Raw genomic sequence first — 144,179 nt, 5'->3', positions numbered from 1 at the left:
CATAGTGGGTAAATGGCGCCAAACGGGCGGGGCTTCCATGCGAGTGAACATGCCTCTTGTGTGTATATAAGGTCAGAGACCGATCAGAGCAGCAGCTGAAGATACAGAAGCTCGAGGTCACAGGAACAGCACAGGGATTGCGCTCGTGAAAGTCAAGGATGCAAATGCCTCTGTCCAGCATCACAGCTGATTTTCGATGGTAGATTTGGGAAGAAGGCACACCTGCCCAGCCTCCACGACGCTCACGATTGTTTTTGGGCTGATGAATGAGTCACTGAATTTAAGCTTCAACTAGTTCCAGCGACCAAGTGTGTGTTACTATGCAATCGCGCCGAAGTGCGCAGGGGTCCCTTGAGTGAACTGTCCATCATAGTGGGTAAATGGTGGGAAGACGGTGCACACCGCGTGTGTGTGGGCGGGGCCAAACGGGCGGGGCTTCCATGCGAGTGAACATGCCTCTTGTGTGTATATAAGGTCAGAGACCGATCAGAGCAGCAGTTGAAGATACAGAAGCTCGTGGGCACAGGAACAGCACAGGGATTGCGCTCTTGAAAGTCAAGGATGCAAAGGCCTCTGTCCAGCATCACAGCTGATTTTCGATGGTAGATTTGGGAAGAAGGCACAGCTGCTCAGCCTCCCAACGCTCACGATTGTTTTTGGGCTGATGAATGAGTCACTGCATTTGAGCTTCAACTAGTTCCAGCGACAATGTGTGTGTTACTATGCAATCTCGCCGAAGTGCGCAGGGGTCCCTTGAGTGAGCTGTCCATCATAGTGGGTAAATGGCGGGAAGAGGGTGCACACCTCGTGTGTGTGGGCGGGGCCAAACGGGCGGGGCTTCCATGCGAGTGGACATGCCTCTTGTGTGTATATAAGGTCAGAGACCGATCAGAGCAGCAGCTGAAGATACAGAAGCTCGAGGTCACAGGAACAGCACAGGGATTGCGCTCGTGAAAGTCAAGGATGCAAATGCCTCTGTCCAGCATCACAGCTGATTTTCGATGGTATATTTGGGAAGAAGGCACACCTGCCCAGCCTCCACGACGCTCACGATTGTTTTTGGGCTGATGAATGAGTCACTGAATTTAAGCTTCAACTAGGGCACATGCTGTAATGATATCTGTAAGTGCTTCCTGTTGAGGTTTAATTTTTGTGCCAGGACCATCGTGCCAGAATGGACCCTGCCCTTCATATTTATTCAAGAAGATGCCACCGTTTTGTGCCATACCTCTACTCAACTGGAGTACTTTCTACTGGATAATCAGTAAGTGCTACCTCGTTGGGTAAATGTATAGTGCTTTTACTACACTACAGCTGCCTAAAGTGCCAGAGAGTTGTCTACAGCGACCAGGTGTGTGTTACTATGCATTCGCGCCGAAGGGCGCAGGGGTCCCTTGAGTGAGCTGTCCATCATAGTGGGTAAATGGCGGGAAGACGGTGCACACCGCGTGTGTGTGGGCGGGGCCAACGTGCGGGGCTTCCATGCGAGTGAACATGCCTCTTGTGTGTATATAAGGTCAGAGACCGATCAGAGCAGCAGATGAAGATACAGAAGCTCGTGGGCACAGGAACAGCACAGGGATTGCGCTCTTGAAAGTCAAGGATGCAAAGGCCTCTGTCCAGCATCACAGCTGATTTTTGACGGTAGATTTGGCAAGAAGGCACAGCTGCCCAGACTCCCAACGCTCACGATTGTTTTTGGGCTGATGAATGAGTCACTGCATTTGAGCGTCAACTAGTTCCAGCGACAATGTGTGTGTTACTATGCATTCGCGCCGAAGGGCGCAGGGGTCCCTTGAGTGAACTGTCCATCATAGTGTGTAAATGGCGGGAAGAGGGTGCACACCTCGTGTGTGTGGGCGGGGCCAAAGGGGCGGGGCTTCCATGCGAGTGAACATGCCTCTTGTGTGTATATAAGGTCAGAGACCGATCAGAGCAGCAGCTGAAGATACAGAAGCTCGAGGTCACAGGAACAGCACAGGGATTGCGCTCGTGAAAGTCAAGGATGCAAATGCCTCTGTCCAGCATCACAGCTGATTTTCGATGGTATATTTGGGAAGAAGGCACACCTGCCCAGCCTCCACGACGCTCACGATTGTTTTTGGGCTGATGAATGAGTCACTGAATTTAAGCTTCAACTAGGGCACATGCTGTAATGATATCTGTAAGTGCTTCCTGTTGAGGTTTAATTTTTGTGCCAGGACCATCGTGCCAGAATGGACCCTGCCCTTCATATTTGTTCAAGAAGACGCCACCGTTTTGTGCCATACCTCTACTCAACTGGAGTACTTTCTACTGGATAATCAGTAAGTGCTACCTCGTTGGGTAAATGTATAGTGCTTTTACTACACTACAGCTGCCTAAAGTGCCAGAGAGTTGTCTACAGCGACCATGTGTGTGTTACTATGCATTCGCGCCGAAGGGCGCAGGGGTCCCTTGAGTGAGCTGTCCATCATAGTGGGTAAATGGCGTGAAGACGGTGCACACTGCGTGTGTGTGTGGGCGGGGCCAAACGGGCGGGGCTTCCATGCGAGTGAACATGCCTCTTGTGTGTATAAAAGGTCAGAGACCGATCAGAGCAGCAGATGAAGATACAGAAGCTCGAGGTCACAGGAACAGCACAGGGATTGCGCTCGTGAAAGTCAAGGATGCAAATGCCTCTGTCCAGCATCACAGCTGATTTTCGACGGTAGATTTGGGAAGAAGGCACAGCTGCCCAGCCTCCCAACGCTCATGATTGTTTTTGGGCTGATGAACGAGTCACTGAATTTAAGCTTCAACTTGTTCTAGCGTCAATGTGTGTGTTACTATGCAATCTCGCCGAAGTGCGCAGGGGTCCCTTGAGTGAGCTGTCCATCATAGTGGGTAAATGGCGGGAAGAGGGTGTGTGTGGGCGGGGCCAAACGGGCGGGGCTTCCATGCGAGTGAACATGCCTCTTGTGTGTATATAAGGTCAGAGACCGATCAGAGCAGCAGCTGAAGATACAGAAGCTCGAGGTCACAGGAACAGCACAGGGATTGCGCTCGTGAAAGTCAAGGATGCAAATGCCTCTGTCCAGCATCACAGCTGATTTTTGACGGTAGATTTGGGAAGAAGGCACACCTGCCCAGCCTCCACGACGCTCACGATTGTTTTTGGGCTGATGAATGAGTCACTGAATTTAAGCTTCAACTTGTTCCAGCGACAATGTGTGTGTTACTATGCATTCGCGCCGAAGGGCGCAGGGGTCCCTTGAGTGAACTGTCCATCATAGTGGGTAAATGGCGGGAAGAGGGTGCACACCTCGTGTGTGTGGGCGGGGCCAAATGGGCGGGGCTTCCATGCGAGTGAACATGCCTCTTGTGTGTATATAAGGTCAGAGACCGATCAGAGCAGCAGCTGAAGATACAGAAGCTCGAGGTCACATGAACAGCACAGGGATTGCGCTCGTGAAAGTCAAGGATGCAGATGCCTCTGTCCAGCATCACAGCTGATTTTCGATGGTATATTTGGGAAGAAGGCACACCTGCCCAGCCTCCACGAAGCTCACGATTGTTTTTGGGCTGATGAATGAGTCACTGAATTTAAGCTTCAACTAGGGCACATGCTGTAATGATATCTGTAAGTGCTTCCTGTTGAGGTTTAATTTTTGTGCCAGGACCATCGTGCCAGGATGGACCCTGCCCTTCATATTTATTCAAGAAGACGCCACCGTTTTGTGCCATACCTCTACTCAACTGGAGTACTTTCTACTGGATAATCAGTAAGTGCTACCTCGTTGGGTACATGTATAGTGCTGCTTTTACTACACTACAGCTGCCTAAAGTGCCAGAGAGTTGTCTACAGCGACCAGGTGTGTGTTACTATGCATTCGCGCCGAAGGGCGCAGGGGTCCCTTGAGTGAGCTGTCCATCATAGTGGGTAAATGGCGGGAAGACGGTGCACACCGCGTGTGTGTGGGCGGGGCCAAACGGGCGGGGCTTCCATGCGAGTGAACATGCCTCTTGTGTGTATATAAGGTCAGAGACCGATCAGAGCAGCAGATGAAGATACAGAAGCTCGTGGTCACAGGAACAGCACAGGGATTGCGCGCTTGAAAGTCAAGGATGCAAAGGCCTCTGTCCAGCATCACAGCTGATTTTCGATGGTATATTTGGGAAGAAGGCACATCTGCCCAGCCTCCCAACGCTCACGATTGTTTTTGGGCTGATGAATGAGTCACTGCATTTGAGCTTCAACTAGTTCCAGCGACTATGTGTGTGTTACTATGCAATCGCGCCAAAGTGCGCAGGGGTCTCTTGAGTGAGCTGTCCATCATAGTGGGTAAATGGCGCCAAACGGGCGGGGCTTCCATGCGAGTGAACATGCCTCTTGTGTGTATATAAGGTCAGAGACCGATCAGAGCAGCAGCTGAAGATACAGAAGCTCGAGGTCACAGGAACAGCACAGGGATTGCGCTCTTGAAAGTCAAGGATGAAAAGGCCTCTGTCCAGCATCACAGCTGATTTTCGACGGTAGATTTGGGAAGAAGGCACACCTGCCCAGCCTCCACGACGCTCACGATTGTTTTTGGGCTGATGAATGAGTCACTGCATTTGAGCTTCAACTAGTTCCAGCGACCAAGTGTGTGTTACTATGCAATCGCGCCGAAGTGCGCAGGGGTCCCTTGAGTGAACTGTCCATCATAGTGGGTAAATGGCGGGAAGACGGTGCACACCGCGTGTTTGTGGGCGGGGCCAAACGGGCGGGGCTTCCATGCGAGTGAACATGCCTCTTGTGTGTATATAAGGTCAGAGACCGATCAGAGCAGCAGATGAAGATACAGAAGCTCGTGGGCACAGGAACAGCACAGGGATTGCGCTCTTGAAAGTCAAGGATGCAAAGGCCTCTGTCCAGCATCACAGCTGATTTTTGACGGTAGATTTGGCAAGAAGGCACAGCTCCCCAGCCTCCCAACGCTCACGATTGTTTTTGGGCTGATGAATGAGTCACTGCATTTGAGCTTCAACTAGTTCCAGCGACAATGTGTGTGTTACTATGCAATCTCGCCGAAGTGCGCAGGGGTCCCTTGAGTGAGCTGTCCATCATAGTGTGTAAATGGCGGGAAGAGGGTGCACACCTCGTGTGTGTGGGCGGGGCCAAACGGGCGGGGCTTCCATGCGAGTGAACATGCCTCTTGTGTGTATATAAGGTCAGAGACCGATCAGAGCAGCAGCTGAAGATACAGAAGCTCGAGGTCACAGGAACAGCACAGGGATTGCGCTCGTGAAAGTCAAGGATGCAAATGCCTCTGTCCAGCATCACAGCTGATTTTCGATGGTAGATTTGGGAAGAAGGCACACCTGCCCAGCCTCCACGACGCTCACGATTGTTTTTGGGCTGATGAATGAGTCACTGAATTTAAGCTTCAACTAGTTCCAGCGACCAAGTGTGTGTTACTATGCAATCGCGCCGAAGTGCGCAGGGGTCCCTTGAGTGAACTGTCCATCATAGTGGGTAAATGGCGGGAAGACGGTGCACACCGCGTGTGTGTGGGCGGGGCCAAACGGGCGGGGCTTCCATGCGAGTGAACATGCCTCTTGTGTGTATATAAGGTCAGAGACCGATCAGAGCAGCAGTTGAAGATACAGAAGCTCGTGGGCACAGGAACAGCACAGGGATTGCGCTCTTGAAAGTCAAGGATGCAAAGGCCTCTGTCCAGCATCACAGCTGATTTTCGATGGTAGATTTGGGAAGAAGGCACAGCTGCTCAGCCTCCCAACGCTCACGATTGTTTTTGGGCTGATGAATGAGTCACTGCATTTGAGCTTCAACTAGTTCCAGCGACAATGTGTGTGTTAGTATGCAATCTCGCCGAAGTGCGCAGGGGTCCCTTGAGTGAGCTGTCCATCATAGTGGGTAAATGGCGGGAAGAGGGTGCACACCTCGTGTGTGTGGGCGGGGCCAAACGGGCGGGGCTTCCATGCGAGTGGACATGCCTCTTGTGTGTATATAAGGTCAGAGACCGATCAGAGCAGCAGCTGAAGATACAGAAGCTCGAGGTCACAGGAACAGCACAGGGATTGCGCTCGTGAAAGTCAAGGATGCAAATGCCTCTGTCCAGCATCACAGCTGATTTTCGATGGTATATTTGGGAAGAAGGCACACCTGCCCAGCCTCCACGACGCTCACGATTGTTTTTGGGCTGATGAATGAGTCACTGAATTTAAGCTTCAACTAGGGCACATGCTGTAATGATATCTGTAAGTGCTTCCTGTTGAGGTTTAATTTTTGTGCCAGGACCATCGTGCCAGAATGGACCCTGCCCTTCATATTTATTCAAGAAGACGCCACCGTTTTGTGCCATACCTCTACTCAACTGGAGTACTTTCTACTGGATAATCAGTAAGTGCTACCTCGTTGGGTAAATGTATAGTGCTTTTACTACACTACAGCTGCCTAAAGTGCCAGAGAGTTGTCTACAGCGACCAGGTGTGTGTTACTATGCATTCGCGCCGAAGGGCGCAGGGGTCCCTTGAGTGAGCTGTCCATCATAGTGGGTAAATGGCGGGAAGACGGTGCACACCGCGTGTGTGTGGGCGGGGCCAAACGGGCGGGGCTTCCATGCGAGTGAACATGCCTCTTGTGTGTATATAAGGTCAGAGACCGATCAGAGCAGCAGATGAAGATACAGAAGCTCGTGGTCACAGGAACAGCACAGGGATTGCGCGCTTGAAAGTCAAGGATGCAAAGGCCTCTGTCCAGCATCACAGCTGATTTTCGATGGTATATTTGGGAAGAAGGCACATCTGCCCAGCCTCCCAACGCTCACGATTGTTTTTGGGCTGATGAATGAGTCACTGCATTTGAGCTTCAACTAGTTCCAGCGACTATGTGTGTGTTACTATGCAATCGCGCCAAAGTGCGCAGGGGTCTCTTGAGTGAGATGTCCATCATAGTGGGTAAATGGCGCCAAACGGGCGGGGCTTCCATGCGAGTGAACATGCCTCTTGTGTGTATATAAGGTCAGAGACCGATCAGAGCAGCAGCTGAAGATACAGAAGCTCGAGGTCACAGGAACAGCACAGGGATTGCGCTCTTGAAAGTCAAGGATGCAAAGGCCTCTGTCCAGCATCACAGCTGATTTTCGACGGTAGATTTGGGAAGAAGGCACACCTGCCCAGCCTCCACGACGCTCACGATTGTTTTTGGGCTGATGAATGAGTCACTGCATTTGAGCTTCAACTAGTTCCAGCGACCAAGTGTGTGTTACTATGCAATCGCGCCGAAGTGCGCAGGGGTCCCTTGAGTGAGCTGTCCATCATAGTGGGTAAATGGCGGGAAGACGGTGCACACCGCGTGTGTGTGGGCGGGGCCAACGGGCGGTGCTTCCATGCGATTGAACATGCCTCTTGTGTGTATATAAGGTCAGAGACCGATCAGAGCAGCAGATGAAGATACAGAAGCTCGTGGGCACAGGAACAGCACAGGGATTGCGCTCTTGAAAGTCAAGGATGCAAAGGCCTCTGTCCAGCATCACAGCTGATTTTTGACGGTAGATTTGGCAAGAAGGCACAGCTGCCCAGCCTCCCAACGCTCACGATTGTTTTTGGGCTGATGAATGAGTCACTGCATTTGAGCTTCAACTAGTTCCAGCGACAATGTGTGTGTTACTATGCATTCGCGCCGAAGGGCGCAGGGGTCCCTTGAGTGAACTGTCCATCATAGTGGGTAAATGGCGGGAAGAGGGTGCACACCTCGTGTGTGTGGGCGGGGCGAAATGGGCGGGGCTTCCATGCGAGTGAACATGCCTCTTGTGTGTATATAAGGTCAGAGACCGATCAGAGCAGCAGCTGAAGATACAGAAGCTCGAGGTCACATGAACAGCACAGGGATTGCGCTCGTGAAAGTCAAGGATGCAAATGCCTCTGTCCAGCATCACAGCTGATTTTCGATGGTATATTTGGGAAGAAGGCACACCTGCCCAGCCTCCACGACGCTCACGATTGTTTTTGGCCTGATGAATGAGTCACTGAATTTAAGCTTCAACTAGGGCACATGCTGTAATGATATCTGTAAGTGCTTCCTGTTGAGGTTTAATTTTTGTGCCAGGACCATCGTGCCAGAATGGACCCTGCCCTTCATATTTATTCAAGAAGACGCCACCGTTTTGTGCCATACCTCTACTCAACTGGAGTACTTTCTACTGGATAATCAGTAAGTGCTACCTCGTTGGGTAAATGTATAGTGCTTTTACTACACTACAGCTGCCTAAAGTGCCAGAGAGTTGTCTACAGCGACCATGTGTGTGTTACTATGCATTCGCGCCGAAGGGCGCAGGGGTCCCTTGAGTGAGCTGTCCATCATAGTGGGTAAATGGCGTGAAGACGGTGCACACCGCGTGTGTGTGTGGGCGGGGCCAAACGGGCGGGGCTTCCATGCGAGTGAACATGCCTCTTGTGTGTATAAAAGGTCAGAGACCGATCAGAGCAGCAGATGAAGATACAGAAGCTCGAGGTCACAGGAACAGCACAGGGATTGCGCTCGTGAAAGTCAAGGATGCAAATGCCTCTGTCCAGCATCACAGCTGATTTTTGACGGTAGATTTGGGAAGAAGGCACACCTGCCCAGCCTCCACGACGCTCACGATTGTTTTTGGGCTGATGAATGAGTCACTGAATTTAAGCTTCAACTTGTTCCAGCGACAATGTGTGTGTTACTATGCATTCGCGCCGAAGGGCGCAGGGGTCCCTTGAGTGAACTGTCCATCATAGTGGGTAAATGGCGGGAAGAGGGTGCACACCGCGTGTGTGTGGGCGGGGCCAAACGGGCGGGGCTTCCATGCGAGTGAACATGCCTCTTGTGTGTATATAAGGTCAGAGACCGATCAGAGCAGCAGATGAAGATACAGAAGCTCGTGGTCACAGGAACAGCACAGGGATTGCGCGCTTGAAAGTCAAGGATGCAAAGGCCTCTGTCCAGCATCACAGCTGATTTTCGATGGTATATTTGGGAAGAAGGCACATCTGCCCAGCCTCCCAACGCTCACGATTGTTTTTGGGCTGATGAATGAGTCACTGCATTTGAGCTTCAACTAGTTCCAGCGACTATGTGTGTGTTACTATGCAATCGCGCCAAAGTGCGCAGGGGTCTCTTGAGTGAGCTGTCCATCATAGTGGGTAAATGGCGCCAAACGGGCGGGGCTTCCATGCGAGTGAACATGCCTCTTGTGTGTATATAAGGTCAGAGACCGATCAGAGCAGCAGCTGAAGATACAGAAGCTCGAGGTCACAGGAACAGCACAGGGATTGCGCTCGTGAAAGTCAAGGATGCAAATGCCTCTGTCCAGCATCACAGCTGATTTTCGACGGTAGATTTGGGAAGAAGGCACAGCTGCCCAGCCTCCACGACGCTCACGATTGTTTTTGGGCTGATGAACGAGTCACTGAATTTAAGCTTCAACTTGTTCTAGCGTCAATGTGTGTGTTACTATGCAATCTCGCCGAAGTGCGCAGGGGTCCCTTGAGTGAGCTGTCCATCATAGTGGGTAAATGGCGGGAAGAGGGTGTGTGTGGGCGGGGCCAAACGGGCGGGGCTTCCATGCGAGTGAACATGCCTCTTGTGTGTATATAAGGTCAGAGACCGATCAGAGCAGCAGCTGAAGATACAGAAGCTCGAGGTCACAGGAACAGCACAGGGATTGCGCTCGTGAAAGTCAAGGATGCAAATGCCTCTGTCCAGCATCACAGCTGATTTTTGACGGTAGATTTGGGAAGAAGGCACACCTGCCCAGCCTCCACGACGCTCACGATTGTTTTTGGGCTGATGAATGAGTCACTGAATTTAAGCTTCAACTTGTTCCAGCGACAATGTGTGTGTTACTATGCATTCGCGCCGAAGGGCGCAGGGGTCCCTTGAGTGAACTGTCCATCATAGTGGGTAAATGGCGGGAAGAGGGTGCACACCGCGTGTGTGTGGGCGGGGCCAAACGGGCGGGGCTTCCATGCGAGTGAACATGCCTCTTGTGTGTATATAAGGTCAGAGACCGATCAGAGCAGCAGATGAAGATACAGAAGCTCGTGGTCACAGGAACAGCACAGGGATTGCGCGCTTGAAAGTCAAGGATGCAAAGGCCTCTGTCCAGCATCACAGCTGATTTTCGATGGTATATTTGGGAAGAAGGCACATCTGCCCAGCCTCCCAACGCTCACGATTGTTTTTGGGCTGATGAATGAGTCACTGCATTTGAGCTTCAACTAGTTCCAGCGACTATGTGTGTGTTACTATGCAATCGCGCCAAAGTGCGCAGGGGTCTCTTGAGTGAGCTGTCCATCATAGTGGGTAAATGGCGCCAAACGGGCGGGGCTTCCATGCGAGTGAACATGCCTCTTGTGTGTATATAAGGTCAGAGACCGATCAGAGCAGCAGCTGAAGATACAGAAGCTCGAGGTCACAGGAACAGCACAGGGATTGCGCTCGTGAAAGTCAAGGATGCAAATGCCTCTGTCCAGCATCACAGCTGATTTTCGATGGTAGATTTGGGAAGAAGGCACACCTGCCCAGCCTCCACGACGCTCACGATTGTTTTTGGGCTGATGAATGAGTCACTGAATTTAAGCTTCAACTAGTTCCAGCGACCAAGTGTGTGTTACTATGCAATCGCGCCGAAGTGCGCAGGGGTCCCTTGAGTGAACTGTCCATCATAGTGGGTAAATGGTGGGAAGACGGTGCACACCGCGTGTGTGTGGGCGGGGCCAAACGGGCGGGGCTTCCATGCGAGTGAACATGCCTCTTGTGTGTATATAAGGTCAGAGACCGATCAGAGCAGCAGTTGAAGATACAGAAGCTCGTGGGCACAGGAACAGCACAGGGATTGCGCTCTTGAAAGTCAAGGATGCAAAGGCCTCTGTCCAGCATCACAGCTGATTTTCGATGGTAGATTTGGGAAGAAGGCACAGCTGCTCAGCCTCCCAACGCTCACGATTGTTTTTGGGCTGATGAATGAGTCACTGCATTTGAGCTTCAACTAGTTCCAGCGACAATGTGTGTGTTACTATGCAATCTCGCCGAAGTGCGCAGGGGTCCCTTGAGTGAGCTGTCCATCATAGTGGGTAAATGGCGGGAAGAGGGTGCACACCTCGTGTGTGTGGGCGGGGCCAAACGGGCGGGGCTTCCATGCGAGTGGACATGCCTCTTGTGTGTATATAAGGTCAGAGACCGATCAGAGCAGCAGCTGAAGATACAGAAGCTCGAGGTCACAGGAACAGCACAGGGATTGCGCTCGTGAAAGTCAAGGATGCAAATGCCTCTGTCCAGCATCACAGCTGATTTTCGATGGTATATTTGGGAAGAAGGCACACCTGCCCAGCCTCCACGACGCTCACGATTGTTTTTGGGCTGATGAATGAGTCACTGAATTTAAGCTTCAACTAGGGCACATGCTGTAATGATATCTGTAAGTGCTTCCTGTTGAGGTTTAATTTTTGTGCCAGGACCATCGTGCCAGAATGGACCCTGCCCTTCATATTTATTCAAGAAGACGCCACCGTTTTGTGCCATACCTCTACTCAACTGGAGTACTTTCTACTGGATAATCAGTAAGTGCTACCTCGTTGGGTAAATGTATAGTGCTTTTACTACACTACAGCTGCCTAAAGTGCCAGAGAGTTGTCTACAGCGACCAGGTGTGTGTTACTATGCATTCGCGCCGAAGGGCGCAGGGGTCCCTTGAGTGAGCTGTCCATCATAGTGGGTAAATGGCGGGAAGACGGTGCACACCGCGTGTGTGTGGGCGGGGCCAACGTGCGGGGCTTCCATGCGAGTGAACATGCCTCTTGTGTGTATATAAGGTCAGAGACCGATCAGAGCAGCAGATGAAGATACAGAAGCTCGTGGGCACAGGAACAGCACAGGGATTGCGCTCTTGAAAGTCAAGGATGCAAAGGCCTCTGTCCAGCATCACAGCTGATTTTTGACGGTAGATTTGGCAAGAAGGCACAGCTGCCCAGACTCCCAACGCTCACGATTGTTTTTGGGCTGATGAATGAGTCACTGCATTTGAGCGTCAACTAGTTCCAGCGACAATGTGTGTGTTACTATGCATTCGCGCCGAAGGGCGCAGGGGTCCCTTGAGTGAACTGTCCATCATAGTGTGTAAATGGCGGGAAGAGGGTGCACACCTCGTGTGTGTGGGCGGGGCCAAAGGGGCGGGGCTTCCATGCGAGTGAACATGCCTCTTGTGTGTATATAAGGTCAGAGACCGATCAGAGCAGCAGCTGAAGATACAGAAGCTCGAGGTCACAGGAACAGCACAGGGATTGCGCTCGTGAAAGTCAAGGATGCAAATGCCTCTGTCCAGCATCACAGCTGATTTTCGATGGTATATTTGGGAAGAAGGCACACCTGCCCAGCCTCCACGACGCTCACGATTGTTTTTGGGCTGATGAATGAGTCACTGAATTTAAGCTTCAACTAGGGCACATGCTGTAATGATATCTGTAAGTGCTTCCTGTTGAGGTTTAATTTTTGTGCCAGGACCATCGTGCCAGAATGGACCCTGCCCTTCATATTTGTTCAAGAAGACGCCACCGTTTTGTGCCATACCTCTACTCAACTGGAGTACTTTCTACTGGATAATCAGTAAGTGCTACCTCGTTGGGTAAATGTATAGTGCTTTTACTACACTACAGCTGCCTAAAGTGCCAGAGAGTTGTCTACAGCGACCATGTGTGTGTTACTATGCATTCGCGCCGAAGGGCGCAGGGGTCCCTTGAGTGAGCTGTCCATCATAGTGGGTAAATGGCGTGAAGACGGTGCACACTGCGTGTGTGTGTGGGCGGGGCCAAACGGGCGGGGCTTCCATGCGAGTGAACATGCCTCTTGTGTGTATATAAGGTCAGAGACCGATCAGAGCAGCAGATGAAGATACAGAAGCTCGTGGGCACAGGAACAGCACAGGGATTGCGCTCGTGAAAGTCAAGGATGCAAATGCCTCTGTCCAGCATCACAGCTGATTTTCGACGGTAGATTTGGGAAGAAGGCACAGCTGCCCAGCCTCCCAACGCTCATGATTGTTTTTGGGCTGATGAACGAGTCACTGAATTTAAGCTTCAACTTGTTCTAGCGTCAATGTGTGTGTTACTATGCAATCTCGCCGAAGTGCGCAGGGGTCCCTTGAGTGAGCTGTCCATCATAGTGGGTAAATGGCGGGAAGAGGGTGTGTGTGGGCGGGGCCAAACGGGCGGGGCTTCCATGCGAGTGAACATGCCTCTTGTGTGTATATAAGGTCAGAGACCGATCAGAGCAGCAGCTGAAGATACAGAAGCTCGAGGTCACAGGAACAGCACAGGGATTGCGCTCGTGAAAGTCAAGGATGCAAATGCCTCTGTCCAGCATCACAGCTGATTTTTGACGGTAGATTTGGGAAGAAGGCACACCTGCCCAGCCTCCACGACGCTCACGATTGTTTTTGGGCTGATGAATGAGTCACTGAATTTAAGCTTCAACTTGTTCCAGCGACAATGTGTGTGTTACTATGCATTCGCGCCGAAGGGCGCAGGGGTCCCTTGAGTGAACTGTCCATCATAGTGGGTAAATGGCGGGAAGAGGGTGCACACCTCGTGTGTGTGGGCGGGGCCAAATGGGCGGGGCTTCCATGCGAGTGAACATGCCTCTTGTGTGTATATAAGGTCAGAGACCGATCAGAGCAGCAGCTGAAGATACAGAAGCTCGAGGTCACATGAACAGCACAGGGATTGCGCTCGTGAAAGTCAAGGATGCAGATGCCTCTGTCCAGCATCACAGCTGATTTTCGATGGTATATTTGGGAAGAAGGCACACCTGCCCAGCCTCCACGAAGCTCACGATTGTTTTTGGGCTGATGAATGAGTCACTGAATTTAAGCTTCAACTAGGGCACATGCTGTAATGATATCTGTAAGTGCTTCCTGTTGAGGTTTAATTTTTGTGCCAGGACCATCGTGCCAGGATGGACCCTGCCCTTCATATTTATTCAAGAAGACGCCACCGTTTTGTGCCATACCTCTACTCAACTGGAGTACTTTCTACTGGATAATCAGTAAGTGCTACCTCGTTGGGTACATGTATAGTGCTGCTTTTACTACACTACAGCTGCCTAAAGTGCCAGAGAGTTGTCTACAGCGACCAGGTGTGTGTTACTATGCATTCGCGCCGAAGGGCGCAGGGGTCCCTTGAGTGAGCTGTCCATCATAGTGGGTAAATGGCGGGAAGACGGTGCACACCGCGTGTGTGTGGGCGGGGCCAAACGGGCGGGGCTTCCATGCGAGTGAACATGCCTCTTGTGTGTATATAAGGTCAGAGACCGATCAGAGCAGCAGATGAAGATACAGAAGCTCGTGGTCACAGGAACAGCACAGGGATTGCGCGCTTGAAAGTCAAGGATGCAAAGGCCTCTGTCCAGCATCACAGCTGATTTTCGATGGTATATTTGGGAAGAAGGCACATCTGCCCAGCCTCCCAACGCTCACGATTGTTTTTGGGCTGATGAATGAGTCACTGCATTTGAGCTTCAACTAGTTCCAGCGACTATGTGTGTGTTACTATGCAATCGCGCCAAAGTGCGCAGGGGTCTCTTGAGTGAGCTGTCCATCATAGTGGGTAAATGGCGCCAAACGGGCGGGGCTTCCATGCGAGTGAACATGCCTCTTGTGTGTATATAAGGTCAGAGACCGATCAGAGCAGCAGCTGAAGATACAGAAGCTCGAGGTCACAGGAACAGCACAGGGATTGCGCTCTTGAAAGTCAAGGATGAAAAGGCCTCTGTCCAGCATCACAGCTGATTTTCGACGGTAGATTTGGGAAGAAGGCACACCTGCCCAGCCTCCACGACGCTCACGATTGTTTTTGGGCTGATGAATGAGTCACTGCATTTGAGCTTCAACTAGTTCCAGCGACCAAGTGTGTGTTACTATGCAATCGCGCCGAAGTGCGCAGGGGTCCCTTGAGTGAACTGTCCATCATAGTGGGTAAATGGCGGGAAGACGGTGCACACCGCGTGTGTGTGGGCGGGGCCAAACGGGCGGGGCTTCCATGCGAGTGAACATGCCTCTTGTGTGTATATAAGGTCAGAGACCGATCAGAGCAGCAGATGAAGATACAGAAGCTCGTGGGCACAGGAACAGCACAGGGATTGCGCTCTTGAAAGTCAAGGATGCAAAGGCCTCTGTCCAGCATCACAGCTGATTTTTGACGGTAGATTTGGCAAGAAGGCACAGCTCCCCAGCCTCCCAACGCTCACGATTGTTTTTGGGCTGATGAATGAGTCACTGCATTTGAGCTTCAACTAGTTCCAGCGACAATGTGTGTGTTACTATGCAATCTCGCCGAAGTGCGCAGGGGTCCCTTGAGTGAGCTGTCCATCATAGTGTGTAAATGGCGGGAAGAGGGTGCACACCTCGTGTGTGTGGGCGGGGCCAAACGGGCGGGGCTTCCATGCGAGTGAACATGCCTCTTGTGTGTATATAAGGTCAGAGACCGATCAGAGCAGCAGCTGAAGATACAGAAGCTCGAGGTCACAGGAACAGCACAGGGATTGCGCTCGTGAAAGTCAAGGATGCAAATGCCTCTGTCCAGCATCACAGCTGATTTTCGATGGTAGATTTGGGAAGAAGGCACACCTGCCCAGCCTCCACGACGCTCACGATTGTTTTTGGGCTGATGAATGAGTCACTGAATTTAAGCTTCAACTAGTTCCAGCGACCAAGTGTGTGTTACTATGCAATCGCGCCGAAGTGCGCAGGGGTCCCTTGAGTGAACTGTCCATCATAGTGGGTAAATGGCGGGAAGACGGTGCACACCGCGTGTGTGTGGGCGGGGCCAAACGGGCGGGGCTTCCATGCGAGTGAACATGCCTCTTGTGTGTATATAAGGTCAGAGACCGATCAGAGCAGCAGTTGAAGATACAGAAGCTCGTGGGCACAGGAACAGCACAGGGATTGCGCTCTTGAAAGTCAAGGATGCAAAGGCCTCTGTCCAGCATCACAGCTGATTTTCGATGGTAGATTTGGGAAGAAGGCACAGCTGCTCAGCCTCCCAACGCTCACGATTGTTTTTGGGCTGATGAATGAGTCACTGCATTTGAGCTTCAACTAGTTCCAGCGACAATGTGTGTGTTAGTATGCAATCTCGCCGAAGTGCGCAGGGGTCCCTTGAGTGAGCTGTCCATCATAGTGGGTAAATGGCGGGAAGAGGGTGCACACCTCGTGTGTGTGGGCGGGGCCAAACGGGCGGGGCTTCCATGCGAGTGGACATGCCTCTTGTGTGTATATAAGGTCAGAGACCGATCAGAGCAGCAGCTGAAGATACAGAAGCTCGAGGTCACAGGAACAGCACAGGGATTGCGCTCGTGAAAGTCAAGGATGCAAATGCCTCTGTCCAGCATCACAGCTGATTTTCGATGGTATATTTGGGAAGAAGGCACACCTGCCCAGCCTCCACGACGCTCACGATTGTTTTTGGGCTGATGAATGAGTCACTGAATTTAAGCTTCAACTAGGGCACATGCTGTAATGATATCTGTAAGTGCTTCCTGTTGAGGTTTAATTTTTGTGCCAGGACCATCGTGCCAGAATGGACCCTGCCCTTCATATTTATTCAAGAAGACGCCACCGTTTTGTGCCATACCTCTACTCAACTGGAGTACTTTCTACTGGATAATCAGTAAGTGCTACCTCGTTGGGTAAATGTATAGTGCTTTTACTACACTACAGCTGCCTAAAGTGCCAGAGAGTTGTCTACAGCGACCAGGTGTGTGTTACTATGCATTCGCGCCGAAGGGCGCAGGGGTCCCTTGAGTGAGCTGTCCATCATAGTGGGTAAATGGCGGGAAGACGGTGCACACCGCGTGTGTGTGGGCGGGGCCAAACGGGCGGTGCTTCCATGCGAGTGAACATGCCTCTTGTGTGTATATAAGGTCAGAGACCGATCAGAGCAGCAGATGAAGATACAGAAGCTCGTGGGCACAGGAACAGCACAGGGATTGCGCTCTTGAAAGTCAAAGACCAAGTGTGTGTTACTATGCAATCGCGCCGAAGTGCGCAGGGGTCCCTTGAGTGAACTGTCCATCATAGTGGGTAAATGGCGGGAAGAGGGTGCACACCTCGTGTGTGTGGGCGGGGCCAAATGGGCGGGGCTTCCATGCGAGTGAACATGCCTCTTGTGTGTATATAAGGTCAGAGACCGATCAGAGCAGCAGATGAAGATACAGAAGCTCGTGGTCACAGGAACAGCACAGGGATTGCGCGCTTGAAAGTCAAGGATGCAAAGGCCTCTGTCCAGCATCACAGCTGATTTTCGATGGTATATTTGGGAAGAAGGCACATCTGCCCAGCCTCCCAACGCTCACGATTGTTTTTGGGCTGATGAATGAGTCACTGCATTTGAGCTTCAACTAGTTCCAGCGACTATGTGTGTGTTACTATGCAATCGCGCCAAAGTGCGCAGGGGTCTCTTGAGTGAGCTGTCCATCATAGTGGGTAAATGGCGCCAAACGGGCGGGGCTTCCATGCGAGTGAACATGCCTCTTGTGTGTATATAAGGTCAGAGACCGATCAGAGCAGCAGCTGAAGATACAGAAGCTCGAGGTCACAGGAACAGCACAGGGATTGCGCTCTTGAAAGTCAAGGATGCAAAGGCCTCTGTCCAGCATCACAGCTGATTTTCGACGGTAGATTTGGGAAGAAGGCACACCTGCCCAGCCTCCACGACGCTCACGATTGTTTTTGGGCTGATGAATGAGTCACTGCATTTGAGCTTCAACTAGTTCCAGCGACCAAGTGTGTGTTACTATGCAATCGCGCCGAAGTGCGCAGGGGTCCCTTGAGTGAACTGTCCATCATAGTGGGTAAATGGCGGGAAGAGGGTGTGTGTGGGCGGGGCCAAACGGGCGGGGCTTCCATGCGAGTGAACATGCCTCTTGTGTGTATATAAGGTCAGAGACCGATCAGAGCAGCAGCTGAAGATACAGAAGCTCGAGGTCACAGGAACAGCACAGGGATTGCGCTCTTGAAAGTCAAGGATGCAAAGGCCTCTGTCCAGCATCACAGCTGATTTTCGACGGTAGATTTGGGAAGAAGGCACACCTGCCCAGCCTCCACGACGCTCACGATTGTTTTTGGGCTGATGAATGAGTCACTGCATTTGAGCTTCAACTAGTTCCAGCGACCAAGTGTGTGTTACTATGCAATCGCGCCGAAGTGCGCAGGGGTCCCTTGAGTGAGCTGTCCATCATAGTGGGTAAATGGCGGGAAGAGGGTGCACACCTCGTGTGTGTGGGCGGGGCCAAATGGGCGGGGCTTCCATGCGAGTGAACATGCCTCTTGTGTGTATATAAGGTCAGAGACCGATCAGAGCAGCAGCTGAAGATACAGAAGCTCGAGGTCACATGAACAGCACAGGGATTGCGCTCGTGAAAGTCAAGGATGCAAATGCCTCTGTCCAGCATCACAGCTGATTTTCGATGGTATATTTGGGAAGAAGGCACACCTGCCCAGCCTCCACGACGCTCACGATTGTTTTTGGGCTGATGAATGAGTCACTGAATTTAAGCTTCAACTAGGGCACATGCTGTAATGATATCTGTAAGTGCTTCCTGTTGAGGTTTAATTTTTGTGCCAGGACCATCGTGCCAGAATGGACCCTGCCCTTCATATTTATTCAAGAAGACGCCACCGTTTTGTGCCATACCTCTACTCAACTGGAGTACTTTCTACTGGATAATCAGTAAGTGCTACCTCGTTGGGTAAATGTATAGTGCTTTTACTACACTACAGCTGCCTAAAGTGCCAGAGAGTTGTCTACAGCGACCATGTGTGTGTTACTATGCATTCGCGCCGAAGGGCGCAGGGGTCCCTTGAGTGAGCTGTCCATCATAGTGGGTAAATGGCGTGAAGACGGTGCACACCGCGTGTGTGTGTGGGCGGGGCCAAACGGGCGAGGCTTCCATGCGAGTGAACATGCCTCTTGTGTGTATATAAGGTCAGAGACCGATCAGAGCAGCAGCTGAAGATACAGAAGCTCGAGGTCACAGGAACAGCACAGGGATTGCGCTCGTGAAAGTCAAGGATGCAAATGCCTCTGTCCAGCATCACAGCTGATTTTTGACGGTAGATTTGGGAAGAAGGCACACCTGCCCAGCCTCCACGACGCTCACGATTGTTTTTGGGCTGATGAATGAGTCACTGAATTTAAGCTTCAACTTGTTCCAGCGACAATGTGTGTGTTACTATGCATTCGCGCCGAAGGGCGCAGGGGTCCCTTGAGTGAACTGTCCATCATAGTGGGTAAATGGCGGGAAGAGGGTGCACACCTCGTGTGTGTGGGCGGGGCCAAATGGGCGGGGCTTCCATGCGAGTGAACATGCCTCTTGTGTGTATATAAGGTCAGAGACCGATCAGAGCAGCAGCTGAAGATACAGAAGCTCGAGGTCACATGAACAGCACAGGGATTGCGCTCGTGAAAGTCAAGGATGCAAATGCCTCTGTCCAGCATCACAGCTGATTTTCGATGGTATATTTGGGAAGAAGGCACACCTGCCCAGCCTCCACGACGCTCACGATTGTTTTTGGGCTGATGAATGAGTCACTGAATTTAAGCTTCAACTAGGGCACATGCTGTAATGATATCTGTAAGTGCTTCCTGTTGAGGTTTAATTTTTGTGCCAGGACCATCGTGCCAGGATGGACCCTGCCCTTCATATTTATTCAAGAAGACGCCACCGTTTTGTGCCATACCTCTACTCAACTGGAGTACTTTCTACTGGATAATCAGTAAGTGCTACCTCATTGGGTAAATGTATAGTGCTTTTACTACACTACAGCTGCCTAAAGTGCCAGAGAGTTGTCTACAGCGACCAGGTGTGTGTTACTATGCATTCGCGCCGAAGGGCGCAGGGGTCCCTTGAGTGAGCTGTCCATCATAGTGGGTAAATGGCGGGAAGACGGTGCACACCGCGTGTGTGTGGGCGGGGCCAAACGGGCGGGGCTTCCATGCGAGTGAACATGCCTCTTGTGTGTATATAAGGTCAGAGACCGATCAGAGCAGCAGATGAAGATACAGAAGCTCGTGGTCACAGGAACAGCACAGGGATTGCGCGCTTGAAAGTCAAGGATGCAAAGGCCTCTGTCCAGCATCACAGCTGATTTTCGATGGTATATTTGGGAAGAAGGCACAGCTGCCCAGCCTCCCAACGCTCACGATTGTTTTTGGGCTGATGAATGAGTCACTGCATTTGAGCTTCAACTAGTTCCAGCGACAATGTGTGTGTTACTATGCAATCTCGCCGAAGTGCGCAGGGGTCCCTTGAGTGAGCTGTCCATCATAGTGTGTAAATGGCGGGAAGAGGGTGCACACCTCGTGTGTGTGGGCGGGGCCAAACGGGCGGGGCTTCCATGCGAGTAAACATGCCTCTTGTGTGTATATAAGGTCAGAGACCGATCAGAGCAGCAGCTGAAGATACAGAAGCTCGAGGTCACAGGAACAGCACAGGGATTGCGCTCTTGAAAGTCAAGGATGCAAAGGCCTCTGTCCAGCATCACAGCTGATTTTCGACGGTAGATTTGGGAAGAAGGCACACCTGCCCAGCCTCCACGACGCTCACGATTGTTTTTGGGCTGATGAATGAGTCACTGCATTTGAGCTTCAACTAGTTCCAGCGACCAAGTGTGTGTTACTATGCAATCGCGCCGAAGTGCGCAGGGGTCCCTTGAGTGAACTGTCCACCATAGTGGGTAAATGGCGGGAAGACGGTGCACACCGCGTGTGTGTGGGCGGGGCCAAACGGGCGGGGCTTCCATGCGAGTGAACATGCCTCTTGTGTGTATATAAGGTCAGAGACCGATCAGAGCAGCAGATGAAGATACAGAAGCTCGTGGGCACAGGAACAGCACAGGGATTGCGCTCTTGAAAGTCAAGGATGCAAAGGCCTCTGTCCAGCATCACAGCTGATTTTTGACGGTAGATTTGGGAAGAAGGCACAGCTGCCCAGCCTCCCAACGCTCACGATTGTTTTTGGGCTGATGAATGAGTCACTGCATTTGAGCTTCAACTAGTTCCAGCGACAATGTGTGTGTTACTATGCAATCTCGCCGAAGTGCGCAGGGGTCCCTTGAGTGAGCTGTCCATCATAGTGTGTAAATGGCGGGAAGAGGGTGCACACCTCGTGTGTGTGGGCGGGGCCAAACGGGCGGGGCTTCCATGCGAGTAAACATGCCTCTTGTGTGTATATAAGGTCAGAGACCGATCAGAGCAGCAGCTGAAGATACAGAAGCTCGAGGTCACAGGAACAGCACAGGGATTGCGCTCGTGAAAGTCAAGGATGCAAATGCCTCTGTCCAGCATCACAGCTGATTTTCGATGGTAGATTTGGGAAGAAGGCACACCTGCCCAGCCTCCACGACGCTCACGATTGTTTTTGGGCTGATGAATGAGTCACTGAATTTAAGCTTCAACTAGTTCCAGCGACCAAGTGTGTGTTACTATGCAATCGCGCCGAAGTGCGCAGGGGTCCCTTGAGTGAACTGTCCATCATAGTGGGTAAATGGCGGGAAGACGGTGCACACCGCGTGTGTGTGGGCGGGGCCAAACGGGCGGGGCTTCCATGCGAGTGAACATGCCTCTTGTGTGTATATAAGGTCAGAGACCGATCAGAGCAGCAGTTGAAGATACAGAAGCTCGTGGGCACAGGAACAGCACAGGGATTGCGCTCTTGAAAGTCAAGGATGCAAAGGCCTCTGTCCAGCATCACAGCTGATTTTCGATGGTAGATTTGGGAAGAAGGCACAGCTGCTCAGCCTCCCAACGCTCACGATTGTTTTTGGGCTGATAAATGAGTCACTGCATTTGAGCTTCAACTAGTTCCAGCGACAATGTGTGTGTTACTATGCAATCTCGCCGAAGTGCGCAGGGGTCCCTTGAGTGAGCTGTCCATCATAGTGGGTAAATGGCGGGAAGAGGGTGCACACCTCGTGAGTGTGGGCGGGGCCAAACGGGCGGGGCTTCCATGCGAGTGGACATGCCTCTTGTGTGTATATAAGGTCAGAGACCGATCAGAGCAGCAGCTGAAGATACAGAAGCTCGAGGTCACAGGAACAGCACAGGGATTGCGCTCGTGAAAGTCAAGGATGCAAATGCCTCTGTCCAGCATCACAGCTGATTTTCGATGGTATATTTGGGAAGAAGGCACACCTGCCCAGCCTCCACGACGCTCACGATTGTTTTTGGGCTGATGAATGAGTCACTGAATTTAAGCTTCAACTAGGGCACATGCTGTAATGATATCTGTAAGTGCTTCCTGTTGAGGTTTAATTTTTGTGCCAGGACCATCGTGCCAGAATGGACCCTGCCCTTCATATTTATTCAAGAAGACGCCACCGTTTTGTGCCATACCTCTACTCAACTGGAGTACTTTCTACTGGATAATCAGTAAGTGCTACCTCGTTGGGTAAATGTATAGTGCTTTTACTACACTACAGCTGCCTAAAGTGCCAGAGAGTTGTCTACAGCGACCAGGTGTGTGTTACTATGCATTCGCGCCGAAGGGCGCAGGGGTCCCTTGAGTGAGCTGTCCATCATAGTGGGTAAATGGCGGGAAGACGGTGCACACCGCGTGTGTGTGGGCGGGGCCAACGGGCGGGGCTTCCATGCGAGTGAACATGCCTCTTGTGTGTATATAAGGTCAGAGACCGATCAGAGCAGCAGATGAAGATACAGAAGCTCGTGGGCACAGGAACAGCACAGGGATTGCGCTCTTGAAAGTCAAGGATGCAAAGGCCTCTGTCCAGCATCACAGCTGATTTTTGACGGTAGATTTGGCAAGAAGGCACAGCTGCCCAGACTCCCAACGCTCACGATTGTTTTTGGGCTGATGAATGAGTCACTGCATTTGAGCTTCAACTAGTTCCAGCGACAATGTGTGTGTTACTATGCATTCGCGCCGAAGGGCGCAGGGGTCCCTTGAGTGAACTGTCCATCATAGTGTGTAAATGGCGGGAAGAGGGTCCACACCTCGTGTGTGTGGGCGGGGCCAAAGGGGCGGGACTTCCATGCGAGTGAACATGCCTCTTGTGTGTATATAAGGTCAGAGACCGATCAGAGCAGCAGCTGAAGATACAGAAGCTCGAGGTCACAGGAACAGCACAGGGATTGCGCTCGTGAAAGTCAAGGATGCAAATGCCTCTGTCCAGCATCACAGCTGATTTTCGATGGTATATTTGGGAAGAAGGCACACCTGCCCAGCCTCCACGACGCTCACGATTGTTTTTGGGCTGATGAATGAGTCACTGAATTTAAGCTTCAACTAGTTCCAGCGACCAAGTGTGTGTTACTATGCAATCGCGCCGAAGTGCGCAGGGGTCCCTTGAGTGAACTGTCCATCATAGTGGGTAAATGGCGGGAAGACGGTGCACACCGCGTGTGTGTGGGCGGGGCCAAACGGGCGGTGCTTCCATGCGAGTGAACATGCCTCTTGTGTGTATATAAGGTCAGAGACCGATCAGAGCAGCAGATGAAGATACAGAAGCTCGTGGGCACAGGAACAGCACAGGGATTGCGCTCTTGAAAGTCAAAGACCAAGTGTGTGTTACTATGCAATCGCGCCGAAGTGCGCAGGGGTCCCTTGAGTGAACTGTCCATCATAGTGGGTAAATGGCGGGAAGAGGGTGCACACCTCGTGTGTGTGGGCGGGGCCAAATGGGCGGGGCTTCCATGCGAGTGAACATGCCTCTTGTGTGTATATAAGGTCAGAGACCGATCAGAGCAGCAGATGAAGATACAGAAGCTCGTGGTCACAGGAACAGCACAGGGATTGCGCGCTTGAAAGTCAAGGATGCAAAGGCCTCTGTCCAGCATCACAGCTGATTTTCGATGGTATATTTGGGAAGAAGGCACATCTGCCCAGCCTCCCAACGCTCACGATTGTTTTTGGGCTGATGAATGAGTCACTGCATTTGAGCTTCAACTAGTTCCAGCGACCAAGTGTGTGTTACTATGCAATCGCGCCGAAGTGCGCAGGGGTCCCTTGAGTGAACTGTCCATCATAGTGGGTAAATGGCGGGAAGACGGTGCACACCGCGTGTGTGTGGGCGGGGCCAAACGGGCGGTGCTTCCATGCGAGTGAACATGCCTCTTGTGTGTATATAAGGTCAGAGATCGATCAGAGCAGCAGATGAAGATACAGAAGCTCGTGGGCACAGGAACAGCACAGGGATTGCGCTCTTGAAAGTCAAAGACCAAGTGTGTGTTACTATGCAATCGCGCCGAAGTGCGCAGGGGTCCCTTGAGTGAACTGTCCATCATAGTGGGTAAATGGCGGGAAGACGGTGCACACCGCGTGTGTGTGGGCGGGGCCAAACGGGCGGTGCTTCCATGCGAGTGAACATGCCTCTTGTGTGTATATAAGGTCAGAGACCGATCAGAGCAGCAGATGAAGATACAGAAGCTCGTGGTCACAGGAACAGCACAGGGATTGCGCGCTTGAAAGTCAAGGATGCAAAGGCCTCTGTCCAGCATCACAGCTGATTTTCGATGGTATATTTGGGAAGAAGGCACATCTGCCCAGCCTCCCAACGCTCACGATTGTTTTTGGGCTGATGAATGAGTCACTGCATTTGAGCTTCAACTAGTTCCAGCGACTATGTGTGTGTTACTATGCAATCGCGCCAAAGTGCGCAGGGGTCTCTTGAGTGAGCTGTCCATCATAGTGGGTAAATGGCGCCAAACGGGCGGGGCTTCCATGCGAGTGAACATGCCTCTTGTGTGTATATAAGGTCAGAGACCGATCAGAGCAGCAGCTGAAGATACAGAAGCTCGAGGTCACAGGAACAGCACAGGGATTGCGCTCTTGAAAGTCAAGGATGCAAAGGCCTCTGTCCAGCATCACAGCTGATTTTCGACGGTAGATTTGGGAAGAAGGCACACCTGCCCAGCCTCCACGACGCTCACGATTGTTTTTGGGCTGATGAATGAGTCACTGCATTTGAGCTTCAACTAGTTCCAGCGACCAAGTGTGTGTTACTATGCAATCGCGCCGAAGTGCGCAGGGGTCCCTTGAGTGAACTGTCCATCATAGTGGGTAAATGGCGGGAAGAGGGTGTGTGTGGGCGGGGCCAAACGGGCGGGGCTTCCATGCGAGTGAACATGCCTCTTGTGTGTATATAAGGTCAGAGACCGATCAGAGCAGCAGCTGAAGATACAGAAGCTCGAGGTCACAGGAACAGCACAGGGATTGCGCTCGTGAAAGTCAAGGATGCAAATGCCTCTGTCCAGCATCACAGCTGATTTTCGATGGTATATTTGGGAAGAAGGCACACCTGCCCAGCCTCCACGACGCTCACGATTGTTTTTGGGCTGATGAATGAGTCACTGAATTTAAGCTTCAACTAGTTCCAGCGACCAAGTGTGTGTTACTATGCAATCGCGCCGAAGTGCGCAGGGGTCCCTTGAGTGAACTGTCCATCATAGTGGGTAAATGGCGGGAAGACGGTGCACACCGCGTGTGTGTGGGCGGGGCCAAACGGGCGGTGCTTCCATGCGAGTGAACATGCCTCTTGTGTGTATATAAGGTCAGAGACCGATCAGAGCAGCAGATGAAGATACAGAAGCTCGTGGGCACAGGAACAGCACAGGGATTGCGCTCTTGAAAGTCAAAGACCAAGTGTGTGTTACTATGCAATCGCGCCGAAGTGCGCAGGGGTCCCTTGAGTGAACTGTCCATCATAGTGGGTAAATGGCGGGAAGAGGGTGCACACCTCGTGTGTGTGGGCGGGGCCAAATGGGCGGGGCTTCCATGCGAGTGAACATGCCTCTTGTGTGTATATAAGGTCAGAGACCGATCAGAGCAGCAGATGAAGATACAGAAGCTCGTGGTCACAGGAACAGCACAGGGATTGCGCGCTTGAAAGTCAAGGATGCAAAGGCCTCTGTCCAGCATCACAGCTGATTTTCGATGGTATATTTGGGAAGAAGGCACATCTGCCCAGCCTCCCAACGCTCACGATTGTTTTTGGGCTGATGAATGAGTCACTGCATTTGAGCTTCAACTAGTTCCAGCGACTATGTGTGTGTTACTATGCAATCGCGCCAAAGTGCGCAGGGGTCTCTTGAGTGAGCTGTCCATCATAGTGGGTAAATGGCGCCAAACGGGCGGGGCTTCCATGCGAGTGAACATGCCTCTTGTGTGTATATAAGGTCAGAGACCGATCAGAGCAGCAGCTGAAGATACAGAAGCTCGAGGTCACAGGAACAGCACAGGGATTGCGCTCTTGAAAGTCAAGGATGCAAAGGCCTCTGTCCAGCATCACAGCTGATTTTCGACGGTAGATTTGGGAAGAAGGCACACCTGCCCAGCCTCCACGACGCTCACGATTGTTTTTGGGCTGATGAATGAGTCACTGCATTTGAGCTTCAACTAGTTCCAGCGACCAAGTGTGTGTTACTATGCAATCGCGCCGAAGTGCGCAGGGGTCCCTTGAGTGAACTGTCCATCATAGTGGGTAAATGGCGGGAAGAGGGTGTGTGTGGGCGGGGCCAAACGGGCGGGGCTTCCATGCGAGTGAACATGCCTCTTGTGTGTATATAAGGTCAGAGACCGATCAGAGCAGCAGCTGAAGATACAGAAGCTCGAGGTCACAGGAACAGCACAGGGATTGCGCTCTTGAAAGTCAAGGATGCAAAGGCCTCTGTCCAGCATCACAGCTGATTTTCGACGGTAGATTTGGGAAGAAGGCACACCTGCCCAGCCTCCACGACGCTCACGATTGTTTTTGGGCTGATGAATGAGTCACTGCATTTGAGCTTCAACTAGTTCCAGCGACCAAGTGTGTGTTACTATGCAATCGCGCCGAAGTGCGCAGGGGTCCCTTGAGTGAGCTGTCCATCATAGTGGGTAAATGGCGGGAAGAGGGTGCACACCTCGTGTGTGTGGGCGGGGCCAAATGGGCGGGGCTTCCATGCGAGTGAACATGCCTCTTGTGTGTATATAAGGTCAGAGACCGATCAGAATAGCAGCTGAAGATACAGAAGCTCGAGGTCACATGAACAGCACAGGGATTGCGCTCGTGAAAGTCAAGGATGCAAATGCCTCTGTCCAGCATCACAGCTGATTTTCGATGGTATATTTGGGAAGAAGGCACACCTGCCCAGCCTCCACGACGCTCACGATTGTTTTTGGGCTGATGAATGAGTCACTGAATTTAAGCTTCAACTAGGGCACATGCTGTAATGATATCTGTAAGTGCTTCCTGTTGAGGTTTAATTTTTGTGCCAGGACCATCGTGCCAGAATGGACCCTGCCCTTCATATTTATTCAAGAAGACGCCACCGTTTTGTGCCATACCTCTACTCAACTGGAGTACTTTCTACTGGATAATCAGTAAGTGCTACCTCGTTGGGTAAATGTATAGTGCTTTTACTACACTACAGCTGCCTAAAGTGCCAGAGAGTTGTCTACAGCGACCATGTGTGTGTTACTATGCATTCGCGCCGAAGGGCGCAGGGGTCCCTTGAGTGAGCTGTCCATCATAGTGGGTAAATGGCGTGAAGACGGTGCACACCGCGTGTGTGTGTGGGCGGGGCCAAACGGGCGAGGCTTCCATGCGAGTGAACATGCCTCTTGTGTGTATATAAGGTCAGAGACCGATCAGAGCAGCAGCTGAAGATACAGAAGCTCGAGGTCACAGGAACAGCACAGGGATTGCGCTCGTGAAAGTCAAGGATGCAAAGGCCTCTGTCCAGCATCACAGCTGATTTTCGATGGTATATTTGGGAAGAAGGCACATCTGCCCAGCCTCCCAACGCTCACGATTGTTTTTGGGCTGATGAATGAGTCACTGCATTTGAGCTTCAACTAGTTCCAGCGACCAAGTGTGTGTTACTATGCAATCGCGCCGAAGTGCGCAGGGGTCCCTTGAGTGAACTGTCCATCATAGTGGGTAAATGGCGGGAAGACGGTGCACACCGCGTGTGTGTGGGCGGGGCCAAACGGGCGGTGCTTCCATGCGAGTGAACATGCCTCTTGTGTGTATATAAGGTCAGAGACCGATCAGAGCAGCAGATGAAGATACAGAAGCTCGTGGGCACAGGAACAGCACAGGGATTGCGCTCTTGAAAGTCAAAGACCAAGTGTGTGTTACTATGCAATCGCGCCGAAGTGCGCAGGGGTCCCTTGAGTGAACTGTCCATCATAGTGGGTAAATGGCGGGAAGACGGTGCACACCGCGTGTGTGTGGGCGGGGCCAAACGGGCGGTGCTTCCATGCGAGTGAACATGCCTCTTGTGTGTATATAAGGTCAGAGACCGATCAGAGCAGCAGATGAAGATACAGAAGCTCGTGGTCACAGGAACAGCACAGGGATTGCGCGCTTGAAAGTCAAGGATGCAAAGGCCTCTGTCCAGCATCACAGCTGATTTTCGATGGTATATTTGGGAAGAAGGCACATCTGCCCAGCCTCCCAACGCTCACGATTGTTTTTGGGCTGATGAATGAGTCACTGCATTTGAGCTTCAACTAGTTCCAGCGACTATGTGTGTGTTACTATGCAATCGCGCCAAAGTGCGCAGGGGTCTCTTGAGTGAGCTGTCCATCATAGTGGGTAAATGGCGCCAAACGGGCGGGGCTTCCATGCGAGTGAACATGCCTCTTGTGTGTATATAAGGTCAGAGACCGATCAGAGCAGCAGCTGAAGATACAGAAGCTCGAGGTCACAGGAACAGCACAGGGATTGCGCTCTTGAAAGTCAAGGATGCAAAGGCCTCTGTCCAGCATCACAGCTGATTTTCGACGGTAGATTTGGGAAGAAGGCACACCTGCCCAGCCTCCACGACGCTCACGATTGTTTTTGGGCTGATGAATGAGTCACTGCATTTGAGCTTCAACTAGTTCCAGCGACCAAGTGTGTGTTACTATGCAATCGCGCCGAAGTGCGCAGGGGTCCCTTGAGTGAACTGTCCATCATAGTGGGTAAATGGCGGGAAGAGGGTGTGTGTGGGCGGGGCCAAACGGGCGGGGCTTCCATGCGAGTGAACATGCCTCTTGTGTGTATATAAGGTCAGAGACCGATCAGAGCAGCAGCTGAAGATACAGAAGCTCGAGGTCACAGGAACAGCACAGGGATTGCGCTCGTGAAAGTCAAGGATGCAAATGCCTCTGTCCAGCATCACAGCTGATTTTCGATGGTATATTTGGGAAGAAGGCACACCTGCCCAGCCTCCACGACGCTCACGATTGTTTTTGGGCTGATGAATGAGTCACTGAATTTAAGCTTCAACTAGTTCCAGCGACCAAGTGTGTGTTACTATGCAATCGCGCCGAAGTGCGCAGGGGTCCCTTGAGTGAACTGTCCATCATAGTGGGTAAATGGCGGGAAGACGGTGCACACCGCGTGTGTGTGGGCGGGGCCAAACGGGCGGTGCTTCCATGCGAGTGAACATGCCTCTTGTGTGTATATAAGGTCAGAGACCGATCAGAGCAGCAGATGAAGATACAGAAGCTCGTGGGCACAGGAACAGCACAGGGATTGCGCTCTTGAAAGTCAAAGACCAAGTGTGTGTTACTATGCAATCGCGCCGAAGTGCGCAGGGGTCCCTTGAGTGAACTGTCCATCATAGTGGGTAAATGGCGGGAAGAGGGTGCACACCTCCTGTGTGTGGGCGGGGCCAAATGGGCGGGGCTTCCATGCGAGTGAACATGCCTCTTGTGTGTATATAAGGTCAGAGACCGATCAGAGCAGCAGATGAAGATACAGAAGCTCGTGGTCACAGGAACAGCACAGGGATTGCGCGCTTGAAAGTCAAGGATGCAAAGGCCTCTGTCCAGCATCACAGCTGATTTTCGATGGTATATTTGGGAAGAAGGCACATCTGCCCAGCCTCCCAACGCTCACGATTGTTTTTGGGCTGATGAATGAGTCACTGCATTTGAGCTTCAACTAGTTCCAGCGACTATGTGTGTGTTACTATGCAATCGTGCCAAAGTGCGCAGGGGTCTCTTGAGTGAGCTGTCCATCATAGTGGGTAAATGGCGCCAAACGGGCGGGGCTTCCATGCGAGTGAACATGCCTCTTGTGTGTATATAAGGTCAGAGACCGATCAGAGCAGCAGCTGAAGATACAGAAGCTCGAGGTCACAGGAACAGCACAGGGATTGCGCTCTTGAAAGTCAAGGATGCAAAGGCCTCTGTCCAGCATCACAGCTGATTTTCGACGGTAGATTTGGGAAGAAGGCACACCTGCCCAGCCTCCACGACGCTCACGATTGTTTTTGGGCTGATGAATGAGTCACTGCATTTGAGCTTCAACTAGTTCCAGCGACCAAGTGTGTGTTACTATGCAATCGCGCCGAAGTGCGCAGGGGTCCCTTGAGTGAACTGTCCATCATAGTGGGTAAATGGCGGGAAGAGGGTGTGTGTGGGCGGGGCCAAACGGGCGGGGCTTCCATGCGAGTGAACATGCCTCTTGTGTGTATATAAGGTCAGAGACCGATCAGAGCAGCAGCTGAAGATACAGAAGCTCGAGGTCACAGGAACAGCACAGGGATTGCGCTCTTGAAAGTCAAGGATGCAAAGGCCTCTGTCCAGCATCACAGCTGATTTTCGACGGTAGATTTGGGAAGAAGGCACACCTGCCCAGCCTCCACGACGCTCACGATTGTTTTTGGGCTGATGAATGAGTCACTGCATTTGAGCTTCAACTAGTTCCAGCGACCAAGTGTGTGTTACTATGCAATCGCGCCGAAGTGCGCAGGGGTCCCTTGAGTGAGCTGTCCATCATAGTGGGTAAATGGCGGGAAGAGGGTGCACACCTCGTGTGTGTGGGCGGGGCCAAATGGGCGGGGCTTCCATGCGAGTGAACATGCCTCTTGTGTGTATATAAGGTCAGAGACCGATCAGAGCAGCAGCTGAAGATACAGAAGCTCGAGGTCACATGAACAGCACAGGGATTGCGCTCGTGAAAGTCAAGGATGCAAATGCCTCTGTCCAGCATCACAGCTGATTTTCGATGGTATATTTGGGAAGAAGGCACACCTGCCCAGCCTCCACGACGCTCACGATTGTTTTTGGGCTGATGAATGAGTCACTGAATTTAAGCTTCAACTAGGGCACATGCTGTAATGATATCTGTAAGTGCTTCCTGTTGAGGTTTAATTTTTGTGCCAGGACCATCGTGCCAGAATGGACCCTGCCCTTCATATTTATTCAAGAAGACGCCACCGTTTTGTGCCATACCTCTACTCAACTGGAGTACTTTCTACTGGATAATCAGTAAGTGCTACCTCGTTGGGTAAATGTATAGTGCTTTTACTACACTACAGCTGCCTAAAGTGCCAGAGAGTTGTCTACAGCGACCATGTGTGTGTTACTATGCATTCGCGCCGAAGGGCGCAGGGGTCCCTTGAGTGAGCTGTCCATCATAGTGGGTAAATGGCGTGAAGACGGTGCACACCGCGTGTGTGTGTGGGCGGGGCCAAACGGGCGAGGCTTCCATGCGAGTGAACATGCCTCTTGTGTGTATATAAGGTCAGAGACCGATCAGAGCAGCAGCTGAAGATACAGAAGCTCGAGGTCACAGGAACAGCACAGGGATTGCGCTCGTGAAAGTCAAGGATGCAAATGCCTCTGTCCAGCATCACAGCTGATTTTTGACGGTAGATTTGGGAAGAAGGCACACCTGCCCAGCCTCCACGACGCTCACGATTGTTTTTGGGCTGATGAATGAGTCACTGAATTTAAGCTTCAACTTGTTCCAGCGACAATGTGTGTGTTACTATGCATTCGCGCCGAAGGGCGCAGGGGTCCCTTGAGTGAGCTGTCCATCATAGTGGGTAAATGGCGGGAAGACGGTGCACACCGCGTGTGTGTGTGGGCGGGGCCAAACGGGCGAGGCTTCCATGCGAGTGAACATGCCTCTTGTGTGTATATAAGGTCAGAGACCGATCAGAGCAGCAGCTGAAGATACAGAAGCTCGAGGTCACAGGAACAGCACAGGGATTGCGCTCGTGAAAGTCAAGGATGCAAATGCCTCTGTCCAGCATCACAGCTGATTTTTGACGGTAGATTTGGGAAGAAGGCACACCTGCCCAGCCTCCACGACGCTCACGATTGTTTTTGGGCTGATGAATGAGTCACTGAATTTAAGCTTCAACTTGTTCCAGCGACAATGTGTGTGTTACTATGCATTCGCGCCGAAGGGCGCAGGGGTCCCTTGAGTGAACTGTCCATCATAGTGGGTAAATGGCGGGAAGAGGGTGCACACCTCGTGTGTGTGGGCGGGGCCAAATGGGCGGGGCTTCCATGCGAGTGAACATGCCTCTTGTGTGTATATAAGGTCAGAGACCGATCAGAGCAGCAGCTGAAGATACAGAAGCTCGAGGTCACATGAACAGCACAGGGATTGCGCTCGTGAAAGTCAAGGATGCAAATGCCTCTGTCCAGCATCACAGCTGATTTTCGATGGTATATTTGGGAAGAAGGCACACCTGCCCAGCCTCCACGACGCTCACGATTGTTTTTGGGCTGATGAATGAGTCACTGAATTTAAGCTTCAACTAGGGCACATGCTGTAATGATATCTGTAAGTGCTTCCTGTTGAGGTTTAATTTTTGTGCCAGGACCATCGTGCCAGGATGGACCCTGCCCTTCATATTTATTCAAGAAGACGCCACCGTTTTGTGCCATACCTCTACTCAACTGGAGTACTTTCTACTGGATAATCAGTAAGTGCTACCTCATTGGGTAAATGTATAGTGCTTTTACTACACTACAGCTGCCTAAAGTGCCAGAGAGTTGTCTACAGCGACCAGGTGTGTGTTACTATGCATTCGCGCCGAAGGGCGCAGGGGTCCCTTGAGTGAGCTGTCCATCATAGTGGGTAAATGGCGGGAAGACGGTGCACACCGCGTGTGTGTGGGCGGGGCCAAACGGGCGGGGCTTCCATGCGAGTGAACATGCCTCTTGTGTGTATATAAGGTCAGAGACCGATCAGAGCAGCAGATGAAGATACAGAAGCTCGTGGTCACAGGAACAGCACAGGGATTGCGCGCTTGAAAGTCAAGGATGCAAAGGCCTCTGTCCAGCATCACAGCTGATTTTCGATGGTATATTTGGGAAGAAGGCACATCTGCCCAGCCTCCCAACGCTCACGATTGTTTTTGGGCTGATGAATGAGTCACTGCATTTGAGCTTCAACTAGTTCCAGCGACTATGTGTGTGTTACTATGCAATCGCGCCAAAGTGCGCAGGGGTCTCTTGAGTGAGCTGTCCATCATAGTGGGTAAATGGCGCCAAACGGGCGGGGCTTCCATGCGAGTGAACATGCCTCTTGTGTGTATATAAGGTCAGAGACCGATCAGAGCAGCAGCTGAAGATACAGAAGCTCGAGGTCACAGGAACAGCACAGGGATTGCGCTCTTGAAAGTCAAGGATGCAAAGGCCTCTGTCCAGCATCACAGCTGATTTTCGACGGTAGATTTGGGAAGAAGGCACACCTGCCCAGCCTCCACGACGCTCACGATTGTTTTTGGGCTGATGAATGAGTCACTGCATTTGAGCTTCAACTAGTTCCAGCGACCAAGTGTGTGTTACTATGCAATCGCGCCGAAGTGCGCAGGGGTCCCTTGAGTGAACTGTCCACCATAGTGGGTAAATGGCGGGAAGACGGTGCACACCGCGTGTGTGTGGGCGGGGCCAAACGGGCGGGGCTTCCATGCGAGTGAACATGCCTCTTGTGTGTATATAAGGTCAGAGACCGATCAGAGCAGCAGATGAAGATACAGAAGCTCGTGGGCACAGGAACAGCACAGGGATTGCGCTCTTGAAAGTCAAGGATGCAAAGGCCTCTGTCCAGCATCACAGCTGATTTTTGACGGTAGATTTGGGAAGAAGGCACAGCTGCCCAGCCTCCCAACGCTCACGATTGTTTTTGGGCTGATGAATGAGTCACTGCATTTGAGCTTCAACTAGTTCCAGCGACAATGTGTGTGTTACTATGCAATCTCGCCGAAGTGCGCAGGGGTCCCTTGAGTGAGCTGTCCATCATAGTGTGTAAATGGCGGGAAGAGGGTGCACACCTCGTGTGTGTGGGCGGGGCCAAACGGGCGGGGCTTCCATGCGAGTAAACATGCCTCTTGTGTGTATATAAGGTCAGAGACCGATCAGAGCAGCAGCTGAAGATACAGAAGCTCGAGGTCACAGGAACAGCACAGGGATTGCGCTCGTGAAAGTCAAGGATGCAAATGCCTCTGTCCAGCATCACAGCTGATTTTCGATGGTAGATTTGGGAAGAAGGCACACCTGCCCAGCCTCCACGACGCTCACGATTGTTTTTGGGCTGATGAATGAGTCACTGAATTTAAGCTTCAACTAGGGCACATGCTGTAATGATATCTGTAAGTGCTTCCTGTTGAGGTTTAATTTTTGTGCCAGGACCATCGTGCCAGAATGGACCCTGCCCTTCATATTTATTCAAGAAGACGCCACCGTTTTGTGCCATACCTCTACTCAACTGGAGTACTTTCTACTGGATAATCAGTAAGTGCTACCTCGTTGGGTAAATGTATAGTGCTTTTACTACACTACAGCTGCCTAAAGTGCCAGAGAGTTGTCTACAGCGACCAGGTGTGTGTTACTATGCATTCGCGCCGAAGGGCGCAGGGGTCCCTTGAGTGAGCTGTCCATCATAGTGGGTAAATGGCGGGAAGACGGTGCACACCGCGTGTGTGTGGGCGGGGCCAACGGGCGGGGCTTCCATGCGAGTGAACATGCCTCTTGTGTGTATATAAGGTCAGAGACCGATCAGAGCAGCAGATGAAGATACAGAAGCTCGTGGGCACAGGAACAGCACAGGGATTGCGCTCTTGAAAGTCAAGGATGCAAAGGCCTCTGTCCAGCATCACAGCTGATTTTTGACGGTAGATTTGGCAAGAAGGCACAGCTGCCCAGACTCCCAACGCTCACGATTGTTTTTGGGCTGATGAATGAGTCACTGCATTTGAGCTTCAACTAGTTCCAGCGACAATGTGTGTGTTACTATGCATTCGCGCCGAAGGGCGCAGGGGTCCCTTGAGTGAACTGTCCATCATAGTGTGTAAATGGCGGGAAGAGGGTCCACACCTCGTGTGTGTGGGCGGGGCCAAAGGGGCGGGACTTCCATGCGAGTGAACATGCCTCTTGTGTGTATATAAGGTCAGAGACCGATCAGAGCAGCAGCTGAAGATACAGAAGCTCGAGGTCACAGGAACAGCACAGGGATTGCGCTCGTGAAAGTCAAGGATGCAAATGCCTCTGTCCAGCATCACAGCTGATTTTCGATGGTATATTTGGGAAGAAGGCACACCTGCCCAGCCTCCACGACGCTCACGATTGTTTTTGGGCTGATGAATGAGTCACTGAATTTAAGCTTCAACTAGTTCCAGCGACCAAGTGTGTGTTACTATGCAATCGCGCCGAAGTGCGCAGGGGTCCCTTGAGTGAACTGTCCATCATAGTGGGTAAATGGCGGGAAGACGGTGCACACCGCGTGTGTGTGGGCGGGGCCAAACGGGCGGTGCTTCCATGCGAGTGAACATGCCTCTTGTGTGTATATAAGGTCAGAGACCGATCAGAGCAGCAGATGAAGATACAGAAGCTCGTGGGCACAGGAACAGCACAGGGATTGCGCTCTTGAAAGTCAAAGACCAAGTGTGTGTTACTATGCAATCGCGCCGAAGTGCGCAGGGGTCCCTTGAGTGAACTGTCCATCATAGTGGGTAAATGGCGGGAAGAGGGTGCACACCTCGTGTGTGTGGGCGGGGCCAAATGGGCGGGGCTTCCATGCGAGTGAACATGCCTCTTGTGTGTATATAAGGTCAGAGACCGATCAGAGCAGCAGATGAAGATACAGAAGCTCGTGGTCACAGGAACAGCACAGGGATTGCGCGCTTGAAAGTCAAGGATGCAAAGGCCTCTGTCCAGCATCACAGCTGATTTTCGATGGTATATTTGGGAAGAAGGCACATCTGCCCAGCCTCCCAACGCTCACGATTGTTTTTGGGCTGATGAATGAGTCACTGCATTTGAGCTTCAACTAGTTCCAGCGACTATGTGTGTGTTACTATGCAATCGCGCCAAAGTGCGCAGGGGTCTCTTGAGTGAGCTGTCCATCATAGTGGGTAAATGGCGCCAAACGGGCGGGGCTTCCATGCGAGTGAACATGCCTCTTGTGTGTATATAAGGTCAGAGACCGATCAGAGCAGCAGCTGAAGATACAGAAGCTCGAGGTCACAGGAACAGCACAGGGATTGCGCTCTTGAAAGTCAAGGATGCAAAGGCCTCTGTCCAGCATCACAGCTGATTTTCGACGGTAGATTTGGGAAGAAGGCACACCTGCCCAGCCTCCACGACGCTCACGATTGTTTTTGGGCTGATGAATGAGTCACTGCATTTGAGCTTCAACTAGTTCCAGCGACCAAGTGTGTGTTACTATGCAATCGCGCCGAAGTGCGCAGGGGTCCCTTGAGTGAACTGTCCATCATAGTGGGTAAATGGCGGGAAGAGGGTGTGTGTGGGCGGGGCCAAACGGGCGGGGCTTCCATGCGAGTGAACATGCCTCTTGTGTGTATATAAGGTCAGAGACCGATCAGAGCAGCAGCTGAAGATACAGAAGCTCGAGGTCACAGGAACAGCACAGGGATTGCGCTCTTGAAAGTCAAGGATGCAAAGGCCTCTGTCCAGCATCACAGCTGATTTTCGACGGTAGATTTGGGAAGAAGGCACACCTGCCCAGCCTCCACGACGCTCACGATTGTTTTTGGGCTGATGAATGAGTCACTGCATTTGAGCTTCAACTAGTTCCAGCGACCAAGTGTGTGTTACTATGCAATCGCGCCGAAGTGCGCAGGGGTCCCTTGAGTGAGCTGTCCATCATAGTGGGTAAATGGCGGGAAGAGGGTGCACACCTCGTGTGTGTGGGCGGGGCTTCCATGCGAGTGAACATGCCTCTTGTGTGTATATAAGGTCAGAGACCGATCAGAATAGCAGCTGAAGATACAGAAGCTCGAGGTCACATGAACAGCACAGGGATTGCGCTCGTGAAAGTCAAGGATGCAAATGCCTCTGTCCAGCATCACAGCTGATTTTCGATGGTATATTTGGGAAGAAGGCACACCTGCCCAGCCTCCACGACGCTCACGATTGTTTTTGGGCTGATGAATGAGTCACTGAATTTAAGCTTCAACTAGGGCACATGCTGTAATGATATCTGTAAGTGCTTCCTGTTGAGGTTTAATTTTTGTGCCAGGACCATCGTGCCAGAATGGACCCTGCCCTTCATATTTATTCAAGAAGACGCCACCGTTTTGTGCCATACCTCTACTCAACTGGAGTACTTTCTACTGGATAATCAGTAAGTGCTACCTCGTTGGGTAAATGTATAGTGCTTTTACTACACTACAGCTGCCTAAAGTGCCAGAGAGTTGTCTACAGCGACCATGTGTGTGTTACTATGCATTCGCGCCGAAGGGCGCAGGGGTCCCTTGAGTGAGCTGTCCATCATAGTGGGTAAATGGCGTGAAGACGGTGCACACCGCGTGTGTGTGTGGGCGGGGCCAAACGGGCGAGGCTTCCATGCGAGTGAACATGCCTCTTGTGTGTATATAAGGTCAGAGACCGATCAGAGCAGCAGCTGAAGATACAGAAGCTCGAGGTCACAGGAACAGCACAGGGATTGCGCTCGTGAAAGTCAAGGATGCAAATGCCTCTGTCCAGCATCACAGCTGATTTTTGACGGTAGATTTGGGAAGAAGGCACCCCTGCCCAGCCTCCACGACGCTCACGATTGTTTTTGGGCTGATGAATGAGTCACTGAATTTAAGCTTCAACTTGTTCCAGCGACAATGTGTGTGTTACTATGCATTCGCGCCGAAGGGCGCAGGGGTCCCTTGAGTGAACTGTCCATCATAGTGGGTAAATGGCGGGAAGAGGGTGCACACCTCGTGTGTGTGGGCGGGGCCAAATGGGCGGGGCTTCCATGCGAGTGAACATGCCTCTTGTGTGTATATAAGGTCAGAGACCGATCAGAGCAGCAGCTGAAGATACAGAAGCTCGAGGTCACATGAACAGCACAGGGATTGCGCTCGTGAAAGTCAAGGATGCAAATGCCTCTGTCCAGCATCACAGCTGATTTTCGATGGTATATTTGGGAAGAAGGCACACCTGCCCAGCCTCCACGACGCTCACGATTGTTTTTGGGCTGATGAATGAGTCACTGAATTTAAGCTTCAACTAGGGCACATGCTGTAATGATATCTGTAAGTGCTTCCTGTTGAGGTTTAATTTTTGTGCCAGGACCATCGTGCCAGGATGGACCCTGCCCTTCATATTTATTCAAGAAGACGCCACCGTTTTGTGCCATACCTCTACTCAACTGGAGTACTTTCTACTGGATAATCAGTAAGTGCTACCTCATTGGGTAAATGTATAGTGCTTTTACTACACTACAGCTGCCTAAAGTGCCAGAGAGTTGTCTACAGCGACCAGGTGTGTGTTACTATGCATTCGCGCCGAAGGGCGCAGGGGTCCCTTGAGTGAGCTGTCCATCATAGTGGGTAAATGGCGGGAAGACGGTGCACACCACGTGTGTGTGGGCGGGGCCAAACGGGCGGGGCTTCCATGCGAGTGAACATGCCTCTTGTGTGTATATAAGGTCAGAGACCGATCAGAGCAGCAGATGAAGATACAGAAGCTCGTGGTCACAGGAACAGCACAGGGATTGCGCGCTTGAAAGTCAAGGATGCAAAGGCCTCTGTCCAGCATCACAGCTGATTTTCGATGGTATATTTGGGAAGAAGGCACATCTGCCCAGCCTCCCAACGCTCACGATTGTTTTTGGGCTGATGAATGAGTCACTGCATTTGAGCTTCAACTAGTTCCAGCGACTATGTGTGTGTTACTATGCAATCGCGCCAAAGTGCGCAGGGGTCTCTTGAGTGAGCTGTCCATCATAGTGGGTAAATGGCGCCAAACGGGCGGGGCTTCCATGCGAGTGAACATGCCTCTTGTGTGTATATAAGGTCAGAGACCGATCAGAGCAGCAGCTGAAGATACAGAAGCTCGAGGTCACAGGAACAGCACAGGGATTGCGCTCTTGAAAGTCAAGGATGCAAAGGCCTCTGTCCAGCATCACAGCTGATTTTCGACGGTAGATTTGGGAAGAAGGCACACCTGCCCAGCCTCCACGACGCTCACGATTGTTTTTGGGCTGATGAATGAGTCACTGCATTTGAGCTTCAACTAGTTCCAGCGACCAAGTGTGTGTTACTATGCAATCGCGCCGAAGTGCGCAGGGGTCCCTTGAGTGAACTGTCCATCATAGTGGGTAAATGGCGGGAAGACGGTGCACACCGCGTGTGTGTGGGCGGGGCCAAACGGGCGGGGCTTCCATGCGAGTGAACATGCCTCTTGTGTGTATATAAGGTCAGAGACCGATCAGAGCAGCAGATGAAGATACAGAAGCTCGTGGGCACAGGAACAGCACAGGGATTGCGCTCTTGAAAGTCAAGGATGCAAAGGCCTCTGTCCAGCATCACAGCTGATTTTTGACGGTAGATTTGGGAAGAAGGCACAGCTGCCCAGCCTCCCAACGCTCACGATTGTTTTTGGGCTGATGAATGAGTCACTGCATTTGAGCTTCAACTAGTTCCAGCGACAATGTGTGTGTTACTATGCAATCTCGCCGAAGTGCGCAGGGGTCCCTTGAGTGAGCTGTCCATCATAGTGTGTAAATGGCGGGAAGAGGGTGCACACCTCGTGTGTGTGGGCGGGGCCAAACGGGCGGGGCTTCCATGCGAGTAAACATGCCTCTTGTGTGTATATAAGGTCAGAGACCGATCAGAGCAGCAGCTGAAGATACAGAAGCTCGAGGTCACAGGAACAGCACAGGGATTGCGCTCGTGAAAGTCAAGGATGCAAATGCCTCTGTCCAGCATCACAGCTGATTTTCGATGGTAGATTTGGGAAGAAGGCACACCTGCCCAGCCTCCACGACGCTCACGATTGTTTTTGGGCTGATGAATGAGTCACTGAATTTAAGCTTCAACTAGTTCCAGCGACCAAGTGTGTGTTACTATGCAATCGCGCCGAAGTGCGCAGGGGTCCCTTGAGTGAACTGTCCATCATAGTGGGTAAATGGCGGGAAGACGGTGCACACCGCGTGTGTGTGGGCGGGGCCAAACGGGCGGGGCTTCCATGCGAGTGAACATGCCTCTTGTGTGTATATAAGGTCAGAGACCGATCAGAGCAGCAGTTGAAGATACAGAAGCTCGTGGGCACAGGAACAGCACAGGGATTGCGCTCTTGAAAGTCAAGGATGCAAAGGCCTCTGTCCAGCATCACAGCTGATTTTCGATGGTAGATTTGGGAAGAAGGCACAGCTGCTCAGCCTCCCAACGCTCACGATTGTTTTTGGGCTGATAAATGAGTCACTGCATTTGAGCTTCAACTAGTTCCAGCGACAATGTGTGTGTTACTATGCAATCTCGCCGAAGTGCGCAGGGGTCCCTTGAGTGAGCTGTCCATCATAGTGGGTAAATGGCGGGAAGAGGGTGCACACCTCGTGAGTGTGGGCGGGGCCAAACGGGCGGGGCTTCCATGCGAGTGGACATGCCTCTTGTGTGTATATAAGGTCAGAGACCGATCAGAGCAGCAGCTGAAGATACAGAAGCTCGAGGTCACAGGAACAGCACAGGGATTGCGCTCGTGAAAGTCAAGGATGCAAATGCCTCTGTCCAGCATCACAGCTGATTTTCGATGGTATATTTGGGAAGAAGGCACACCTGCCCAGCCTCCACGACGCTCACGATTGTTTTTGGGCTGATGAATGAGTCACTGAATTTAAGCTTCAACTAGGGCACATGCTGTAATGATATCTGTAAGTGCTTCCTGTTGAGGTTTAATTTTTGTGCCAGGACCATCGTGCCAGAATGGACCCTGCCCTTCATATTTATTCAAGAAGACGCCACCGTTTTGTGCCATACCTCTACTCAACTGGAGTACTTTCTACTGGATAATCAGTAAGTGCTACCTCGTTGGGTAAATGTATAGTGCTTTTACTACACTACAGCTGCCTAAAGTGCCAGAGAGTTGTCTACAGCGACCAGGTGTGTGTTACTATGCATTCGCGCCGAAGGGCGCAGGGGTCCCTTGAGTGAGCTGTCCATCATAGTGGGTAAATGGCGGGAAGACGGTGCACACCGCGTGTGTGTGGGCGGGGCCAACGGGCGGGGCTTCCATGCGAGTGAACATGCCTCTTGTGTGTATATAAGGTCAGAGACCGATCAGAGCAGCAGATGAAGATACAGAAGCTCGTGGGCACAGGAACAGCACAGGGATTGCGCTCTTGAAAGTCAAGGATGCAAAGGCCTCTGTCCAGCATCACAGCTGATTTTTGACGGTAGATTTGGCAAGAAGGCACAGCTGCCCAGACTCCCAACGCTCACGATTGTTTTTGGGCTGATGAATGAGTCACTGCATTTGAGCTTCAACTAGTTCCAGCGACAATGTGTGTGTTACTATGCATTCGCGCCGAAGGGCGCAGGGGTCCCTTGAGTGAACTGTCCATCATAGTGTGTAAATGGCGGGAAGAGGGTGCACACCTCGTGTGTGTGGGCGGGGCCAAAGGGGCGGGGCTTCCATGCGAGTGAACATGCCTCTTGTGTGTATATAAGGTCAGAGACCGATCAGAGCAGCAGCTGAAGATACAGAAGCTCGAGGTAACAGGAACAGCACAGGGATTGCGCTCGTGAAAGTCAAGGATGCAAATGCCTCTGTCCAGCATCACAGCTGATTTTCGATGGTATATTTGGGAAGAAGGCACACCTGCCCAGCCTCCACGACGCTCACGATTGTTTTTGGGCTGATGAATGAGTCACTGAATTTAAGCTTCAACTAGTTCCAGCGACCAAGTGTGTGTTACTATGCAATCGCGCCGAAGTGCGCAGGGGTCCCTTGAGTGAACTGTCCATCATAGTGGGTAAATGGCGGGAAGACGGTGCACACCGCGTGTGTGTGGGCGGGGCCAAACGGGCGGTGCTTCCATGCGAGTGAACATGCCTCTTGTGTGTATATAAGGTCAGAGACCGATCAGAGCAGCAGATGAAGATACAGAAGCTCGTGGGCACAGGAACAGCACAGGGATTGCGCTCTTGAAAGTCAAGGATGCAAATGCCTCTGTCCAGCATCACAGCTGATTTTCGATGGTAGTTACTATGCAATCGCGCCAAAGTGCGCAGGGGTCTCTTGAGTGAGCTGTCCATCATAGTGGGTAAATGGCGCCAAACGGGCGGGGCTTCCATGCGAGTGAACATGCCTCTTGTGTGTATATAAGGTCAGAGACCGATCAGAGCAGCAGCTGAAGATACAGAAGCTCGAGGTCACAGGAACAGCACAGGGATTGCGCTCTTGAAAGTCAAGGATGCAAAGGCCTCTGTCCAGCATCACAGCTGATTTTCGACGGTAGATTTGGGAAGAAGGCACACCTGCCCAGCCTCCACGACGCTCACGATTGTTTTTGGGCTGATGAATGAGTCACTGCATTTGAGCTTCAACTAGTTCCAGCGACCAAGTGTGTGTTACTATGCAATCGCGCCGAAGTGCGCAGGGGTCCCTTGAGTGAACTGTCCATCATAGTGGGTAAATGGCGGGAAGACGGTGCACACCGCGTGTGTGTGGGCGGGGCCAAACGGGCGGGGCTTCCATGCGAGTGAACATGCCTCTTGTGTGTATATAAGGTCAGAGACCGATCAGAGCAGCAGATGAAGATACAGAAGCTCGTGGGCACAGGAACAGCACAGGGATTGCGCTCTTGAAAGTCAAGGATGCAAAGGCCTCTGTCCAGCATCACAGCTGATTTTTGACGGTAGATTTGGGAAGAAGGCACAGCTGCCCAGCCTCCCAACGCTCACGATTGTTTTTGGGCTGATGAATGAGTCACTGCATTTGAGCTTCAACTAGTTCCAGCGACAATGTGTGTGTTACTATGCAATCTCGCCGAAGTGCGCAGGGGTCCCTTGAGTGAGCTGTCCATCATAGTGTGTAAATGGCGGGAAGAGGGTGCACACCTCGTGTGTGTGGGCGGGGCCAAACGGGCGGGGCTTCCATGCGAGTAAACATGCCTCTTGTGTGTATATAAGGTCAGAGACCGATCAGAGCAGCAGCTGAAGATACAGAAGCTCGAGGTCACAGGAACAGCACAGGGATTGCGCTCGTGAAAGTCAAGGATGCAAATGCCTCTGTCCAGCATCACAGCTGATTTTCGATGGTAGATTTGGGAAGAAGGCACACCTGCCCAGCCTCCACGACGCTCACGATTGTTTTTGGGCTGATGAATGAGTCACTGAATTTAAGCTTCAACTAGGGCACATGCTGTAATGATATCTGTAAGTGCTTCCTGTTGAGGTTTAATTTTTGTGCCAGGACCATCGTGCCAGAATGGACCCTGCCCTTCATATTTATTCAAGAAGACGCCACCGTTTTGTGCCATACCTCTACTCAACTGGAGTACTTTCTACTGGATAATCAGTAAGTGCTACCTCGTTGGGTAAATGTATAGTGCTTTTACTACACTACAGCTGCCTAAAGTGCCAGAGAGTTGTCTACAGCGACCAGGTGTGTGTTACTATGCATTCGCGCCGAAGGGCGCAGGGGTCCCTTGAGTGAGCTGTCCATCATAGTGGGTAAATGGCGGGAAGACGGTGCACACCGCGTGTGTGTGGGCGGGGCCAACGGGCGGGGCTTCCATGCGAGTGAACATGCCTCTTGTGTGTATATAAGGTCAGAGACCGATCAGAGCAGCAGATGAAGATACAGAAGCTCGTGGGCACAGGAACAGCACAGGGATTGCGCTCTTGAAAGTCAAGGATGCAAAGGCCTCTGTCCAGCATCACAGCTGATTTTTGACGGTAGATTTGGCAAGAAGGCACAGCTGCCCAGACTCCCAACGCTCACGATTGTTTTTGGGCTGATGAATGAGTCACTGCATTTGAGCTTCAACTAGTTCCAGCGACAATGTGTGTGTTACTATGCATTCGCGCCGAAGGGCGCAGGGGTCCCTTGAGTGAACTGTCCATCATAGTGTGTAAATGGCGGGAAGAGGGTGCACACCTCGTGTGTGTGGGCGGGGCCAAAGGGGCGGGGCTTCCATGCGAGTGAACATGCCTCTTGTGTGTATATAAGGTCAGAGACCGATCAGAGCAGCAGCTGAAGATACAGAAGCTCGAGGTAACAGGAACAGCACAGGGATTGCGCTCGTGAAAGTCAAGGATGCAAATGCCTCTGTCCAGCATCACAGCTGATTTTCGATGGTATATTTGGGAAGAAGGCACACCTGCCCAGCCTCCACGACGCTCACGATTGTTTTTGGGCTGATGAATGAGTCACTGAATTTAAGCTTCAACTAGTTCCAGCGACCAAGTGTGTGTTACTATGCAATCGCGCCGAAGTGCGCAGGGGTCCCTTGAGTGAACTGTCCATCATAGTGGGTAAATGGCGGGAAGACGGTGCACACCGCGTGTGTGTGGGCGGGGCCAAACGGGCGGTGCTTCCATGCGAGTGAACATGCCTCTTGTGTGTATATAAGGTCAGAGACCGATCAGAGCAGCAGATGAAGATACAGAAGCTCGTGGGCACAGGAACAGCACAGGGATTGCGCTCTTGAAAGTCAAGGATGCAAATGCCTCTGTCCAGCATCACAGCTGATTTTCGATGGTAGATTTGGGAAGAAGGCACAGCTGCTCAGCCTCCCAACGCTCACGATTGTTTTTGGGCTGATGAATGAGTCACTGCATTTGAGCTTCAACTAGTTCCAGCGACAATGTGTGTGTTACTATGCAATCTCGCCGAAGTGCGCAGGGGTCCCTTGAGTGAGCTGTCCATCATAGTGTGTAAATGGCGGGAAGAGGGTGCACACCTCGTGTGTGGGCGGGGCCAAACGGGCGGGGCTTCCATGCGAGTGAACATGCCTCTTGTGTGTATATAAGGTCAGAGACCGATCAGAGCAGCAGCTGAAGATACAGAAGCTCGAGGTCACATGAACAGCACAGGGATTGCGCTCGTGAAAGTCAAGGATGCAAATGCCTCTGTCCAGCATCACAGCTGATTTTCGATGGTATATTTGGGAAGAAGGCACACCTGCCCAGCCTCCACGACGCTCACGATTGTTTTTGGGCTGATGAATGAGTCACTGAATTTAAGCTTCAACTAGGGCACATGCTGTAATGATATCTGTAAGTGCTTCCTGTTGAGGTTTAATTTTTGTGCCAGGACCATCGTGCCAGGATGGACCCTGCCCTTCATATTTGTTCAAGAAGACGCCACCGTTTTGTGCCATACCTCTACTCAACTGGAGTACTTTCTACTGGATAATCAGTAAGTGCTACCTCGTTGGGTAAATGTATAGTGCTTTTACTACACTACAGCTGCCTAAAGTGCCAGAGAGTTGTCTACAGCGACCAGGTGTGTGTTACTATGCATTCGCGCCGAAGGGCGCAGGGGTCCCTTGAGTGAGCTGTCCATCATAGTGGGTAAATGGCGGGAAGACGGTGCACACCGCGTGTGTGTGGGCGGGGCCAAACGGGCGGGGCTTCCATGCGAGTGAACATGCCTCTTGTGTGTATATAAGGTCAGAGACCGATCAGAGCAGCAGATGAAGATACAGAAGCTCGTGGTCACAGGAACAGCACAGGGATTGCGCGCTTGAAAGTCAAGGATGCAAAGGCCTCTGTCCAGCATCACAGCTGATTTTCGATGGTATATTTGGGAAGAAGGCACATCTGCCCAGCCTCCCAACGCTCACGATTGTTTTTGGGCTGATGAATGAGTCACTGCATTTGAGCTTCAACTAGTTCCAGCGACTATGTGTGTGTTACTATGCAATCGCGCCAAAGTGCGCAGGGGTCTCTTGAGTGAGATGTCCATCATAGTGGGTAAATGGCGCCAAACGGGCGGGGCTTCCATGCGAGTGAACATGCCTCTTGTGTGTATATAAGGTCAGAGACCGATCAGAGCAGCAGCTGAAGATACAGAAGCTCGAGGTCACAGGAACAGCACAGGGATTGCGCTCGTGAAAGTCAAGGATGCAAATGCCTCTGTCCAGCATCACAGCTGATTTTCGATGGTAGATTTGGGAAGAAGGCACACCTGCCCAGCCTCCACGACGCTCACGATTGTTTTTGGGCTGATGAATGAGTCACTGAATTTAAGCTTCAACTAGTTCCAGCGACCAAGTGTGTGTTACTATGCAATCGCGCCGAAGTGCGCAGGGGTCCCTTGAGTGAACTGTCCATCATAGTGGGTAAATGGCGGGAAGACGGTGCACACCGCGTGTGTGTGGGCGGGGCCAAACGGGCGGGGCTTCCATGCGAGTGAACATGCCTCTTGTGTGTATATAAGGTCAGAGACCGATCAGAGCAGCAGTTGAAGATACAGAAGCTCGTGGGCACAGGAACAGCACAGGGATTGCGCTCTTGAAAGTCAAGGATGCAAAGGCCTCTGTCCAGCATCACAGCTGATTTTCGATGGTAGATTTGGGAAGAAGGCACAGCTGCTCAGCCTCCCAACGCTCACGATTGTTTTTGGGCTGATAAATGAGTCACTGCATTTGAGCTTCAACTAGTTCCAGCGACAATGTGTGTGTTACTATGCAATCTCGCCGAAGTGCGCAGGGGTCCCTTGAGTGAGCTGTCCATCATAGTGGGTAAATGGCGGGAAGAGGGTGCACACCTCGTGAGTGTGGGCGGGGCCAAACGGGCGGGGCTTCCATGCGAGTGGACATGCCTCTTGTGTGTATATAAGGTCAGAGACCGATCAGAGCAGCAGCTGAAGATACAGAAGCTCGAGGTCACAGGAACAGCACAGGGATTGCGCTCGTGAAAGTCAAGGATGCAAATGCCTCTGTCCAGCATCACAGCTGATTTTCGATGGTATATTTGGGAAGAAGGCACACCTGCCCAGCCTCCACGACGCTCACGATTGTTTTTGGGCTGATGAATGAGTCACTGAATTTAAGCTTCAACTAGGGCACATGCTGTAATGATATCTGTAAGTGCTTCCTGTTGAGGTTTAATTTTTGTGCCAGGACCATCGTGCCAGAATGGACCCTGCCCTTCATATTTATTCAAGAAGACGCCACCGTTTTGTGCCATACCTCTACTCAACTGGAGTACTTTCTACTGGATAATCAGTAAGTGCTACCTCGTTGGGTAAATGTATAGTGCTTTTACTACACTACAGCTGCCTAAAGTGCCAGAGAGTTGTCTACAGCGACCAGGTGTGTGTTACTATGCATTCGCGCCGAAGGGCGCAGGGGTCCCTTGAGTGAGCTGTCCATCATAGTGGGTAAATGGCGGGAAGACGGTGCACACCGCGTGTGTGTGGGCGGGGCCAACGGGCGGGGCTTCCATGCGAGTGAACATGCCTCTTGTGTGTATATAAGGTCAGAGACCGATCAGAGCAGCAGATGAAGATACAGAAGCTCGTGGGCACAGGAACAGCACAGGGATTGCGCTCTTGAAAGTCAAGGATGCAAAGGCCTCTGTCCAGCATCACAGCTGATTTTTGACGGTAGATTTGGCAAGAAGGCACAGCTGCCCAGACTCCCAACGCTCACGATTGTTTTTGGGCTGATGAATGAGTCACTGCATTTGAGCTTCAACTAGTTCCAGCGACAATGTGTGTGTTACTATGCATTCGCGCCGAAGGGCGCAGGGGTCCCTTGAGTGAACTGTCCATCATAGTGTGTAAATGGCGGGAAGAGGGTCCACACCTCGTGTGTGTGGGCGGGGCCAAAGGGGCGGGACTTCCATGCGAGTGAACATGCCTCTTGTGTGTATATAAGGTCAGAGACCGATCAGAGCAGCAGCTGAAGATACAGAAGCTCGAGGTCACAGGAACAGCACAGGGATTGCGCTCGTGAAAGTCAAGGATGCAAATGCCTCTGTCCAGCATCACAGCTGATTTTCGATGGTATATTTGGGAAGAAGGCACACCTGCCCAGCCTCCACGACGCTCACGATTGTTTTTGGGCTGATGAATGAGTCACTGAATTTAAGCTTCAACTAGTTCCAGCGACCAAGTGTGTGTTACTATGCAATCGCGCCGAAGTGCGCAGGGGTCCCTTGAGTGAACTGTCCATCATAGTGGGTAAATGGCGGGAAGACGGTGCACACCGCGTGTGTGTGGGCGGGGCCAAACGGGCGGTGCTTCCATGCGAGTGAACATGCCTCTTGTGTGTATATAAGGTCAGAGACCGATCAGAGCAGCAGATGAAGATACAGAAGCTCGTGGGCACAGGAACAGCACAGGGATTGCGCTCTTGAAAGTCAAAGACCAAGTGTGTGTTACTATGCAATCGCGCCGAAGTGCGCAGGGGTCCCTTGAGTGAACTGTCCATCATAGTGGGTAAATGGCGGGAAGAGGGTGCACACCTCGTGTGTGTGGGCGGGGCCAAATGGGCGGGGCTTCCATGCGAGTGAACATGCCTCTTGTGTGTATATAAGGTCAGAGACCGATCAGAGCAGCAGATGAAGATACAGAAGCTCGTGGTCACAGGAACAGCACAGGGATTGCGCGCTTGAAAGTCAAGGATGCAAAGGCCTCTGTCCAGCATCACAGCTGATTTTCGATGGTATATTTGGGAAGAAGGCACATCTGCCCAGCCTCCCAACGCTCACGATTGTTTTTGGGCTGATGAATGAGTCACTGCATTTGAGCTTCAACTAGTTCCAGCGACTATGTGTGTGTTACTATGCAATCGCGCCAAAGTGCGCAGGGGTCTCTTGAGTGAGCTGTCCATCATAGTGGGTAAATGGCGCCAAACGGGCGGGGCTTCCATGCGAGTGAACATGCCTCTTGTGTGTATATAAGGTCAGAGACCGATCAGAGCAGCAGCTGAAGATACAGAAGCTCGAGGTCACAGGAACAGCACAGGGATTGCGCTCTTGAAAGTCAAGGATGCAAAGGCCTCTGTCCAGCATCACAGCTGATTTTCGACGGTAGATTTGGGAAGAAGGCACACCTGCCCAGCCTCCACGACGCTCACGATTGTTTTTGGGCTGATGAATGAGTCACTGCATTTGAGCTTCAACTAGTTCCAGCGACCAAGTGTGTGTTACTATGCAATCGCGCCGAAGTGCGCAGGGGTCCCTTGAGTGAACTGTCCATCATAGTGGGTAAATGGCGGGAAGAGGGTGTGTGTGGGCGGGGCCAAACGGGCGGGGCTTCCATGCGAGTGAACATGCCTCTTGTGTGTATATAAGGTCAGAGACCGATCAGAGCAGCAGCTGAAGATACAGAAGCTCGAGGTCACAGGAACAGGACAGGGATTGCGCTCTTGAAAGTCAAGGATGCAAAGGCCTCTGTCCAGCATCACAGCTGATTTTCGACGGTAGATTTGGGAAGAAGGCACACCTGCCCAGCCTCCACGACGCTCACGATTGTTTTTGGGCTGATGAATGAGTCACTGCATTTGAGCTTCAACTAGTTCCAGCGACCAAGTGTGTGTTACTATGCAATCGCGCCGAAGTGCGCAGGGGTCCCTTGAGTGAGCTGTCCATCATAGTGGGTAAATGGCGGGAAGAGGGTGCACACCTCGTGTGTGTGGGCGGGGCCAAATGGGCGGGGCTTCCATGCGAGTGAACATGCCTCTTGTGTGTATATAAGGTCAGAGACCGATCAGAGCAGCAGCTGAAGATACAGAAGCTCGAGGTCACATGAACAGCACAGGGATTGCGCTCGTGAAAGTCAAGGATGCAAATGCCTCTGTCCAGCATCACAGCTGATTTTCGATGGTATATTTGGGAAGAAGGCACACCTGCCCAGCCTCCACGACGCTCACGATTGTTTTTGGGCTGATGAATGAGTCACTGAATTTAAGCTTCAACTAGGGCACATGCTGTAATGATATCTGTAAGTGCTTCCTGTTGAGGTTTAATTTTTGTGCCAGGACCATCGTGCCAGAATGGACCCTGCCCTTCATATTTATTCAAGAAGACGCCACCGTTTTGTGCCATACCTCTACTCAACTGGAGTACTTTCTACTGGATAATCAGTAAGTGCTACCTCGTTGGGTAAATGTATAGTGCTTTTACTACACTACAGCTGCCTAAAGTGCCAGAGAGTTGTCTACAGCGACCATGTGTGTGTTACTATGCATTCGCGCCGAAGGGCGCAGGGGTCCCTTGAGTGAGCTGTCCATCATAGTGGGTAAATGGCGTGAAGACGGTGCACACCGCGTGTGTGTGTGGGCGGGGCCAAACGGGCGAGGCTTCCATGCGAGTGAACATGCCTCTTGTGTGTATATAAGGTCAGAGACCGATCAGAGCAGCAGCTGAAGATACAGAAGCTCGAGGTCACAGGAACAGCACAGGGATTGCGCTCGTGAAAGTCAAGGATGCAAATGCCTCTGTCCAGCATCACAGCTGATTTTTGACGGTAGATTTGGGAAGAAGGCACACCTGCCCAGCCTCCACGACGCTCACGATTGTTTTTGGGCTGATGAATGAGTCACTGAATTTAAGCTTCAACTTGTTCCAGCGACAATGTGTGTGTTACTATGCATTCGCGCCGAAGGGCGCAGGGGTCCCTTGAGTGAACTGTCCATCATAGTGGGTAAATGGCGGGAAGAGGGTGCACACCTCGTGTGTGTGGGCGGGGCCAAATGGGCGGGGCTTCCATGCGAGTGAACATGCCTCTTGTGTGTATATAAGGTCAGAGACCGATCAGAGCAGCAGCTGAAGATACAGAAGCTCGAGGTCACATGAACAGCACAGGGATTGCGCTCGTGAAAGTCAAGGATGCAAATGCCTCTGTCCAGCATCACAGCTGATTTTCGATGGTATATTTGGGAAGAAGGCACACCTGCCCAGCCTCCACGACGCTCACGATTGTTTTTGGGCTGATGAATGAGTCACTGAATTTAAGCTTCAACTAGGGCACATGCTGTAATGATATCTGTAAGTGCTTCCTGTTGAGGTTTAATTTTTGTGCCAGGACCATCGTGCCAGGATGGACCCTGCCCTTCATATTTATTCAAGAAGACGCCACCGTTTTGTGCCATACCTCTACTCAACTGGAGTACTTTCTACTGGATAATCAGTAAGTGCTACCTCATTGGGTAAATGTATAGTGCTTTTACTACACTACAGCTGCCTAAAGTGCCAGAGAGTTGTCTACAGCGACCAGGTGTGTGTTACTATGCATTCGCGCCGAAGGGCGCAGGGGTCCCTTGAGTGAGCTGTCCATCATAGTGGGTAAATGGCGGGAAGACGGTGCACACCACGTGTGTGTGGGCGGGGCCAAACGGGCGGGGCTTCCATGCGAGTGAACATGCCTCTTGTGTGTATATAAGGTCAGAGACCGATCAGAGCAGCAGATGAAGATACAGAAGCTCGTGGTCACAGGAACAGCACAGGGATTGCGCGCTTGAAAGTCAAGGATGCAAAGGCCTCTGTCCAGCATCACAGCTGATTTTCGATGGTATATTTGGGAAGAAGGCACATCTGCCCAGCCTCCCAACGCTCACGATTGTTTTTGGGCTGATGAATGAGTCACTGCATTTGAGCTTCAACTAGTTCCAGCGACTATGTGTGTGTTACTATGCAATCGCGCCAAAGTGCGCAGGGGTCTCTTGAGTGAGCTGTCCATCATAGTGGGTAAATGGCGCCAAACGGGCGGGGCTTCCATGCGAGTGAACATGCCTCTTGTGTGTATATAAGGTCAGAGACCGATCAGAGCAGCAGCTGAAGATACAGAAGCTCGAGGTCACAGGAACAGCACAGGGATTGCGCTCTTGAAAGTCAAGGATGCAAAGGCCTCTGTCCAGCATCACAGCTGATTTTCGACGGTAGATTTGGGAAGAAGGCACACCTGCCCAGCCTCCACGACGCTCACGATTGTTTTTGGGCTGATGAATGAGTCACTGCATTTGAGCTTCAACTAGTTCCAGCGACCAAGTGTGTGTTACTATGCAATCGCGCCGAAGTGCGCAGGGGTCCCTTGAGTGAACTGTCCATCATAGTGGGTAAATGGCGGGAAGACGGTGCACACCGCGTGTGTGTGGGCGGGGCCAAACGGGCGGGGCTTCCATGCGAGTGAACATGCCTCTTGTGTGTATATAAGGTCAGAGACCGATCAGAGCAGCAGATGAAGATACAGAAGCTCGTGGGCACAGGAACAGCACAGGGATTGCGCTCTTGAAAGTCAAGGATGCAAAGGCCTCTGTCCAGCATCACAGCTGATTTTTGACGGTAGATTTGGGAAGAAGGCACAGCTGCCCAGCCTCCCAACGCTCACGATTGTTTTTGGGCTGATGAATGAGTCACTGCATTTGAGCTTCAACTAGTTCCAGCGACAATGTGTGTGTTACTATGCAATCTCGCCGAAGTGCGCAGGGGTCCCTTGAGTGAGCTGTCCATCATAGTGTGTAAATGGCGGGAAGAGGGTGCACACCTCGTGTGTGTGGGCGGGGCCAAACGGGCGGGGCTTCCATGCGAGTAAACATGCCTCTTGTGTGTATATAAGGTCAGAGACCGATCAGAGCAGCAGCTGAAGATACAGAAGCTCGAGGTCACAGGAACAGCACAGGGATTCCGCTCGTGAAAGTCAAGGATGCAAATGCCTCTGTCCAGCATCACAGCTGATTTTCGATGGTAGATTTGGGAAGAAGGCACACCTGCCCAGCCTCCACGACGCTCACGATTGTTTTTGGGCTGATGAATGAGTCACTGAATTTAAGCTTCAACTAGTTCCAGCGACCAAGTGTGTGTTACTATGCAATCGCGCCGAAGTGCGCAGGGGTCCCTTGAGTGAACTGTCCATCATAGTGGGTAAATGGCGGGAAGACGGTGCACACCGCGTGTGTGTGGGCGGGGCCAAACGGGCGGGGCTTCCATGCGAGTGAACATGCCTCTTGTGTGTATATAAGGTCAGAGACCGATCAGAGCAGCAGTTGAAGATACAGAAGCTCGTGGGCACAGGAACAGCACAGGGATTGCGCTCTTGAAAGTCAAGGATGCAAAGGCCTCTGTCCAGCATCACAGCTGATTTTCGATGGTAGATTTGGGAAGAAGGCACAGCTGCTCAGCCTCCCAACGCTCACGATTGTTTTTGGGCTGATAAATGAGTCACTGCATTTGAGCTTCAACTAGTTCCAGCGACAATGTGTGTGTTACTATGCAATCTCGCCGAAGTGCGCAGGGGTCCCTTGAGTGAGCTGTCCATCATAGTGGGTAAATGGCGGGAAGAGGGTGCACACCTCGTGAGTGTGGGCGGGGCCAAACGGGCGGGGCTTCCATGCGAGTGGACATGCCTCTTGTGTGTATATAAGGTCAGAGACCGATCAGAGCAGCAGCTGAAGATACAGAAGCTCGAGGTCACAGGAACAGCACAGGGATTGCGCTCGTGAAAGTCAAGGATGCAAATGCCTCTGTCCAGCATCACAGCTGATTTTCGATGGTATATTTGGGAAGAAGGCACACCTGCCCAGCCTCCACGACGCTCACGATTGTTTTTGGGCTGATGAATGAGTCACTGAATTTAAGCTTCAACTAGGGCACATGCTGTAATGATATCTGTAAGTGCTTCCTGTTGAGGTTTAATTTTTGTGCCAGGACCATCGTGCCAGAATGGACCCTGCCCTTCATATTTATTCAAGAAGACGCCACCGTTTTGTGCCATACCTCTACTCAACTGGAGTACTTTCTACTGGATAATCAGTAAGTGCTACCTCGTTGGGTAAATGTATAGTGCTTTTACTACACTACAGCTGCCTAAAGTGCCAGAGAGTTGTCTACAGCGACCAGGTGTGTGTTACTATGCATTCGCGCCGAAGGGCGCAGGGGTCCCTTGAGTGAGCTGTCCATCATAGTGGGTAAATGGCGGGAAGACGGTGCACACCGCGTGTGTGTGGGCGGGGCCAACGGGCGGGGCTTCCATGCGAGTGAACATGCCTCTTGTGTGTATATAAGGTCAGAGACCGATCAGAGCAGCAGATGAAGATACAGAAGCTCGTGGGCACAGGAACAGCACAGGGATTGCGCTCTTGAAAGTCAAGGATGCAAAGGCCTCTGTCCAGCATCACAGCTGATTTTTGACGGTAGATTTGGCAAGAAGGCACAGCTGCCCAGACTCCCAACGCTCACGATTGTTTTTGGGCTGATGAATGAGTCACTGCATTTGAGCTTCAACTAGTTCCAGCGACAATGTGTGTGTTACTATGCAATCTCGCCGAAGTGCGCAGGGGTCCCTTGAGTGAACTGTCCATCATAGTGTGTAAATGGCGGGAAGAGGGTGCACACCTCGTGTGTGTGGGCGGGGCCAAAGGGGCGGGGCTTCCATGCGAGTGAACATGCCTCTTGTGTGTATATAAGGTCAGAGACCGATCAGAGCAGCAGCTGAAGATACAGAAGCTCGAGGTAACAGGAACAGCACAGGGATTGCGCTCGTGAAAGTCAAGGATGCAAATGCCTCTGTCCAGCATCACAGCTGATTTTCGATGGTATATTTGGGAAGAAGGCACACCTGCCCAGCCTCCACGACGCTCACGATTGTTTTTGGGCTGATGAATGAGTCACTGAATTTAAGCTTCAACTAGTTCCAGCGACCAAGTGTGTGTTACTATGCAATCGCGCCGAAGTGCGCAGGGGTCCCTTGAGTGAACTGTCCATCATAGTGGGTAAATGGCGGGAAGACGGTGCACACCGCGTGTGTGTGGGCGGGGCCAAACGGGCGGTGCTTCCATGCGAGTGAACATGCCTCTTGTGTGTATATAAGGTCAGAGACCGATCAGAGCAGCAGATGAAGATACAGAAGCTCGTGGGCACAGGAACAGCACAGGGATTGCGCTCTTGAAAGTCAAGGATGCAAATGCCTCTGTCCAGCATCACAGCTGATTTTCGATGGTAGATTTGGGAAGAAGGCACAGCTGCTCAGCCTCCCAACGCTCACGATTGTTTTTGGGCTGATGAATGAGTCACTGCATTTGAGCTTCAACTAGTTCCAGCGACAATGTGTGTGTTACTATGCAATCTCGCCGAAGTGCGCAGGGGTCCCTTGAGTGAGCTGTCCATCATAGTGTGTAAATGGCGGGAAGAGGGTGCACACCTCGTGTGTGGGCGGGGCCAAACGGGCGGGGCTTCCATGCGAGTGAACATGCCTCTTGTGTGTATATAAGGTCAGAGACCGATCAGAGCAGCAGCTGAAGATACAGAAGCTCGAGGTCACAGGAACAGCACAGGGATTGTGCTCGTGAAAGTCAAGGATGCAAATGCCTCTGTCCAGCATCACAGCTGATTTTCGATGGTAGATTTGGGAAGAAGGCACACCTGCCCAGCCTCCACGACGCTCACGATTGTTTTTGGGCTGATGAATGAGTCACTGAATTTAAGCTTCAACTAGTTCCAGCGACCAAGTGTGTGTTACTATGCAATCGCGCCGAAGTGCGCAGGGGTCCCTTGAGTGAACTGTCCATCATAGTGGGTAAATGGCGGGAAGACGGTGCACACCGCGTGTGTGTGGGCGGGGCCAAACGGGCGGAGCTTCCATGCGAGTGAACATGCCTCTTGTGTGTATATAAGGTCAGAGACCGATCAGAGCAGCAGTTGAAGATACAGAAGCTCGTGGGCACAGGAACAGCACAGGGATTGCGCTCTTGAAAGTCAAGGATGCAAAGGCCTCTGTCCAGCATCACAGCTGATTTTCGATGGTAGATTTGGGAAGAAGGCACAGCTGCTCAGCCTCCCAACGCTCACGATTGTTTTTGGGCTGATGAATGAGTCACTGCATTTGAGCTTCAACTAGTTCCAGCGACAATGTGTGTGTTAGTATGCAATCTCGCCGAAGTGCGCAGGGGTCCCTTGAGTGAACTGTCCATCATAGTGGGTAAATGGCGGGAAGAGGGTGCACACCTCGTGTGTGTGGGCGGGGCCAAATGGGCGGGGCTTCCATGCGAGTGAACATGCCTCTTGTGTGTATATAAGGTCAGAGACCGATCAGAGCAGCAGCTGAAGATACAGAAGCTCGAGGTCACATGAACAGCACAGGGATTGCGCTCGTGAAAGTCAAGGATGCAAATGCCTCTGTCCAGCATCACAGCTGATTTTCGATGGTATATTTGGGAAGAAGGCACACCTGCCCAGCCTCCACGACGCTCACGATTGTTTTTGGGCTGATGAATGAGTCACTGAATTTAAGCTTCAACTAGGGCACATGCTGTAATGATATCTGTAAGTGCTTCCTGTTGAGGTTTAATTTTTGTGCCAGGACCATCGTGCCAGGATGGACCCTGCCCTTCATATTTGTTCAAGAAGACGCCACCGTTTTGTGCCATACCTCTACTCAACTGGAGTACTTTCTACTGGATAATCAGTAAGTGCTACCTCGTTGGGTAAATGTATAGTGCTTTTACTACACTACAGCTGCCTAAAGTGCCAGAGAGTTGTCTACAGCGACCAGGTGTGTGTTACTATGCATTCGCGCCGAAGGGCGCAGGGGTCCCTTGAGTGAGCTGTCCATCATAGTGGGTAAATGGCGGGAAGACGGTGCACACCGCGTGTGTGTGGGCGGGGCCAAACGGGCGGGGCTTCCATGCGAGTGAACATGCCTCTTGTGTGTATATAAGGTCAGAGACCGATCAGAGCAGCAGATGAAGATACAGAAGCTCGTGGTCACAGGAACAGCACAGGGATTGCGCGCTTGAAAGTCAAGGATGCAAAGGCCTCTGTCCAGCATCACAGCTGATTTTCGATGGTATATTTGGGAAGAAGGCACATCTGCCCAGCCTCCTAACGCTCACGATTGTTTTTGGGCTGATGAATGAGTCACTGCATTTGAGCTTCAACTAGTTCCAGCGACTATGTGTGTGTTACTATGCAATCGCGCCAAAGTGCGCAGGGGTCTCTTGAGTGAGATGTCCATCATAGTGGGTAAATGGCGCCAAACGGGCGGGGCTTCCATGCGAGTGAACATGCCTCTTGTGTGTATATAAGGTCAGAGACCGATCAGAGCAGCAGCTGAAGATACAGAAGCTCGAGGTCACAGGAACAGCACATGGATTGCGCTCTTGAAAGTCAAGGATGCAAAGGCCTCTGTCCAGCATCACAGCTGATTTTCGACGGTAGATTTGGGAAGAAGGCACACCTGCCCAGCCTCCACGACGCTCACGATTGTTTTTGGGCTGATGAATGAGTCACTGCATTTGAGCTTCAACTAGTTCCAGCGACCAAGTGTGTGTTACTATGCAATCGCGCCGAAGTGCGCAGGGGTCCCTTGAGTGAACTGTCCATCATAGTGGGTAAATGGCGGGAAGAGGGTGTGTGTGGGCGGGGCCAAACGGGCGGGGCTTCCATGCGAGTGAACATGCCTCTTGTGTGTATATAAGGTCAGAGACCGATCAGAGCAGCAGCTGAAGATACAGAAGCTCGAGGTCACAGGAACAGCACAGGGATTGCGCTCTTGAAAGTCAAGGATGCAAAGGCCTCTGTCCAGCATCACAGCTGATTTTCGACGGTAGATTTGGGAAGAAGGCACACCTGCCCAGCCTCCACGACGCTCACGATTGTTTTTGGGCTGATGAATGAGTCACTGCATTTGAGCTTCAACTAGTTCCAGCGACCAAGTGTGTGTTACTATGCAATCGCGCCGAAGTGCGCAGGGGTCCCTTGAGTGAGCTGTCCATCATAGTGGGTAAATGGCGGGAAGAGGGTGCACACCTCGTGTGTGTGGGCGGGGCCAAATGGGCGGGGCTTCCATGCGAGTGAACATGCCTCTTGTGTGTATATAAGGTCAGAGACCGATCAGAATAGCAGCTGAAGATACAGAAGCTCGAGGTCACATGAACAGCACAGGGATTGCGCTCGTGAAAGTCAAGGATGCAAATGCCTCTGTCCAGCATCACAGCTGATTTTCGATGGTATATTTGGGAAGAAGGCACACCTGCCCAGCCTCCACGACGCTCACGATTGTTTTTGGGCTGATGAATGAGTCACTGAATTTAAGCTTCAACTAGGGCACATGCTGTAATGATATCTGTAAGTGCTTCCTGTTGAGGTTTAATTTTTGTGCCAGGACCATCGTGCCAGAATGGACCCTGCCCTTCATATTTATTCAAGAAGACGCCACCGTTTTGTGCCATACCTCTACTCAACTGGAGTACTTTCTACTGGATAATCAGTAAGTGCTACCTCGTTGGGTAAATGTATAGTGCTTTTACTACACTACAGCTGCCTAAAGTGCCAGAGAGTTGTCTACAGCGACCATGTGTGTGTTACTATGCATTCGCGCCGAAGGGCGCAGGGGTCCCTTGAGTGAGCTGTCCATCATAGTGGGTAAATGGCGTGAAGACGGTGCACACCGCGTGTGTGTGTGGGCGGGGCCAAACGGGCGAGGCTTCCATGCGAGTGAACATGCCTCTTGTGTGTATATAAGGTCAGAGACCGATCAGAGCAGCAGCTGAAGATACAGAAGCTCGAGGTCACAGGAACAGCACAGGGATTGCGCTCGTGAAAGTCAAGGATGCAAATGCCTCTGTCCAGCATCACAGCTGATTTTTGACGGTAGATTTGGGAAGAAGGCACCCCTGCCCAGCCTCCACGACGCTCACGATTGTTTTTGGGCTGATGAATGAGTCACTGAATTTAAGCTTCAACTTGTTCCAGCGACAATGTGTGTGTTACTATGCATTCGCGCCGAAGGGCGCAGGGGTCCCTTGAGTGAACTGTCCATCATAGTGGGTAAATGGCGGGAAGAGGGTGCACACCTCGTGTGTGTGGGCGGGGCCAAATGGGCGGGGCTTCCATGCGAGTGAACATGCCTCTTGTGTGTATATAAGGTCAGAGACCGATCAGAGCAGCAGCTGAAGATACAGAAGCTCGAGGTCACATGAACAGCACAGGGATTGCGCTCGTGAAAGTCAAGGATGCAAATGCCTCTGTCCAGCATCACAGCTGATTTTCGATGGTATATTTGGGAAGAAGGCACACCTGCCCAGCCTCCACGACGCTCACGATTGTTTTTGGGCTGATGAATGAGTCACTGAATTTAAGCTTCAACTAGGGCACATGCTGTAATGATATCTGTAAGTGCTTCCTGTTGAGGTTTAATTTTTGTGCCAGGACCATCGTGCCAGGATGGACCCTGCCCTTCATATTTATTCAAGAAGACGCCACCGTTTTGTGCCATACCTCTACTCAACTGGAGTACTTTCTACTGGATAATCAGTAAGTGCTACCTCATTGGGTAAATGTATAGTGCTTTTACTACACTACAGCTGCCTAAAGTGCCAGAGAGTTGTCTACAGCGACCAGGTGTGTGTTACTATGCATTCGCGCCGAAGGGCGCAGGGGTCCCTTGAGTGAGCTGTCCATCATAGTGGGTAAATGGCGGGAAGACGGTGCACACCACGTGTGTGTGGGCGGGGCCAAACGGGCGGGGCTTCCATGCGAGTGAACATGCCTCTTGTGTGTATATAAGGTCAGAGACCGATCAGAGCAGCAGATGAAGATACAGAAGCTCGTGGTCACAGGAACAGCACAGGGATTGCGCGCTTGAAAGTCAAGGATGCAAAGGCCTCTGTCCAGCATCACAGCTGATTTTCGATGGTATATTTGGGAAGAAGGCACATCTGCCCAGCCTCCCAACGCTCACGATTGTTTTTGGGCTGATGAATGAGTCACTGCATTTGAGCTTCAACTAGTTCCAGCGACTATGTGTGTGTTACTATGCAATCGCGCCAAAGTGCGCAGGGGTCTCTTGAGTGAGCTGTCCATCATAGTGGGTAAATGGCGCCAAACGGGCGGGGCTTCCATGCGAGTGAACATGCCTCTTGTGTGTATATAAGGTCAGAGACCGATCAGAGCAGCAGCTGAAGATACAGAAGCTCGAGGTCACAGGAACAGCACAGGGATTGCGCTCTTGAAAGTCAAGGATGCAAAGGCCTCTGTCCAGCATCACAGCTGATTTTCGACGGTAGATTTGGGAAGAAGGCACACCTGCCCAGCCTCCACGACGCTCACGATTGTTTTTGGGCTGATGAATGAGTCACTGCATTTGAGCTTCAACTAGTTCCAGCGACCAAGTGTGTGTTACTATGCAATCGCGCCGAAGTGCGCAGGGGTCCCTTGAGTGAACTGTCCATCATAGTGGGTAAATGGCGGGAAGACGGTGCACACCGCGTGTGTGTGGGCGGGGCCAAACGGGCGGGGCTTCCATGCGAGTGAACATGCCTCTTGTGTGTATATAAGGTCAGAGACCGATCAGAGCAGCAGATGAAGATACAGAAGCTCGTGGGCACAGGAACAGCACAGGGATTGCGCTCTTGAAAGTCAAGGATGCAAAGGCCTCTGTCCAGCATCACAGCTGATTTTTGACGGTAGATTTGGGAAGAAGGCACAGCTGCCCAGCCTCCCAACGCTCACGATTGTTTTTGGGCTGATGAATGAGTCACTGCATTTGAGCTTCAACTAGTTCCAGCGACAATGTGTGTGTTACTATGCAATCTCGCCGAAGTGCGCAGGGGTCCCTTGAGTGAGCTGTCCATCATAGTGTGTAAATGGCGGGAAGAGGGTGCACACCTCGTGTGTGTGGGCGGGGCCAAACGGGCGGGGCTTCCATGCGAGTAAACATGCCTCTTGTGTGTATATAAGGTCAGAGACCGATCAGAGCAGCAGCTGAAGATACAGAAGCTCGAGGTCACAGGAACAGCACAGGGATTGCGCTCGTGAAAGTCAAGGATGCAAATGCCTCTGTCCAGCATCACAGCTGATTTTCGATGGTAGATTTGGGAAGAAGGCACACCTGCCCAGCCTCCACGACGCTCACGATTGTTTTTGGGATGATGAATGAGTCACTGAATTTAAGCTTCAACTAGTTCCAGCGACCAAGTGTGTGTTACTATGCAATCGCGCCGAAGTGCGCAGGGGTCCCTTGAGTGAACTGTCCATCATAGTGGGTAAATGGCGGGAAGACGGTGCACACCGCGTGTGTGTGGGCGGGGCCAAACGGGCGGGGCTTCCATGCGAGTGAACATGCCTCTTGTGTGTATATAAGGTCAGAGACCGATCAGAGCAGCAGTTGAAGATACAGAAGCTCGTGGGCACAGGAACAGCACAGGGATTGCGCTCTTGAAAGTCAAGGATGCAAAGGCCTCTGTCCAGCATCACAGCTGATTTTCGATGGTAGATTTGGGAAGAAGGCACAGCTGCTCAGCCTCCCAACGCTCACGATTGTTTTTGGGCTGATAAATGAGTCACTGCATTTGAGCTTCAACTAGTTCCAGCGACAATGTGTGTGTTACTATGCAATCTCGCCGAAGTGCGCAGGGGTCCCTTGAGTGAGCTGTCCATCATAGTGGGTAAATGGCGGGAAGAGGGTGCACACCTCGTGAGTGTGGGCGGGGCCAAACGGGCGGGGCTTCCATGCGAGTGGACATGCCTCTTGTGTGTATATAAGGTCAGAGACCGATCAGAGCAGCAGCTGAAGATACAGAAGCTCGAGGTCACAGGAACAGCACAGGGATTGCGCTCGTGAAAGTCAAGGATGCAAATGCCTCTGTCCAGCATCACAGCTGATTTTCGATGGTATATTTGGGAAGAAGGCACACCTGCCCAGCCTCCACGACGCTCACGATTGTTTTTGGGCTGATGAATGAGTCACTGAATTTAAGCTTCAACTAGGGCACATGCTGTAATGATATCTGTAAGTGCTTCCTGTTGAGGTTTAATTTTTGTGCCAGGACCATCGTGCCAGAATGGACCCTGCCCTTCATATTTATTCAAGAAGACGCCACCGTTTTGTGCCATACCTCTACTCAACTGGAGTACTTTCTACTGGATAATCAGTAAGTGCTACCTCGTTGGGTAAATGTATAGTGCTTTTACTACACTACAGCTGCCTAAAGTGCCAGAGAGTTGTCTACAGCGACCAGGTGTGTGTTACTATGCATTCGCGCCGAAGGGCGCAGGGGTCCCTTGAGTGAGCTGTCCATCATAGTGGGTAAATGGCGGGAAGACGGTGCACACCGCGTGTGTGTGGGCGGGGCCAACGGGCGGGGCTTCCATGCGAGTGAACATGCCTCTTGTGTGTATATAAGGTCAGAGACCGATCAGAGCAGCAGATGAAGATACAGAAGCTCGTGGGCACAGGAACAGCACAGGGATTGCGCTCTTGAAAGTCAAGGATGCAAAGGCCTCTGTCCAGCATCACAGCTGATTTTTGACGGTAGATTTGGCAAGAAGGCACAGCTGCCCAGACTCCCAACGCTCACGATTGTTTTTGGGCTGATGAATGAGTCACTGCATTTGAGCTTCAACTAGTTCCAGCGACAATGTGTGTGTTACTATGCATTCGCGCCGAAGGGCGCAGGGGTCCCTTGAGTGAACTGTCCATCATAGTGTGTAAATGGCGGGAAGAGGGTGCACACCTCGTGTGTGTGGGCGGGGCCAAAGGGGCGGGGCTTCCATGCGAGTGAACATGCCTCTTGTGTGTATATAAGGTCAGAGACCGATCAGAGCAGCAGCTGAAGATACAGAAGCTCGAGGTAACAGGAACAGCACAGGGATTGCGCTCGTGAAAGTCAAGGATGCAAATGCCTCTGTCCAGCATCACAGCTGATTTTCGATGGTATATTTGGGAAGAAGGCACACCTGCCCAGCCTCCACGACGCTCACGATTGTTTTTGGGCTGATGAATGAGTCACTGAATTTAAGCTTCAACTAGTTCCAGCGACCAAGTGTGTGTTACTATGCAATCGCGCCGAAGTGCGCAGGGGTCCCTTGAGTGAACTGTCCATCATAGTGGGTAAATGGCGGGAAGACGGTGCACACCGCGTGTGTGTGGGCGGGGCCAAACGGGCGGTGCTTCCATGCGAGTGAACATGCCTCTTGTGTGTATATAAGGTCAGAGACCGATCAGAGCAGCAGATGAAGATACAGAAGCTCGTGGGCACAGGAACAGCACAGGGATTGCGCTCTTGAAAGTCAAGGATGCAAATGCCTCTGTCCAGCATCACAGCTGATTTTCGATGGTAGTTACTATGCAATCGCGCCAAAGTGCGCAGGGGTCTCTTGAGTGAGCTGTCCATCATAGTGGGTAAATGGCGCCAAACGGGCGGGGCTTCCATGCGAGTGAACATGCCTCTTGTGTGTATATAAGGTCAGAGACCGATCAGAGCAGCAGCTGAAGATACAGAAGCTCGAGGTCACAGGAACAGCACAGGGATTGCGCTCTTGAAAGTCAAGGATGCAAAGGCCTCTGTCCAGCATCACAGCTGATTTTCGACGGTAGATTTGGGAAGAAGGCACACCTGCCCAGCCTCCACGACGCTCACGATTGTTTTTGGGCTGATGAATGAGTCACTGCATTTGAGCTTCAACTAGTTCCAGCGACCAAGTGTGTGTTACTATGCAATCGCGCCGAAGTGCGCAGGGGTCCCTTGAGTGAACTGTCCATCATAGTGGGTAAATGGCGGGAAGACGGTGCACACCGCGTGTGTGTGGGCGGGGCCAAACGGGCGGGGCTTCCATGCGAGTGAACATGCCTCTTGTGTGTATATAAGGTCAGAGACCGATCAGAGCAGCAGATGAAGATACAGAAGCTCGTGGGCACAGGAACAGCACAGGGATTGCGCTCTTGAAAGTCAAGGATGCAAAGGCCTCTGTCCAGCATCACAGCTGATTTTTGACGGTAGATTTGGGAAGAAGGCACAGCTGCCCAGCCTCCCAACGCTCACGATTGTTTTTGGGCTGATGAATGAGTCACTGCATTTGAGCTTCAACTAGTTCCAGCGACAATGTGTGTGTTACTATGCAATCTCGCCGAAGTGCGCAGGGGTCCCTTGAGTGAGCTGTCCATCATAGTGTGTAAATGGCGGGAAGAGGGTGCACACCTCGTGTGTGTGGGCGGGGCCAAACGGGCGGGGCTTCCATGCGAGTAAACATGCCTCTTGTGTGTATATAAGGTCAGAGACCGATCAGAGCAGCAGCTGAAGATACAGAAGCTCGAGGTCACAGGAACAGCACAGGGATTGCGCTCGTGAAAGTCAAGGATGCAAATGCCTCTGTCCAGCATCACAGCTGATTTTCGATGGTAGATTTGGGAAGAAGGCACACCTGCCCAGCCTCCACGACGCTCACGATTGTTTTTGGGCTGATGAATGAGTCACTGAATTTAAGCTTCAACTAGGGCACATGCTGTAATGATATCTGTAAGTGCTTCCTGTTGAGGTTTAATTTTTGTGCCAGGACCATCGTGCCAGAATGGACCCTGCCCTTCATATTTATTCAAGAAGACGCCACCGTTTTGTGCCATACCTCTACTCAACTGGAGTACTTTCTACTGGATAATCAGTAAGTGCTACCTCGTTGGGTAAATGTATAGTGCTTTTACTACACTACAGCTGCCTAAAGTGCCAGAGAGTTGTCTACAGCGACCAGGTGTGTGTTACTATGCATTCGCGCCGAAGGGCGCAGGGGTCCCTTGAGTGAGCTGTCCATCATAGTGGGTAAATGGCGGGAAGACGGTGCACACCGCGTGTGTGTGGGCGGGGCCAACGGGCGGGGCTTCCATGCGAGTGAACATGCCTCTTGTGTGTATATAAGGTCAGAGACCGATCAGAGCAGCAGATGAAGATACAGAAGCTCGTGGGCACAGGAACAGCACAGGGATTGCGCTCTTGAAAGTCAAGGATGCAAAGGCCTCTGTCCAGCATCACAGCTGATTTTTGACGGTAGATTTGGCAAGAAGGCACAGCTGCCCAGACTCCCAACGCTCACGATTGTTTTTGGGCTGATGAATGAGTCACTGCATTTGAGCTTCAACTAGTTCCAGCGACAATGTGTGTGTTACTATGCATTCGCGCCGAAGGGCGCAGGGGTCCCTTGAGTGAACTGTCCATCATAGTGTGTAAATGGCGGGAAGAGGGTGCACACCTCGTGTGTGTGGGCGGGGCCAAAGGGGCGGGGCTTCCATGCGAGTGAACATGCCTCTTGTGTGTATATAAGGTCAGAGACCGATCAGAGCAGCAGCTGAAGATACAGAAGCTCGAGGTAACAGGAACAGCACAGGGATTGCGCTCGTGAAAGTCAAGGATGCAAATGCCTCTGTCCAGCATCACAGCTGATTTTCGATGGTATATTTGGGAAGAAGGCACACCTGCCCAGCCTCCACGACGCTCACGATTGTTTTTGGGCTGATGAATGAGTCACTGAATTTAAGCTTCAACTAGTTCCAGCGACCAAGTGTGTGTTACTATGCAATCGCGCCGAAGTGCGCAGGGGTCCCTTGAGTGAACTGTCCATCATAGTGGGTAAATGGCGGGAAGACGGTGCACACCGCGTGTGTGTGGGCGGGGCCAAACGGGCGGTGCTTCCATGCGAGTGAACATGCCTCTTGTGTGTATATAAGGTCAGAGACCGATCAGAGCAGCAGATGAAGATACAGAAGCTCGTGGGCACAGGAACAGCACAGGGATTGCGCTCTTGAAAGTCAAGGATGCAAATGCCTCTGTCCAGCATCACAGCTGATTTTCGATGGTAGATTTGGGAAGAAGGCACAGCTGCTCAGCCTCCCAACGCTCACGATTGTTTTTGGGCTGATGAATGAGTCACTGCATTTGAGCTTCAACTAGTTCCAGCGACAATGTGTGTGTTACTATGCAATCTCGCCGAAGTGCGCAGGGGTCCCTTGAGTGAGCTGTCCATCATAGTGTGTAAATGGCGGGAAGAGGGTGCACACCTCGTGTGTGGGCGGGGCCAAACGGGCGGGGCTTCCATGCGAGTGAACATGCCTCTTGTGTGTATATAAGGTCAGAGACCGATCAGAGCAGCAGCTGAAGATACAGAAGCTCGAGGTCACATGAACAGCACAGGGATTGCGCTCGTGAAAGTCAAGGATGCAAATGCCTCTGTCCAGCATCACAGCTGATTTTCGATGGTATATTTGGGAAGAAGGCACACCTGCCCAGCCTCCACGACGCTCACGATTGTTTTTGGGCTGATGAATGAGTCACTGAATTTAAGCTTCAACTAGGGCACATGCTGTAATGATATCTGTAAGTGCTTCCTGTTGAGGTTTAATTTTTGTGCCAGGACCATCGTGCCAGGATGGACCCTGCCCTTCATATTTGTTCAAGAAGACGCCACCGTTTTGTGCCATACCTCTACTCAACTGGAGTACTTTCTACTGGATAATCAGTAAGTGCTACCTCGTTGGGTAAATGTATAGTGCTTTTACTACACTACAGCTGCCTAAAGTGCCAGAGAGTTGTCTACAGCGACCAGGTGTGTGTTACTATGCATTCGCGCCGAAGGGCGCAGGGGTCCCTTGAGTGAGCTGTCCATCATAGTGGGTAAATGGCGGGAAGACGGTGCACACCGCGTGTGTGTGGGCGGGGCCAAACGGGCGGGGCTTCCATGCGAGTGAACATGCCTCTTGTGTGTATATAAGGTCAGAGACCGATCAGAGCAGCAGATGAAGATACAGAAGCTCGTGGTCACAGGAACAGCACAGGGATTGCGCGCTTGAAAGTCAAGGATGCAAAGGCCTCTGTCCAGCATCACAGCTGATTTTCGATGGTATATTTGGGAAGAAGGCACATCTGCCCAGCCTCCCAACGCTCACGATTGTTTTTGGGCTGATGAATGAGTCACTGCATTTGAGCTTCAACTAGTTCCAGCGACTATGTGTGTGTTACTATGCAATCGCGCCAAAGTGCGCAGGGGTCTCTTGAGTGAGATGTCCATCATAGTGGGTAAATGGCGCCAAACGGGCGGGGCTTCCATGCGAGTGAACATGCCTCTTGTGTGTATATAAGGTCAGAGACCGATCAGAGCAGCAGCTGAAGATACAGAAGCTCGAGGTCACAGGAACAGCACAGGGATTGCGCTCGTGAAAGTCAAGGATGCAAATGCCTCTGTCCAGCATCACAGCTGATTTTCGATGGTAGATTTGGGAAGAAGGCACACCTGCCCAGCCTCCACGACGCTCACGATTGTTTTTGGGCTGATGAATGAGTCACTGAATTTAAGCTTCAACTAGTTCCAGCGACCAAGTGTGTGTTACTATGCAATCGCGCCGAAGTGCGCAGGGGTCCCTTGAGTGAACTGTCCATCATAGTGGGTAAATGGCGGGAAGACGGTGCACACCGCGTGTGTGTGGGCGGGGCCAAACGGGCGGGGCTTCCATGCGAGTGAACATGCCTCTTGTGTGTATATAAGGTCAGAGACCGATCAGAGCAGCAGTTGAAGATACAGAAGCTCGTGGGCACAGGAACAGCACAGGGATTGCGCTCTTGAAAGTCAAGGATGCAAAGGCCTCTGTCCAGCATCACAGCTGATTTTCGATGGTAGATTTGGGAAGAAGGCACAGCTGCTCAGCCTCCCAACGCTCACGATTGTTTTTGGGCTGATAAATGAGTCACTGCATTTGAGCTTCAACTAGTTCCAGCGACAATGTGTGTGTTACTATGCAATCTCGCCGAAGTGCGCAGGGGTCCCTTGAGTGAGCTGTCCATCATAGTGGGTAAATGGCGGGAAGAGGGTGCACACCTCGTGAGTGTGGGCGGGGCCAAACGGGCGGGGCTTCCATGCGAGTGGACATGCCTCTTGTGTGTATATAAGGTCAGAGACCGATCAGAGCAGCAGCTGAAGATACAGAAGCTCGAGGTCACAGGAACAGCACAGGGATTGCGCTCGTGAAAGTCAAGGATGCAAATGCCTCTGTCCAGCATCACAGCTGATTTTCGATGGTATATTTGGGAAGAAGGCACACCTGCCCAGCCTCCACGACGCTCACGATTGTTTTTGGGCTGATGAATGAGTCACTGAATTTAAGCTTCAACTAGGGCACATGCTGTAATGATATCTGTAAGTGCTTCCTGTTGAGGTTTAATTTTTGTGCCAGGACCATCGTGCCAGAATGGACCCTGCCCTTCATATTTATTCAAGAAGACGCCACCGTTTTGTGCCATACCTCTACTCAACTGGAGTACTTTCTACTGGATAATCAGTAAGTGCTACCTCGTTGGGTAAATGTATAGTGCTTTTACTACACTACAGCTGCCTAAAGTGCCAGAGAGTTGTCTACAGCGACCAGGTGTGTGTTACTATGCATTCGCGCCGAAGGGCGCAGGGGTCCCTTGAGTGAGCTGTCCATCATAGTGGGTAAATGGCGGGAAGACGGTGCACACCGCGTGTGTGTGGGCGGGGCCAACGGGCGGGGCTTCCATGCGAGTGAACATGCCTCTTGTGTGTATATAAGGTCAGAGACCGATCAGAGCAGCAGATGAAGATACAGAAGCTCGTGGGCACAGGAACAGCACAGGGATTGCGCTCTTGAAAGTCAAGGATGCAAAGGCCTCTGTCCAGCATCACAGCTGATTTTTGACGGTAGATTTGGCAAGAAGGCACAGCTGCCCAGACTCCCAACGCTCACGATTGTTTTTGGGCTGATGAATGAGTCACTGCATTTGAGCTTCAACTAGTTCCAGCGACAATGTGTGTGTTACTATGCATTCGCGCCGAAGGGCGCAGGGGTCCCTTGAGTGAACTGTCCATCATAGTGTGTAAATGGCGGGAAGAGGGTCCACACCTCGTGTGTGTGGGCGGGGCCAAAGGGGCGGGACTTCCATGCGAGTGAACATGCCTCTTGTGTGTATATAAGGTCAGAGACCGATCAGAGCAGCAGCTGAAGATACAGAAGCTCGAGGTCACAGGAACAGCACAGGGATTGCGCTCGTGAAAGTCAAGGATGCAAATGCCTCTGTCCAGCATCACAGCTGATTTTCGATGGTATATTTGGGAAGAAGGCACACCTGCCCAGCCTCCACGACGCTCACGATTGTTTTTGGGCTGATGAATGAGTCACTGAATTTAAGCTTCAACTAGTTCCAGCGACCAAGTGTGTGTTACTATGCAATCGCGCCGAAGTGCGCAGGGGTCCCTTGAGTGAACTGTCCATCATAGTGGGTAAATGGCGGGAAGACGGTGCACACCGCGTGTGTGTGGGCGGGGCCAAACGGGCGGTGCTTCCATGCGAGTGAACATGCCTCTTGTGTGTATATAAGGTCAGAGACCGATCAGAGCAGCAGATGAAGATACAGAAGCTCGTGGGCACAGGAACAGCACAGGGATTGCGCTCTTGAAAGTCAAAGACCAAGTGTGTGTTACTATGCAATCGCGCCGAAGTGCGCAGGGGTCCCTTGAGTGAACTGTCCATCATAGTGGGTAAATGGCGGGAAGAGGGTGCACACCTCGTGTGTGTGGGCGGGGCCAAATGGGCGGGGCTTCCATGCGAGTGAACATGCCTCTTGTGTGTATATAAGGTCAGAGACCGATCAGAGCAGCAGATGAAGATACAGAAGCTCGTGGTCACAGGAACAGCACAGGGATTGCGCGCTTGAAAGTCAAGGATGCAAAGGCCTCTGTCCAGCATCACAGCTGATTTTCGATGGTATATTTGGGAAGAAGGCACATCTGCCCAGCCTCCCAACGCTCACGATTGTTTTTGGGCTGATGAATGAGTCACTGCATTTGAGCTTCAACTAGTTCCAGCGACTATGTGTGTGTTACTATGCAATCGCGCCAAAGTGCGCAGGGGTCTCTTGAGTGAGCTGTCCATCATAGTGGGTAAATGGCGCCAAACGGGCGGGGCTTCCATGCGAGTGAACATGCCTCTTGTGTGTATATAAGGTCAGAGACCGATCAGAGCAGCAGCTGAAGATACAGAAGCTCGAGGTCACAGGAACAGCACAGGGATTGCGCTCTTGAAAGTCAAGGATGCAAAGGCCTCTGTCCAGCATCACAGCTGATTTTCGACGGTAGATTTGGGAAGAAGGCACACCTGCCCAGCCTCCACGACGCTCACGATTGTTTTTGGGCTGATGAATGAGTCACTGCATTTGAGCTTCAACTAGTTCCAGCGACCAAGTGTGTGTTACTATGCAATCGCGCCGAAGTGCGCAGGGGTCCCTTGAGTGAACTGTCCATCATAGTGGGTAAATGGCGGGAAGAGGGTGTGTGTGGGCGGGGCCAAACGGGCGGGGCTTCCATGCGAGTGAACATGCCTCTTGTGTGTATATAAGGTCAGAGACCGATCAGAGCAGCAGCTGAAGATACAGAAGCTCGAGGTCACAGGAACAGGACAGGGATTGCGCTCTTGAAAGTCAAGGATGCAAAGGCCTCTGTCCAGCATCACAGCTGATTTTCGACGGTAGATTTGGGAAGAAGGCACACCTGCCCAGCCTCCACGACGCTCACGATTGTTTTTGGGCTGATGAATGAGTCACTGCATTTGAGCTTCAACTAGTTCCAGCGACCAAGTGTGTGTTACTATGCAATCGCGCCGAAGTGCGCAGGGGTCCCTTGAGTGAGCTGTCCATCATAGTGGGTAAATGGCGGGAAGAGGGTGCACACCTCGTGTGTGTGGGCGGGGCCAAATGGGCGGGGCTTCCATGCGAGTGAACATGCCTCTTGTGTGTATATAAGGTCAGAGACCGATCAGAGCAGCAGCTGAAGATACAGAAGCTCGAGGTCACATGAACAGCACAGGGATTGCGCTCGTGAAAGTCAAGGATGCAAATGCCTCTGTCCAGCATCACAGCTGATTTTCGATGGTATATTTGGGAAGAAGGCACACCTGCCCAGCCTCCACGACGCTCACGATTGTTTTTGGGCTGATGAATGAGTCACTGAATTTAAGCTTCAACTAGGGCACATGCTGTAATGATATCTGTAAGTGCTTCCTGTTGAGGTTTAATTTTTGTGCCAGGACCATCGTGCCAGAATGGACCCTGCCCTTCATATTTATTCAAGAAGACGCCACCGTTTTGTGCCATACCTCTACTCAACTGGAGTACTTTCTACTGGATAATCAGTAAGTGCTACCTCGTTGGGTAAATGTATAGTGCTTTTACTACACTACAGCTGCCTAAAGTGCCAGAGAGTTGTCTACAGCGACCATGTGTGTGTTACTATGCATTCGCGCCGAAGGGCGCAGGGGTCCCTTGAGTGAGCTGTCCATCATAGTGGGTAAATGGCGTGAAGACGGTGCACACCGCGTGTGTGTGTGGGCGGGGCCAAACGGGCGAGGCTTCCATGCGAGTGAACATGCCTCTTGTGTGTATATAAGGTCAGAGACCGATCAGAGCAGCAGCTGAAGATACAGAAGCTCGAGGTCACAGGAACAGCACAGGGATTGCGCTCGTGAAAGTCAAGGATGCAAATGCCTCTGTCCAGCATCACAGCTGATTTTTGACGGTAGATTTGGGAAGAAGGCACACCTGCCCAGCCTCCACGACGCTCACGATTGTTTTTGGGCTGATGAATGAGTCACTGAATTTAAGCTTCAACTTGTTCCAGCGACAATGTGTGTGTTACTATGCATTCGCGCCGAAGGGCGCAGGGGTCCCTTGAGTGAACTGTCCATCATAGTGGGTAAATGGCGGGAAGAGGGTGCACACCTCGTGTGTGTGGGCGGGGCCAAATGGGCGGGGCTTCCATGCGAGTGAACATGCCTCTTGTGTGTATATAAGGTCAGAGACCGATCAGAGCAGCAGCTGAAGATACAGAAGCTCGAGGTCACATGAACAGCACAGGGATTGCGCTCGTGAAAGTCAAGGATGCAAATGCCTCTGTCCAGCATCACAGCTGATTTTCGATGGTATATTTGGGAAGAAGGCACACCTGCCCAGCCTCCACGACGCTCACGATTGTTTTTGGGCTGATGAATGAGTCACTGAATTTAAGCTTCAACTAGGGCACATGCTGTAATGATATCTGTAAGTGCTTCCTGTTGAGGTTTAATTTTTGTGCCAGGACCATCGTGCCAGGATGGACCCTGCCCTTCATATTTATTCAAGAAGACGCCACCGTTTTGTGCCATACCTCTACTCAACTGGAGTACTTTCTACTGGATAATCAGTAAGTGCTACCTCATTGGGTAAATGTATAGTGCTTTTACTACACTACAGCTGCCTAAAGTGCCAGAGAGTTGTCTACAGCGACCAGGTGTGTGTTACTATGCATTCGCGCCGAAGGGCGCAGGGGTCCCTTGAGTGAGCTGTCCATCATAGTGGGTAAATGGCGGGAAGACGGTGCACACCACGTGTGTGTGGGCGGGGCCAAACGGGCGGGGCTTCCATGCGAGTGAACATGCCTCTTGTGTGTATATAAGGTCAGAGACCGATCAGAGCAGCAGATGAAGATACAGAAGCTCGTGGTCACAGGAACAGCACAGGGATTGCGCGCTTGAAAGTCAAGGATGCAAAGGCCTCTGTCCAGCATCACAGCTGATTTTCGATGGTATATTTGGGAAGAAGGCACATCTGCCCAGCCTCCCAACGCTCACGATTGTTTTTGGGCTGATGAATGAGTCACTGCATTTGAGCTTCAACTAGTTCCAGCGACTATGTGTGTGTTACTATGCAATCGCGCCAAAGTGCGCAGGGGTCTCTTGAGTGAGCTGTCCATCATAGTGGGTAAATGGCGCCAAACGGGCGGGGCTTCCATGCGAGTGAACATGCCTCTTGTGTGTATATAAGGTCAGAGACCGATCAGAGCAGCAGCTGAAGATACAGAAGCTCGAGGTCACAGGAACAGCACAGGGATTGCGCTCTTGAAAGTCAAGGATGCAAAGGCCTCTGTCCAGCATCACAGCTGATTTTCGACGGTAGATTTGGGAAGAAGGCACACCTGCCCAGCCTCCACGACGCTCACGATTGTTTTTGGGCTGATGAATGAGTCACTGCATTTGAGCTTCAACTAGTTCCAGCGACCAAGTGTGTGTTACTATGCAATCGCGCCGAAGTGCGCAGGGGTCCCTTGAGTGAACTGTCCATCATAGTGGGTAAATGGCGGGAAGACGGTGCACACCGCGTGTGTGTGGGCGGGGCCAAACGGGCGGGGCTTCCATGCGAGTGAACATGCCTCTTGTGTGTATATAAGGTCAGAGACCGATCAGAGCAGCAGATGAAGATACAGAAGCTCGTGGGCACAGGAACAGCACAGGGATTGCGCTCTTGAAAGTCAAGGATGCAAAGGCCTCTGTCCAGCATCACAGCTGATTTTTGACGGTAGATTTGGGAAGAAGGCACAGCTGCCCAGCCTCCCAACGCTCACGATTGTTTTTGGGCTGATGAATGAGTCACTGCATTTGAGCTTCAACTAGTTCCAGCGACAATGTGTGTGTTACTATGCAATCTCGCCGAAGTGCGCAGGGGTCCCTTGAGTGAGCTGTCCATCATAGTGTGTAAATGGCGGGAAGAGGGTGCACACCTCGTGTGTGTGGGCGGGGCCAAACGGGCGGGGCTTCCATGCGAGTAAACATGCCTCTTGTGTGTATATAAGGTCAGAGACCGATCAGAGCAGCAGCTGAAGATACAGAAGCTCGAGGTCACAGGAACAGCACAGGGATTGCGCTCGTGAAAGTCAAGGATGCAAATGCCTCTGTCCAGCATCACAGCTGATTTTCGATGGTAGATTTGGGAAGAAGGCACACCTGCCCAGCCTCCACGACGCTCACGATTGTTTTTGGGATGATGAATGAGTCACTGAATTTAAGCTTCAACTAGTTCCAGCGACCAAGTGTGTGTTACTATGCAATCGCGCCGAAGTGCGCAGGGGTCCCTTGAGTGAACTGTCCATCATAGTGGGTAAATGGCGGGAAGACGGTGCACACCGCGTGTGTGTGGGCGGGGCCAAACGGGCGGGGCTTCCATGCGAGTGAACATGCCTCTTGTGTGTATATAAGGTCAGAGACCGATCAGAGCAGCAGTTGAAGATACAGAAGCTCGTGGGCACAGGAACAGCACAGGGATTGCGCTCTTGAAAGTCAAGGATGCAAAGGCCTCTGTCCAGCATCACAGCTGATTTTCGATGGTAGATTTGGGAAGAAGGCACAGCTGCTCAGCCTCCCAACGCTCACGATTGTTTTTGGGCTGATAAATGAGTCACTGCATTTGAGCTTCAACTAGTTCCAGCGACAATGTGTGTGTTACTATGCAATCTCGCCGAAGTGCGCAGGGGTCCCTTGAGTGAGCTGTCCATCATAGTGGGTAAATGGCGGGAAGAGGGTGCACACCTCGTGAGTGTGGGCGGGGCCAAACGGGCGGGGCTTCCATGCGAGTGGACATGCCTCTTGTGTGTATATAAGGTCAGAGACCGATCAGAGCAGCAGCTGAAGATACAGAAGCTCGAGGTCACAGGAACAGCACAGGGATTGCGCTCGTGAAAGTCAAGGATGCAAATGCCTCTGTCCAGCATCACAGCTGATTTTCGATGGTATATTTGGGAAGAAGGCACACCTGCCCAGCCTCCACGACGCTCACGATTGTTTTTGGGCTGATGAATGAGTCACTGAATTTAAGCTTCAACTAGGGCACATGCTGTAATGATATCTGTAAGTGCTTCCTGTTGAGGTTTAATTTTTGTGCCAGGACCATCGTGCCAGAATGGACCCTGCCCTTCATATTTATTCAAGAAGACGCCACCGTTTTGTGCCATACCTCTACTCAACTGGAGTACTTTCTACTGGATAATCAGTAAGTGCTACCTCGTTGGGTAAATGTATAGTGCTTTTACTACACTACAGCTGCCTAAAGTGCCAGAGAGTTGTCTACAGCGACCAGGTGTGTGTTACTATGCATTCGCGCCGAAGGGCGCAGGGGTCCCTTGAGTGAGCTGTCCATCATAGTGGGTAAATGGCGGGAAGACGGTGCACACCGCGTGTGTGTGGGCGGGGCCAACGGGCGGGGCTTCCATGCGAGTGAACATGCCTCTTGTGTGTATATAAGGTCAGAGACCGATCAGAGCAGCAGATGAAGATACAGAAGCTCGTGGGCACAGGAACAGCACAGGGATTGCGCTCTTGAAAGTCAAGGATGCAAAGGCCTCTGTCCAGCATCACAGCTGATTTTTGACGGTAGATTTGGCAAGAAGGCACAGCTGCCCAGACTCCCAACGCTCACGATTGTTTTTGGGCTGATGAATGAGTCACTGCATTTGAGCTTCAACTAGTTCCAGCGACAATGTGTGTGTTACTATGCATTCGCGCCGAAGGGCGCAGGGGTCCCTTGAGTGAACTGTCCATCATAGTGTGTAAATGGCGGGAAGAGGGTGCACACCTCGTGTGTGTGGGCGGGGCCAAAGGGGCGGGGCTTCCATGCGAGTGAACATGCCTCTTGTGTGTATATAAGGTCAGAGACCGATCAGAGCAGCAGCTGAAGATACAGAAGCTCGAGGTAACAGGAACAGCACAGGGATTGCGCTCGTGAAAGTCAAGGATGCAAATGCCTCTGTCCAGCATCACAGCTGATTTTCGATGGTATATTTGGGAAGAAGGCACACCTGCCCAGCCTCCACGACGCTCACGATTGTTTTTGGGCTGATGAATGAGTCACTGAATTTAAGCTTCAACTAGTTCCAGCGACCAAGTGTGTGTTACTATGCAATCGCGCCGAAGTGCGCAGGGGTCCCTTGAGTGAACTGTCCATCATAGTGGGTAAATGGCGGGAAGACGGTGCACACCGCGTGTGTGTGGGCGGGGCCAAACGGGCGGTGCTTCCATGCGAGTGAACATGCCTCTTGTGTGTATATAAGGTCAGAGACCGATCAGAGCAGCAGATGAAGATACAGAAGCTCGTGGGCACAGGAACAGCACAGGGATTGCGCTCTTGAAAGTCAAGGATGCAAATGCCTCTGTCCAGCATCACAGCTGATTTTCGATGGTAGTTACTATGCAATCGCGCCAAAGTGCGCAGGGGTCTCTTGAGTGAGCTGTCCATCATAGTGGGTAAATGGCGCCAAACGGGCGGGGCTTCCATGCGAGTGAACATGCCTCTTGTGTGTATATAAGGTCAGAGACCGATCAGAGCAGCAGCTGAAGATACAGAAGCTCGAGGTCACAGGAACAGCACAGGGATTGCGCTCTTGAAAGTCAAGGATGCAAAGGCCTCTGTCCAGCATCACAGCTGATTTTCGACGGTAGATTTGGGAAGAAGGCACACCTGCCCAGCCTCCACGACGCTCACGATTGTTTTTGGGCTGATGAATGAGTCACTGCATTTGAGCTTCAACTAGTTCCAGCGACCAAGTGTGTGTTACTATGCAATCGCGCCGAAGTGCGCAGGGGTCCCTTGAGTGAACTGTCCATCATAGTGGGTAAATGGCGGGAAGACGGTGCACACCGCGTGTGTGTGGGCGGGGCCAAACGGGCGGGGCTTCCATGCGAGTGAACATGCCTCTTGTGTGTATATAAGGTCAGAGACCGATCAGAGCAGCAGATGAAGATACAGAAGCTCGTGGGCACAGGAACAGCACAGGGATTGCGCTCTTGAAAGTCAAGGATGCAAAGGCCTCTGTCCAGCATCACAGCTGATTTTTGACGGTAGATTTGGGAAGAAGGCACAGCTGCCCAGCCTCCCAACGCTCACGATTGTTTTTGGGCTGATGAATGAGTCACTGCATTTGAGCTTCAACTAGTTCCAGCGACAATGTGTGTGTTACTATGCAATCTCGCCGAAGTGCGCAGGGGTCCCTTGAGTGAGCTGTCCATCATAGTGTGTAAATGGCGGGAAGAGGGTGCACACCTCGTGTGTGTGGGCGGGGCCAAACGGGCGGGGCTTCCATGCGAGTAAACATGCCTCTTGTGTGTATATAAGGTCAGAGACCGATCAGAGCAGCAGCTGAAGATACAGAAGCTCGAGGTCACAGGAACAGCACAGGGATTGCGCTCGTGAAAGTCAAGGATGCAAATGCCTCTGTCCAGCATCACAGCTGATTTTCGATGGTAGATTTGGGAAGAAGGCACACCTGCCCAGCCTCCACGACGCTCACGATTGTTTTTGGGCTGATGAATGAGTCACTGAATTTAAGCTTCAACTAGGGCACATGCTGTAATGATATCTGTAAGTGCTTCCTGTTGAGGTTTAATTTTTGTGCCAGGACCATCGTGCCAGAATGGACCCTGCCCTTCATATTTATTCAAGAAGACGCCACCGTTTTGTGCCATACCTCTACTCAACTGGAGTACTTTCTACTGGATAATCAGTAAGTGCTACCTCGTTGGGTAAATGTATAGTGCTTTTACTACACTACAGCTGCCTAAAGTGCCAGAGAGTTGTCTACAGCGACCAGGTGTGTGTTACTATGCATTCGCGCCGAAGGGCGCAGGGGTCCCTTGAGTGAGCTGTCCATCATAGTGGGTAAATGGCGGGAAGACGGTGCACACCGCGTGTGTGTGGGCGGGGCCAACGGGCGGGGCTTCCATGCGAGTGAACATGCCTCTTGTGTGTATATAAGGTCAGAGACCGATCAGAGCAGCAGATGAAGATACAGAAGCTCGTGGGCACAGGAACAGCACAGGGATTGCGCTCTTGAAAGTCAAGGATGCAAAGGCCTCTGTCCAGCATCACAGCTGATTTTTGACGGTAGATTTGGCAAGAAGGCACAGCTGCCCAGACTCCCAACGCTCACGATTGTTTTTGGGCTGATGAATGAGTCACTGCATTTGAGCTTCAACTAGTTCCAGCGACAATGTGTGTGTTACTATGCATTCGCGCCGAAGGGCGCAGGGGTCCCTTGAGTGAACTGTCCATCATAGTGTGTAAATGGCGGGAAGAGGGTGCACACCTCGTGTGTGTGGGCGGGGCCAAAGGGGCGGGGCTTCCATGCGAGTGAACATGCCTCTTGTGTGTATATAAGGTCAGAGACCGATCAGAGCAGCAGCTGAAGATACAGAAGCTCGAGGTAACAGGAACAGCACAGGGATTGCGCTCGTGAAAGTCAAGGATGCAAATGCCTCTGTCCAGCATCACAGCTGATTTTCGATGGTATATTTGGGAAGAAGGCACACCTGCCCAGCCTCCACGACGCTCACGATTGTTTTTGGGCTGATGAATGAGTCACTGAATTTAAGCTTCAACTAGTTCCAGCGACCAAGTGTGTGTTACTATGCAATCGCGCCGAAGTGCGCAGGGGTCCCTTGAGTGAACTGTCCATCATAGTGGGTAAATGGCGGGAAGACGGTGCACACCGCGTGTGTGTGGGCGGGGCCAAACGGGCGGTGCTTCCATGCGAGTGAACATGCCTCTTGTGTGTATATAAGGTCAGAGACCGATCAGAGCAGCAGATGAAGATACAGAAGCTCGTGGGCACAGGAACAGCACAGGGATTGCGCTCTTGAAAGTCAAGGATGCAAATGCCTCTGTCCAGCATCACAGCTGATTTTCGATGGTAGATTTGGGAAGAAGGCACAGCTGCTCAGCCTCCCAACGCTCACGATTGTTTTTGGGCTGATGAATGAGTCACTGCATTTGAGCTTCAACTAGTTCCAGCGACAATGTGTGTGTTACTATGCAATCTCGCCGAAGTGCGCAGGGGTCCCTTGAGTGAGCTGTCCATCATAGTGTGTAAATGGCGGGAAGAGGGTGCACACCTCGTGTGTGGGCGGGGCCAAACGGGCGGGGCTTCCATGCGAGTGAACATGCCTCTTGTGTGTATATAAGGTCAGAGACCGATCAGAGCAGCAGCTGAAGATACAGAAGCTCGAGGTCACATGAACAGCACAGGGATTGCGCTCGTGAAAGTCAAGGATGCAAATGCCTCTGTCCAGCATCACAGCTGATTTTCGATGGTATATTTGGGAAGAAGGCACACCTGCCCAGCCTCCACGACGCTCACGATTGTTTTTGGGCTGATGAATGAGTCACTGAATTTAAGCTTCAACTAGGGCACATGCTGTAATGATATCTGTAAGTGCTTCCTGTTGAGGTTTAATTTTTGTGCCAGGACCATCGTGCCAGGATGGACCCTGCCCTTCATATTTGTTCAAGAAGACGCCACCGTTTTGTGCCATACCTCTACTCAACTGGAGTACTTTCTACTGGATAATCAGTAAGTGCTACCTCGTTGGGTAAATGTATAGTGCTTTTACTACACTACAGCTGCCTAAAGTGCCAGAGAGTTGTCTACAGCGACCAGGTGTGTGTTACTATGCATTCGCGCCGAAGGGCGCAGGGGTCCCTTGAGTGAGCTGTCCATCATAGTGGGTAAATGGCGGGAAGACGGTGCACACCGCGTGTGTGTGGGCGGGGCCAAACGGGCGGGGCTTCCATGCGAGTGAACATGCCTCTTGTGTGTATATAAGGTCAGAGACCGATCAGAGCAGCAGATGAAGATACAGAAGCTCGTGGTCACAGGAACAGCACAGGGATTGCGCGCTTGAAAGTCAAGGATGCAAAGGCCTCTGTCCAGCATCACAGCTGATTTTCGATGGTATATTTGGGAAGAAGGCACATCTGCCCAGCCTCCCAACGCTCACGATTGTTTTTGGGCTGATGAATGAGTCACTGCATTTGAGCTTCAACTAGTTCCAGCGACTATGTGTGTGTTACTATGCAATCGCGCCAAAGTGCGCAGGGGTCTCTTGAGTGAGATGTCCATCATAGTGGGTAAATGGCGCCAAACGGGCGGGGCTTCCATGCGAGTGAACATGCCTCTTGTGTGTATATAAGGTCAGAGACCGATCAGAGCAGCAGCTGAAGATACAGAAGCTCGAGGTCACAGGAACAGCACAGGGATTGCGCTCGTGAAAGTCAAGGATGCAAATGCCTCTGTCCAGCATCACAGCTGATTTTCGATGGTAGATTTGGGAAGAAGGCACACCTGCCCAGCCTCCACGACGCTCACGATTGTTTTTGGGCTGATGAATGAGTCACTGAATTTAAGCTTCAACTAGTTCCAGCGACCAAGTGTGTGTTACTATGCAATCGCGCCGAAGTGCGCAGGGGTCCCTTGAGTGAACTGTCCATCATAGTGGGTAAATGGCGGGAAGACGGTGCACACCGCGTGTGTGTGGGCGGGGCCAAACGGGCGGGGCTTCCATGCGAGTGAACATGCCTCTTGTGTGTATATAAGGTCAGAGACCGATCAGAGCAGCAGTTGAAGATACAGAAGCTCGTGGGCACAGGAACAGCACAGGGATTGCGCTCTTGAAAGTCAAGGATGCAAAGGCCTCTGTCCAGCATCACAGCTGATTTTCGATGGTAGATTTGGGAAGAAGGCACAGCTGCTCAGCCTCCCAACGCTCACGATTGTTTTTGGGCTGATAAATGAGTCACTGCATTTGAGCTTCAACTAGTTCCAGCGACAATGTGTGTGTTACTATGCAATCTCGCCGAAGTGCGCAGGGGTCCCTTGAGTGAGCTGTCCATCATAGTGGGTAAATGGCGGGAAGAGGGTGCACACCTCGTGAGTGTGGGCGGGGCCAAACGGGCGGGGCTTCCATGCGAGTGGACATGCCTCTTGTGTGTATATAAGGTCAGAGACCGATCAGAGCAGCAGCTGAAGATACAGAAGCTCGAGGTCACAGGAACAGCACAGGGATTGCGCTCGTGAAAGTCAAGGATGCAAATGCCTCTGTCCAGCATCACAGCTGATTTTCGATGGTATATTTGGGAAGAAGGCACACCTGCCCAGCCTCCACGACGCTCACGATTGTTTTTGGGCTGATGAATGAGTCACTGAATTTAAGCTTCAACTAGGGCACATGCTGTAATGATATCTGTAAGTGCTTCCTGTTGAGGTTTAATTTTTGTGCCAGGACCATCGTGCCAGAATGGACCCTGCCCTTCATATTTATTCAAGAAGACGCCACCGTTTTGTGCCATACCTCTACTCAACTGGAGTACTTTCTACTGGATAATCAGTAAGTGCTACCTCGTTGGGTAAATGTATAGTGCTTTTACTACACTACAGCTGCCTAAAGTGCCAGAGAGTTGTCTACAGCGACCAGGTGTGTGTTACTATGCATTCGCGCCGAAGGGCGCAGGGGTCCCTTGAGTGAGCTGTCCATCATAGTGGGTAAATGGCGGGAAGACGGTGCACACCGCGTGTGTGTGGGCGGGGCCAACGGGCGGGGCTTCCATGCGAGTGAACATGCCTCTTGTGTGTATATAAGGTCAGAGACCGATCAGAGCAGCAGATGAAGATACAGAAGCTCGTGGGCACAGGAACAGCACAGGGATTGCGCTCTTGAAAGTCAAGGATGCAAAGGCCTCTGTCCAGCATCACAGCTGATTTTTGACGGTAGATTTGGCAAGAAGGCACAGCTGCCCAGACTCCCAACGCTCACGATTGTTTTTGGGCTGATGAATGAGTCACTGCATTTGAGCTTCAACTAGTTCCAGCGACAATGTGTGTGTTACTATGCATTCGCGCCGAAGGGCGCAGGGGTCCCTTGAGTGAACTGTCCATCATAGTGTGTAAATGGCGGGAAGAGGGTCCACACCTCGTGTGTGTGGGCGGGGCCAAAGGGGCGGGACTTCCATGCGAGTGAACATGCCTCTTGTGTGTATATAAGGTCAGAGACCGATCAGAGCAGCAGCTGAAGATACAGAAGCTCGAGGTCACAGGAACAGCACAGGGATTGCGCTCGTGAAAGTCAAGGATGCAAATGCCTCTGTCCAGCATCACAGCTGATTTTCGATGGTATATTTGGGAAGAAGGCACACCTGCCCAGCCTCCACGACGCTCACGATTGTTTTTGGGCTGATGAATGAGTCACTGAATTTAAGCTTCAACTAGTTCCAGCGACCAAGTGTGTGTTACTATGCAATCGCGCCGAAGTGCGCAGGGGTCCCTTGAGTGAACTGTCCATCATAGTGGGTAAATGGCGGGAAGACGGTGCACACCGCGTGTGTGTGGGCGGGGCCAAACGGGCGGTGCTTCCATGCGAGTGAACATGCCTCTTGTGTGTATATAAGGTCAGAGACCGATCAGAGCAGCAGATGAAGATACAGAAGCTCGTGGGCACAGGAACAGCACAGGGATTGCGCTCTTGAAAGTCAAAGACCAAGTGTGTGTTACTATGCAATCGCGCCGAAGTGCGCAGGGGTCCCTTGAGTGAACTGTCCATCATAGTGGGTAAATGGCGGGAAGAGGGTGCACACCTCGTGTGTGTGGGCGGGGCCAAATGGGCGGGGCTTCCATGCGAGTGAACATGCCTCTTGTGTGTATATAAGGTCAGAGACCGATCAGAGCAGCAGATGAAGATACAGAAGCTCGTGGTCACAGGAACAGCACAGGGATTGCGCGCTTGAAAGTCAAGGATGCAAAGGCCTCTGTCCAGCATCACAGCTGATTTTCGATGGTATATTTGGGAAGAAGGCACATCTGCCCAGCCTCCCAACGCTCACGATTGTTTTTGGGCTGATGAATGAGTCACTGCATTTGAGCTTCAACTAGTTCCAGCGACTATGTGTGTGTTACTATGCAATCGCGCCAAAGTGCGCAGGGGTCTCTTGAGTGAGCTGTCCATCATAGTGGGTAAATGGCGCCAAACGGGCGGGGCTTCCATGCGAGTGAACATGCCTCTTGTGTGTATATAAGGTCAGAGACCGATCAGAGCAGCAGCTGAAGATACAGAAGCTCGAGGTCACAGGAACAGCACAGGGATTGCGCTCTTGAAAGTCAAGGATGCAAAGGCCTCTGTCCAGCATCACAGCTGATTTTCGACGGTAGATTTGGGAAGAAGGCACACCTGCCCAGCCTCCACGACGCTCACGATTGTTTTTGGGCTGATGAATGAGTCACTGCATTTGAGCTTCAACTAGTTCCAGCGACCAAGTGTGTGTTACTATGCAATCGCGCCGAAGTGCGCAGGGGTCCCTTGAGTGAACTGTCCATCATAGTGGGTAAATGGCGGGAAGAGGGTGTGTGTGGGCGGGGCCAAACGGGCGGGGCTTCCATGCGAGTGAACATGCCTCTTGTGTGTATATAAGGTCAGAGACCGATCAGAGCAGCAGCTGAAGATACAGAAGCTCGAGGTCACAGGAACAGGACAGGGATTGCGCTCTTGAAAGTCAAGGATGCAAAGGCCTCTGTCCAGCATCACAGCTGATTTTCGACGGTAGATTTGGGAAGAAGGCACACCTGCCCAGCCTCCACGACGCTCACGATTGTTTTTGGGCTGATGAATGAGTCACTGCATTTGAGCTTCAACTAGTTCCAGCGACCAAGTGTGTGTTACTATGCAATCGCGCCGAAGTGCGCAGGGGTCCCTTGAGTGAGCTGTCCATCATAGTGGGTAAATGGCGGGAAGAGGGTGCACACCTCGTGTGTGTGGGCGGGGCCAAATGGGCGGGGCTTCCATGCGAGTGAACATGCCTCTTGTGTGTATATAAGGTCAGAGACCGATCAGAGCAGCAGCTGAAGATACAGAAGCTCGAGGTCACATGAACAGCACAGGGATTGCGCTCGTGAAAGTCAAGGATGCAAATGCCTCTGTCCAGCATCACAGCTGATTTTCGATGGTATATTTGGGAAGAAGGCACACCTGCCCAGCCTCCACGACGCTCACGATTGTTTTTGGGCTGATGAATGAGTCACTGAATTTAAGCTTCAACTAGGGCACATGCTGTAATGATATCTGTAAGTGCTTCCTGTTGAGGTTTAATTTTTGTGCCAGGACCATCGTGCCAGAATGGACCCTGCCCTTCATATTTATTCAAGAAGACGCCACCGTTTTGTGCCATACCTCTACTCAACTGGAGTACTTTCTACTGGATAATCAGTAAGTGCTACCTCGTTGGGTAAATGTATAGTGCTTTTACTACACTACAGCTGCCTAAAGTGCCAGAGAGTTGTCTACAGCGACCATGTGTGTGTTACTATGCATTCGCGCCGAAGGGCGCAGGGGTCCCTTGAGTGAGCTGTCCATCATAGTGGGTAAATGGCGTGAAGACGGTGCACACCGCGTGTGTGTGTGGGCGGGGCCAAACGGGCGAGGCTTCCATGCGAGTGAACATGCCTCTTGTGTGTATATAAGGTCAGAGACCGATCAGAGCAGCAGCTGAAGATACAGAAGCTCGAGGTCACAGGAACAGCACAGGGATTGCGCTCGTGAAAGTCAAGGATGCAAATGCCTCTGTCCAGCATCACAGCTGATTTTTGACGGTAGATTTGGGAAGAAGGCACACCTGCCCAGCCTCCACGACGCTCACGATTGTTTTTGGGCTGATGAATGAGTCACTGAATTTAAGCTTCAACTTGTTCCAGCGACAATGTGTGTGTTACTATGCATTCGCGCCGAAGGGCGCAGGGGTCCCTTGAGTGAACTGTCCATCATAGTGGGTAAATGGCGGGAAGAGGGTGCACACCTCGTGTGTGTGGGCGGGGCCAAATGGGCGGGGCTTCCATGCGAGTGAACATGCCTCTTGTGTGTATATAAGGTCAGAGACCGATCAGAGCAGCAGCTGAAGATACAGAAGCTCGAGGTCACATGAACAGCACAGGGATTGCGCTCGTGAAAGTCAAGGATGCAAATGCCTCTGTCCAGCATCACAGCTGATTTTCGATGGTATATTTGGGAAGAAGGCACACCTGCCCAGCCTCCACGACGCTCACGATTGTTTTTGGGCTGATGAATGAGTCACTGAATTTAAGCTTCAACTAGGGCACATGCTGTAATGATATCTGTAAGTGCTTCCTGTTGAGGTTTAATTTTTGTGCCAGGACCATCGTGCCAGGATGGACCCTGCCCTTCATATTTATTCAAGAAGACGCCACCGTTTTGTGCCATACCTCTACTCAACTGGAGTACTTTCTACTGGATAATCAGTAAGTGCTACCTCATTGGGTAAATGTATAGTGCTTTTACTACACTACAGCTGCCTAAAGTGCCAGAGAGTTGTCTACAGCGACCAGGTGTGTGTTACTATGCATTCGCGCCGAAGGGCGCAGGGGTCCCTTGAGTGAGCTGTCCATCATAGTGGGTAAATGGCGGGAAGACGGTGCACACCACGTGTGTGTGGGCGGGGCCAAACGGGCGGGGCTTCCATGCGAGTGAACATGCCTCTTGTGTGTATATAAGGTCAGAGACCGATCAGAGCAGCAGATGAAGATACAGAAGCTCGTGGTCACAGGAACAGCACAGGGATTGCGCGCTTGAAAGTCAAGGATGCAAAGGCCTCTGTCCAGCATCACAGCTGATTTTCGATGGTATATTTGGGAAGAAGGCACATCTGCCCAGCCTCCCAACGCTCACGATTGTTTTTGGGCTGATGAATGAGTCACTGCATTTGAGCTTCAACTAGTTCCAGCGACTATGTGTGTGTTACTATGCAATCGCGCCAAAGTGCGCAGGGGTCTCTTGAGTGAGCTGTCCATCATAGTGGGTAAATGGCGCCAAACGGGCGGGGCTTCCATGCGAGTGAACATGCCTCTTGTGTGTATATAAGGTCAGAGACCGATCAGAGCAGCAGCTGAAGATACAGAAGCTCGAGGTCACAGGAACAGCACAGGGATTGCGCTCTTGAAAGTCAAGGATGCAAAGGCCTCTGTCCAGCATCACAGCTGATTTTCGACGGTAGATTTGGGAAGAAGGCACACCTGCCCAGCCTCCACGACGCTCACGATTGTTTTTGGGCTGATGAATGAGTCACTGCATTTGAGCTTCAACTAGTTCCAGCGACCAAGTGTGTGTTACTATGCAATCGCGCCGAAGTGCGCAGGGGTCCCTTGAGTGAACTGTCCATCATAGTGGGTAAATGGCGGGAAGACGGTGCACACCGCGTGTGTGTGGGCGGGGCCAAACGGGCGGGGCTTCCATGCGAGTGAACATGCCTCTTGTGTGTATATAAGGTCAGAGACCGATCAGAGCAGCAGATGAAGATACAGAAGCTCGTGGGCACAGGAACAGCACAGGGATTGCGCTCTTGAAAGTCAAGGATGCAAAGGCCTCTGTCCAGCATCACAGCTGATTTTTGACGGTAGATTTGGGAAGAAGGCACAGCTGCCCAGCCTCCCAACGCTCACGATTGTTTTTGGGCTGATGAATGAGTCACTGCATTTGAGCTTCAACTAGTTCCAGCGACAATGTGTGTGTTACTATGCAATCTCGCCGAAGTGCGCAGGGGTCCCTTGAGTGAGCTGTCCATCATAGTGTGTAAATGGCGGGAAGAGGGTGCACACCTCGTGTGTGTGGGCGGGGCCAAACGGGCGGGGCTTCCATGCGAGTAAACATGCCTCTTGTGTGTATATAAGGTCAGAGACCGATCAGAGCAGCAGCTGAAGATACAGAAGCTCGAGGTCACAGGAACAGCACAGGGATTCCGCTCGTGAAAGTCAAGGATGCAAATGCCTCTGTCCAGCATCACAGCTGATTTTCGATGGTAGATTTGGGAAGAAGGCACACCTGCCCAGCCTCCACGACGCTCACGATTGTTTTTGGGCTGATGAATGAGTCACTGAATTTAAGCTTCAACTAGTTCCAGCGACCAAGTGTGTGTTACTATGCAATCGCGCCGAAGTGCGCAGGGGTCCCTTGAGTGAACTGTCCATCATAGTGGGTAAATGGCGGGAAGACGGTGCACACCGCGTGTGTGTGGGCGGGGCCAAACGGGCGGGGCTTCCATGCGAGTGAACATGCCTCTTGTGTGTATATAAGGTCAGAGACCGATCAGAGCAGCAGTTGAAGATACAGAAGCTCGTGGGCACAGGAACAGCACAGGGATTGCGCTCTTGAAAGTCAAGGATGCAAAGGCCTCTGTCCAGCATCACAGCTGATTTTCGATGGTAGATTTGGGAAGAAGGCACAGCTGCTCAGCCTCCCAACGCTCACGATTGTTTTTGGGCTGATAAATGAGTCACTGCATTTGAGCTTCAACTAGTTCCAGCGACAATGTGTGTGTTACTATGCAATCTCGCCGAAGTGCGCAGGGGTCCCTTGAGTGAGCTGTCCATCATAGTGGGTAAATGGCGGGAAGAGGGTGCACACCTCGTGAGTGTGGGCGGGGCCAAACGGGCGGGGCTTCCATGCGAGTGGACATGCCTCTTGTGTGTATATAAGGTCAGAGACCGATCAGAGCAGCAGCTGAAGATACAGAAGCTCGAGGTCACAGGAACAGCACAGGGATTGCGCTCGTGAAAGTCAAGGATGCAAATGCCTCTGTCCAGCATCACAGCTGATTTTCGATGGTATATTTGGGAAGAAGGCACACCTGCCCAGCCTCCACGACGCTCACGATTGTTTTTGGGCTGATGAATGAGTCACTGAATTTAAGCTTCAACTAGGGCACATGCTGTAATGATATCTGTAAGTGCTTCCTGTTGAGGTTTAATTTTTGTGCCAGGACCATCGTGCCAGAATGGACCCTGCCCTTCATATTTATTCAAGAAGACGCCACCGTTTTGTGCCATACCTCTACTCAACTGGAGTACTTTCTACTGGATAATCAGTAAGTGCTACCTCGTTGGGTAAATGTATAGTGCTTTTACTACACTACAGCTGCCTAAAGTGCCAGAGAGTTGTCTACAGCGACCAGGTGTGTGTTACTATGCATTCGCGCCGAAGGGCGCAGGGGTCCCTTGAGTGAGCTGTCCATCATAGTGGGTAAATGGCGGGAAGACGGTGCACACCGCGTGTGTGTGGGCGGGGCCAACGGGCGGGGCTTCCATGCGAGTGAACATGCCTCTTGTGTGTATATAAGGTCAGAGACCGATCAGAGCAGCAGATGAAGATACAGAAGCTCGTGGGCACAGGAACAGCACAGGGATTGCGCTCTTGAAAGTCAAGGATGCAAAGGCCTCTGTCCAGCATCACAGCTGATTTTTGACGGTAGATTTGGCAAGAAGGCACAGCTGCCCAGACTCCCAACGCTCACGATTGTTTTTGGGCTGATGAATGAGTCACTGCATTTGAGCTTCAACTAGTTCCAGCGACAATGTGTGTGTTACTATGCAATCTCGCCGAAGTGCGCAGGGGTCCCTTGAGTGAACTGTCCATCATAGTGTGTAAATGGCGGGAAGAGGGTGCACACCTCGTGTGTGTGGGCGGGGCCAAAGGGGCGGGGCTTCCATGCGAGTGAACATGCCTCTTGTGTGTATATAAGGTCAGAGACCGATCAGAGCAGCAGCTGAAGATACAGAAGCTCGAGGTAACAGGAACAGCACAGGGATTGCGCTCGTGAAAGTCAAGGATGCAAATGCCTCTGTCCAGCATCACAGCTGATTTTCGATGGTATATTTGGGAAGAAGGCACACCTGCCCAGCCTCCACGACGCTCACGATTGTTTTTGGGCTGATGAATGAGTCACTGAATTTAAGCTTCAACTAGTTCCAGCGACCAAGTGTGTGTTACTATGCAATCGCGCCGAAGTGCGCAGGGGTCCCTTGAGTGAACTGTCCATCATAGTGGGTAAATGGCGGGAAGACGGTGCACACCGCGTGTGTGTGGGCGGGGCCAAACGGGCGGTGCTTCCATGCGAGTGAACATGCCTCTTGTGTGTATATAAGGTCAGAGACCGATCAGAGCAGCAGATGAAGATACAGAAGCTCGTGGGCACAGGAACAGCACAGGGATTGCGCTCTTGAAAGTCAAGGATGCAAATGCCTCTGTCCAGCATCACAGCTGATTTTCGATGGTAGATTTGGGAAGAAGGCACAGCTGCTCAGCCTCCCAACGCTCACGATTGTTTTTGGGCTGATGAATGAGTCACTGCATTTGAGCTTCAACTAGTTCCAGCGACAATGTGTGTGTTACTATGCAATCTCGCCGAAGTGCGCAGGGGTCCCTTGAGTGAGCTGTCCATCATAGTGTGTAAATGGCGGGAAGAGGGTGCACACCTCGTGTGTGGGCGGGGCCAAACGGGCGGGGCTTCCATGCGAGTGAACATGCCTCTTGTGTGTATATAAGGTCAGAGACCGATCAGAGCAGCAGCTGAAGATACAGAAGCTCGAGGTCACAGGAACAGCACAGGGATTGTGCTCGTGAAAGTCAAGGATGCAAATGCCTCTGTCCAGCATCACAGCTGATTTTCGATGGTAGATTTGGGAAGAAGGCACACCTGCCCAGCCTCCACGACGCTCACGATTGTTTTTGGGCTGATGAATGAGTCACTGAATTTAAGCTTCAACTAGTTCCAGCGACCAAGTGTGTGTTACTATGCAATCGCGCCGAAGTGCGCAGGGGTCCCTTGAGTGAACTGTCCATCATAGTGGGTAAATGGCGGGAAGACGGTGCACACCGCGTGTGTGTGGGCGGGGCCAAACGGGCGGAGCTTCCATGCGAGTGAACATGCCTCTTGTGTGTATATAAGGTCAGAGACCGATCAGAGCAGCAGTTGAAGATACAGAAGCTCGTGGGCACAGGAACAGCACAGGGATTGCGCTCTTGAAAGTCAAGGATGCAAAGGCCTCTGTCCAGCATCACAGCTGATTTTCGATGGTAGATTTGGGAAGAAGGCACAGCTGCTCAGCCTCCCAACGCTCACGATTGTTTTTGGGCTGATGAATGAGTCACTGCATTTGAGCTTCAACTAGTTCCAGCGACAATGTGTGTGTTAGTATGCAATCTCGCCGAAGTGCGCAGGGGTCCCTTGAGTGAACTGTCCATCATAGTGGGTAAATGGCGGGAAGAGGGTGCACACCTCGTGTGTGTGGGCGGGGCCAAATGGGCGGGGCTTCCATGCGAGTGAACATGCCTCTTGTGTGTATATAAGGTCAGAGACCGATCAGAGCAGCAGCTGAAGATACAGAAGCTCGAGGTCACATGAACAGCACAGGGATTGCGCTCGTGAAAGTCAAGGATGCAAATGCCTCTGTCCAGCATCACAGCTGATTTTCGATGGTATATTTGGGAAGAAGGCACACCTGCCCAGCCTCCACGACGCTCACGATTGTTTTTGGGCTGATGAATGAGTCACTGAATTTAAGCTTCAACTAGGGCACATGCTGTAATGATATCTGTAAGTGCTTCCTGTTGAGGTTTAATTTTTGTGCCAGGACCATCGTGCCAGGATGGACCCTGCCCTTCATATTTGTTCAAGAAGACGCCACCGTTTTGTGCCATACCTCTACTCAACTGGAGTACTTTCTACTGGATAATCAGTAAGTGCTACCTCGTTGGGTAAATGTATAGTGCTTTTACTACACTACAGCTGCCTAAAGTGCCAGAGAGTTGTCTACAGCGACCAGGTGTGTGTTACTATGCATTCGCGCCGAAGGGCGCAGGGGTCCCTTGAGTGAGCTGTCCATCATAGTGGGTAAATGGCGGGAAGACGGTGCACACCGCGTGTGTGTGGGCGGGGCCAAACGGGCGGGGCTTCCATGCGAGTGAACATGCCTCTTGTGTGTATATAAGGTCAGAGACCGATCAGAGCAGCAGATGAAGATACAGAAGCTCGTGGTCACAGGAACAGCACAGGGATTGCGCGCTTGAAAGTCAAGGATGCAAAGGCCTCTGTCCAGCATCACAGCTGATTTTCGATGGTATATTTGGGAAGAAGGCACATCTGCCCAGCCTCCTAACGCTCACGATTGTTTTTGGGCTGATGAATGAGTCACTGCATTTGAGCTTCAACTAGTTCCAGCGACTATGTGTGTGTTACTATGCAATCGCGCCAAAGTGCGCAGGGGTCTCTTGAGTGAGATGTCCATCATAGTGGGTAAATGGCGCCAAACGGGCGGGGCTTCCATGCGAGTGAACATGCCTCTTGTGTGTATATAAGGTCAGAGACCGATCAGAGCAGCAGCTGAAGATACAGAAGCTCGAGGTCACAGGAACAGCACATGGATTGCGCTCTTGAAAGTCAAGGATGCAAAGGCCTCTGTCCAGCATCACAGCTGATTTTCGACGGTAGATTTGGGAAGAAGGCACACCTGCCCAGCCTCCACGACGCTCACGATTGTTTTTGGGCTGATGAATGAGTCACTGCATTTGAGCTTCAACTAGTTCCAGCGACCAAGTGTGTGTTACTATGCAATCGCGCCGAAGTGCGCAGGGGTCCCTTGAGTGAGCTGTCCATCATAGTGGGTAAATGGCGGGAAGAGGGTGCACACCTCGTGTGTGTGGGCGGGGCCAAATGGGCGGGGCTTCCATGCGAGTGAACATGCCTCTTGTGTGTATATAAGGTCAGAGACCGATCAGAGCAGCAGCTGAAGATACAGAAGCTCGAGGTCACATGAACAGCACAGGGATTGCGCTCGTGAAAGTCAAGGATGCAAATGCCTCTGTCCAGCATCACAGCTGATTTTCGATGGTATATTTGGGAAGAAGGCACACCTGCCCAGCCTCCACGACGCTCACGATTGTTTTTGGGCTGATGAATGAGTCACTGAATTTAAGCTTCAACTAGGGCACATGCTGTAATGATATCTGTAAGTGCTTCCTGTTGAGGTTTAATTTTTGTGCCAGGACCATCGTGCCAGGATGGACCCTGCCCTTCATATTTGTTCAAGAAGACGCCACCGTTTTGTGCCATACCTCTACTCAACTGGAGTACTTTCTACTGGATAATCAGTAAGTGCTACCTCGTTGGGTAAATGTATAGTGCTTTTACTACACTACAGCTGCCTAAAGTGCCAGAGAGTTGTCTACAGCGACCAGGTGTGTGTTACTATGCATTCGCGCCGAAGGGCGCAGGGGTCCCTTGAGTGAGCTGTCCATCATAGTGGGTAAATGGCGGGAAGACGGTGCACACCGCGTGTGTGTGGGCGGGGCCAAACGGGCGGGGCTTCCATGCGAGTGAACATGCCTCTTGTGTGTATATAAGGTCAGAGACCGATCAGAGCAGCAGATGAAGATACAGAAGCTCGTGGTCACAGGAACAGCACAGGGATTGCGCGCTTGAAAGTCAAGGATGCAAAGGCCTCTGTCCAGCATCACAGCTGATTTTCGATGGTATATTTGGGAAGAAGGCACATCTGCCCAGCCTCCCAACGCTCACGATTGTTTTTGGGCTGATGAATGAGTCACTGCATTTGAGCTTCAACTAGTTCCAGCGACTATGTGTGTGTTACTATGCAATCGCGCCAAAGTGCGCAGGGGTCTCTTGAGTGAGCTGTCCATCATAGTGGGTAAATGGCGCCAAACGGGCGGGGCTTCCATGCGAGTGAACATGCCTCTTGTGTGTATATAAGGTCAGAGACCGATCAGAGCAGCAGCTGAAGATACAGAAGCTCGAGGTCACAGGAACAGCACAGGGATTGCGCTCTTGAAAGTCAAGGATGCAAAGGCCTCTGTCCAGCATCACAGCTGATTTTCGACGGTAGATTTGGGAAGAAGGCACACCTGCCCAGCCTCCACGACGCTCACGATTGTTTTTGGGCTGATGAATGAGTCACTGCATTTGAGCTTCAACTAGTTCCAGCGACCAAGTGTGTGTTACTATGCAATCGCGCCGAAGTGCGCAGGGGTCCCTTGAGTGAACTGTCCATCATAGTGGGTAAATGGCGGGAAGACGGTGCACACCGCGTGTGTGTGGGCGGGGCCAAACGGGCGGGGCTTCCATGCGAGTGAACATGCCTCTTGTGTGTATATAAGGTCAGAGACCGATCAGAGCAGCAGATGAAGATACAGAAGCTCGTGGGAACAGGAACAGCACAGGGATTGCGCTCTTGAAAGTCAAGGATGCAAAGGCCTCTGTCCAGCATCACAGCTGATTTTTGACGGTAGATTTGGGAAGAAGGCACAGCTGCCCAGCCTCCCAACGCTCACGATTGTTTTTGGGCTGATGAATGAGTCACTGCATTTGAGCTTCAACTAGTTCCAGCGACAATGTGTGTGTTACTATGCAATCTCGCCGAAGTGCGCAGGGGTCCCTTGAGTGAGCTGTCCATCATAGTGTGTAAATGGCGGGAAGAGGGTGCACACCTCGTGTGTGTGGGCGGGGCCAAACGGGCGGGGCTTCCATGCGAGTAAACATGCCTCTTGTGTGTATATAAGGTCAGAGACCGATCAGAGCAGCAGCTGAAGATACAGAAGCTCGAGGTCACAGGAACAGCACAGGGATTGCGCTCGTGAAAGTCAAGGATGCAAATGCCTCTGTCCAGCATCACAGCTGATTTTCGACGGTAGATTTGGGAAGAAGGCACACCTGCCCAGCCTCCACGACGCTCACGATTGTTTTTGGGCTGATGAATGAGTCACTGCATTTGAGCTTCAACTAGTTCCAGCGACCAAGTGTGTGTTACTATGCAATCGCGCCGAAGTGCGCAGGGGTCCCTTGAGTGAACTGTCCATCATAGTGGGTAAATGGCGGGAAGACGGTGCACACCGCGTGTGTGTGGGCGGGGCCAAACGGGCGGGGCTTCCATGCGAGTGAACATGCCTCTTGTGTGTATATAAGGTCAGAGACCGATCAGAGCAGCAGATGAAGATACAGAAGCTCGTGGGCACAGGAACAGCACAGGGATTGCGCTCTTGAAAGTCAAGGATGCAAATGCCTCTGTCCAGCATCACAGCTGATTTTCGATGGTATATTTGGGAAGAAGGCACACCTGCCCAGCCTCCACGACGCTCACGATTGTTTTTGGGCTGATGAATGAGTCACTGAATTTAAGCTTCAACTAGGGCACATGCTGTAATGATATCTGTAAGTGCTTCCTGTTGAGGTTTAATTTTTGTGCCAGGACCATCGTGCCAGGATGGACCCTGCCCTTCATATTTGTTCAAGAAGACGCCACCGTTTTGTGCCATACCTCTACTCAACTGGAGTACTTTCTACTGGATAATCAGTAAGTGCTACCTCGTTGGGTAAATGTATAGTGCTTTTACTACACTACAGCTGCCTAAAGTGCCAGAGAGTTGTCTACAGCGACCAGGTGTGTGTTACTATGCATTCGCGCCGAAGGGCGCAGGGGTCCCTTGAGTGAGCTGTCCATCATAGTGGGTAAATGGCGGGAAGACGGTGCACACCGCGTGTGTGTGGGCGGGGCCAACGGGCGGGGCTTCCATGCGAGTGAACATGCCTCTTGTGTGTATATAAGGTCAGAGACCGATCAGAGCAGCAGATGAAGATACAGAAGCTCGTGGGCACAGGAACAGCACAGGGATTGCGCTCTTGAAAGTCAAGGATGCAAAGGCCTCTGTCCAGCATCACAGCTGATTTTTGACGGTAGATTTGGCAAGAAGGCACAGCTGCCCAGACTCCCAACGCTCACGATTGTTTTTGGGCTGATGAATGAGTCACTGCATTTGAGCTTCAACTAGTTCCAGCGACAATGTGTGTGTTACTATGCATTCGCGCCGAAGGGCGCAGGGGTCCCTTGAGTGAACTGTCCATCATAGTGTGTAAATGGCGGGAAGAGGGTGCACACCTCGTGTGTGTGGGCGGGGCCAAAGGGGCGGGGCTTCCATGCGAGTGAACATGCCTCTTGTGTGTATATAAGGTCAGAGACCGATCAGAGCAGCAGCTGAAGATACAGAAGCTCGAGGTAACAGGAACAGCACAGGGATTGCGCTCGTGAAAGTCAAGGATGCAAATGCCTCTGTCCAGCATCACAGCTGATTTTCGATGGTATATTTGGGAAGAAGGCACACCTGCCCAGCCTCCACGACGCTCACGATTGTTTTTGGGCTGATGAATGAGTCACTGAATTTAAGCTTCAACTAGTTCCAGCGACCAAGTGTGTGTTACTATGCAATCGCGCCGAAGTGCGCAGGGGTCCCTTGAGTGAACTGTCCATCATAGTGGGTAAATGGCGGGAAGACGGTGCACACCGCGTGTGTGTGGGCGGGGCCAAACGGGCGGTGCTTCCATGCGAGTGAACATGCCTCTTGTGTGTATATAAGGTCAGAGACCGATCAGAGCAGCAGCTGAAGATACAGAAGCTCGAGGTCACAGGAACAGCACAGGGATTGCGCTCGTGAAAGTCAAGGATGCAAATGCCTCTGTCCAGCATCACAGCTGATTTTCGATGGTATATTTGGGAAGAAGGCACACCTGCCCAGCCTCCACGACGCTCACGATTGTTTTTGGGCTGATGAATGAGTCACTGAATTTAAGCTTCAACTAGGGCACATGCTGTAATGATATCTGTAAGTGCTTCCTGTTGAGGTTTAATTTTTGTGCCAGGACCATCGTGCCAGAATGGACCCTGCCCTTCATATTTATTCAAGAAGACGCCACCGTTTTGTGCCATACCTCTACTCAACTGGAGTACTTTCTACTGGATAATCAGTAAGTGCTACCTCGTTGGGTAAATGTATAGTGCTTTTACTACACTACAGCTGCCTAAAGTGCCAGAGAGTTGTCTACAGCGACCAGGTGTGTGTTACTATGCATTCGCGCCGAAGGGCGCAGGGGTCCCTTGAGTGAGCTGTCCATCATAGTGGGTAAATGGCGGGAAGACGGTGCACACCGCGTGTGTGTGGGCGGGGCCAACGGGCGGGGCTTCCATGCGAGTGAACATGCCTCTTGTGTGTATATAAGGTCAGAGACCGATCAGAGCAGCAGATGAAGATACAGAAGCTCGTGGGCACAGGAACAGCACAGGGATTGCGCTCTTGAAAGTCAAGGATGCAAAGGCCTCTGTCCAGCATCACAGCTGATTTTTGACGGTAGATTTGGCAAGAAGGCACAGCTGCCCAGACTCCCAACGCTCACGATTGTTTTTGGGCTGATGAATGAGTCACTGCATTTGAGCTTCAACTAGTTCCAGCGACAATGTGTGTGTTACTATGCAATCTCGCCGAAGTGCGCAGGGGTCCCTTGAGTGAACTGTCCATCATAGTGTGTAAATGGCGGGAAGAGGGTGCACACCTCGTGTGTGTGGGCGGGGCCAAAGGGGCGGGGCTTCCATGCGAGTGAACATGCCTCTTGTGTGTATATAAGGTCAGAGACCGATCAGAGCAGCAGCTGAAGATACAGAAGCTCGAGGTAACAGGAACAGCACAGGGATTGCGCTCGTGAAAGTCAAGGATGCAAATGCCTCTGTCCAGCATCACAGCTGATTTTCGATGGTATATTTGGGAAGAAGGCACACCTGCCCAGCCTCCACGACGCTCACGATTGTTTTTGGGCTGATGAATGAGTCACTGAATTTAAGCTTCAACTAGTTCCAGCGACCAAGTGTGTGTTACTATGCAATCGCGCCGAAGTGCGCAGGGGTCCCTTGAGTGAACTGTCCATCATAGTGGGTAAATGGCGGGAAGACGGTGCACACCGCGTGTGTGTGGGCGGGGCCAAACGGGCGGTGCTTCCATGCGAGTGAACATGCCTCTTGTGTGTATATAAGGTCAGAGACCGATCAGAGCAGCAGATGAAGATACAGAAGCTCGTGGGCACAGGAACAGCACAGGGATTGCGCTCTTGAAAGTCAAGGATGCAAATGCCTCTGTCCAGCATCACAGCTGATTTTCGATGGTAGATTTGGGAAGAAGGCACAGCTGCTCAGCCTCCCAACGCTCACGATTGTTTTTGGGCTGATGAATGAGTCACTGCATTTGAGCTTCAACTAGTTCCAGCGACAATGTGTGTGTTACTATGCAATCTCGCCGAAGTGCGCAGGGGTCCCTTGAGTGAGCTGTCCATCATAGTGTGTAAATGGCGGGAAGAGGGTGCACACCTCGTGTGTGGGCGGGGCCAAACGGGCGGGGCTTCCATGCGAGTGAACATGCCTCTTGTGTGTATATAAGGTCAGAGACCGATCAGAGCAGCAGCTGAAGATACAGAAGCTCGAGGTCACAGGAACAGCACAGGGATTGTGCTCGTGAAAGTCAAGGATGCAAATGCCTCTGTCCAGCATCACAGCTGATTTTCGATGGTAGATTTGGGAAGAAGGCACACCTGCCCAGCCTCCACGACGCTCACGATTGTTTTTGGGCTGATGAATGAGTCACTGAATTTAAGCTTCAACTAGTTCCAGCGACCAAGTGTGTGTTACTATGCAATCGCGCCGAAGTGCGCAGGGGTCCCTTGAGTGAACTGTCCATCATAGTGGGTAAATGGCGGGAAGACGGTGCACACCGCGTGTGTGTGGGCGGGGCCAAACGGGCGGAGCTTCCATGCGAGTGAACATGCCTCTTGTGTGTATATAAGGTCAGAGACCGATCAGAGCAGCAGTTGAAGATACAGAAGCTCGTGGGCACAGGAACAGCACAGGGATTGCGCTCTTGAAAGTCAAGGATGCAAAGGCCTCTGTCCAGCATCACAGCTGATTTTCGATGGTAGATTTGGGAAGAAGGCACAGCTGCTCAGCCTCCCAACGCTCACGATTGTTTTTGGGCTGATGAATGAGTCACTGCATTTGAGCTTCAACTAGTTCCAGCGACAATGTGTGTGTTAGTATGCAATCTCGCCGAAGTGCGCAGGGGTCCCTTGAGTGAACTGTCCATCATAGTGGGTAAATGGCGGGAAGAGGGTGCACACCTCGTGTGTGTGGGCGGGGCCAAATGGGCGGGGCTTCCATGCGAGTGAACATGCCTCTTGTGTGTATATAAGGTCAGAGACCGATCAGAGCAGCAGCTGAAGATACAGAAGCTCGAGGTCACATGAACAGCACAGGGATTGCGCTCGTGAAAGTCAAGGATGCAAATGCCTCTGTCCAGCATCACAGCTGATTTTCGATGGTATATTTGGGAAGAAGGCACACCTGCCCAGCCTCCACGACGCTCACGATTGTTTTTGGGCTGATGAATGAGTCACTGAATTTAAGCTTCAACTAGGGCACATGCTGTAATGATATCTGTAAGTGCTTCCTGTTGAGGTTTAATTTTTGTGCCAGGACCATCGTGCCAGGATGGACCCTGCCCTTCATATTTGTTCAAGAAGACGCCACCGTTTTGTGCCATACCTCTACTCAACTGGAGTACTTTCTACTGGATAATCAGTAAGTGCTACCTCGTTGGGTAAATGTATAGTGCTTTTACTACACTACAGCTGCCTAAAGTGCCAGAGAGTTGTCTACAGCGACCAGGTGTGTGTTACTATGCATTCGCGCCGAAGGGCGCAGGGGTCCCTTGAGTGAGCTGTCCATCATAGTGGGTAAATGGCGGGAAGACGGTGCACACCGCGTGTGTGTGGGCGGGGCCAAACGGGCGGGGCTTCCATGCGAGTGAACATGCCTCTTGTGTGTATATAAGGTCAGAGACCGATCAGAGCAGCAGATGAAGATACAGAAGCTCGTGGTCACAGGAACAGCACAGGGATTGCGCGCTTGAAAGTCAAGGATGCAAAGGCCTCTGTCCAGCATCACAGCTGATTTTCGATGGTATATTTGGGAAGAAGGCACATCTGCCCAGCCTCCTAACGCTCACGATTGTTTTTGGGCTGATGAATGAGTCACTGCATTTGAGCTTCAACTAGTTCCAGCGACTATGTGTGTGTTACTATGCAATCGCGCCAAAGTGCGCAGGGGTCTCTTGAGTGAGATGTCCATCATAGTGGGTAAATGGCGCCAAACGGGCGGGGCTTCCATGCGAGTGAACATGCCTCTTGTGTGTATATAAGGTCAGAGACCGATCAGAGCAGCAGCTGAAGATACAGAAGCTCGAGGTCACAGGAACAGCACATGGATTGCGCTCTTGAAAGTCAAGGATGCAAAGGCCTCTGTCCAGCATCACAGCTGATTTTCGACGGTAGATTTGGGAAGAAGGCACACCTGCCCAGCCTCCACGACGCTCACGATTGTTTTTGGGCTGATGAATGAGTCACTGCATTTGAGCTTCAACTAGTTCCAGCGACCAAGTGTGTGTTACTATGCAATCGCGCCGAAGTGCGCAGGGGTCCCTTGAGTGAGCTGTCCATCATAGTGGGTAAATGGCGGGAAGAGGGTGCACACCTCGTGTGTGTGGGCGGGGCCAAATGGGCGGGGCTTCCATGCGAGTGAACATGCCTCTTGTGTGTATATAAGGTCAGAGACCGATCAGAGCAGCAGCTGAAGATACAGAAGCTCGAGGTCACATGAACAGCACAGGGATTGCGCTCGTGAAAGTCAAGGATGCAAATGCCTCTGTCCAGCATCACAGCTGATTTTCGATGGTATATTTGGGAAGAAGGCACACCTGCCCAGCCTCCACGACGCTCACGATTGTTTTTGGGCTGATGAATGAGTCACTGAATTTAAGCTTCAACTAGGGCACATGCTGTAATGATATCTGTAAGTGCTTCCTGTTGAGGTTTAATTTTTGTGCCAGGACCATCGTGCCAGGATGGACCCTGCCCTTCATATTTGTTCAAGAAGACGCCACCGTTTTGTGCCATACCTCTACTCAACTGGAGTACTTTCTACTGGATAATCAGTAAGTGCTACCTCGTTGGGTAAATGTATAGTGCTTTTACTACACTACAGCTGCCTAAAGTGCCAGAGAGTTGTCTACAGCGACCAGGTGTGTGTTACTATGCATTCGCGCCGAAGGGCGCAGGGGTCCCTTGAGTGAGCTGTCCATCATAGTGGGTAAATGGCGGGAAGACGGTGCACACCGCGTGTGTGTGGGCGGGGCCAAACGGGCGGGGCTTCCATGCGAGTGAACATGCCTCTTGTGTGTATATAAGGTCAGAGACCGATCAGAGCAGCAGATGAAGATACAGAAGCTCGTGGTCACAGGAACAGCACAGGGATTGCGCGCTTGAAAGTCAAGGATGCAAAGGCCTCTGTCCAGCATCACAGCTGATTTTCGATGGTATATTTGGGAAGAAGGCACATCTGCCCAGCCTCCCAACGCTCACGATTGTTTTTGGGCTGATGAATGAGTCACTGCATTTGAGCTTCAACTAGTTCCAGCGACTATGTGTGTGTTACTATGCAATCGCGCCAAAGTGCGCAGGGGTCTCTTGAGTGAGCTGTCCATCATAGTGGGTAAATGGCGCCAAACGGGCGGGGCTTCCATGCGAGTGAACATGCCTCTTGTGTGTATATAAGGTCAGAGACCGATCAGAGCAGCAGCTGAAGATACAGAAGCTCGAGGTCACAGGAACAGCACAGGGATTGCGCTCTTGAAAGTCAAGGATGCAAAGGCCTCTGTCCAGCATCACAGCTGATTTTCGACGGTAGATTTGGGAAGAAGGCACACCTGCCCAGCCTCCACGACGCTCACGATTGTTTTTGGGCTGATGAATGAGTCACTGCATTTGAGCTTCAACTAGTTCCAGCGACCAAGTGTGTGTTACTATGCAATCGCGCCGAAGTGCGCAGGGGTCCCTTGAGTGAACTGTCCATCATAGTGGGTAAATGGCGGGAAGACGGTGCACACCGCGTGTGTGTGGGCGGGGCCAAACGGGCGGGGCTTCCATGCGAGTGAACATGCCTCTTGTGTGTATATAAGGTCAGAGACCGATCAGAGCAGCAGATGAAGATACAGAAGCTCGTGGGAACAGGAACAGCACAGGGATTGCGCTCTTGAAAGTCAAGGATGCAAAGGCCTCTGTCCAGCATCACAGCTGATTTTTGACGGTAGATTTGGGAAGAAGGCACAGCTGCCCAGCCTCCCAACGCTCACGATTGTTTTTGGGCTGATGAATGAGTCACTGCATTTGAGCTTCAACTAGTTCCAGCGACAATGTGTGTGTTACTATGCAATCTCGCCGAAGTGCGCAGGGGTCCCTTGAGTGAGCTGTCCATCATAGTGTGTAAATGGCGGGAAGAGGGTGCACACCTCGTGTGTGTGGGCGGGGCCAAACGGGCGGGGCTTCCATGCGAGTAAACATGCCTCTTGTGTGTATATAAGGTCAGAGACCGATCAGAGCAGCAGCTGAAGATACAGAAGCTCGAGGTCACAGGAACAGCACAGGGATTGCGCTCGTGAAAGTCAAGGATGCAAATGCCTCTGTCCAGCATCACAGCTGATTTTCGACGGTAGATTTGGGAAGAAGGCACACCTGCCCAGCCTCCACGACGCTCACGATTGTTTTTGGGCTGATGAATGAGTCACTGCATTTGAGCTTCAACTAGTTCCAGCGACCAAGTGTGTGTTACTATGCAATCGCGCCGAAGTGCGCAGGGGTCCCTTGAGTGAACTGTCCATCATAGTGGGTAAATGGCGGGAAGACGGTGCACACCGCGTGTGTGTGGGCGGGGCCAAACGGGCGGGGCTTCCATGCGAGTGAACATGCCTCTTGTGTGTATATAAGGTCAGAGACCGATCAGAGCAGCAGATGAAGATACAGAAGCTCGTGGGCACAGGAACAGCACAGGGATTGCGCTCTTGAAAGTCAAGGATGCAAATGCCTCTGTCCAGCATCACAGCTGATTTTCGATGGTATATTTGGGAAGAAGGCACACCTGCCCAGCCTCCACGACGCTCACGATTGTTTTTGGGCTGATGAATGAGTCACTGAATTTAAGCTTCAACTAGGGCACATGCTGTAATGATATCTGTAAGTGCTTCCTGTTGAGGTTTAATTTTTGTGCCAGGACCATCGTGCCAGGATGGACCCTGCCCTTCATATTTGTTCAAGAAGACGCCACCGTTTTGTGCCATACCTCTACTCAACTGGAGTACTTTCTACTGGATAATCAGTAAGTGCTACCTCGTTGGGTAAATGTATAGTGCTTTTACTACACTACAGCTGCCTAAAGTGCCAGAGAGTTGTCTACAGCGACCAGGTGTGTGTTACTATGCATTCGCGCCGAAGGGCGCAGGGGTCCCTTGAGTGAGCTGTCCATCATAGTGGGTAAATGGCGGGAAGACGGTGCACACCGCGTGTGTGTGGGCGGGGCCAACGGGCGGGGCTTCCATGCGAGTGAACATGCCTCTTGTGTGTATATAAGGTCAGAGACCGATCAGAGCAGCAGATGAAGATACAGAAGCTCGTGGGCACAGGAACAGCACAGGGATTGCGCTCTTGAAAGTCAAGGATGCAAAGGCCTCTGTCCAGCATCACAGCTGATTTTTGACGGTAGATTTGGCAAGAAGGCACAGCTGCCCAGACTCCCAACGCTCACGATTGTTTTTGGGCTGATGAATGAGTCACTGCATTTGAGCTTCAACTAGTTCCAGCGACAATGTGTGTGTTACTATGCATTCGCGCCGAAGGGCGCAGGGGTCCCTTGAGTGAACTGTCCATCATAGTGTGTAAATGGCGGGAAGAGGGTGCACACCTCGTGTGTGTGGGCGGGGCCAAAGGGGCGGGGCTTCCATGCGAGTGAACATGCCTCTTGTGTGTATATAAGGTCAGAGACCGATCAGAGCAGCAGCTGAAGATACAGAAGCTCGAGGTAACAGGAACAGCACAGGGATTGCGCTCGTGAAAGTCAAGGATGCAAATGCCTCTGTCCAGCATCACAGCTGATTTTCGATGGTATATTTGGGAAGAAGGCACACCTGCCCAGCCTCCACGACGCTCACGATTGTTTTTGGGCTGATGAATGAGTCACTGAATTTAAGCTTCAACTAGTTCCAGCGACCAAGTGTGTGTTACTATGCAATCGCGCCGAAGTGCGCAGGGGTCCCTTGAGTGAACTGTCCATCATAGTGGGTAAATGGCGGGAAGACGGTGCACACCGCGTGTGTGTGGGCGGGGCCAAACGGGCGGTGCTTCCATGCGAGTGAACATGCCTCTTGTGTGTATATAAGGTCAGAGACCGATCAGAGCAGCAGATGAAGATACAGAAGCTCGTGGGCACAGGAACAGCACAGGGATTGCGCTCTTGAAAGTCAAGGATGCAAATGCCTCTGTCCAGCATCACAGCTGATTTTCGATGGTAGATTTGGGAAGAAGGCACAGCTGCTCAGCCTCCCAACGCTCACGATTGTTTTTGGGCTGATGAATGAGTCACTGCATTTGAGCTTCAACTAGTTCCAGCGACAATGTGTGTGTTACTATGCAATCTCGCCGAAGTGCGCAGGGGTCCCTTGAGTGAGCTGTCCATCATAGTGTGTAAATGGCGGGAAGAGGGTGCACACCTCGTGTGTGGGCGGGGCCAAACGGGCGGGGCTTCCATGCGAGTGAACATGCCTCTTGTGTGTATATAAGGTCAGAGACCGATCAGAGCAGCAGCTGAAGATACAGAAGCTCGAGGTCACAGGAACAGCACAGGGATTGTGCTCGTGAAAGTCAAGGATGCAAATGCCTCTGTCCAGCATCACAGCTGATTTTCGATGGTAGATTTGGGAAGAAGGCACACCTGCCCAGCCTCCACGACGCTCACGATTGTTTTTGGGCTGATGAATGAGTCACTGAATTTAAGCTTCAACTAGTTCCAGCGACCAAGTGTGTGTTACTATGCAATCGCGCCGAAGTGCGCAGGGGTCCCTTGAGTGAACTGTCCATCATAGTGGGTAAATGGCGGGAAGACGGTGCACACCGCGTGTGTGTGGGCGGGGCCAAACGGGCGGAGCTTCCATGCGAGTGAACATGCCTCTTGTGTGTATATAAGGTCAGAGACCGATCAGAGCAGCAGTTGAAGATACAGAAGCTCGTGGGCACAGGAACAGCACAGGGATTGCGCTCTTGAAAGTCAAGGATGCAAAGGCCTCTGTCCAGCATCACAGCTGATTTTCGATGGTAGATTTGGGAAGAAGGCACAGCTGCTCAGCCTCCCAACGCTCACGATTGTTTTTGGGCTGATGAATGAGTCACTGCATTTGAGCTTCAACTAGTTCCAGCGACAATGTGTGTGTTAGTATGCAATCTCGCCGAAGTGCGCAGGGGTCCCTTGAGTGAACTGTCCATCATAGTGGGTAAATGGCGGGAAGAGGGTGCACACCTCGTGTGTGTGGGCGGGGCCAAATGGGCGGGGCTTCCATGCGAGTGAACATGCCTCTTGTGTGTATATAAGGTCAGAGACCGATCAGAGCAGCAGCTGAAGATACAGAAGCTCGAGGTCACATGAACAGCACAGGGATTGCGCTCGTGAAAGTCAAGGATGCAAATGCCTCTGTCCAGCATCACAGCTGATTTTCGATGGTATATTTGGGAAGAAGGCACACCTGCCCAGCCTCCACGACGCTCACGATTGTTTTTGGGCTGATGAATGAGTCACTGAATTTAAGCTTCAACTAGGGCACATGCTGTAATGATATCTGTAAGTGCTTCCTGTTGAGGTTTAATTTTTGTGCCAGGACCATCGTGCCAGGATGGACCCTGCCCTTCATATTTGTTCAAGAAGACGCCACCGTTTTGTGCCATACCTCTACTCAACTGGAGTACTTTCTACTGGATAATCAGTAAGTGCTACCTCGTTGGGTAAATGTATAGTGCTTTTACTACACTACAGCTGCCTAAAGTGCCAGAGAGTTGTCTACAGCGACCAGGTGTGTGTTACTATGCATTCGCGCCGAAGGGCGCAGGGGTCCCTTGAGTGAGCTGTCCATCATAGTGGGTAAATGGCGGGAAGACGGTGCACACCGCGTGTGTGTGGGCGGGGCCAAACGGGCGGGGCTTCCATGCGAGTGAACATGCCTCTTGTGTGTATATAAGGTCAGAGACCGATCAGAGCAGCAGATGAAGATACAGAAGCTCGTGGTCACAGGAACAGCACAGGGATTGCGCGCTTGAAAGTCAAGGATGCAAAGGCCTCTGTCCAGCATCACAGCTGATTTTCGATGGTATATTTGGGAAGAAGGCACATCTGCCCAGCCTCCTAACGCTCACGATTGTTTTTGGGCTGATGAATGAGTCACTGCATTTGAGCTTCAACTAGTTCCAGCGACTATGTGTGTGTTACTATGCAATCGCGCCAAAGTGCGCAGGGGTCTCTTGAGTGAGATGTCCATCATAGTGGGTAAATGGCGCCAAACGGGCGGGGCTTCCATGCGAGTGAACATGCCTCTTGTGTGTATATAAGGTCAGAGACCGATCAGAGCAGCAGCTGAAGATACAGAAGCTCGAGGTCACAGGAACAGCACATGGATTGCGCTCTTTAAGCTTCAACTAGTTCCAGCGACCAAGTGTGTGTTACTATGCAATCGCGCCGAAGTGCGCAGGGGTCCCTTGAGTGAACTGTCCATCATAGTGGGTAAATGGCGGGAAGACGGTGCACACCGCGTGTGTGTGGGCGGGGCCAAACGGGCGGAGCTTCCATGCGAGTGAACATGCCTCTTGTGTGTATATAAGGTCAGAGACCGATCAGAGCAGCAGTTGAAGATACAGAAGCTCGTGGGCACAGGAACAGCACAGGGATTGCGCTCTTGAAAGTCAAGGATGCAAAGGCCTCTGTCCAGCATCACAGCTGATTTTCGATGGTAGATTTGGGAAGAAGGCACAGCTGCTCAGCCTCCCAACGCTCACGATTGTTTTTGGGCTGATGAATGAGTCACTGCATTTGAGCTTCAACTAGTTCCAGCGACAATGTGTGTGTTAGTATGCAATCTCGCCGAAGTGCGCAGGGGTCCCTTGAGTGAACTGTCCATCATAGTGGGTAAATGGCGGGAAGAGGGTGCACACCTCGTGTGTGTGGGCGGGGCCAAATGGGCGGGGCTTCCATGCGAGTGAACATGCCTCTTGTGTGTATATAAGGTCAGAGACCGATCAGAGCAGCAGCTGAAGATACAGAAGCTCGAGGTCACATGAACAGCACAGGGATTGCGCTCGTGAAAGTCAAGGATGCAAATGCCTCTGTCCAGCATCACAGCTGATTTTCGATGGTATATTTGGGAAGAAGGCACACCTGCCCAGCCTCCACGACGCTCACGATTGTTTTTGGGCTGATGAATGAGTCACTGAATTTAAGCTTCAACTAGGGCACATGCTGTAATGATATCTGTAAGTGCTTCCTGTTGAGGTTTAATTTTTGTGCCAGGACCATCGTGCCAGGATGGACCCTGCCCTTCATATTTGTTCAAGAAGACGCCACCGTTTTGTGCCATACCTCTACTCAACTGGAGTACTTTCTACTGGATAATCAGTAAGTGCTACCTCGTTGGGTAAATGTATAGTGCTTTTACTACACTACAGCTGCCTAAAGTGCCAGAGAGTTGTCTACAGCGACCAGGTGTGTGTTACTATGCATTCGCGCCGAAGGGCGCAGGGGTCCCTTGAGTGAGCTGTCCATCATAGTGGGTAAATGGCGGGAAGACGGTGCACACCGCGTGTGTGTGGGCGGGGCCAAACGGGCGGGGCTTCCATGCGAGTGAACATGCCTCTTGTGTGTATATAAGGTCAGAGACCGATCAGAGCAGCAGATGAAGATACAGAAGCTCGTGGTCACAGGAACAGCACAGGGATTGCGCGCTTGAAAGTCAAGGATGCAAAGGCCTCTGTCCAGCATCACAGCTGATTTTCGATGGTATATTTGGGAAGAAGGCACATCTGCCCAGCCTCCTAACGCTCACGATTGTTTTTGGGCTGATGAATGAGTCACTGCATTTGAGCTTCAACTAGTTCCAGCGACTATGTGTGTGTTACTATGCAATCGCGCCAAAGTGCGCAGGGGTCTCTTGAGTGAGATGTCCATCATAGTGGGTAAATGGCGCCAAACGGGCGGGGCTTCCATGCGAGTGAACATGCCTCTTGTGTGTATATAAGGTCAGAGACCGATCAGAGCAGCAGCTGAAGATACAGAAGCTCGAGGTCACAGGAACAGCACATGGATTGCGCTCTTGAAAGTCAAGGATGCAAAGGCCTCTGTCCAGCATCACAGCTGATTTTCGACGGTAGATTTGGGAAGAAGGCACACCTGCCCAGCCTCCACGACGCTCACGATTGTTTTTGGGCTGATGAATGAGTCACTGCATTTGAGCTTCAACTAGTTCCAGCGACCAAGTGTGTGTTACTATGCAATCGCGCCGAAGTGCGCAGGGGTCCCTTGAGTGAGCTGTCCATCATAGTGGGTAAATGGCGGGAAGAGGGTGCACACCTCGTGTGTGTGGGCGGGGCCAAATGGGCGGGGCTTCCATGCGAGTGAACATGCCTCTTGTGTGTATATAAGGTCAGAGACCGATCAGAGCAGCAGCTGAAGATACAGAAGCTCGAGGTCACATGAACAGCACAGGGATTGCGCTCGTGAAAGTCAAGGATGCAAATGCCTCTGTCCAGCATCACAGCTGATTTTCGATGGTATATTTGGGAAGAAGGCACACCTGCCCAGCCTCCACGACGCTCACGATTGTTTTTGGGCTGATGAATGAGTCACTGAATTTAAGCTTCAACTAGGGCACATGCTGTAATGATATCTGTAAGTGCTTCCTGTTGAGGTTTAATTTTTGTGCCAGGACCATCGTGCCAGGATGGACCCTGCCCTTCATATTTGTTCAAGAAGACGCCACCGTTTTGTGCCATACCTCTACTCAACTGGAGTACTTTCTACTGGATAATCAGTAAGTGCTACCTCGTTGGGTAAATGTATAGTGCTTTTACTACACTACAGCTGCCTAAAGTGCCAGAGAGTTGTCTACAGCGACCAGGTGTGTGTTACTATGCATTCGCGCCGAAGGGCGCAGGGGTCCCTTGAGTGAGCTGTCCATCATAGTGGGTAAATGGCGGGAAGACGGTGCACACCGCGTGTGTGTGGGCGGGGCCAAACGGGCGGGGCTTCCATGCGAGTGAACATGCCTCTTGTGTGTATATAAGGTCAGAGACCGATCAGAGCAGCAGATGAAGATACAGAAGCTCGTGGTCACAGGAACAGCACAGGGATTGCGCGCTTGAAAGTCAAGGATGCAAAGGCCTCTGTCCAGCATCACAGCTGATTTTCGATGGTATATTTGGGAAGAAGGCACATCTGCCCAGCCTCCCAACGCTCACGATTGTTTTTGGGCTGATGAATGAGTCACTGCATTTGAGCTTCAACTAGTTCCAGCGACTATGTGTGTGTTACTATGCAATCGCGCCAAAGTGCGCAGGGGTCTCTTGAGTGAGCTGTCCATCATAGTGGGTAAATGGCGCCAAACGGGCGGGGCTTCCATGCGAGTGAACATGCCTCTTGTGTGTATATAAGGTCAGAGACCGATCAGAGCAGCAGCTGAAGATACAGAAGCTCGAGGTCACAGGAACAGCACAGGGATTGCGCTCTTGAAAGTCAAGGATGCAAAGGCCTCTGTCCAGCATCACAGCTGATTTTCGACGGTAGATTTGGGAAGAAGGCACACCTGCCCAGCCTCCACGACGCTCACGATTGTTTTTGGGCTGATGAATGAGTCACTGCATTTGAGCTTCAACTAGTTCCAGCGACCAAGTGTGTGTTACTATGCAATCGCGCCGAAGTGCGCAGGGGTCCCTTGAGTGAACTGTCCATCATAGTGGGTAAATGGCGGGAAGACGGTGCACACCGCGTGTGTGTGGGCGGGGCCAAACGGGCGGGGCTTCCATGCGAGTGAACATGCCTCTTGTGTGTATATAAGGTCAGAGACCGATCAGAGCAGCAGATGAAGATACAGAAGCTCGTGGGAACAGGAACAGCACAGGGATTGCGCTCTTGAAAGTCAAGGATGCAAAGGCCTCTGTCCAGCATCACAGCTGATTTTTGACGGTAGATTTGGGAAGAAGGCACAGCTGCCCAGCCTCCCAACGCTCACGATTGTTTTTGGGCTGATGAATGAGTCACTGCATTTGAGCTTCAACTAGTTCCAGCGACAATGTGTGTGTTACTATGCAATCTCGCCGAAGTGCGCAGGGGTCCCTTGAGTGAGCTGTCCATCATAGTGTGTAAATGGCGGGAAGAGGGTGCACACCTCGTGTGTGTGGGCGGGGCCAAACGGGCGGGGCTTCCATGCGAGTAAACATGCCTCTTGTGTGTATATAAGGTCAGAGACCGATCAGAGCAGCAGCTGAAGATACAGAAGCTCGAGGTCACAGGAACAGCACAGGGATTGCGCTCGTGAAAGTCAAGGATGCAAATGCCTCTGTCCAGCATCACAGCTGATTTTCGATGGTAGATTTGGGAAGAAGGCACACCTGCCCAGCCTCCACGACGCTCACGATTGTTTTTGGGCTGATGAATTAGTCACTGAATTTAAGCTTCAACTAGTTCCAGCGACCAAGTGTGTGTTACTATGCAATCGCGCCGAAGTGCGCAGGGGTCCCTTGAGTGAACTGTCCATCATAGTGGGTAAATGGCGTGAAGACGGTGCACACCGCGTGTGTGTGGGCGGGGCCAAACGGGCGGGGCTTCCATGCGAGTGAACATGCCTCTTGTGTGTATATAAGGTCAGAGACCGATCAGAGCAGCAGTTGAAGATACAGAAGCTCGTGGGCACAGGAACAGCACAGGGATTGCGCTCTTGAAAGTCAAGGATGCAAAGGCCTCTGTCCAGCATCACAGCTGATTTTCGATGGTAGATTTGGGAAGAAGGCACAGCTGCTCAGCCTCCCAACGCTCATGATTGTTTTTGGGCTGATGAATGAGTCACTGCATTTGAGCTTCAACTAGTTCCAGCGACAATGTGTGTGTTACTATGCAATCTCGCCGAAGTGCGCAGGGGTCCCTTGAGTGAGCTGTCCATCATAGTGGGTAAATGGCGGGAAGAGGGTGCACACCTCGTGTGTGTGGGCGGGGCCAAACGGGCGGGGCTTCCATGCGAGTGGACATGCCTCTTGTGTGTATATAAGGTCAGAGACCGATCAGAGCAGCAGCTGAAGATACAGAAGCTCGAGGTCACAGGAACAGCACAGGGATTGCGCTCGTGAAAGTCAAGGATGCAAATGCCTCTGTCCAGCATCACAGCTGATTTTCGATGGTATATTTGGGAAGAAGGCACACCTGCCCAGCCTCCACGACGCTCACGATTGTTTTTGGGCTGATGAATGAGTCACTGAATTTAAGCTTCAACTAGGGCACATGCTGTAATGATATCTGTAAGTGCTTCCTGTTGAGGTTTAATTTTTGTGCCAGGACCATCGTGCCAGAATGGACCCTGCCCTTCATATTTATTCAAGAAGACGCCACCGTTTTGTGCCATACCTCTACTCAACTGGAGTACTTTCTACTGGATAATCAGTAAGTGCTACCTCGTTGGGTAAATGTATAGTGCTTTTACTACACTACAGCTGCCTAAAGTGCCAGAGAGTTGTCTACAGCGACCAGGTGTGTGTTACTATGCATTCGCGCCGAAGGGCGCAGGGGTCCCTTGAGTGAGCTGTCCATCATAGTGGGTAAATGGCGGGAAGACGGTGCACACCGCGTGTGTGTGGGCGGGGCCAACGGGCGGGGCTTCCATGCGAGTGAACATGCCTCTTGTGTGTATATAAGGTCAGAGACCGATCAGAGCAGCAGATGAAGATACAGAAGCTCGTGGGCACAGGAACAGCACAGGGATTGCGCTCTTGAAAGTCAAGGATGCAAAGGCCTCTGTCCAGCATCACAGCTGATTTTTGACGGTAGATTTGGCAAGAAGGCACAGCTGCCCAGACTCCCAACGCTCACGATTGTTTTTGGGCTGATGAATGAGTCACTGCATTTGAGCTTCAACTAGTTCCAGCGACAATGTGTGTGTTACTATGCATTCGCGCCGAAGGGCGCAGGGGTCCCTTGAGTGAACTGTCCATCATAGTGTGTAAATGGCGGGAAGAGGGTGCACACCTCGTGTGTGTGGGCGGGGCCAAAGGGGCGGGGCTTCCATGCGAGTGAACATGCCTCTTGTGTGTATATAAGGTCAGAGACCGATCAGAGCAGCAGCTGAAGATACAGAAGCTCGAGGTCACAGGAACAGCACAGGGATTGCGCTCTTGAAAGTCAAGGATGCAAAGGCCTCTGTCCAGCATCACAGCTGATTTTCGACGGTAGATTTGGGAAGAAGGCACACCTGCCCAGCCTCCACGACGCTCACGATTGTTTTTGGGCTGATGAATGAGTCACTGCATTTGAGCTTCAACTAGTTCCAGCGACCAAGTGTGTGTTACTATGCAATCGCGCCGAAGTGCGCAGGGGTCCCTTGAGTGAACTGTCCATCATAGTGGGTAAATGGCGGGAAGACGGTGCACACCGCGTGTGTGTGGGCGGGGCCAAACGGGCGGGGCTTCCATGCGAGTGAACATGCCTCTTGTGTGTATATAAGGTCAGAGACCGATCAGAGCAGCAGATGAAGATACAGAAGCTCGTGGGCACAGGAACAGCACAGGGATTGCGCTCTTGAAAGTCAAGGATGCAAAGGCCTCTGTCCAGCATCACAGCTGATTTTTGACGGTAGATTTGGGAAGAAGGCACAGCTGCCCAGCCTCCCAACGCTCACGATTGTTTTTGGGCTGATGAATGAGTCACTGCATTTGAGCTTCAACTAGTTCCAGCGACAATGTGTGTGTTACTATGCAATCTCGCCGAAGTGCGCAGGGGTCCCTTGAGTGAGCTGTCCATCATAGTGTGTAAATGGCGGGAAGAGGGTGCACACCTCGTGTGTGTGGGCGGGGCCAAACGGGCGGGGCTTCCATGCGAGTAAACATGCCTCTTGTGTGTATATAAGGTCAGAGACCGATCAGAGCAGCAGCTGAAGATACAGAAGCTCGAGGTCACAGGAACAGCACAGGGATTGCGCTCGTGAAAGTCAAGGATGCAAATGCCTCTGTCCAGCATCACAGCTGATTTTCGATGGTAGATTTGGGAAGAAGGCACACCTGCCCAGCCTCCACGACGCTCACGATTGTTTTTGGGCTGATGAATGAGTCACTGAATTTAAGCTTCAACTAGTTCCAGCGACCAAGTGTGTGTTACTATGCAATCGCGCCGAAGTGCGCAGGGGTCCCTTGAGTGAACTGTCCATCATAGTGGGTAAATGGCGGGAAGACGGTGCACACCGCGTGTGTGTGGGCGGGGCCAAACGGGCGGGGCTTCCATGCGAGTGAACATGCCTCTTGTGTGTATATAAGGTCAGAGACCGATCAGAGCAGCAGTTGAAGATACAGAAGCTCGTGGGCACAGGAACAGCACAGGGATTGCGCTCTTGAAAGTCAAGGATGCAAAGGCCTCTGTCCAGCATCACAGCTGATTTTCGATGGTAGATTTGGGAAGAAGGCACAGCTGCTCAGCCTCCCAACGCTCACGATTGTTTTTGGGCTGATAAATGAGTCACTGCATTTGAGCTTCAACTAGTTCCAGCGACAATGTGTGTGTTACTATGCAATCTCGCCGAAGTGCGCAGGGGTCCCTTGAGTGAGCTGTCCATCATAGTGGGTAAATGGCGGGAAGAGGGTGCACACCTCGTGTGTGTGGGCGGGGCCAAACGGGCGGGGCTTCCATGCGAGTGGACATGCCTCTTGTGTGTATATAAGGTCAGAGACCGATCAGAGCAGCAGCTGAAGATACAGAAGCTCGAGGTCACAGGAACAGCACAGGGATTGCGCTCGTGAAAGTCAAGGATGCAAATGCCTCTGTCCAGCATCACAGCTGATTTTCGATGGTATATTTGGGAAGAAGGCACACCTGCCCAGCCTCCACGACGCTCACGATTGTTTTTGGGCTGATGAATGAGTCACTGAATTTAAGCTTCAACTAGGGCACATGCTGTAATGATATCTGTAAGTGCTTCCTGTTGAGGTTTAATTTTTGTGCCAGGACCATCGTGCCAGAATGGACCCTGCCCTTCATATTTATTCAAGAAGACGCCACCGTTTTGTGCCATACCTCTACTCAACTGGAGTACTTTCTACTGGATAATCAGTAAGTGCTACCTCGTTGGGTAAATGTATATTGCTTTTACTACACTACAGCTGCCTAAAGTGCCAGAGAGTTGTCTACAGCGACCAGGTGTGTGTTACTATGCATTCGCGCCGAAGGGCGCAGGGGTCCCTTGAGTGAGCTGTCCATCATAGTGGGTAAATGGCGGGAAGACGGTGCACACCGCGTGTGTGTGGGCGGGGCCAACGGGCGGGGCTTCCATGCGAGTGAACATGCCTCTTGTGTGTATATAAGGTCAGAGACCGATCAGAGCAGCAGATGAAGATACAGAAGCTCGTGGGCACAGGAACAGCACAGGGATTGCGCTCTTGAAAGTCAAGGATGCAAAGGCCTCTGTCCAGCATCACAGCTGATTTTTGACGGTAGATTTGGCAAGAAGGCACAGCTGCCCAGACTCCCAACGCTCACGATTGTTTTTGGGCTGATGAATGAGTCACTGCATTTGAGCTTCAACTAGTTCCAGCGACAATGTGTGTGTTACTATGCATTCGCGCCGAAGGGCGCAGGGGTCCCTTGAGTGAACTGTCCATCATAGTGTGTAAATGGCGGGAAGAGGGTGCACACCTCGTGTGTGTGGGCGGGGCCAAAGGGGCGGGGCTTCCATGCGAGTGAACATGCCTCTTGTGTGTATATAAGGTCAGAGACCGATCAGAGCAGCAGCTGAAGATACAGAAGCTCGAGGTAACAGGAACAGCACAGGGATTGCGCTCGTGAAAGTCAAGGATGCAAATGCCTCTGTCCAGCATCACAGCTGATTTTCGATGGTATATTTGGGAAGAAGGCACACCTGCCCAGCCTCCACGACGCTCACGATTGTTTTTGGGCTGATGAATGAGTCACTGAATTTAAGCTTCAACTAGTTCCAGCGACCAAGTGTGTGTTACTATGCAATCGCGCCGAAGTGCGCAGGGGTCCCTTGAGTGAACTGTCCATCATAGTGGGTAAATGGCGGGAAGACGGTGCACACCGCGTGTGTGTGGGCGGGGCCAAACGGGCGGTGCTTCCATGCGAGTGAACATGCCTCTTGTGTGTATATAAGGTCAGAGACCGATCAGAGCAGCAGATGAAGATACAGAAGCTCGTGGGCACAGGAACAGCACAGGGATTGCGCTCTTGAAAGTCAAGGATGCAAATGCCTCTGTCCAGCATCACAGCTGATTTTCGATGGTAGATTTGGGAAGAAGGCACAGCTGCTCAGCCTCCCAACGCTCACGATTGTTTTTGGGCTGATGAATGAGTCACTGCATTTGAGCTTCAACTAGTTCCAGCGACAATGTGTGTGTTACTATGCAATCTCGCCGAAGTGCGCAGGGGTCCCTTGAGTGAGCTGTCCATCATAGTGTGTAAATGGCGGGAAGAGGGTGCACACCTCGTGTGTGGGCGGGGCCAAACGGGCGGGGCTTCCATGCGAGTGAACATGCCTCTTGTGTGTATATAAGGTCAGAGACCGATCAGAGCAGCAGCTGAAGATACAGAAGCTCGAGGTCACATGAACAGCACAGGGATTGCGCTCGTGAAAGTCAAGGATGCAAATGCCTCTGTCCAGCATCACAGCTGATTTTCGATGGTATATTTGGGAAGAAGGCACACCTGCCCAGCCTCCACGACGCTCACGATTGTTTTTGGGCTGATGAATGAGTCACTGAATTTAAGCTTCAACTAGGGCACATGCTGTAATGATATCTGTAAGTGCTTCCTGTTGAGGTTTAATTTTTGTGCCAGGACCATCGTGCCAGGATGGACCCTGCCCTTCATATTTGTTCAAGAAGACGCCACCGTTTTGTGCCATACCTCTACTCAACTGGAGTACTTTCTACTGGATAATCAGTAAGTGCTACCTCGTTGGGTAAATGTATAGTGCTTTTACTACACTACAGCTGCCTAAAGTGCCAGAGAGTTGTCTACAGCGACCAGGTGTGTGTTACTATGCATTCGCGCCGAAGGGCGCAGGGGTCCCTTGAGTGAGCTGTCCATCATAGTGGGTAAATGGCGGGAAGACGGTGCACACCGCGTGTGTGTGGGCGGGGCCAAACGGGCGGGGCTTCCATGCGAGTGAACATGCCTCTTGTGTGTATATAAGGTCAGAGACCGATCAGAGCAGCAGATGAAGATACAGAAGCTCGTGGTCACAGGAACAGCACAGGGATTGCGCGCTTGAAAGTCAAGGATGCAAAGGCCTCTGTCCAGCATCACAGCTGATTTTCGATGGTATATTTGGGAAGAAGGCACATCTGCCCAGCCTCCCAACGCTCACGATTGTTTTTGGGCTGATGAATGAGTCACTGCATTTGAGCTTCAACTAGTTCCAGCGACTATGTGTGTGTTACTATGCAATCGCGCCGAAGTGCGCAGGGGTCCCTTGAGTGAGCTGTCCATCATAGTGGGTAAATGGCGGGAAGAGGGTGCACACCTCGTGTGTGTGGGCGGGGCCAAATGGGCGGGGCTTCCATGCGAGTGAACATGCCTCTTGTGTGTATATAAGGTCAGAGACCGATCAGAGCAGCAGCTGAAGATACAGAAGCTCGAGGTCACATGAACAGCACAGGGATTGCGCTCGTGAAAGTCAAGGATGCAAATGCCTCTGTCCAGCATCACAGCTGATTTTCGATGGTATATTTGGGAAGAAGGCACACCTGCCCAGCCTCCACGACGCTCACGATTGTTTTTGGGCTGATGAATGAGTCACTGAATTTAAGCTTCAACTAGGGCACATGCTGTAATGATATCTGTAAGTGCTTCCTGTTGAGGTTTAATTTTTGTGCCAGGACCATCGTGCCAGAATGGACCCTGCCCTTCATATTTATTCAAGAAGACGCCACCGTTTTGTGCCATACCTCTACTCAACTGGAGTACTTTCTACTGGATAATCAGTAAGTGCTACCTCGTTGGGTAAATGTATAGTGCTTTTACTACACTACAGCTGCCTAAAGTGCCAGAGAGTTGTCTACAGCGACCATGTGTGTGTTACTATGCATTCGCGCCGAAGGGCGCAGGGGTCCCTTGAGTGAGCTGTCCATCATAGTGGGTAAATGGCGTGAAGACGGTGCACACCGCGTGTGTGTGTGGGCGGGGCCAAACGGGCGGGGCTTCCATGCGAGTGAACATGCCTCTTGTGTGTATATAAGGTCAGAGACCGATCAGAGCAGCAGCTGAAGATACAGAAGCTCGAGGTCACAGGAACAGCACAGGGATTGCGCTCGTGAAAGTCAAGGATGCAAATGCCTCTGTCCAGCATCACAGCTGATTTTTGACGGTAGATTTGGGAAGAAGGCACACCTGCCCAGCCTCCACGACGCTCACGATTGTTTTTGGGCTGATGAATGAGTCACTGAATTTAAGCTTCAACTTGTTCCAGCGACAATGTGTGTGTTACTATGCATTCGCGCCGAAGGGCGCAGGGGTCCCTTGAGTGAACTGTCCATCATAGTGGGTAAATGGCGGGAAGAGGGTGCACACCTCGTGTGTGTGGGCGGGGCCAAATGGGCGGGGCTTCCATGCGAGTGAACATGCCTCTTGTGTGTATATAAGGTCAGAGACCGATCAGAGCAGCAGCTGAAGATACAGAAGCTCGAGGTCACATGAACAGCACAGGGATTGCGCTCGTGAAAGTCAAGGATGCAAATGCCTCTGTCCAGCATCACAGCTGATTTTCGATGGTATATTTGGGAAGAAGGCACACCTGCCCAGCCTCCACGACGCTCACGATTGTTTTTGGGCTGATGAATGAGTCACTGAATTTAAGCTTCAACTAGGGCACATGCTGTAATGATATCTGTAAGTGCTTCCTGTTGAGGTTTAATTTTTGTGCCAGGACCATCGTGCCAGGATGGACCCTGCCCTTCATATTTATTCAAGAAGACGCCACCGTTTTGTGCCATACCTCTACTCAACTGGAGTACTTTCTACTGGATAATCAGTAAGTGCTACCTCATTGGGTAAATGTATAGTGCTTTTACTACACTACAGCTGCCTAAAGTGCCAGAGAGTTGTCTACAGCGACCAGGTGTGTGTTACTATGCATTCGCGCCGAAGGGCGCAGGGGTCCCTTGAGTGAGCTGTCCATCATAGTGGGTAAATGGCGGGAAGTCGGTGCACACCGCGTGTGTGTGGGCGGGGCCAAACGGGCGGGGCTTCCATGCGAGTGAACATGCCTCTTGTGTGTATATAAGGTCAGAGACCGATCAGAGCAGCAGATGAAGATACAGAAGCTCGTGGTCACAGGAACAGCACAGGGATTGCGCGCTTGAAAGTCAAGGATGCAAAGGCCTCTGTCCAGCATCACAGCTGATTTTCGATGGTATATTTGGGAAGAAGGCACATCTGCCCAGCCTCCCAACGCTCACGATTGTTTTTGGGCTGATGAATGAGTCACTGCATTTGAGCTTCAACTAGTTCCAGCGACCAAGTGTGTGTTACTATGCAATCGCGCCAAAGTGCGCAGGGGTCTCTTGAGTGAGCTGTCCATCATAGTGGGTAAATGGCGCCAAACGGGCGGGGCTTCCATGCGAGTGAACATGCCTCTTGTGTGTATATAAGGTCAGAGACCGATCAGAGCAGCAGCTGAAGATACAGAAGCTCGAGGTCACAGGAACAGCACAGGGATTGCGCTCTTGAAAGTCAAGGATGCAAAGGCCTCTGTCCAGCATCACAGCTGATTTTCGACGGTAGATTTGGGAAGAAGGCACACCTGCCCAGCCTCCACGACGCTCACGATTGTTTTTGGGCTGATGAATGAGTCACTGCATTTGAGCTTCAACTAGTTCCAGCGACCAAGTGTGTGTTACTATGCAATCGCGCCGAAGTGCGCAGGGGTCCCTTGAGTGAACTGTCCATCATAGTGGGTAAATGGCGGGAAGACGGTGCACACCGCGTGTGTGTGGGCGGGGCCAAACGGGCGGGGCTTCCATGCGAGTGAACATGCCTCTTGTGTGTATATAAGGTCAGAGACCGATCAGAGCAGCAGATGAAGATACAGAAGCTCGTGGGCACAGGAACAGCACAGGGATTGCGCTCTTGAAAGTCAAGGATGCAAAGGCCTCTGTCCAGCATCACAGCTGATTTTTGACGGTAGATTTGGGAAGAAGGCACAGCTGCCCAGCCTCCCAACGCTCACGATTGTTTTTGGGCTGATGAATGAGTCACTGCATTTGAGCTTCAACTAGTTCCAGCGACAATGTGTGTGTTACTATGCAATCTCGCCGAAGTGCGCAGGGGTCCCTTGAGTGAGCTGTCCATCATAGTGTGTAAATGGCGGGAAGAGGGTGCACACCTCGTGTGTGTGGGCGGGGCCAAACGGGCGGGGCTTCCATGCGAGTAAACATGCCTCTTGTGTGTATATAAGGTCAGAGACCGATCAGAGCAGCAGCTGAAGATACAGAAGCTCGAGGTCACAGGAACAGCACAGGGATTGCGCTCGTGAAAGTCAAGGATGCAAATGCCTCTGTCCAGCATCACAGCTGATTTTCGATGGTAGATTTGGGAAGAAGGCACACCTGCCCAGCCTCCACGACGCTCACGATTGTTTTTGGGCTGATGAATGAGTCACTGAATTTAAGCTTCAACTAGTTCCAGCGACCAAGTGTGTGTTACTATGCAATCGCGCCGAAGTGCGCAGGGGTCCCTTGAGTGAACTGTCCATCATAGTGGGTAAATGGCGGGAAGACGGTGCACACCGCGTGTGTGTGGGCGGGGCCAAACGGGCGGGGCTTCCATGCGAGTGAACATGCCTCTTGTGTGTATATAAGGTCAGAGACCGATCAGAGCAGCAGTTGAAGATACAGAAGCTCGTGGGCACAGGAACAGCACAGGGATTGCGCTCTTGAAAGTCAAGGATGCAAAGGCCTCTGTCCAGCATCACAGCTGATTTTCGATGGTAGATTTGGGAAGAAGGCACAGCTGCTCAGCCTCCCAACGCTCACGATTGTTTTTGGGCTGATAAATGAGTCACTGCATTTGAGCTTCAACTAGTTCCAGCGACAATGTGTGTGTTACTATGCAATCTCGCCGAAGTGCGCAGGGGTCCCTTGAGTGAGCTGTCCATCATAGTGGGTAAATGGCGGGAAGAGGGTGCACACCTCGAGTGTGTGGGCGGGGCCAAACGGGCGGGGCTTCCATGCGAGTGGACATGCCTCTTGTGTGTATATAAGGTCAGAGACCGATCAGAGCAGCAGCTGAAGATACAGAAGCTCGAGGTCACAGGAACAGCACAGGGATTGCGCTCGTGAAAGTCAAGGATGCAAATGCCTCTGTCCAGCATCACAGCTGATTTTCGATGGTATATTTGGGAAGAAGGCACACCTGCCCAGCCTCCACGACGCTCACGATTGTTTTTGGGCTGATGAATGAGTCACTGAATTTAAGCTTCAACTAGGGCACATGCTGTAATGATATCTGTAAGTGCTTCCTGTTGAGGTTTAATTTTTGTGCCAGGACCATCGTGCCAGAATGGACCCTGCCCTTCATATTTATTCAAGAAGACGCCACCGTTTTGTGCCATACCTCTACTCAACTGGAGTACTTTCTACTGGATAATCAGTAAGTGCTACCTCGTTGGGTAAATGTATAGTGCTTTTACTACACTACAGCTGCCTAAAGTGCCAGAGAGTTGTCTACAGCGACCAGGTGTGTGTTACTATGCATTCGCGCCGAAGGGCGCAGGGGTCCCTTGAGTGAGCTGTCCATCATAGTGGGTAAATGGCGGGAAGACGGTGCACACCGCGTGTGTGTGGGCGGGGCCAACGGGCGGGGCTTCCATGCGAGTGAACATGCCTCTTGTGTGTATATAAGGTCAGAGACCGATCAGAGCAGCAGATGAAGATACAGAAGCTCGTGGGCACAGGAACAGCACAGGGATTGCGCTCTTGAAAGTCAAGGATGCAAAGGCCTCTGTCCAGCATCACAGCTGATTTTTGACGGTAGATTTGGCAAGAAGGCACAGCTGCCCAGACTCCCAACGCTCACGATTGTTTTTGGGCTGATGAATGAGTCACTGCATTTGAGCTTCAACTAGTTCCAGCGACAATGTGTGTGTTACTATGCATTCGCGCCGAAGGGCGCAGGGGTCCCTTGAGTGAACTGTCCATCATAGTGTGTAAATGGCGGGAAGAGGGTGCACACCTCGTGTGTGTGGGCGGGGCCAAAGGGGCGGGGCTTCCATGCGAGTGAACATGCCTCTTGTGTGTATATAAGGTCAGAGACCGATCAGAGCAGCAGCTGAAGATACAGAAGCTCGAGGTCACAGGAACAGCACAGGGATTGCGCTCGTGAAAGTCAAGGATGCAAATGCCTCTGTCCAGCATCACAGCTGATTTTCGATGGTATATTTGGGAAGAAGGCACACCTGCCCAGCCTCCACGACGCTCACGATTGTTTTTGGGCTGATGAATGAGTCACTGAATTTAAGCTTCAACTAGTTCCAGCGACCAAGTGTGTGTTACTATGCAATCGCGCCGAAGTGCGCAGGGGTCCCTTGAGTGAACTGTCCATCATAGTGGGTAAATGGCGGGAAGACGGTGCACACCGCGTGTGTGTGGGCGGGGCCAAACGGGCGGTGCTTCCATGCGAGTGAACATGCCTCTTGTGTGTATATAAGGTCAGAGACCGATCAGAGCAGCAGATGAAGATACAGAAGCTCGTGGGCACAGGAACAGCACAGGGATTGCGCTCGTGAAAGTCAAGGATGCAAATGCCTCTGTCCAGCATCACAGCTGATTTTTGACGGTAGATTTGGGAAGAAGGCACACCTGCCCAGCCTCCACGACGCTCACGATTGTTTTTGGGCTGATGAATGAGTCACTGAATTTAAGCTTCAACTTGTTCCAGCGACAATGTGTGTGTTACTATGCATTCGCGCCGAAGGGCGCAGGGGTCCCTTGAGTGAACTGTCCATCATAGTGGGTAAATGGCGGGAAGAGGGTGCACACCTCGTGTGTGTGGGCGGGGCCAAATGGGCGGGGCTTCCATGCGAGTGAACATGCCTCTTGTGTGTATATAAGGTCAGAGACCGATCAGAGCAGCAGCTGAAGATACAGAAGCTCGAGGTCACATGAACAGCACAGGGATTGCGCTCGTGAAAGTCAAGGATGCAAATGCCTCTGTCCAGCATCACAGCTGATTTTCGATGGTATATTTGGGAAGAAGGCACACCTGCCCAGCCTCCACGACGCTCACGATTGTTTTTGGGCTGATGAATGAGTCACTGAATTTAAGCTTCAACTAGGGCACATGCTGTAATGATATCTGTAAGTGCTTCCTGTTGAGGTTTAATTTTTGTGCCAGGACCATCGTGCCAGGATGGACCCTGCCCTTCATATTTATTCAAGAAGACGCCACCGTTTTGTGCCATACCTCTACTCAACTGGAGTACTTTCTACTGGATAATCAGTAAGTGCTACCTCATTGGGTAAATGTATAGTGCTTTTACTACACTACAGCTGCCTAAAGTGCCAGAGAGTTGTCTACAGCGACCAGGTGTGTGTTACTATGCATTCGCGCCGAAGGGCGCAGGGGTCCCTTGAGTGAGCTGTCCATCATAGTGGGTAAATGGCGGGAAGTCGGTGCACACCGCGTGTGTGTGGGCGGGGCCAAACGGGCGGGGCTTCCATGCGAGTGAACATGCCTCTTGTGTGTATATAAGGTCAGAGACCGATCAGAGCAGCAGATGAAGATACAGAAGCTCGTGGTCACAGGAACAGCACAGGGATTGCGCGCTTGAAAGTCAAGGATGCAAAGGCCTCTGTCCAGCATCACAGCTGATTTTCGATGGTATATTTGGGAAGAAGGCACATCTGCCCAGCCTCCCAACGCTCACGATTGTTTTTGGGCTGATGAATGAGTCACTGCATTTGAGCTTCAACTAGTTCCAGCGACCAAGTGTGTGTTACTATGCAATCGCGCCAAAGTGCGCAGGGGTCTCTTGAGTGAGCTGTCCATCATAGTGGGTAAATGGCGCCAAACGGGCGGGGCTTCCATGCGAGTGAACATGCCTCTTGTGTGTATATAAGGTCAGAGACCGATCAGAGCAGCAGCTGAAGATACAGAAGCTCGAGGTCACAGGAACAGCACAGGGATTGCGCTCTTGAAAGTCAAGGATGCAAAGGCCTCTGTCCAGCATCACAGCTGATTTTCGACGGTAGATTTGGGAAGAAGGCACACCTGCCCAGCCTCCACGACGCTCACGATTGTTTTTGGGCTGATGAATGAGTCACTGCATTTGAGCTTCAACTAGTTCCAGCGACCAAGTGTGTGTTACTATGCAATCGCGCCGAAGTGCGCAGGGGTCCCTTGAGTGAACTGTCCATCATAGTGGGTAAATGGCGGGAAGACGGTGCACACCGCGTGTGTGTGGGCGGGGCCAAACGGGCGGGGCTTCCATGCGAGTGAACATGCCTCTTGTGTGTATATAAGGTCAGAGACCGATCAGAGCAGCAGATGAAGATACAGAAGCTCGTGGGCACAGGAACAGCACAGGGATTGCGCTCTTGAAAGTCAAGGATGCAAAGGCCTCTGTCCAGCATCACAGCTGATTTTTGACTGTAGATTTGGGAAGAAGGCACAGCTGCCCAGCCTCCCAACGCTCACGATTGTTTTTGGGCTGATGAATGAGTCACTGCATTTGAGCTTCAACTAGTTCCAGCGACAATGTGTGTGTTACTATGCAATCTCGCCGAAGTGCGCAGGGGTCCCTTGAGTGAGCTGTCCATCATAGTGTGTAAATGGCGGGAAGAGGGTGCACACCTCGTGTGTGTGGGCGGGGCCAAACGGGCGGGGCTTCCATGCGAGTAAACATGCCTCTTGTGTGTATATAAGGTCAGAGACCGATCAGAGCAGCAGCTGAAGATACAGAAGCTCGAGGTCACAGGAACAGCACAGGGATTGCGCTCGTGAAAGTCAAGGATGCAAATGCCTCTGTCCAGCATCACAGCTGATTTTCGATGGTAGATTTGGGAAGAAGGCACACCTGCCCAGCCTCCACGACGCTCACGATTGTTTTTGGGCTGATGAATGAGTCACTGAATTTAAGCTTCAACTAGTTCCAGCGACCAAGTGTGTGTTACTATGCAATCGCGCCGAAGTGCGCAGGGGTCCCTTGAGTGAACTGTCCATCATAGTGGGTAAATGGCGGGAAGACGGTGCACACCGCGTGTGTGTGGGCGGGGCCAAACGGGCGGGGCTTCCATGCGAGTGAACATGCCTCTTGTGTGTATATAAGGTCAGAGACCGATCAGAGCAGCAGTTGAAGATACAGAAGCTCGTGGGCACAGGAACAGCACAGGGATTGCGCTCTTGAAAGTCAAGGATGCAAAGGCCTCTGTCCAGCATCACAGCTGATTTTCGATGGTAGATTTGGGAAGAAGGCACAGCTGCTCAGCCTCCCAACGCTCACGATTGTTTTTGGGCTGATAAATGAGTCACTGCATTTGAGCTTCAACTAGTTCCAGCGACAATGTGTGTGTTACTATGCAATCTCGCCGAAGTGCGCAGGGGTCCCTTGAGTGAGCTGTCCATCATAGTGGGTAAATGGCGGGAAGAGGGTGCACACCGCGTGTGTGTGGGCGGGGCCAAACGGGCGGGGCTTCCATGCGAGTGAACATGCCTCTTGTGTGTATATAAGGTCAGAGACCGATCAGAGCAGCAGCTGAAGATACAGAAGCTCGAGGTCACAGGAACAGCACAGGGATTGCGCTCGTGAAAGTCAAGGATGCAAATGCCTCTGTCCAGCATCACAGCTGATTTTCGATGGTATATTTGGGAAGAAGGCACACCTGCCCAGCCTCCACGACGCTCACGATTGTTTTTGGGCTGATGAATGAGTCACTGAATTTAAGCTTCAACTAGGGCACATGCTGTAATGATATCTGTAAGTGCTTCCTGTTGAGGTTTAATTTTTGTGCCAGGACCATCGTGCCAGAATGGACCCTGCCCTTCATATTTATTCAAGAAGACGCCACCGTTTTGTGCCATACCTCTACTCAACTGGAGTACTTTCTACTGGATAATCAGTAAGTGCTACCTCGTTGGGTAAATGTATAGTGCTTTTACTACACTACAGCTGCCTAAAGTGCCAGATAGTTGTCTACAGCGACCAGGTGTGTGTTACTATGCATTCGCGCCGAAGGGCGCAGGGGTCCCTTGAGTGAGCTGTCCATCATAGTGGGTAAATGGCGGGAAGACGGTGCACACCGCGTGTGTGTGGGCGGGGCCAACGGGCGGGGCTTCCATGCGAGTGAACATGCCTCTTGTGTGTATATAAGGTCAGAGACCGATCAGAGCAGCAGATGAAGATACAGAAGCTCGTGGGCACAGGAACAGCACAGGGATTGCGCTCTTGAAAGTCAAGGATGCAAAGGCCTCTGTCCAGCATCACAGCTGATTTTTGACGGTAGATTTGGCAAGAAGGCACAGCTGCCCAGACTCCCAACGCTCACGATTGTTTTTGGGCTGATGAATGAGTCACTGCATTTGAGCTTCAACTAGTTCCAGCGACAATGTGTGTGTTACTATGCATTCGCGCCGAAGGGCGCAGGGGTCCCTTGAGTGAACTGTCCATCATAGTGTGTAAATGGCGGGAAGAGGGTGCACACCTCGTGTGTGTGGGCGGGGCCAAAGGGGCGGGGCTTCCATGCGAGTGAACATGCCTCTTGTGTGTATATAAGGTCAGAGACCGATCAGAGCAGCAGCTGAAGATACAGAAGCTCGAGGTAACAGGAACAGCACAGGGATTGCGCTCGTGAAAGTCAAGGATGCAAATGCCTCTGTCCAGCATCACAGCTGATTTTCGATGGTATATTTGGGAAGAAGGCACACCTGCCCAGCCTCCACGACGCTCACGATTGTTTTTGGGCTGATGAATGAGTCACTGAATTTAAGCTTCAACTAGTTCCAGCGACCAAGTGTGTGTTACTATGCAATCGCGCCGAAGTGCGCAGGGGTCCCTTGAGTGAACTGTCCATCATAGTGGGTAAATGGCGGGAAGACGGTGCACACCGCGTGTGTGTGGGCGGGGCCAAACGGGCGGTGCTTCCATGCGAGTGAACATGCCTCTTGTGTGTATATAAGGTCAGAGACCGATCAGAGCAGCAGATGAAGATACAGAAGCTCGTGGGCACAGGAACAGCACAGGGATTGCGCTCTTGAAAGTCAAGGATGCAAATGCCTCTGTCCAGCATCACAGCTGATTTTCGATGGTAGATTTGGGAAGAAGGCACAGCTGCTCAGCCTCCCAACGCTCACGATTGTTTTTGGGCTGATGAATGAGTCACTGCATTTGAGCTTCAACTAGTTCCAGCGACAATGTGTGTGTTACTATGCAATCTCGCCGAAGTGCGCAGGGGTCCCTTGAGTGAGCTGTCCATCATAGTGTGTAAATGGCGGGAAGAGGGTGCACACCTCGTGTGTGGGCGGGGCCAAACGGGCGGGGCTTCCATGCGAGTGAACATGCCTCTTGTGTGTATATAAGGTCAGAGACCGATCAGAGCAGCAGCTGAAGATACAGAAGCTCGAGGTCACAGGAACAGCACAGGGATTGTGCTCGTGAAAGTCAAGGATGCAAATGCCTCTGTCCAGCATCACAGCTGATTTTCGATGGTAGATTTGGGAAGAAGGCACACCTGCCCAGCCTCCACGACGCTCACGATTGTTTTTGGGCTGATGAATGAGTCACTGAATTTAAGCTTCAACTAGTTCCAGCGACCAAGTGTGTGTTACTATGCAATCGCGCCGAAGTGCGCAGGGGTCCCTTGAGTGAACTGTCCATCATAGTGGGTAAATGGCGGGAAGACGGTGCACACCGCGTGTGTGTGGGCGGGGCCAAACGGGCGGAGCTTCCATGCGAGTGAACATGCCTCTTGTGTGTATATAAGGTCAGAGACCGATCAGAGCAGCAGTTGAAGATACAGAAGCTCGTGGGCACAGGAACAGCACAGGGATTGCGCTCTTGAAAGTCAAGGATGCAAAGGCCTCTGTCCAGCATCACAGCTGATTTTCGATGGTAGATTTGGGAAGAAGGCACAGCTGCTCAGCCTCCCAACGCTCACGATTGTTTTTGGGCTGATGAATGAGTCACTGCATTTGAGCTTCAACTAGTTCCAGCGACAATGTGTGTGTTAGTATGCAATCTCGCCGAAGTGCGCAGGGGTCCCTTGAGTGAACTGTCCATCATAGTGGGTAAATGGCGGGAAGAGGGTGCACACCTCGTGTGTGTGGGCGGGGCCAAATGGGCGGGGCTTCCATGCGAGTGAACATGCCTCTTGTGTGTATATAAGGTCAGAGACCGATCAGAGCAGCAGCTGAAGATACAGAAGCTCGAGGTCACATGAACAGCACAGGGATTGCGCTCGTGAAAGTCAAGGATGCAAATGCCTCTGTCCAGCATCACAGCTGATTTTCGATGGTATATTTGGGAAGAAGGCACACCTGCCCAGCCTCCACGACGCTCACGATTGTTTTTGGGCTGATGAATGAGTCACTGAATTTAAGCTTCAACTAGGGCACATGCTGTAATGATATCTGTAAGTGCTTCCTGTTGAGGTTTAATTTTTGTGCCAGGACCATCGTGCCAGGATGGACCCTGCCCTTCATATTTGTTCAAGAAGACGCCACCGTTTTGTGCCATACCTCTACTCAACTGGAGTACTTTCTACTGGATAATCAGTAAGTGCTACCTCGTTGGGTAAATGTATAGTGCTTTTACTACACTACAGCTGCCTAAAGTGCCAGAGAGTTGTCTACAGCGACCAGGTGTGTGTTACTATGCATTCGCGCCGAAGGGCGCAGGGGTCCCTTGAGTGAGCTGTCCATCATAGTGGGTAAATGGCGGGAAGACGGTGCACACCGCGTGTGTGTGGGCGGGGCCAAACGGGCGGGGCTTCCATGCGAGTGAACATGCCTCTTGTGTGTATATAAGGTCAGAGACCGATCAGAGCAGCAGATGAAGATACAGAAGCTCGTGGTCACAGGAACAGCACAGGGATTGCGCGCTTGAAAGTCAAGGATGCAAAGGCCTCTGTCCAGCATCACAGCTGATTTTCGATGGTATATTTGGGAAGAAGGCACATCTGCCCAGCCTCCCAACGCTCACGATTGTTTTTGGGCTGATGAATGAGTCACTGCATTTGAGCTTCAACTAGTTCCAGCGACTATGTGTGTGTTACTATGCAATCGCGCCAAAGTGCGCAGGGGTCTCTTGAGTGAGATGTCCATCATAGTGGGTAAATGGCGCCAAACGGGCGGGGCTTCCATGCGAGTGAACATGCCTCTTGTGTGTATATAAGGTCAGAGACCGATCAGAGCAGCAGCTGAAGATACAGAAGCTCGAGGTCACAGGAACAGCACATGGATTGCGCTCTTGAAAGTCAAGGATGCAAAGGCCTCTGTCCAGCATCACAGCTGATTTTCGACGGTAGATTTGGGAAGAAGGCACACCTGCCCAGCCTCCACGACGCTCACGATTGTTTTTGGGCTGATGAATGAGTCACTGCATTTGAGCTTCAACTAGTTCCAGCGACCAAGTGTGTGTTACTATGCAATCGCGCCGAAGTGCGCAGGGGTCCCTTGAGTGAGCTGTCCATCATAGTGGGTAAATGGCGGGAAGAGGGTGCACACCTCGTGTGTGTGGGCGGGGCCAAATGGGCGGGGCTTCCATGCGAGTGAACATGCCTCTTGTGTGTATATAAGGTCAGAGACCGATCAGAGCAGCAGCTGAAGATACAGAAGCTCGAGGTCACATGAACAGCACAGGGATTGCGCTCGTGAAAGTCAAGGATGCAAATGCCTCTGTCCAGCATCACAGCTGATTTTCGATGGTATATTTGGGAAGAAGGCACACCTGCCCAGCCTCCACGACGCTCACGATTGTTTTTGGGCTGATGAATGAGTCACTGAATTTAAGCTTCAACTAGGGCACATGCTGTAATGATATCTGTAAGTGCTTCCTGTTGAGGTTTAATTTTTGTGCCAGGACCATCGTGCCAGGATGGACCCTGCCCTTCATATTTGTTCAAGAAGACGCCACCGTTTTGTGCCATACCTCTACTCAACTGGAGTACTTTCTACTGGATAATCAGTAAGTGCTACCTCGTTGGGTAAATGTATAGTGCTTTTACTACACTACAGCTGCCTAAAGTGCCAGAGAGTTGTCTACAGCGACCAGGTGTGTGTTACTATGCATTCGCGCCGAAGGGCGCAGGGGTCCCTTGAGTGAGCTGTCCATCATAGTGGGTAAATGGCGGGAAGACGGTGCACACCGAGTGTGTGTGGGCGGGGCCAAACGGGCGGGGCTTCCATGCGAGTGAACATGCCTCTTGTGTGTATATAAGGTCAGAGACCGATCAGAGCAGCAGATGAAGATACAGAAGCTCGTGGTCACAGGAACAGCACAGGGATTGCGCGCTTGAAAGTCAAGGATGCAAAGGCCTCTGTCCAGCATCACAGCTGATTTTCGATGGTATATTTGGGAAGAAGGCACATCTGCCCAGCCTCCCAACGCTCACGATTGTTTTTGGGCTGATGAATGAGTCACTGCATTTGAGCTTCAACTAGTTCCAGCGACTATGTGTGTGTTACTATGCAATCGCGCCAAAGTGCGCAGGGGTCTCTTGAGTGAGCTGTCCATCATAGTGGGTAAATGGCGCCAAACGGGCGGGGCTTCCATGCGAGTGAACATGCCTCTTGTGTGTATATAAGGTCAGAGACCGATCAGAGCAGCAGCTGAAGATACAGAAGCTCGAGGTCACAGGAACAGCACAGGGATTGCGCTCTTGAAAGTCAAGGATGCAAAGGCCTCTGTCCAGCATCACAGCTGATTTTTGACGGTAGATTTGGCAAGAAGGCACAGCTGCCCAGACTCCCAACGCTCACGATTGTTTTTGGGCTGATGAATGAGTCACTGCATTTGAGCTTCAACTAGTTCCAGCGACAATGTGTGTGTTACTATGCATTCGCGCCGAAGGGCGCAGGGGTCCCTTGAGTGAACTGTCCATCATAGTGTGTAAATGGCGGGAAGAGGGTGCACACCTCGTGTGTGTGGGCGGGGCCAAAGGGGCGGGGCTTCCATGCGAGTGAACATGCCTCTTGTGTGTATATAAGGTCAGAGACCGATCAGAGCAGCAGCTGAAGATACAGAAGCTCGAGGTAACAGGAACAGCACAGGGATTGCGCTCGTGAAAGTCAAGGATGCAAATGCCTCTGTCCAGCATCACAGCTGATTTTCGATGGTATATTTGGGAAGAAGGCACACCTGCCCAGCCTCCACGACGCTCACGATTGTTTTTGGGCTGATGAATGAGTCACTGAATTTAAGCTTCAACTAGTTCCAGCGACCAAGTGTGTGTTACTATGCAATCGCGCCGAAGTGCGCAGGGGTCCCTTGAGTGAACTGTCCATCATAGTGGGTAAATGGCGGGAAGACGGTGCACACCGCGTGTGTGTGGGCGGGGCCAAACGGGCGGTGCTTCCATGCGAGTGAACATGCCTCTTGTGTGTATATAAGGTCAGAGACCGATCAGAGCAGCAGATGAAGATACAGAAGCTCGTGGGCACAGGAACAGCACAGGGATTGCGCTCTTGAAAGTCAAGGATGCAAATGCCTCTGTCCAGCATCACAGCTGATTTTCGATGGTAGATTTGGGAAGAAGGCACAGCTGCTCAGCCTCCCAACGCTCACGATTGTTTTTGGGCTGATGAATGAGTCACTGCATTTGAGCTTCAACTAGTTCCAGCGACAATGTGTGTGTTACTATGCAATCTCGCCGAAGTGCGCAGGGGTCCCTTGAGTGAGCTGTCCATCATAGTGTGTAAATGGCGGGAAGAGGGTGCACACCTCGTGTGTGGGCGGGGCCAAACGGGCGGGGCTTCCATGCGAGTGAACATGCCTCTTGTGTGTATATAAGGTCAGAGACCGATCAGAGCAGCAGCTGAAGATACAGAAGCTCGAGGTCACAGGAACAGCACAGGGATTGTGCTCGTGAAAGTCAAGGATGCAAATGCCTCTGTCCAGCATCACAGCTGATTTTCGATGGTAGATTTGGGAAGAAGGCACACCTGCCCAGCCTCCACGACGCTCACGATTGTTTTTGGGCTGATGAATGAGTCACTGAATTTAAGCTTCAACTAGTTCCAGCGACCAAGTGTGTGTTACTATGCAATCGCGCCGAAGTGCGCAGGGGTCCCTTGAGTGAACTGTCCATCATAGTGGGTAAATGGCGGGAAGACGGTGCACACCGCGTGTGTGTGGGCGGGGCCAAACGGGCGGAGCTTCCATGCGAGTGAACATGCCTCTTGTGTGTATATAAGGTCAGAGACCGATCAGAGCAGCAGTTGAAGATACAGAAGCTCGTGGGCACAGGAACAGCACAGGGATTGCGCTCTTGAAAGTCAAGGATGCAAAGGCCTCTGTCCAGCATCACAGCTGATTTTCGATGGTAGATTTGGGAAGAAGGCACAGCTGCTCAGCCTCCCAACGCTCACGATTGTTTTTGGGCTGATGAATGAGTCACTGCATTTGAGCTTCAACTAGTTCCAGCGACAATGTGTGTGTTAGTATGCAATCTCGCCGAAGTGCGCAGGGGTCCCTTGAGTGAACTGTCCATCATAGTGGGTAAATGGCGGGAAGAGGGTGCACACCTCGTGTGTGTGGGCGGGGCCAAATGGGCGGGGCTTCCATGCGAGTGAACATGCCTCTTGTGTGTATATAAGGTCAGAGACCGATCAGAGCAGCAGCTGAAGATACAGAAGCTCGAGGTCACATGAACAGCACAGGGATTGCGCTCGTGAAAGTCAAGGATGCAAATGCCTCTGTCCAGCATCACAGCTGATTTTCGATGGTATATTTGGGAAGAAGGCACACCTGCCCAGCCTCCACGACGCTCACGATTGTTTTTGGGCTGATGAATGAGTCACTGAATTTAAGCTTCAACTAGGGCACATGCTGTAATGATATCTGTAAGTGCTTCCTGTTGAGGTTTAATTTTTGTGCCAGGACCATCGTGCCAGGATGGACCCTGCCCTTCATATTTGTTCAAGAAGACGCCACCGTTTTGTGCCATACCTCTACTCAACTGGAGTACTTTCTACTGGATAATCAGTAAGTGCTACCTCGTTGGGTAAATGTATAGTGCTTTTACTACACTACAGCTGCCTAAAGTGCCAGAGAGTTGTCTACAGCGACCAGGTGTGTGTTACTATGCATTCGCGCCGAAGGGCGCAGGGGTCCCTTGAGTGAGCTGTCCATCATAGTGGGTAAATGGCGGGAAGACGGTGCACACCGCGTGTGTGTGGGCGGGGCCAAACGGGCGGGGCTTCCATGCGAGTGAACATGCCTCTTGTGTGTATATAAGGTCAGAGACCGATCAGAGCAGCAGATGAAGATACAGAAGCTCGTGGTCACAGGAACAGCACAGGGATTGCGCGCTTGAAAGTCAAGGATGCAAAGGCCTCTGTCCAGCATCACAGCTGATTTTCGATGGTATATTTGGGAAGAAGGCACATCTGCCCAGCCTCCCAACGCTCACGATTGTTTTTGGGCTGATGAATGAGTCACTGCATTTGAGCTTCAACTAGTTCCAGCGACTATGTGTGTGTTACTATGCAATCGCGCCAAAGTGCGCAGGGGTCTCTTGAGTGAGATGTCCATCATAGTGGGTAAATGGCGCCAAACGGGCGGGGCTTCCATGCGAGTGAACATGCCTCTTGTGTGTATATAAGGTCAGAGACCGATCAGAGCAGCAGCTGAAGATACAGAAGCTCGAGGTCACAGGAACAGCACATGGATTGCGCTCTTGAAAGTCAAGGATGCAAAGGCCTCTGTCCAGCATCACAGCTGATTTTCGACGGTAGATTTGGGAAGAAGGCACACCTGCCCAGCCTCCACGACGCTCACGATTGTTTTTGGGCTGATGAATGAGTCACTGCATTTGAGCTTCAACTAGTTCCAGCGACCAAGTGTGTGTTACTATGCAATCGCGCCGAAGTGCGCAGGGGTCCCTTGAGTGAGCTGTCCATCATAGTGGGTAAATGGCGGGAAGAGGGTGCACACCTCGTGTGTGTGGGCGGGGCCAAATGGGCGGGGCTTCCATGCGAGTGAACATGCCTCTTGTGTGTATATAAGGTCAGAGACCGATCAGAGCAGCAGCTGAAGATACAGAAGCTCGAGGTCACATGAACAGCACAGGGATTGCGCTCGTGAAAGTCAAGGATGCAAATGCCTCTGTCCAGCATCACAGCTGATTTTCGATGGTATATTTGGGAAGAAGGCACACCTGCCCAGCCTCCACGACGCTCACGATTGTTTTTGGGCTGATGAATGAGTCACTGAATTTAAGCTTCAACTAGGGCACATGCTGTAATGATATCTGTAAGTGCTTCCTGTTGAGGTTTAATTTTTGTGCCAGGACCATCGTGCCAGGATGGACCCTGCCCTTCATATTTGTTCAAGAAGACGCCACCGTTTTGTGCCATACCTCTACTCAACTGGAGTACTTTCTACTGGATAATCAGTAAGTGCTACCTCGTTGGGTAAATGTATAGTGCTTTTACTACACTACAGCTGCCTAAAGTGCCAGAGAGTTGTCTACAGCGACCAGGTGTGTGTTACTATGCATTCGCGCCGAAGGGCGCAGGGGTCCCTTGAGTGAGCTGTCCATCATAGTGGGTAAATGGCGGGAAGACGGTGCACACCGAGTGTGTGTGGGCGGGGCCAAACGGGCGGGGCTTCCATGCGAGTGAACATGCCTCTTGTGTGTATATAAGGTCAGAGACCGATCAGAGCAGCAGATGAAGATACAGAAGCTCGTGGTCACAGGAACAGCACAGGGATTGCGCGCTTGAAAGTCAAGGATGCAAAGGCCTCTGTCCAGCATCACAGCTGATTTTCGATGGTATATTTGGGAAGAAGGCACATCTGCCCAGCCTCCCAACGCTCACGATTGTTTTTGGGCTGATGAATGAGTCACTGCATTTGAGCTTCAACTAGTTCCAGCGACTATGTGTGTGTTACTATGCAATCGCGCCAAAGTGCGCAGGGGTCTCTTGAGTGAGCTGTCCATCATAGTGGGTAAATGGCGCCAAACGGGCGGGGCTTCCATGCGAGTGAACATGCCTCTTGTGTGTATATAAGGTCAGAGACCGATCAGAGCAGCAGCTGAAGATACAGAAGCTCGAGGTCACAGGAACAGCACAGGGATTGCGCTCTTGAAAGTCAAGGATGCAAAGGCCTCTGTCCAGCATCACAGCTGATTTTCGACGGTAGATTTGGGAAGAAGGCACACCTGCCCAGCCTCCACGACGCTCACGATTGTTTTTGGGCTGATGAATGAGTCACTGCATTTGAGCTTCAACTAGTTCCAGCGACCAAGTGTGTGTTACTATGCAATCGCGCCGAAGTGCGCAGGGGTCCCTTGAGTGAACTGTCCATCATAGTGGGTAAATGGCGGGAAGACGGTGCACACCGCGTGTGTGTGGGCGGGGCCAAACGGGCGGGGCTTCCATGCGAGTGAACATGCCTCTTGTGTGTATATAAGGTCAGAGACCGATCAGAGCAGCAGATGAAGATACAGAAGCTCGTGGGAACAGGAACAGCACAGGGATTGCGCTCTTGAAAGTCAAGGATGCAAAGGCCTCTGTCCAGCATCACAGCTGATTTTTGACGGTAGATTTGGGAAGAAGGCACAGCTGCCCAGCCTCCCAACGCTCACGATTGTTTTTGGGCTGATGAATGAGTCACTGCATTTGAGCTTCAACTAGTTCCAGCGACAATGTGTGTGTTACTATGCAATCTCGCCGAAGTGCGCAGGGGTCCCTTGAGTGAGCTGTCCATCATAGTGTGTAAATGGCGGGAAGAGGGTGCACACCTCGTGTGTGTGGGCGGGGCCAAACGGGCGGGGCTTCCATGCGAGTAAACATGCCTCTTGTGTGTATATAAGGTCAGAGACCGATCAGAGCAGCAGCTGAAGATACAGAAGCTCGAGGTCACAGGAACAGCACAGGGATTGCGCTCGTGAAAGTCAAGGATGCAAATGCCTCTGTCCAGCATCACAGCTGATTTTCGATGGTAGATTTGGGAAGAAGGCACACCTGCCCAGCCTCCACGACGCTCACGATTGTTTTTGGGCTGATGAATTAGTCACTGAATTTAAGCTTCAACTAGTTCCAGCGACCAAGTGTGTGTTACTATGCAATCGCGCCGAAGTGCGCAGGGGTCCCTTGAGTGAACTGTCCATCATAGTGGGTAAATGGCGTGAAGACGGTGCACACCGCGTGTGTGTGGGCGGGGCCAAACGGGCGGGGCTTCCATGCGAGTGAACATGCCTCTTGTGTGTATATAAGGTCAGAGACCGATCAGAGCAGCAGTTGAAGATACAGAAGCTCGTGGGCACAGGAACAGCACAGGGATTGCGCTCTTGAAAGTCAAGGATGCAAAGGCCTCTGTCCAGCATCACAGCTGATTTTCGATGGTAGATTTGGGAAGAAGGCACAGCTGCTCAGCCTCCCAACGCTCACGATTGTTTTTGGGCTGATGAATGAGTCACTGCATTTGAGCTTCAACTAGTTCCAGCGACAATGTGTGTGTTACTATGCAATCTCGCCGAAGTGCGCAGGGGTCCCTTGAGTGAGCTGTCCATCATAGTGGGTAAATGGCGGGAAGAGGGTGCACACCTCGTGTGTGTGGGCGGGGCCAAACGGGCGGGGCTTCCATGCGAGTGGACATGCCTCTTGTGTGTATATAAGGTCAGAGACCGATCAGAGCAGCAGCTGAAGATACAGAAGCTCGAGGTCACAGGAACAGCACAGGGATTGCGCTCGTGAAAGTCAAGGATGCAAATGCCTCTGTCCAGCATCACAGCTGATTTTCGATGGTATATTTGGGAAGAAGGCACACCTGCCCAGCCTCCACGACGCTCACGATTGTTTTTGGGCTGATGAATGAGTCACTGAATTTAAGCTTCAACTAGGGCACATGCTGTAATGATATCTGTAAGTGCTTCCTGTTGAGGTTTAATTTTTGTGCCAGGACCATCGTGCCAGAATGGACCCTGCCCTTCATATTTATTCAAGAAGACGCCACCGTTTTGTGCCATACCTCTACTCAACTGGAGTACTTTCTACTGGATAATCAGTAAGTGCTACCTCGTTGGGTAAATGTATAGTGCTTTTACTACACTACAGCTGCCTAAAGTGCCAGAGAGTTGTCTACAGCGACCAGGTGTGTGTTACTATGCATTCGCGCCGAAGGGCGCAGGGGTCCCTTGAGTGAGCTGTCCATCATAGTGGGTAAATGGCGGGAAGACGGTGCACACCGCGTGTGTGTGGGCGGGGCCAACGGGCGGGGCTTCCATGCGAGTGAACATGCCTCTTGTGTGTATATAAGGTCAGAGACCGATCAGAGCAGCAGATGAAGATACAGAAGCTCGTGGGCACAGGAACAGCACAGGGATTGCGCTCTTGAAAGTCAAGGATGCAAAGGCCTCTGTCCAGCATCACAGCTGATTTTTGACGGTAGATTTGGCAAGAAGGCACAGCTGCCCAGACTCCCAACGCTCACGATTGTTTTTGGGCTGATGAATGAGTCACTGCATTTGAGCTTCAACTAGTTCCAGCGACAATGTGTGTGTTACTATGCATTCGCGCCGAAGGGCGCAGGGGTCCCTTGAGTGAACTGTCCATCATAGTGTGTAAATGGCGGGAAGAGGGTGCACACCTCGTGTGTGTGGGCGGGGCCAAAGGGGCGGGGCTTCCATGCGAGTGAACATGCCTCTTGTGTGTATATAAGGTCAGAGACCGATCAGAGCAGCAGCTGAAGATACAGAAGCTCGAGGTCACAGGAACAGCACAGGGATTGCGCTCGTGAAAGTCAAGGATGCAAATGCCTCTGTCCAGCATCACAGCTGATTTTCGATGGTATATTTGGGAAGAAGGCACACCTGCCCAGCCTCCACGACGCTCACGATTGTTTTTGGGCTGATGAATGAGTCACTGAATTTAAGCTTCAACTAGTTCCAGCGACCAAGTGTGTGTTACTATGCAATCGCGCCGAAGTGCGCAGGGGTCCCTTGAGTGAACTGTCCATCATAGTGGGTAAATGGCGGGAAGACGGTGCACACCGCGTGTGTGTGGGCGGGGCCAAACGGGCGGTGCTTCCATGCGAGTGAACATGCCTCTTGTGTGTATATAAGGTCAGAGACCGATCAGAGCAGCAGATGAAGATACAGAAGCTCGTGGGCACAGGAACAGCACAGGGATTGCGCTCTTGAAAGTCAAGGATGCAAATGCCTCTGTCCAGCATCACAGCTGATTTTCGATGGTAGATTTGGGAAGAAGGCACAGCTGCTCAGCCTCCCAACGCTCACGATTGTTTTTGGGCTGATGAATGAGTCACTGCATTTGAGCTTCAACTAGTTCCAGCGACAATGTGTGTGTTACTATGCAATCTCGCCGAAGTGCGCAGGGGTCCCTTGAGTGAGCTGTCCATCATTGTGAGAAGTTGGCCTGATGTGCAGTGCTCACTATTCTAGTGATCACTATATATCAGTCCAAACAACCCTTATTGATGATTGGTTGTAAGTCAACCTTATAGACCAGCTATCCTAGTAGCATGGATACGAGCAGTCTAAGGCTAAGACTCTAGAGGGCGTGTTAAGCCAGCTGTTTTACCATCACATTACCCCTTGAACACCCAGTGAAAGGACACCACACAAGTGTTATGAAAATAAACAATGTATTTATTAGAATCACAACAACCCTGTACTCTTTATGAGGACAGGGTGCTAAGCACACAACAAAACTCTTACGAAAATACTTTTAAGTTAGCACGTTACACAAATGCCCGAGGGGCACGAAAAACCATATACGCTAAAAGTGGAATGCGAATTACTAGCAGGTAAGTAACAGTTCTAATAGGCTTTGGAATCGCTAGGACTGGACTAGGGAATCGTTAGATTACTACTAGGAGGCCCAGGGGACTCGGGTGCAGAGTGTGCACTCTCACGCGGGATGCGGGACAAAGTCTATGGAAGCTAGAATTCACAAAGTTAGTGTTCACGGGCGAACCCGACCTGGTAGGGAGAAAATGACAGTGGATCCTGACCCTTGGATAGTGAGGCTATGCTGGGACACCGGAGTGCCGAAGTTACCTAGCCCAGGGGCTGCAGCTGCATAGGTCTGAAAAGACGTCGGGGATCTCGTTGCCGGACCAGGAGCCTGGAAGGAAGAAGTTGCTGGCAGGCGACCAGTGAAGGAAAGTTCGATGGATCCAAGCCTGGATCAAGGAAGAAGAAAACCTGAAAGCAGAGGGGACCAAGTTCTTGAATCACTAGCCAGTGATTAAGTGGGCACCAGGATGGCACCGGGCGAAGTCACCGCAGTCAGGTGAGTGGGCACTGCTGGGCTCTGCAGTCTCTCGGACCAGGAGGCGTTGTCGGCGACCAGGATGGAGGTGCGAGCTGTCCCACGAAGGATGAAGTCGTTGGCGTCGAAGTTACCCAGGATTGGGCAACAAGCCTTGGCTAATTCAAGCCCACGCGGTGGACTCAAAATGGCGTCTTGAGTGGACCAGGAGGGTCCGGGGTGCTCCTCTTCTGGAAGGGAGCAAGGGCCAGTCTGGAGCAACCAGACCAGCAGCAGAAATGTCGTCGGGCGTCGTCAGGAAGGCCACAAGCCAACGGGCTAGTAGCCAAACAACGCGGTGAGCAGCGGAAAGCAGAAGGGCCCCACGCAGATCGTGGAGATGCTGGGGGGCTGCACTTCGGAGCTGGAGCTGCTCAGAGTCGGGGCTTCTCGGACCCCAAAGCACTCACCAGTAGATTACTCGGCGGGCTTGCTGGAAAGAAGTCGTGCAGTCTTGCAGATGGCCGGTCCCTTGAGGTCTCGTCGCACCCACGGGTCTCAGCTGGGCTGTAGAGGTGGGTAGAGGTCAGAGGTGCCAGGGAAGCCGGTTCTCGTCGAGCTGGGCAGTCGGATTCCGGAGGAAGGACTTACAGCAGACCGCAGTGTTCTTAGATGGTGCCTGCGGATGCAGGGTGACTACTCCTTAGTCACAAGGGAGAAATCTTAGGAAGAAGTCTTGAGTTCCTTTCGCAGAAAGTAGTTTCAGGATTCAAAGATGATCTGATTTGGAAGGGGGCCAGTCTCTACCTTTATCCTGTAAAAAGGGGCTGGCACGCGACTAAGTCCTGCCCTATGGGTGGGACTAGGAGGGGGGTGGTTACACCCACTTCCTTGGCGGGCTTTTCCCCAGCACAGGGTCTGGAGGGACCCTGGAACTGGTTCAAGCCGGCCTATGCACAGTGAGCACCGGGGTGCTACTTGCAGTCACCTTCCTCTAAAGCCCTGCCTACCTACAATACACAAAACCCTGTCTGGGACGGTGCTGGCACCGCCCCTGGCAGGAAACCCTTTGTCCTTATCTCCTGCTCTGGGAGGACTCCCAGCAGCAGGAGGGCAGACTTGTGTCTCGGTGGCAGCATCCATTTTGTGGATGCTAAGGCTCTGTCTGACTTTTAACCGGGTTATAGGTTACAGGCATGTCGTGTCCCTCTAGAAGGGTGGAATGCTAACCCCGTCGCCAGAATTGGCGAGGGGTTAGTATTCCAATTCGTATGACACCTTACTCGACATGTTTTGATAAAGCGATACCAGAGTTGGCACATAACCGCGAGGATTATAATGCACTTAAGAGTATATGGTATGCGATATCATGGAAACGGCTAAGGGATAGATCCCGAAAGCCGCAGACAGGCTCAGCTCATGCCAGAGCACCATCTCACACGATTCCAAGCACTCTGCCTTCAGGATTGTTAAGGCCTGCCATAGGAGTGACTGATAGGAGATCTGTGTGTCCATTTTAGGGTTAGATATAGGTATACTATATCTAAAGCAAAGGGTGAGTACACCACCTTGCCCCAGCTGTCGTGCAGCCAGTTGTGTCAGTTTTAGTTAGTCAATCCAGGGGTGGCATAATACATGCTTCAGCCCCTGGGAGACTTCTGGGTACACCTCAGCCCTGGGTACAGGGACTTGGAGAGGGCCCAGTGCCAATTCAGTACCTGAGTACAATTTGGATAGAGAGAACAGCTAGGCTGTGGGTCTGATTAGCAGGCCCACAGCCAGGGAAAGTCGTAAACCAGTGCAGCAAAAAGCAAAAATCTGGGTGATCATAGGATTGCAGACCCTACTCTCCTACATGACCCCCCCCCAAACTTTGGGACAATAAACTAACCTTGACCAGGTGAGTCTTCTTGCTCTAAGTGGAAATACCTGGAGAGCCCATCAGCATTGCTGTGATCAGTCCCAGGTCTATGCTCCACTGTAAAATCCATCCCCTGTAGGGAAATGGACCACCTAAGCAGTTTGGGGTTTTCACCCTTCATCTGATTTAGCCACAAGAGGGGCTTATGGTCTGTCTGAATGGTGAAGTGAGTGCCAAACAAGTAGGCCCTCAGCTTCTTCAGGGCCCAGACCACAGCAAAGGCCTCCCTCTCAATAGCTGACCAATTTTTCTCTCTGGGTGTCAACCTCCTGCTAATGAAAGCAATAGGCTGATCATTACCATCAAAATTCAGTTGAGACAGAACAGCTCCCACACCCAACTCAGAAGCATCTGTTTGGACAATGAATGGCTTGGAGTAATCTGGACTCTTGAGGATAGGTGCTGTGCACATGGCCTGCTTTAGGTCATTGAATGCTTTCTGACAGCTTGCTGTCCACTGAACTTTCTTTGGCATCTTTTTGCTTGTCAGGTCATTAAGGGGGGTCACTATGGACCCATAATTTCTGACAAACTTCCTATAGTACCCAGTCAGGCCCAAGAAAGCTCGAACCTGAGTCTGGGTGATTGGAGGAGTCCAGTCCTTGATGGCCTGTATCTTACTCTCCAGTGGCTGAACCTGGCCTCCACCTACAAGGTGGCCCAGGTAGACAACCTGTGACTGCCCTATCTGGCACTTTGTGGCCTTGATAGTGAGGCCTGCCTTTTGCAGGGCCTCTAACACTTTCCTCAGGTGGACCAGGTGATCCTCCCAGGTGGAGCTAAAGACAGCAATATCGTCAAGATAAGCTGCACAGAAGTCATCCAGCCCAGTGAGGACTTGATTCACCAACCTTTGGAAGGTGGCAGGTGCATTTTTCAGTCCAAAGGGCATTACCACAAATTGATAATGCCCTCCAGGGGTAGAAAATGCTGTCTTAGGTTTGGCTTCCTCAGCTAACCTGATTTGCCAATACCCAGCTGTCAAATCAAATGTGCTTAAGAAGTTGGCAGAAGCCAATCTATCTATAAGCTCATCTGCTCTTGGTATTGGGTGGGCATCAGTCTTAGTGACTGCATTGAGGCCTCTGTAGTCTACGCAAAACCTCATCTCTCTCTTACCACCCTGGGTGTGAGGCTTTGGCACTAGAACTACTGGGCTAGCCCAAGGGCTATCTGAGGGCTCAATGACTCCCAGTTCCAACATTTTCTGCACTTCAGTTTTTATGCAGTCTCTAACATGATCAGGCTGTCTGTAGATTTTACTCTTGACAGGCAGACTGTCTCCAGTGTCAACATCATGGGTACACCAATCAGTTTGGCTGGGTGTCAGAGAGAACATATGTCGAAAGGATTGCAGAACTTGCCTGCAATCCTGTTGCTGATGTTCAGTGAGGCTGCCACAAAAGACAACACCATCAACTGACCCATCATCAGGATTCTGAGTGAGCAGGTCTGGGAGAGGGTCACTCTCTTCCTCCTGTCCCTCATCTGTGGCCATGAGCAAGCTCATGTCCTTCCTGTCAACATATGCTTTGAGCCTGTTAACATGGAGCACTCTGAGAGGGCTCCTGGGAGTTCCAAGGTCCACCAAGTAGGTAACCTCTCCCTTTTGCTCAATGATGGTGTGGGGCCCAGACCATTTGTCTTTCAGAGCTGCTGGGGCCACTGGCTCCAGCACCCACACCTTCTGTCCTGGCTGGTACACAGTCAGTACAGCCTTTTGGTCATGCCAAGCTTTTTGAAGTTCCTGGCTGGCCTCAAGGTTTTTAGATGCCTTTTCCATGTACTCAGCCATCCTGGAGCGGAGACCAAGTACATAGTCCACTATGTTGGTTGCAGGCTTTTTGAGAGGTCTCTCCCATCCTTCCTTCACCAAACACAGGGGTCCCCTTACAGGATGCCCATACAGAAGCTCAAAAGGGCTGTAGCCAACCCCCTTCTGTGGGACCTCTCTGTAAGCAAACAAGAGGCAGGGGATCAGGACATCCCATCTTCTCCTAAGAGGTTCAGGTAGTCCATGAATCATCCCTTTCAGGGTCCTGTTGAATCTCTCAACAAGCCCATTGCATTGTGGATGATAGGGTGTGGTGAACTTGTAGTTCACACCACACTCTTTCCACATGGCAGTCAGATATCCTGACATGAAGTTTGTACCTCTGTCAGAAACGACCTCCTTAGGGAAACCCACTCTGGAGAACACTCCAACTAGGGCTCTTGCCACTACAGGGGCTGTAGTGGTCCTAAGGGGAATAGCCTCAGGATACCTGGTGGCATGGTCCACCACCACCAGTATAAACTTGTGTCCTGATGCTGTCTGGGGTTCCATTGGACCAACAATGTCAATCCCCACTCTTTCAAAGGGAACCCCCACCACAGGTAGTGGTATGAGGGGGGCCTTTGTTGTGCCACCTGACTTACCACTGGCTTGGCAAGTGACACATGAGCGACAAAACTCCTTGGTATTCTCATTCATATGGGGCCAGTGAAAGTGTGAGACAAGCCTGTCCCAAGTCTTTGTCTGACCTAAATGACCTGCAAGGGGAATCTCATGGGCCAAGGTGAGAAGGAAACCTCTCAGAGACAAGGGGATGACCAGCCTCCTGGTTGCACCAGGCTTGGGGTCTCTTGACTCAGAGTACAGGAGTCCATCTTCCCAGTATACCCTGTGGGCACCTGTGGCATTCCCTGCAGCCTCAGCAGCAGCCTGCTGTCTGAGGGGTTCAAGGGAAGGGCAGCTCAACTGTTCCTTCCCCAGGTCTGCTCTGGAGGGTCCCCCTGAGCCCAGAAACTCAACTTGATCAAGTTCAAGCTCTTTAGGCTCAGTTTCCCTCAGCTCTGCTAGATCAGCCTCCTCAGAGACTTGATCCTCAACCTGGGGCAAGGGGGAAGGCAAAGCCTTACCCTTACTGCTCTTCTTCTTGGGAGGTGTCTGGTCCATAATTTCAGGATCCAGCACCTGTTCAGTGGGGCATCTTCTGGCCTGTGACCTAGTCACAGCAAGCACATGTGCTGGCAAGCCTAACATCTCCATGTGAGTCCTCTGCTCCACTTCTGACCATTGTGATGACTCCAAATCATTGCCCAACAAACAATCAACTGGGAGGTCTGAACTGACTACAACTTTCTTTTGTCCCTTCACTCCACCCCAGGAGAAAGCTACAATTGCCACACTATGACTAGTAGTGACATTGCTGGCATTGGTCACCAGGAAATCAGTACCTGGCATGATCTGTCCAGGGTCCACAAAGTTAGGTGTCACCATGGTGACACTGGCACAAGTGTCCCTATAGGCCTGAGCCATTTTGCCATTAATCAAAGGTGTCTGCCTGTATTTGCCCAAGGTATTGGGACTTATTTCAGGGGACATATCCATATCCCCTGTACAGACAAGGACAGCCTGAGTGAGTGTGCCAACTAAGTTGTCAGACCCCTCAGTACCCAAGGTTAACCCAACTAATGCCTTGGGAGTGACACTACCACTACTGACTGTACTAGGGGGTGCAGTTGCTTTAGGAGCTGTAGTGGTAGGAGTTTGTCCTCCTCCTCTTTTGGTGCACTCACTAAACCAGTGAGATTTACTTTTGCAGTACTGGCACCACCTTTTTGACTGGCCTTCTTGAGTCTTCTTCTTCTGGGAAGCCTGACCCCCACCCTCTTTGGTTTGTTGGGGACCTGGTGAAGACTTCTGGTCATTTTGCTCATTCTTAACATTACCCTTCTGGTCTGCTTTCTTCTGACCACCCTGGTTCTGGTTCTGGTTCTGCTTGATCCTTGTCCTGACCCATTTGTCTGCCTTTTTTCCCAATTCTTGGGGAGAGGTCAGATCTGAATCAACAAGGTGCTGGTGCAGCAACTGGTTCTGACAATTGTTCAAAATTTGTTCTCTCATCATTAGATTATACAATCCTGTGTAATCTGTAACCTTGCTACCCAGCAACCAGCCCTCCAAAGCCTTAGTGGCACAATCCACAAAATCAGACCAGTCCTGAGACTGAGTTTTCTGGGTGTCTCTGAACAGCAACCTGTACTGCTCAGTGGTTAAACCAAACCCATCAACCAGTGTATTCTTCAGGACCTGGTAATTGTTAGCATCCTCCACTCTTGTAGTGAGGAGCTTATCTCTACCTTTACCATCAAAGGAGAGCCACAGTATAGCTGCCCACTGACTCTGGGGAATGTTCTGCACAGTGCAGGCCCTCTCCAGAGCAGCCATCCATTTCTGGATGTCATCCCCTTGCTTAAAGGGGGGCACTATTTTAGTCAGGTGTTTAGTATCTAAACCCTTCTCTCTATCTCTTGGGAGATTGCTGCCACCAGTGGGAGCTAGCCCACTCATCTGCTGCTCTCTTGCCAGGGCAAGCTTCTCTTTGGCCAGGGCAATTTCTTCCCTTTCAATCCTCAGTTCAGCTTGTCTCATCCTAGCTTCATGCTCCTTTCTCTGAGGGGAAGTAAATCTCCTCTGTGGAGGATTCCTTCTCCCCTGAGAAGAGGCATTAGAGTGCAGAGATCTATTGGAGTCCCTAGAAAGAGATCTATCTCTCCTAACTCCAAGGTTAGGCCCACTTCGGGTTAGTACTGGGGGGCCCCCAGATCCTAGCCCAAGTAAGTCTAAGTTGGTCCTAGTTAGCCTTCTGACTACCTCAAGACCTTTGTCTACCTCATCCCCAGAGAGTACCTCCTGATCCTCCTCCTCAACTGCTGAATCAGTGTTGGGGAGGTCTGGATCCCCAGAGGTTCCCTCTAAGGCTGGCATGCTCTCATGTAACTGAGAGAGCTTTCTGGCATCATATGTCTCTAAGAGACCTATCAGAAAGGGAATGGTGGGGTTAGACCCCTGCTTCAGTTTCCTGGAGACACAGATTTGTCTCATCTCCTGAAAACTGAGAGCTGCATATCTTGAAGTGACCTGTGGAGGGTCAACACTGACCAGGGGAGTCTCAGTAGAGTCCCCCTGAGTCGACATGCTTTTCTAGTGAGGTGTAAGTGGTGCACTTACCTACACTATATGTTTGCCTACTGATCCCTTGCTAGAGTTGTAGTTTAGGGTGTGCTAGGCCCTAGGAGCTACAACAGCTGGTTCAGTAGAACTCAGAGTATTCTAAGCTAAGTTATATGTACCTTTAGTACTTATGTGATCTTTCACAAGATATTCTTAGGGCATGTGTGGTAAAACAACAGCAAGCTCAAATCCCAACCGCTGCTCACCAATGTGAGAAGTTGGCCTGATGTGCAGTGCTCACTATTCTAGTGATCACTATATATCAGTCCAAACAACCCTTATTGATGATTGGTTGTAAGTCAACCTTATAGACCAGCTATCCTAGTAGCATGGATACGAGCAGTCTAAGGCTAAGACTCTAGAGGGCGTGTTAAGCCAGCTGTTTTACCATCACATTACCCCTTGAACACCCAGTGAAAGGACACCACACAAGTGTTATGAAAATAAACAATGTATTTATTAGAATCACAACAACCCTGTACTCTTTATGAGGACAGGGTGCTAAGCACACAACAAAACTCTTACGAAAATACTTTTAAGTTAGCACGTTACACAAATGCCCGAGGGGCACGAAAAACCATATACGCTAAAAGTGGAATGCGAATTACTAGCAGGTAAGTAACAGTTCTAATAGGCTTTGGAATCGCTAGGACTGGACTAGGGAATCGTTAGATTACTACTAGGAGGCCCAGGGGA

Source organism: Lissotriton helveticus, chromosome 8, assembly GCF_964261635.1.
Source record: "Lissotriton helveticus chromosome 8, aLisHel1.1, whole genome shotgun sequence".
Lineage (NCBI taxonomy): Eukaryota > Metazoa > Chordata > Amphibia > Caudata > Salamandridae > Lissotriton > Lissotriton helveticus.
This window is presented reverse-complemented; position numbering follows the sequence as displayed.